This window comes from Drosophila montana, unplaced genomic scaffold (genome assembly GCF_035044405.1).
Source record: "Drosophila montana isolate Dmon_TW-CO22-7 unplaced genomic scaffold, ASM3504440v1 contig_2106_1, whole genome shotgun sequence".
Classification (NCBI taxonomy): domain Eukaryota; kingdom Metazoa; phylum Arthropoda; class Insecta; order Diptera; family Drosophilidae; genus Drosophila; species Drosophila montana.
The window spans coordinates 1,101,585-1,243,310 of NW_026997017.1; the positions used below are offsets into that span (position 1 = coordinate 1,101,585).

At 39.3% G+C, this 141,726-nt stretch overlaps 17 protein-coding genes across 24 annotated transcripts in view; 10 read left to right on the forward strand and 7 right to left on the reverse strand.

The window, feature by feature from the left end:
- The window catches only part of Tre1 (Trapped in endoderm 1), a 10,279-nt gene extending 5,043 nt beyond the window's left edge, over positions 1-5,236 (forward strand). Inside the window, exons 2-7 of the mRNA XM_064680356.1 lie at positions 2,538-2,629; positions 3,372-3,517; positions 3,586-3,686; positions 4,261-4,363; positions 4,430-4,920; positions 4,990-5,236. Of these exons, the coding sequence (XP_064536426.1) occupies positions 2,539-2,629; positions 3,372-3,517; positions 3,586-3,686; positions 4,261-4,363; positions 4,430-4,920; positions 4,990-5,176 (1,119 nt within the window). The 5' untranslated portion in view covers position 2,538 and the 3' untranslated portion in view covers positions 5,177-5,236. The remainder of the gene's footprint in view (positions 1-2,537; positions 2,630-3,371; positions 3,518-3,585; positions 3,687-4,260; positions 4,364-4,429; positions 4,921-4,989) is intronic.
- A 572-nt stretch (positions 5,237-5,808) lies between these two features.
- LOC135426979 (microtubule-associated protein RP/EB family member 1-like) lies at positions 5,809-7,451 on the reverse strand. Its single transcript, XM_064680359.1, has 2 exons — positions 7,181-7,451; positions 5,809-6,906 (listed from the first exon to the last, which is right to left on the reverse strand). The coding sequence occupies exons 1-2, from the start codon at positions 7,314-7,316 to the stop codon at positions 6,230-6,232; spliced, it is 813 nt and encodes a 270-aa protein (XP_064536429.1). The 5' UTR covers positions 7,317-7,451; the 3' UTR covers positions 5,809-6,229.
- An 804-nt stretch (positions 7,452-8,255) lies between these two features.
- RpL35 (Ribosomal protein L35) lies at positions 8,256-9,127 on the reverse strand. Its single transcript, XM_064680367.1, has 3 exons — positions 9,001-9,127; positions 8,669-8,805; positions 8,256-8,598 (listed from the first exon to the last, which is right to left on the reverse strand). The coding sequence occupies exons 1-3, from the start codon at positions 9,001-9,003 to the stop codon at positions 8,367-8,369; spliced, it is 372 nt and encodes a 123-aa protein (XP_064536437.1). The 5' UTR covers positions 9,004-9,127; the 3' UTR covers positions 8,256-8,366.
- A 23-nt stretch (positions 9,128-9,150) lies between these two features.
- On the forward strand, positions 9,151-10,624 carry Rab18. The gene is made up of 3 exons (XM_064680365.1): positions 9,151-9,360; positions 9,569-10,001; positions 10,072-10,624. Exons 1-3 carry the CDS (start codon positions 9,302-9,304, stop codon positions 10,171-10,173), a joined length of 594 nt encoding a protein of 197 aa, XP_064536435.1. The 5' UTR covers positions 9,151-9,301; the 3' UTR covers positions 10,174-10,624.
- Sirt4 (Sirtuin 4) lies at positions 9,189-18,790 on the forward strand. The gene is made up of 3 exons (XM_064680357.1): positions 9,189-9,192; positions 17,648-17,822; positions 17,976-18,790. Exons 2-3 carry the CDS (start codon positions 17,660-17,662, stop codon positions 18,722-18,724), a joined length of 912 nt encoding a protein of 303 aa, XP_064536427.1. The 5' UTR covers positions 9,189-9,192; positions 17,648-17,659; the 3' UTR covers positions 18,725-18,790.
- Positions 10,960-17,351, reverse strand: LOC135426962 (RNA-binding protein 25). Of its 3 annotated transcripts, none has more exons than XM_064680338.1 (7): positions 17,213-17,351; positions 16,793-16,881; positions 16,458-16,696; positions 14,438-15,626; positions 12,425-13,310; positions 11,285-11,871; positions 10,960-11,180 (listed from the first exon to the last, which is right to left on the reverse strand). In XM_064680338.1, exons 2-7 carry the CDS (start codon positions 16,853-16,855, stop codon positions 11,085-11,087), a joined length of 3,060 nt encoding a protein of 1,019 aa, XP_064536408.1. In that variant the 5' UTR covers positions 16,856-16,881; positions 17,213-17,351; the 3' UTR covers positions 10,960-11,084. The 3 variants fall into 3 exon arrangements, with proteins under 3 accessions (XP_064536408.1, XP_064536409.1, XP_064536406.1); XM_064680339.1 differs by having other exon boundaries at positions 16,793-16,892; positions 17,213-17,335; XM_064680336.1 differs by lacking the exon at positions 17,213-17,351 and having other exon boundaries at positions 16,793-17,185.
- Positions 18,735-21,313, reverse strand: pie (pineapple eye). The gene is made up of 2 exons (XM_064680352.1): positions 21,123-21,313; positions 18,735-21,064 (listed from the first exon to the last, which is right to left on the reverse strand). The coding sequence occupies exons 1-2, from the start codon at positions 21,234-21,236 to the stop codon at positions 19,715-19,717; spliced, it is 1,464 nt and encodes a 487-aa protein (XP_064536422.1). The 5' UTR covers positions 21,237-21,313; the 3' UTR covers positions 18,735-19,714.
- Positions 21,314-21,398: 85 nt separating this feature from the next.
- On the forward strand, positions 21,399-22,497 carry LOC135426981 (cytochrome c oxidase assembly factor 7 homolog). Its single transcript, XM_064680362.1, is given in 3 exon segments — positions 21,399-21,615; positions 21,802-22,081; positions 22,083-22,497. Coding segments are annotated over 3 exon segments (771 nt in total). The 5' UTR covers positions 21,399-21,515; the 3' UTR covers positions 22,474-22,497.
- A 3,975-nt stretch (positions 22,498-26,472) lies between these two features.
- zyd (zydeco) lies at positions 26,473-38,419 on the forward strand. 4 transcript variants are annotated; one of them, XM_064680347.1, is made up of 8 exons: positions 26,475-27,363; positions 34,559-34,732; positions 34,802-34,989; positions 35,055-35,241; positions 36,082-36,162; positions 36,249-36,794; positions 37,727-37,828; positions 37,983-38,419. In XM_064680347.1, the coding sequence occupies exons 1-8, from the start codon at positions 27,330-27,332 to the stop codon at positions 38,318-38,320; spliced, it is 1,650 nt and encodes a 549-aa protein (XP_064536417.1). In that variant the 5' UTR covers positions 26,475-27,329; the 3' UTR covers positions 38,321-38,419. The 4 variants fall into 4 exon arrangements, with proteins under 4 accessions (XP_064536419.1, XP_064536417.1, XP_064536420.1 ...); XM_064680348.1 differs by lacking the exon at positions 26,475-27,363 and adding an exon at positions 33,412-33,498; XM_064680349.1 differs by lacking the exon at positions 36,082-36,162 and having other exon boundaries at positions 26,473-27,363.
- Positions 38,420-39,660: 1,241 nt separating this feature from the next.
- Positions 39,661-43,030, forward strand: LOC135426927 (sodium/potassium/calcium exchanger 4). The gene is made up of 6 exons (XM_064680264.1): positions 39,661-39,819; positions 39,897-40,094; positions 40,186-40,373; positions 41,321-41,507; positions 41,578-41,949; positions 42,627-43,030. Exons 1-6 carry the CDS (start codon positions 39,768-39,770, stop codon positions 42,974-42,976), a joined length of 1,347 nt encoding a protein of 448 aa, XP_064536334.1. The 5' UTR covers positions 39,661-39,767; the 3' UTR covers positions 42,977-43,030.
- A 9,748-nt stretch (positions 43,031-52,778) lies between these two features.
- Positions 52,779-72,716, forward strand: LOC135426872 (sodium/potassium/calcium exchanger 3). The gene is made up of 7 exons (XM_064680197.1): positions 52,779-53,043; positions 69,292-69,429; positions 70,358-70,665; positions 70,731-70,962; positions 71,029-71,175; positions 71,506-71,844; positions 71,903-72,716. The coding sequence occupies exons 1-7, from the start codon at positions 52,968-52,970 to the stop codon at positions 72,220-72,222; spliced, it is 1,560 nt and encodes a 519-aa protein (XP_064536267.1). The 5' UTR covers positions 52,779-52,967; the 3' UTR covers positions 72,223-72,716.
- Positions 72,717-73,822: 1,106 nt separating this feature from the next.
- LOC135426875 (uncharacterized) lies at positions 73,823-75,540 on the reverse strand. Of its 2 annotated transcripts, none has more exons than XM_064680202.1 (3): positions 75,205-75,540; positions 75,009-75,095; positions 73,823-74,848 (listed from the first exon to the last, which is right to left on the reverse strand). In XM_064680202.1, the coding sequence occupies exons 1-3, from the start codon at positions 75,262-75,264 to the stop codon at positions 74,576-74,578; spliced, it is 420 nt and encodes a 139-aa protein (XP_064536272.1). In that variant the 5' UTR covers positions 75,265-75,540; the 3' UTR covers positions 73,823-74,575. The 2 variants fall into 2 exon arrangements, 1 of the variants encoding a protein (XP_064536272.1); XR_010435968.1 differs by having other exon boundaries at positions 74,701-74,848; positions 74,926-75,095; positions 75,205-75,267.
- A 293-nt stretch (positions 75,541-75,833) lies between these two features.
- On the forward strand, positions 75,834-77,758 carry LOC135426873 (uncharacterized). Its single transcript, XM_064680198.1, has 2 exons — positions 75,834-76,652; positions 76,711-77,758. Exons 1-2 carry the CDS (start codon positions 75,910-75,912, stop codon positions 77,447-77,449), a joined length of 1,482 nt encoding a protein of 493 aa, XP_064536268.1. The 5' UTR covers positions 75,834-75,909; the 3' UTR covers positions 77,450-77,758.
- Positions 77,759-77,799: 41 nt separating this feature from the next.
- Positions 77,800-79,358, forward strand: LOC135426876 (uncharacterized). Its single transcript, XM_064680203.1, has 3 exons — positions 77,800-78,109; positions 79,002-79,110; positions 79,176-79,358. Exons 1-3 carry the CDS (start codon positions 77,852-77,854, stop codon positions 79,178-79,180), a joined length of 372 nt encoding a protein of 123 aa, XP_064536273.1. The 5' UTR covers positions 77,800-77,851; the 3' UTR covers positions 79,181-79,358.
- Positions 79,110-85,556, reverse strand: LOC135426874 (uncharacterized protein DDB_G0284459). Of its 2 annotated transcripts, none has more exons than XM_064680200.1 (3): positions 84,784-85,556; positions 82,488-82,690; positions 79,110-79,262 (listed from the first exon to the last, which is right to left on the reverse strand). In XM_064680200.1, the coding sequence occupies exons 1-3, from the start codon at positions 85,376-85,378 to the stop codon at positions 79,212-79,214; spliced, it is 849 nt and encodes a 282-aa protein (XP_064536270.1). In that variant the 5' UTR covers positions 85,379-85,556; the 3' UTR covers positions 79,110-79,211. The 2 variants fall into 2 exon arrangements, with proteins under 2 accessions (XP_064536270.1, XP_064536269.1); XM_064680199.1 differs by lacking the exon at positions 79,110-79,262 and adding an exon at positions 79,379-82,430 and having other exon boundaries at positions 84,784-85,554.
- Positions 85,557-85,611: 55 nt separating this feature from the next.
- LOC135426877 (putative uncharacterized protein DDB_G0271606) lies at positions 85,612-89,077 on the reverse strand. Its single transcript, XM_064680204.1, is given in 2 exon segments — positions 85,612-86,772; positions 88,337-89,077. Coding segments are annotated over 2 exon segments (1,323 nt in total). The 5' UTR covers positions 88,648-89,077; the 3' UTR covers positions 85,612-85,760.
- A 4,561-nt stretch (positions 89,078-93,638) lies between these two features.
- Positions 93,639-97,842, forward strand: su(f) (cleavage stimulation factor subunit su(f)). The gene is made up of 9 exons (XM_064680302.1): positions 93,639-93,850; positions 93,910-94,232; positions 94,304-94,579; positions 94,678-94,981; positions 95,330-95,521; positions 96,280-96,693; positions 96,896-97,003; positions 97,060-97,372; positions 97,446-97,842. The coding sequence occupies exons 1-9, from the start codon at positions 93,815-93,817 to the stop codon at positions 97,691-97,693; spliced, it is 2,214 nt and encodes a 737-aa protein (XP_064536372.1). The 5' UTR covers positions 93,639-93,814; the 3' UTR covers positions 97,694-97,842.
- The last annotated feature ends 43,884 nt before the right edge of the window (positions 97,843-141,726 follow it).

The window sequence follows — 141,726 nt, forward strand, 5'->3', positions numbered from 1 at the left end:
TATAATTCAAAAACGATATTTGTTGATATTATTATGATATTTATCGATATCATTATGCTATATATCGTTATTATTATTATATTTATCGATATTGTTATGTTATTATAATATATATAGATATTTGTTTGATATATATCGATATTATTATTATTATATTTATCAATAGTTTTTTTCGAGATCCGTTTCCTTTCGTCCGTTACATACATATGCTTAAATACAATATACCCCCTTTGCCCATTTGCAATGGGTATAAAACCCACAGCAGCAACAACAATGAAAACTGTCACATTACGAAAAACAAACAGAGCTTAATTGAAAATTTCATTTTCATAGCGATGATAAATTCTCTTTCATTTTATTTATTTATATTTTCATTTACTTTTTTTTATTTTTTTATTATTTTTTTGGTTCATTTGTTGCGCTGCAACATTTCGATGTTGAGCGGCGCGTCGCAAAGTTCGGTTCATGTTCGTGCAACATGTGTTAGAAAACGGTTTTGAATTCAAACAAACAAAAAAAAACAAACTGAGTTTTGATTTTATTATTATTATTGAATGCACTCACACTGACTCTGCGCATTGGCATTGGATCGTTAAGCTTTAAAAAAAAACCAGTGTTGTGTAAAATAGAGTTGTTCCGATTTGTGCGTTCTTGAAACTTTAGGTAAAACATTTTGTGTTGTAAAATAAACAGTTCAGACTGTAATGTATTATATGCCAAATAATGCTGACTAATGCCCAATTCTGAGGTTTGATTCAGTGTGCATTAGGCCTGTGTTGCATAAGTAATTAATTTATAATTAAATAATCAGTGTAGTAGCGAGTGTTGTTTTTTCCAATCTTTCAATCTTAGAAATTGAGTTTCTATAACTTTTTTTGCTCTTTTGCAATATAGTCTCTGTATATAAAGTGATTGGTCATGAACATCCTTTAATTACTTGTTTATATCTGTGCGGCAAACAGTGTTGAATAAGGGTTTTAATTTGTAATAGAATTTACTTAGATTCTGGTTCTAACTACGATCTTTCTTTTTAAATTGTAACTAGGTTCAAATTTCCTTAGCCAGTGTTGGAGAGGTTCTGCCACAAGTTTGATTTACAATTAGTTAATTGTTTGAGCCAAAACAAATCTTTAATCAATATTTAATTGCATTAGAGAGTCTTTGGTTTAAGTTCTTTTAGGCTTTAATTTGTTCTTTGCTGTCAATAAATTCTATCTAGAATATCGCTTCCGTCTGCCAGAAACGCGCTCCATAAGGCACTTACCTTGGTATCTGTTCTTTTCGAGTGCTTCCTTTGACCTTTTCTCTGCTTATCGTATTTTTATATATGTATATTTTTGTCCACTTGCTTTGTTTTAACGAATAATTGAATTGGTCATAAAAATGTAAGCGGGGAACCGCATTTAAATCGGCGTAGCTGCTGCTGATAGCGCTTGGAAATTGGATGATTTCACAAAAAATTTTTACTTACAACGAACTGTCAATGATAACATTTTAACGAAACGGCAAATCGGAGAAGAGAGTGCATGAAAAAAGCATTTAGCTTGAAGCATGTTGAAGATTAAATACTCTGTCCGCATTTTTTATGGTTGTTTCCTGAACATATAATTTAATCTTGACATTAGGACTTTATTTTCAATAAAATCTCTCTATATATATACTGTGTTCTAACTGACAAAATGAATTCCACCCGCAAGAGTGGAAAACTCGAGTTAAACGTTTGTTTGATACTTTTCCACTTACAATCCGATCGGCCTCAAACTCATTTTCAAAGAGCTTTATTCGAATTCAGTTGAGGGGGCTTCACACCTTTTAGAATAACCATTGCTTCGCGTTCAAATTCATTCTCAAAGATCATTATGAAAATACGCTTGAGACGTGTTTCACACTTTTCGCAAAATCCACCTCTCTTGGATAATAAATTCCGCTCAAAGATTGAATGGGCGAAGCTTCGGCTGTAAGCTCATTCGCAACGATCTCAGAGGTAATTCAATTGAGACGTTCTTCACACTTTTCTCAAGATAAACATATTTAACGTGCCCAAGTCCTTTTTCTAAATTCTAAACATATAGTTAATATTATTGATTAATGTATATATCTGTTAATGTATACAAATATAGTAGTCTGCCCTGTATACCATGGTTTTAAAGGCTGAAAAGTGATATTTTTCAGTCCATGCATGTGTGTTAGTTAAATGCAAATGTATTAGTGCGCTTTGCCTGCAAAACTCTCGCCTGCCAAAGCTGCGCTGAAAGTTCACACAGACGGCATTCATACGTGTGCGCTGTACGTGGGCCAAATAAAATATGCAAAGCAATAAATGAATATACAAAATATATATAGACGAAATGTTGAGTGAAATGTATATTGTAATTTTAATGATAAAATAAATAGATAAAAGCATTGTTTGCCGTTTCTTGGAAATGCTCATGTGCATATTTTTATAGATACATACATATATAAAATTGGCGCATTTTATTGTTCATTTGGAATTGGCTAATAATATTTTGAATATGTGTATGTGTTCCGCTTTACAGCATGGATGCCCCCACGCAGTCTATATACCCGCATTCCGTAGCTTCTTCCGCTGCCATCTGTGCCTGCGTATTTGTGACCATCGGCGTATTCGGTAAGTAACTGCAGCAGCTTTCAATCCCACTCAAACGAAAAAACACACACTTTGTCCCGACTGATTGACTGACTGACCGACTGACTGACCGTCTGACTGATTGACGATCCACGCATAGCACAAACCATAAAAGCTGTCAAGCTGATTTTTTTCACAGTAGTTCGCCTTTTGTGGATATAGTTTCACGCTAAGGCGTGGTTTTGAAAAATGTGAAAAATTGATGTAAAAGGAACAATTGCCAGAAGTCTGATAAAAACTCTTAAAAATCATTCAAATTTCAAATGATGTTTCGCCGATTTCGAATAATCCGCATTGAAGTCGAATGACTGAAAAACTGTAGCTTATAGATTTTTAGCTTTTCATTCCACGGGCTGCCAGCTTATTTGCAAAGCTTTACATAAAAGTAAAAAATTAAGAACGTATATCGACGATTTTGCCAAATCCACCTCTAACGTCGGAAGATGGGCGGAAAACAGTCGAAAATCTTTTTCAGCATAGCAAAAAAAACTTAGGCACATGTAACTCAGCGCTTTTGGAAAATCCACCTCCACGCGTGGAAAAACGGCTATCAATTAATTTGTATGGCTTTATTTGGACAGCAGTAAAACATATTCCACGGGGGTTAAACGGATTTGAAATTGAACAACAACAAATATACGCAGTCCTGGCAATGCCGGGTAATATTTGCTAGTTCCTTTATATTTTAACCCTCATGTAACCTCATACACTTTTGCAATTGCAGGCAACCTGATAACGCTGCTGGCGCTGCTCAAGAGTCCAACGATACGCGAACATGCGACGACCGCCTTTGTCATATCTCTGAGCATATCGGATCTACTTTTCTGCTCCTTCAGCCTGCCGCTGACAGCCGTGCGTTTCTTTCAGGAGGTGCGTCGAATCGAATCGAACAAATCATATCTACTCGAAACTAATTTTGTTTTCCATCAACTCTACAGAGCTGGACATTCGGCAGCACGCTATGCAAGATCTTTCCCGTCATCTTCTATGGCAATGTGGCCGTCTCCTTGCTCAGCATGGTGGGCATTACGCTCAATAGGTAGGGTATTTCGAGACGTACCCGAGATCGACTGAGAGATCTCGGCAACCAGAAAAGCTACAGACCTAAAATTTGAAATAGAAATACTACAACACCTTACATAGAACACATATGTAATTTTGCTCCCATATCCCCTTTCATTTTTATAATATCTATAAATATGGAAACAGCCTGATACTCCAAGCATGGTATATAGATATATATTTGACTTATGAACGCAAGGATCTCAGAACCTATAAGAGCTAGAGACTTGAAATTTTAGCTGTAGGTCCTCCTAGTGCCCGCACAGATCGAGTTTGTTTCCGATATTCGATAAATTGCCTCGTTTCCAAGTAATCGATAAAAGTTGAATATTGAAATCCTGTTTTTTGAGCAATTTCGGTAAATAATAAGAGCTAAAATCACCAAACTTGACATGTAGCTTCTAGAATAGTATATATATATATCAAGTATACCTATCGCCTGTCGGAAGAAGAGGGTTCAGGGTATCCCCTAGTCGGGAGCTCCCGACTAGAACGCCTTACTTGTTTTTTTTTTTGGTTTTTAAGACTAAATTTCTTTTGTGTGAATCCAGGTACATACTCATCGCTTGCCACAGCAGATACTCACAGATCTATAAGCCCAAGTTGATCACGCTGCAGCTGGTGTTCGTTTGGGCCGTATCCTTTCTACTGCTGGTGAGCCAAGCGAATTGATTCATATTTGATTTGATTAATCCATGTTGAATCGTTTTTGCAATTTAGCTGCCACCCATACTGGGCATATGGGGCGAGATGGGCCTGGACGAGGCCACCTTCTCGTGCACAATACTCAAAAAGGAGGGTAAATCGATAAAGAAGACTTTGTTCCTGATCGGCTTTCTGCTGCCCTGTCTGGTCATTATAATATCATATTCCTGCATCTATATAACCGTGCTCCATCAGAAGAAGAAGATACGCAGTCACGATAACTTTCAAATTGGCGCCACAGCCGGCGCCAAAGCAGGATCAGCGTCCGGCTCGTATGTGACCACGACGAGCACGCGCAAGGCGCGCGAGGACAATCGCCTCACTGTGATGATGGTCACCATATTCTTGTGCTTCCTCATCTGTTTCCTGCCGCTGATGCTGGCCAATGTGGTGGACGATGAGCGCAATACCTCCTATCCCTGGCTGCACATCATCGCCTCCGTGATGGCCTGGGCCTCCAGCGTTATCAATCCGATTATCTATGCGGCCAGCAATCGCAACTACAGGTGCTCTACTCATTAGCATCTAATAATATATTCCCAATTAATCGCATGTTAAATATCTCTTAAACGCAGGGTGGCCTACTACAAGATATTCGCATTGCTCAAGTTTTGGGGTGAGCCGCTGTCACCGATGCCAAGTAGAAACTATCACCAAAGCAAGAACTCAAAGGAATTATCGGGCGTTATTCGCAGCACGCCATTGTTTCATGCTGTTCAGAAGAATAGTATTAACCAAATGTGCCAAACATATTCAGTATGAGTCTTTTGTATTCGAATTTGCAATACGACATTAACTACTTATTAAAATATATATCCTTTTTTTTTTTTCTTATTTATGTATATTTAATTATACACGAGGGCGCATACGAAAAACAAATCAAACAGAATAAGAAAAAAAAATATATATATATATATATGTATATATGTATATATACTATTGACGATATATTGTAATTGCGTTTTGATTAACTGCCGCCCGCTGTATGCGTGAGCACAGCATTCCCGGCACCAGTGTTGCCAGACTTTGAAGAGAAGTCGCTACAAATAGCCAAAATATAAACTGTACCATTTACATTAAATTTAACAATAAACTTAAAATCAAGGAAACAATTAATTTCGGCTTTAACTAAAGTACAAATAAAATATAAACATAAGTCATTGATCTTAAATTAATGTGCCGCTCACAGGGCTTAAACTAAGCTCAACTTGAAAGTCACATTTCTAGTCATTAGATATACGCTTAACATAGCTATAGCAGAGCTCAAATGACACAATTTCACCACAATATCAATTGGTAGAGTAAGCCTGTGCGTGTGGTGAGTAGCTGCATATTAACGGTACACCTCACGACACTAGCGCTGGCACTTAAGGCAGAAAATAATCGATAGGCAATAAGTTATGCACGAAATAATGCAGGCGTTCAGTAGTCAACCATTCGTTGGCTCTATCAAATAGCTACTAACGATTTTAAAAGTGGTTTATGTTTTGTTATAAGTCTTTTTGATAGACAACCGAGATGTTAACTAGCTGAACGCGCACACTGTAAGCATTAATCTTTATCGATATTTAGAGAACAGAAAACAAATATTCAAATCAAATTCAGCTGTTCCGTGTATGTCCTGATGTCCGTCCAAGTTGATTGCGCAACGCCCATATGAAGTTTGTGTGTGTGTGTGTGTGTGTGTGCTTGTGTGATAGTATGCTAACGTGTAAATGTGTGTGTGTGTGTGTGTGTGTGTGGTGAGTGCGTTTGTCTACATGTGTGTGCGATTAAATGGTATGAGAGAGAAGAGCTTGTTGTACAGGCAAGCGCTTAGCACTGCCTGCCATTGGCTTGATCAAACAATTCGGAATTAAAAGTCTTATCGTTAGCGAATGGGAACGGCTGAATGGCATCCTCATTGATTATCTCGAGTATTTTCTTGACCACGTCCGGATTCTCATCTCGGTTCTCCTCGCAAATGACCTTCACGTCGCGCAGCTTCGATACATACATATCGCGATCCTGTTCGGCCCGTTCCAGTTCATGGAGCACGCCGTGCATATCGAACTGATCGTCGGCCAATTCGATAACCTCCTTCTCCTTTCGATAGGTCAAGTGTGCATCACTGACGAATGTGCGAGTGCGCACCTGATGTGCACTATATACGGAGCGTGCGCTGTTCGACGGACCTTTGGAGCTGTTGCCGGAGCTCGAGCCGAAGCCCATGGTGACGCCATCGCGCACGGCCAAGGCATTGTAGGCCTTGCCATTGTTATTGGCATTGAAGAATTTTCGGAACCATTGCAAGAACTCAAAATTATCCTGAAAGCGGCCCTTGATCAGCCGCTCAATGGGTATCTCCTTGTGTACGGCCTTCTTCTGAAAGCTCGCCTGCAACAGCTTAAAATTGTGCACAAATTCGTGCTCCTGATTGGCGCGAAACTTGATGCGTTTGATGGCCACCGAATTGGGGAACAGCATGTCCATAAATTGGCAATAGGCAGCGCCTACAGCAAAAGTGTGACCAAAAAGATGAAAAGCAAGTGAGAAAAAAGAAGGTTGCAAGCGCAATGCAATGTAAAAAACCGATTGCATCAGTCGATAAGTGTTATCGATTAATGGACTTGGCGGCCACAACGGAAGACCGTTAGAAAAGGAGGAAGGAATTGAACAACTTAACCGCACTTTCTTGGGCGAAGTGAAACGGACATTGCTTGCAAACCAATATACTCTACCCTCTTCACACGGGGAACAGCGTATTAGACGGTGAACCGCACTTACCTGTGCAGAGCTCCTCGATCTTTGTGAATTCAGCTTTCATTTGTGTATTGACCCAGGACAACATCTCGTGGCGCGACCAATTTTGCGATGAGACATTTGTCGAGTGCACGTTGACGGCCATTTTGCCTCGATCCATTGCGTTCGCTTATTGTTTATCGATTCTACGCCCAATATATATATACATACATATATACATATACATATGCATATATATATATATATGTACTATACTATTTATTTTCCCAAATTCACTGAGTCCCTAAATCAACTACGGCCTGCTAAGTTAATATTGTATATACATATATGTATTTGCCTATACTAAAAAGCCAACTCTGCATCGAAACGAAAATCGTCAACAAAGTTTCAAGCAATTGCGGGACAGTGTGCGCTACTCCCTTTGGAAGTGTTAACCCTTCGATGGGCAGTGTGACTAATTGTCAGTATTGTAAATTGTGCAAAAGAAATTCCTGTTTTTAAGCAGTCGAAATTGTCCAAAGTTACGTCCTTCGTTGAAATCAGCCAAAGAAGTTTCAAAAATATTTTATATTTGAATTGCTTAATAAAAAATAATCCAGACTGTGCAATAACAGAATAAAGCTAAGGCTCGTGTGTTCCAAGGCTTACAGTCAATTTTCTCTCTTAAACGCCGTTTTCCAGCCAAGCTCAAAGTCATTGCTCTTAAATGAAGGCCTATGGCAGAAGTCTGTCCGTGACAGCTTCATTCGAAAGATTTTGTCAGATGCTTAAAAATCGTTTAACTCTTTGATAAACGTTTAACGACTTTTTGGAAAGCTGTAGACATACCCTTGAAAAGCATTTAACAGCTCACAAGACACTGCAAAATACACAAGCTGGATCAGTCCATTAACAGCTATTGCAGTTAAGACCCAAAAGCTGCAAGCTTTATTTTCAAACATTGCAAGCTTTGGCCTCTCTTTAGCGCCGTTTTCCAGCCAAGTTGACGCTTTGCCTGGCAGCTCCTTGGAAAGCGTTTGACAGCTTTGAGCACTGAAAAAAAACGCACATACACGCGGGCATTTTTTTTTTTTGGTTTAACACAAGTACACATGGATGGTCACATTTAAAAAAAATGATTTTATTCTTATTCCTTTTGCTTTGTTTTTTTTTCAGGAGAATATTCTTAGCGCACACTAGTTATTAACAACAATTGTTGCTGCATTTAAATCTATGCCTTGACGGCATATTTGCGTTGCGGGAAGATGGAACGCTTGCGGATTTCCTTGAGGGTCTTGCGGTTGGAGTCGCGCGACGACAGGGCCTTACGCATGGCGCGGGTCTTCTTTTTGCGCAGATCCAAAGGCTTGTACTTCTTGTTCTTGAACACCTTGCGCAGATTCTCCTTCTGCTTCTGGTGCATCACAATGTAGACGCGAGCGATGGCCTTGCGCACAACGCGGCTGCAATTAAACAAAAACAAATTAGTCAAGAATATAATATGGGTAGAGGGGGGGTTGGCGGGTGACTTACATCTTGGACAGCTTGGAGGGTGCTCCGCCGGTGACTTTGGCCACTCGCAGATTGAGCAGCTCATTCTTGAGCTCATCCAATTGCTTGGTGAGCTCCTTCTTGTCCTTGGTTCTCAGCTCTGAGCACTTGATCTTCACCTGTGAGAATAGAGCCAAATGGAATTTTGCAACAATTTAGTTAACAATTCGTTTTAAACGCGCACACACAAAAAATAATATGCCACACTATAAATATGCACAGTTCGGTTCGTGTTTCATACATTTCTTTATTATTTTATGCACGGATGTGTTTTATTTTTAAAAATTTAAAATTCACAGAAACTCGGTACCAACCATTTTTCTCGCTGGTCACGTCAAAAAAGAAAGAACTAGGGTCGTACAAACGATTGAGGGCTGTAGCACGAAAACAAACAGACGATTTTGACACATGACAGTTGTGCCACTTTTCAACACTAACTGCTGCTCAGCACTGCTGTTTGTGGAGCAATGCTGTTAAGTGACAGTATGGCAACGCCAATATATCCAGCCCACAGCCCCCGCACAACCAAAGCAATTCCACAATTTGTTTAAGCTCAATCGTAAATGAAATAATTGTAAAAACAAAACTTAACAGATAAACAAACAAATTGAAATCATGGCTGACAGAGCTATAAAGCTGCTTATTATCGGTGAGAGCGGCGTTGGAAAATCCAGGCAAGCAATCAGCACAATACTAATTCCAATTAAGTTTTTCAATTGCGTATTTCCAATGCGCACACATACACACATGTAAACAATACCTAAATAGAGATTGGCTTAATAGCACTTAGTCATTGATGCGTGTTGAGTATTTCGCATTCGACTCCAAAGTTTGTCTCATTGTTTTATCTTTTTTTATTATTTTATTTTTATCCTATTGCAGCCTGATACGTCGTTTCGTTGAGAACAAGTTCGATGACAATCATGACGTCACAATTGGCATGGACTTCAAGAGCGCCATCATGAATGTGGATGGCATTGACTACAAGGTGGCACTGTGGGACACAGCGGGCGCCGAACGATTTCGCAGTCTGACGCCCAGCTTCTATCGCAAGGCGCTAGGCGCCATACTTGTCTATGACATCACAAATCGCGAATCGCTGGTCAAACTGGAGGCTTGGCTGGCCGAGCTGGACAGCTACAGTGACAATCCGAACATAGCGATTATTGTGGTTGGCAACAAAATCGATCAGGAGCGTGTCGTCGATCGTGAGGAGGGTCGCAAATTTGCCCGCAAGCATCGGGCGCTCTTCATCGAGACCTCGGCCAAATGTGATCAGTACGTTAGTGATGTGTTCAAGGATATTGTAGAGAAGGTGCGCTCTTTTCTGTACCATTTTGTAACTTCAAATGTTTGCTTATTTTTTCAACATGTTTTTTCTGCAGATTGTTTCCTCCGAATATTTTGGCAACGGCAATACCGCGAATGGCATGACCATAGACAATGTCCAGGATGTGGATTCAGCCCCATCAACGTGTTATTGTTGATGCGTGTCCTGTGCTCATTCTCGGTTTTTTTTTATCGCTATTCGATAACCAATTTTGATAAATTTCTAGCGTGTATTTATTTAAACGTTTCAACTTCATTAGCATAAATGCTTTCTCACATATCCCTAAAAAAAAAAAAAAAAAATAAAAATAACAGAAATCAAAGCGGTTCGGTAAGCAATACCACAAAATGTTAAATGTACCTCAACTGTAAATATAACTATCCCATAAATTAATGCAATTGGCTAACAATAATTTGGCCCACTGTTTTTATGTTTTCGGCAAACAGAAGAGCGCCCCGTTATTCTCAACTCACCACGCTGCGCAGAAAGAGAGCTCAACTGTCCCTCTCTCTTCGCATCCCGTCATAGCAAAAACATAGGTTTAAGGTTTACTTTTGTTTTTTCTTTTATTATTAAATCTTAAATGAAGACATTGCTTCAAGTCAAAAGCTCTTTGCGCTAAAATTCATTAAAAAAAAAGAATAAAAAATAAAAGATACATTGTACACTAATTACCGCAAAAGTAGACAAAAAGAAAAACGATGTTTAGATAGAAAAATGTACATGGAGCACGATTGTTATTCATTTGCTTTTCATTCATTTTGATTGCTGTTTGTTTGTGTGTGTGTGAGAGTGTATTTACATATCGATGAATCTGTTTTTTTTTTTCTTTTGTTGCAATTATCTCTAAAAACACAAGGTGACAAAATTGGTGACGGCGTTTCATAAGCGAAACTATTCCAGCCGCACACCCTATGTATGTACACTTTCTATAATCATAGTGTTTGGTTTATCGTATTATTATTACTTTTTTGTTTCGTTTTTGTATAGTGTCTAGGCATTACAAATGTAACTTAAAGTATAGCAACCTCTCTGCAGGTCGGTCGCTGTTATACACCACGCTGCCATCTACTTGCCGGCGATGCCACTCTTTTTGGCATCCAATTCGTAGATGAGCAGTCGCCACATTTTCACCACAAACACCTCAGCCTCCTCGTCCAGCACCTGTGGAAGGTCAGAAAGACAGAGAGAGAGAGAGAGAGAGAGAGAAAGAGAGGGTACTGTTTATATATTTGCGGCAATGGTGAATTGGGTGTGGTGGATCTTACCATTTGGACATCGTCCAGTATGCTTTGGGGCGGACTGCCGGCCAATACTTTGGAACATATAAAGTCCACTAACGTTGGCTCCGGCTCACCGATATATTCGATGATTTTCTTATTGATCCATGGACGTATTTTGCGTTCCATTAGACCGCTGTCAATCTCGTTGCGGTCAAGCTTATAATTAAATAGCTCCTCCTTTTGTGTGGGTATCCTGTCAATAATGCTTTTTATATGGCGGCGTTTTTCATCATGCACCTTCGCACCATTCTCATCCTTTTTGGTGTTTGTCGCGGCAGCATCTGCGCTGCCCGCAGATGCGGCTGCATCATTCTTACCATGGTGTTTGCCGCCACCGCCGCTGCTGTTGCCATGCTTTCCATGCTGGCCGCTATTCTTGCCGCCATTTCCGCTGCCCATCGAGCCGGATGATGTTGAGCCAGAGCCGCCGCCGCCGCCACCGGCATTGGCTATCTTTTGGCTAACGGCAGCGGCAGCAGCTGTCGCCGCTGATACAGCAGAACTTTGACGCTCCGCGGCCGTCTGAGATGCACTCATCGGCGTGGTGCTATTGCTTATATTGTCATCGTAATCTGGAATATATACAACAAATATTATTTGCTGAAGTGCTGCAGCTTTCTCTTAAGTGCCATAACCAAAGCAAAGAGAGCTAGACAGAAATTTTTGTATGCATTTGCCTGCGGCTATGGTGAAATGCAAAGAGAGCGCTCCCTTACGTTTGTGGGCTGGGCAGGAATTTATATGTATTTACTTGCGGCTATGGTGAAATACAAATATATATTTTCACCACAGCTTAGGCTACTTATGCTGCGTGGAAATTAGAGAGAGAGCGCTCTCTTACGTTTGTGGGCTAGACTGGAATTTATATAAGCTTTGGCATTTGCCTGAGGCCGTGGTGAAATAATACAATTTATATTCCCACTATGACTTAGCCAAAAAGAGCTCCACAGGAATATATGTACATGCTTTTGGCTTTTGCCTGAGGCTATTGTTAATACAACCAAAAATTTAACCACGGCTTGGATCTCTTTGTGCTGCGTGGAAAGCAGGGAGAGAGCGCTCTTGGAACTTGGCTTTTGCCCTAGCCTAACCTTGGTTTTTAGGCCCGGATATGCTCAGACTCACCTAACGGCACAAGTTTGCGCTTCTTGGGATTGATGTTCTCGTCGTTGTCGTCGTCGTTGACAAAAACGCCGGTGGCCTCGATCATTTTCTTTTTGAGATTGTTGCCCAATGTGAGCGAGATGATCGGCATGGTCACGGCGGAGGCAGACGCGGACGCGGCATGATCATTGTCCATGGCATTCATTGTGGGCGTGTGAATGTTGGCCAGCGAATCTCTCGATTCGCTGTTCTGGCGACTGACGCTGTCCGCCTGGTTGCTATTGTTGTTGTTGTTGTTATTGTTGTTGTTGCTAATGTTGTTGTTGTTGCTGTTCTTCAGATGCGAATAGCCGCTGGCATTGGAAGCCGTGTCCGCCATGGAGGCGCGCTCGTCATTGGTCGATATGGAATCCTCCGAGGGCGGCGGCTTATGCACGTGCCCCACCTGAGCACCCCCCGACACCCCGACGCTGTCGCGGCTATCGTAGTCATCGTTCAGCTGTTGCTTGCGTCTCTCCGACTGCAGCTGCTGCTGCTGCAGTTGCTGCTGCTGGAGGGGCTGCAGCTCTGTGTCGCGTCGCTGCGCCTCCAGGTTGACATTGATCAGGATGCGCGGCTCGTAGAGTTTCTCGATTTCGCGGCGCGCCTTCTCGTATTCCTGTGACGGATTCTCGAATTCGCCGCTAAAGATTTTGTTCTTCAGTTCGGCCAGTTCGTCGGCCTCCTTTTCGCGATCCTTGGAATCGGCATCAGCTTCCCGGACGCGCTCGGCCAAACGCTGCTGCAGCTCGCGGCCTCTGTAGTAGAGCACATCGTCGCGCTCATCGTCATAATCCTCGACGAACTCCTTCAGCCGTTTGGCGTCCTTCTCGCGCTCCTCCTGTCGCATCAGCTCCTTGTGACGATACTGCAACGATAATTTGTTGTAGATTGGTTTATTTGTAATTTGTCAAAAGCTTGCTCTTAGGCTGAGATGACATTTGCTTAAAGTTCGAAACTCGATTAATTGTATTCATGGCATATTTTACTGCTCAAGCTGTCTCGCTCGCACTTCTCGTACTGCCTACACTAATGCTAAGATAACATTTGCTTTAGGACTAAATATAAAAAGAGATTTATTTTTATTCTTTTCCAGTATTTATCTAACAGTAAGCTATCTCCTTTGCTCTCTCCAATTATTTGTCATATTCTAAGATGACATTTGCTTAAAGTTTGCAGAACGTTTCTCATTCTCTCTTTCTCTCACAAATTGCCTTTAAATATGCTAAGATGACATTTGCTTAAAGCTTAAGTCTTATTGTAATTAGTTTATGGAACTAATCCAAGTTTGAGTTTTAGCAAAACTCTTTGCTTTAGTTTAAAGAATTTATCACATTTTAAGTTATTAATTTTGCTGCCTCTCTGTCGCATGCCTGAAAGTGCACTGTCATCATGCTCTAATGACATTTGCCTAAAATGTATGCAAGAAAATTTAGTGGGGTTTTTTCAAGTGCGAAAAGTTGCAAAACAAAAAACTAAAAAGTATTTGAAATTAAATTTCTTTCGGCCAATTTCATTTTTTCTTTAAATGCCATATTCAGAAGTATTGAAAGAGAAAAATTAACAGATAAAACTTAATTCAAGCAAGTGTCATTAACAGCATATGTGGAGGAACATTCCTATGCTTTGATGACATTTGTATTACACACACATATATATATATATATATGTATATATAAATATGATCTAAAAGTGTCGCTTTGTATTGTCTGCCTATAATAAACCGGCATTGGATTAGATTTAAGCAAGTGTCATAAGAGCATAACTGGAGCAAGATTCCTATGCTAAGATGACATTAGGATCTTCCATTTCTATCTCTCTATTGTTTAGCTATAATAAACCGGATTAAGTTTAAGCAAGTGTCATTAACAGCATATGTGGAGAAACATTCCTATGCTAAGATGACATTTGTCTTTTTTGTTACTCGAGTTATAATTAACCGGATTAGGTTTAAGCAAGTGTCATTTGTGGCCATAATTTAATTGTACTCTTTACCTTTTCATTCTCCTTGGCCTTGCGCTTCTCGCGTATCTCCCAGTTGGTCAGACGCTCCTGGTAGGCCGCTTCCTTTTCGCGTGCCTTCTTCTCGGCCTTCTTGCGCTCGCGCATCTCCTCCTCCATTTCCTTTTCGCGCCGTGCATCACGCACGGGCTTGATGATCTTCTCCTCGCGCTCGCGCTCACGCTCGCGCTCCCTGTCCCGCTCGCGCATCTCGATGCGCTCTCTCTCGCGCTCGCGCTCACGTTCACGCTCTCGCTCACGTTCACGTTCGCGATCACGCTCGCGTTCGCGCTCGCGTTCACGCTCCTTGTCGCGCAGCTCACGGAGCTCGCGCTCACGCATTAGCTCACGCTCACGCTCGCGCTCACGTTCGCGCTCACGGTCGCGATCACGATCGCGCTCCTTGGTGCGCGACTTGGAGCGCCGATCGCGACGCCTGCTCTCCTTGTGCGAGTCGCTGTTGCTGCGCTCCTTGTGCTCCTTGCGCGCCGGCGACACATCGATGGTGACAATGGACTCCTTGCGGCTGCGACTGCTCGGCTCCTTGCTGGGCTCCTTCTCGCTGATCTCGACCACCTCCTCGACCTCGCTGCTGGCACTGATGCTGGCTGGGGGCTTGCCGCTGCCGCTGGCGCTGCTGCTGCTCGTTTTGCGTTCGCTTTCGCGCTGCTTTTTGCGCTCGCGATCGCGTTCGCGCTCCTTTTCCTTCTCCTTGGTGGCCAGCTGTTTCTCCTTTTCCTTCTCCTTTTCCAGCTCCTTGCGATGCTCATCGGCCTCGGCGCGCTTACGGAATTTGCCAATTTCGCTGCTGATCAGGTTGCGTTTCTCCTCCTCGAGCGCATTGTCGTTTAACGATTTGATTTTGATGTCATCCTCGCCGCGTCGCGTCTTCTTGTTGCGATTGCTGCTGCTGCTGCCGTATAGATCGCCGCGATTCGTGCCGTCGAAGCCCTCGAACTCGTGCTTGTGCTCCTCGAGTAGCTCGTGCATTTGGCTGGTCGCGAACTCGTCCTCAGTCTTTTCGTCCATGGCATTGGGACCGCCCTCGCCATTCTTGCACTCCTTCTCCTTGTAATCCTCGATTAGCACTTTGTTCTTTGCATCCACCTTAGCCACCAGCTTCTTACCATCAATCTCCAGTTCGCTCAGCAGACGCACAGATCTCATGGCCGCAATGGGACCGCTGCAGGGACGAAAGAAACGGCACATTCAATTTACCATCTAGTTCGAGAAGCTTATGTTTACATAACGCTGTTAACGTCACATTAACAAAACTGTTAACTGTTCAACAAATTCCTGTTAAATGTAACATTTAGACATGGCTTCCAATTTAATTCATTCTTATTTATGCTGTCTTAATAATGTGCGATAAAACCAGGATTTCTTCTATGATAAAAAGTGCTACAAAAAATCATTGTTTATTTGTTCTGTTAACGTCACGCTGTTAACTTAGAACAAGTCTCTTATTTTATCAGTTGCGAATTTGTTGAACAAATGTATTAGAAAAGTTTTAGCATTGTTTAACTTTGCGAATTCCTCTTTTGTGTCCTGTTAACAGAGTCACGTAACTGTTAATGTTAGACAAGGCTATTCTTCGTCACAATAACATAACGAAAATTTTAACAAGTTTATCATAAAAAAGACTTTGCTGTGGCTCTGTTAGCGTAACGTTTGACTTAAAAACAAACTAAAAACGAAAAAAAAACCCAACTGTGTTCGGCACGCCGAAGATTTAATGGCCTTACAGACGGACAGACGAAGATACGGTTTTCAGCTATGTTGAGAGAAGGTTGGTTATAGGATTTAACGATCTTCGACACATGCGCCTGGAGCAGAAAGAAGGAAAGGAGAGGGACTAGTCGGTCGTGGCTATAGCGAGTCGGCTGCTGATACTGATCAAGAATATATATATACTTTGCGTTAAGCGTCTCCTTCTATGCACATTGTCTTATAAGCAGAAGCTACACGAATAGCTTCAAGGAGATGCTGCACTCCGTTGGATAGGTTGGCTTACTCGAATTCACAGAATCCGAAAGTGGAGACGCGCTTCCAATTGATGACAACGCCGCAGGCGGCTAGAATGCGCTTGAGCAGCGATTCCGGGACTCTTTCGCTGATATTGCCCACGAAGACGGTGATGACGGGTCCACGGAATTGCGGCTGCGGCTCCGGCGGTCTATGATAGACTGTTGGCTGTGAGCTGATCGTCGCCGAGTTGCGGTAGCTGCGTGGCGGGGGTATCGGAGGCATCAGCTGGGTGAGCAAAAAATAAAAACAAATTAAAAAACATTTTCTTAGCATTTGTGCTTGCATTTAATTTCAGTAAAAATAAAAAAAATTAAAACTTACATGCGGCGGTGGTATCGATGCATTCATATATGGCGGCATCGGCGCTCGCGGTGGATATGACATTTTGCTGTTCCTTATGTTTTGCCTTCCTGTTTAAATACTAATATTTTGTATATTGTTGTTGGGGTGCGTGTAAATTAAAGCCGACACATTCAGACACACACACACATACGCAACATGCACGCTCGTACACATATACAGTCGCACGCAAGCATACACATACACCACACACACACACACATGCACACACGATACAAGCACACGGGTCTTCAAGTGAACGTGAATCGTGTACGATATTTGTGGTTTAAAGGCAAATATGTGTTCGTTTCGCTATCTAAAAGAGCGTGCGCATTCAAGTACACTATACGTGTTCAAGTCTGCCCGCCGCGATATCGTATTTAAGTTTTAATTTTTACATACATATGCAATTTAAAAAGAAACTACACGTAAAAAAGGCTGTTCTCAAATTTTCACCACTGCAGCCGCTGCCACATAGAGATGAGAAAGCGTGAAAGCGCTGCTGTTATCGTTTGGCGTGCGATATATATACACAATGCAGTCGTTGTGCGTTGACAGTCGGCGGCTTGGTGTTGAGAAATACCTAAAAATTAGTGTCAGCTGTTCGCAAAAATACAAACACAAATACAATTTTATTCAACATTCGAGATTTTATAACAGCATCATTTAAAAGTTTGCAAGAATGGTTTCTGGCACAAAAAATATATGTTAATTAAAACTACGGTCACACCTTCGGGCCACTAAGTGTTGGCTTTTAGCAGCTGCGTAGCAAGCATTTCTGCTGTTAAATAAAATAAAAACAAAGTATATTTTGATTTGTTTTGAAATTGAATCCAGACCCATTATACAATGCGCCTGAGTGCTGTGCTGCGATGTCGCAGCGTTATCAAGCAACAATATGTGCCCCAGCACAAACCAGTGCTGGACGATGACATAAAGCGTTTGGAGGACTTTATGCTGTCAAAACCAAACATTTTGGTGCTCACTGGCGCTGGCATCTCCACAGAATCAGGTGCGCAAATAACTGGCGATTGACTGACTGCTGAACAACAGTTATGTTCTTGCCCGATCGGTTTTAAGTTCATTTTCAATGAACTTAATTATACAGACCCACCATTTAGTAGGCCTTTCACTGTATATTAAACTGTTGTTTTTCCGTCTGCAGGCATACCCGACTATCGTTCGGCTGGCGTTGGGCTGTACGCGCGCACCAATCACAAGCCCATACAGCACATCGAATTCCTCAAATCGTCCAGTGTGCGAAAACGTTATTGGGCCCGCAACTTCGTGGGCTGGCCAAATTTCTCGAGCACCCAGCCAAATGGTACGCATCATGCGCTGGCGCGCTTTGAGCGTGAGATGCGCATCCAATCGGTGGTCACCCAGAACGTGGATCGGCTGCACACAAAGGCCGGCTCCAAGAGCGTGGTGGAGCTGCATGGCAGCGGCTATGTGGTCAAGTGTCTGGGCTGTGAATATCGCATCGATCGGCACGAGTTCCAGAGCATATTAACCTCACTGAATCCGGCGTTTAAGGATGCGCCCGAAATGATACGGCCCGATGGCGATGTGGAAATACCAGCTGAATATATTGAGAATTTTCAAATACCCCCATGTCCGCAATGTGGCGGCGATCTCAAGCCGGAAATTGTATTCTTTGGCGACTCTGTGCCCCGAGATCGTCTCGATGCGATTGCCAAAATGGTTTACAACAGCGATGGCCTGCTGGTGCTCGGCTCCAGTCTGCTGGTCTTCTCCGGCTATCGCATAGTGCTCCAAACCAGAGACCTTAACCTGCCGGTGGCTATTGTCAATATTGGAGAGACGCGTGCGGATCATTTGGCCGACATTAAAATCGCGGCCAAGTGTGGCGATGTGATACCCAAGCTCTTCGATTATCGTGCCACAACTTAGGCGTACTCTATTTTCGAACTCGATTTTTTGTTTATTTTTATTGTAATACAAATTGTTGACATTTTATTTACTGATGGGACTCGTTAATCGAAAATGCGACGCTCTTCTACTTTAATCTCCGATCCATGTAATTATATATATATATTCGCCATATGCCAGCAGGCAGCTGAAGACTTCAAACTCGTAAACCCTTGTACAAAATATTGTCACGTCTATATATATTCTTGATCCGTATCCTGAAACTTTGTATGGTGCCGTCTTTCTGTGCAGGTTGCACACATTTCAAGGTTGACCGGATCAGATTGCTATATCACATACTGTAGACACGTTCAGAAACTATTATTTTTCATGTTATCTTAACGAGACTTGGTGTTAAAGCAATATCGGACTACTGTGATATATATTTGTAGAAAGAACTGGTTTAGAAATTTGTTTTGTATCTCAAATTTCTGTTTATCAAGACATCTGGGCGAAAGTCAGCAATTGCCAGCTTCTCTTACATTCCTCCAACAATCGATCGGAGCTAAGACTTTGATTTAAAAGCACTTTTTGTGACGAACATAGCTGATCTTTTGGGTTAATCTGTGTTCTTTTATATATATTTCAAAATATTCTATTCCTGCCAACGTTTTTCCCATATCGATATACATATATCGCTTTTGAGAGATTTCTTTTGAGCATATTTCCGTTTCGTTCTCGGAAGCTCATGACTTCAAATTTGAAATATATAATATAAGATGAGTCTAATTTTGTTTTCTTGTTATTTTTCATTTTTTATAGTATCGATAGAAATCGGTTTTGAGGCATAACTCGAATAATTTTAAAGCTAGAGCCACCAAATTTGGTATGTTAATTCTTGTATAGGTCGCACAGATCCCGCACAGATATTTTACATTTTGGATGCCTCAACCCGTTCATCCCGTTATCAAGAAATGGCAAGAGACAGTTTTTAGCTCTCATGTGCCACGTATCTCTGTATATTTTGTAGGCTTAGCTTTTGGTATATTGATCGATCTTGTCATAGATGCCACGATTGCTGTCGCGAAACCAAACGTCCGTTTCGAGCAGCGGCAGGTGCTGCAGCGCCTCCACCGAGCGATCCCCCAGACGAGCATCGTTCGCAGCGAAGCGCAGTGTGCAGGTGCCGGTGCACAGATCCATCTGATGTTCATTGTACTCGTAGACCACCAGATAGAAGTATCCGCCGCAAGTGAAGGATTCGTTCAGCAGCAGAGGCGGCTTTAGGGAGCATCTTAGCTGCTGTGTGGAACTGATCTGCGAGTCCGCCAGCTCGATGACGGTTTGGTCCGCTAGGAGTGCGGCTGGCGGCGATTTGGCAAAGCTTTGACTGAAACGTGGACAACTTTGTGTTGACAGGCGCTGCGAAGGCACAACTGTTATCACACTCGCCTCATTGGACGTGGCATCCTCGTCGGAGAGCACCGGCGAATCCTCGTCCGGCGCTATGCTCAGTTCACAGCACGTTTTGGGCATATAATAGGAGGCATCTATTTGTTCGTCTGCCGTTTCCCAGCTCGGCTTGTGCGGCACCCTCTGGCCGGAATAGTTGTGATGACCATGGATCAGCTTCTGCTCGACCTCAATGCACGAGATGCATTTAAAGTCGTTTGGCTCAACGCCATAGGTGCGGACCAAGCGCATTGTGCCCACACGACACTTGAGATGGGTGCCCGTGGCGGCGCACAGTATGCACAGCTGTATGGTCCAGCTGTGTCTGTGGTAATCCCGTCCATTGGGACACAGGCACACAGTCTGTTCGCAGCGCAAACGCTTGCTGTGCAGCTCGCTGTACGCATTCGGCTGACGCTCCCACGTGGCATCGCGGTCCGGCACAAACACCGACTGCAGCCGTATCGTGTCGTGGAACTTCTTGTCCCGGCACCACAGACAACGCAAATAGTAGCCGGAGGCGAGCGCATAGCGTCGCATACACGTCCGATGCGCGAATCCCTTGCGACAGCAATCACCGTACGTGACGTTGTGCAGCAGGAATGGTGAAATGGCACGGAAACAGATGTCGCAATAGGCATCCTTGGGTGGATTGTTCATCAGCTGCTGCTGGTAGTCGTCCAGCGGCATGCAGTGCTCGCAGTAGCTGCGAAATTCATCGCAAAATTGATATATGCAGCGATTCTCCAAGCCGCAAGGCATGTGAAAAACAATGCGACACTTGTAGCAAACGACGCTGGCGCCTTTCTCCTTGCAAAAGGCGCATTTGCGCTGCTGGGCGGCGGCCGCCTCCTGGCGTATGTCGCGCAGCAAAAAGCCCAGAATGCCGCTGGAGTCGCCGCCGCGTTGGGGCAAATTCGTGGACAGCAGCTGTTTACAGAGTTAGCAGAGTTTAAAATAGCTGAAAACATTCAAATGTGCCGCTTACCAGACAATAATAGTGCACCGTCACCTTCTGCTTGATCATCCATTCGCCATATAGCAAGACATCATCTGTATCCTCGTTAGCACTGCTTTTATTGCATATATCACATTTGTACATGACGCGACGTACTTTTCAAATATTGCAACAGTGTGACCGACCGCGCGAGCTTTGTTATCGATAACTGGCAATTGCTGATGCAATGCCGGCTGTGTTCTCCAACACTGCTTGTCAGAATAGAAAAAAAAAACAGCACATATATAACAAAAAAAAAAAGCACACACACACACAAGCAGCAGCAGCAGCAGCAACAACAACAACAACAGCAACAACATAACAACCAGAGAGGCATCGACAAAACTGGCTGTTATTTATTAATTTATATAAAACAAAACCACAATGGCCTACGACTTAAAAAAGGAGTCTGACGTTAAGGAATATGTGGAGAAGCTGGGCGTTGAATATCGCTTTGGCTGTTACTCTGAAAAGAAACCGGAAGGTAAAGCAACAACAACAGGCGGCCAGTTCGCCAGCTACAACAACAACAGCAGCAACAAAAACATTGTGTGCGCTCTAACCTAGGTTTTTGTATCGTAATTGAATTACAAAACAAACGAACATGAACATTTTTGTAAACCATTCGCTAAAGAAGACCAACTAATAACTGTAAATACATTATTTACAGTGTGCCATCTACTGGGCGACTATCTGGAGGGCATCAAGAAAGATTTCGAGAAGGCCTCCAAAGTATACAAATCGACATGTGACGACTATGGTTATGCAAAATCCTGCTATAAATATGGCAACTATAGCTTCCTCGGCAAGGGCAAAAGCGGCAGCAAGGGTGAGCCACGCGTTGCCTATCAATATTACGAGAAGGGCTGCAATCTAAACGATTCGGATGCCTGTTTGCATTCCGGCCTGTTGCTAGTGTCGCGCTCCATGCCCAAAGAGATCGACAGAAATGTTTCTCACAAAGAGCTGGGACATGAACAATGCCACCGCCTGCGTCTATCTGTCCAGCATGCATATTTCGGGCGTACAAAAGAAGCCGGAGGATATGGCAAATGGGGGCGGCAATGCGCCAGCCAGCACACAATCAAAATCGATTAAGGACGCCGATTATATTATGCTGAAGGACATGAAGAAGGCATTTCAGTTCGCCCACAAGGCAAGCGAATTGAGTAACATGTACGCCTGTGCCAATCTTAGCCAGATGTACGCGCGTGGCGATGGCATCGAGAAGAACGAAAAGGAGGCGGAAAAGTATAGGAAGCTGGCCCTCGAAATGCAGGAGGAGGTCAAGAAGCAACAGGAGACGCTCAGTTTTAAACAGGGCGTCGGCATGCCAAACTGATTAACCTATACCTAAGTATATATACATATATTGATAAAAATACATATATTTACATGTATATATACAAATACTATATATACATATATATAGTTTACTTTTCCTTTCCATGCTGCGCTCTTTCCTGTAGTTTTCCAAAATATACATCTTGTTCTTTATTTTTTCGTTTTGATTTAGTTTTTGCCATTTTGCGACGCGTTTCAAACAAACTCTTATGTTGCATCATTTGCTCCGTTGACCTTTAAATACTTTCAATCTACTTCCTATATCTAACTTAAGAGGGCTATATAAACATTAATATATATATATATACATATCTGTATATGTATATATATATATATTATTTTTTCATCGTGTACATAGGCAGCATTTGCGTTTTCGGCATGTGTTTTGTAAAAGAGGAAATTCCTAGTTTTAATTGTTAAAGTTAAACGAGTAACAAGCAAAATGATAACCTTATTATTCCCCGTTGATACCTTAAATTAAATACAAAGAAACAAACCAAAATCAAGCACAATCAAATTGCTCTCAAATATATTCTATACCCTGCACCTATTGCAAATGGGTATAAGTATTCTTGTATAATGTATGTAACAGGCAGAAGGAAGCATCTCTCGCCTAGCAAAGGTTATATGTTCCTGTTCAGGTCGACTAGCCGAATTGTCCAGAGGCTAAAAATGTGAAATATATTTATACTCGTACAGAGAAAGATGTCAAAAAAGATAATTATTCAGGTTGACAGTTGGTTTTTGAGCATATTTCAAAAATTATAGCCTTATATGAATACGTCAAACTTGGCAGATAGATTCTCGCATCGTATGCCTTATTAAATATATTTGACTTTTTGTATACCTTCCCCCGTTCCCTCCAATATTGAAAAGACTTGCTATAGGGCAAATATTTGGATGCGTAAACGTTTTTTTTTTTTATTAATTCGCTATTGTAACAGTAAACAAATTGCTTAGCAAGTAAAGTAAAAGTTAAAAAAAAATATGAAATTATAAATAAAGGTTACAATTTTGACCATTTTTAAAGCAGCCAGTTCGTAAGAAATGTCCCTACTATATAAGAAAATTAACCGGATTTTGATAATCGAGCGCATTTTGGCTGTGGCTGAGCTTCTAGATTGATTCTGTAACCGAAGTCAATTCACATTGCTAAATATAATTTATTTTTAACCAATGATGGTTGTCAAATATAGGTAAAAAACGATATCTATTGGAAGAATCTGAACGAGTCCAATTCAACCCCCTCCATAACTTTATGTATGTATAGAAAGAAATTGAAATGTTTTTAAAGGTAGCTCGGCGCTGGCTTGAGGGTATCTCCCAGTCGGGCACTCTCTCTCTCTCTCTCGCTCCCTCTCTCCCTCTACGAAAAGTCTATTAATCCGAATGGCGGAGAGCCGGGTGTGGGGAATTTGTTAATGGGCATTGCCTATTGTGCTTATCGTTAAATCGTTGACAAAACGTGTTTTCTTCATTTCTTTATATATAAAATCTAGAATTTCTATTATCAGTTCCCAGTTCCCAGAACTTGCAATTGATTTTAGATCAACAGCCCACAGCTGGACGCGTAAACAATAATTTTACATGGAAACGTAAAAAAATTCCAAATATCTCAATGTAGTGCATTTTGTACTATTGATTTTGAATCATATTGATGTGCCTGGATGGACTACTTTTTGAAGTTTTTTGTAAGAAGATAAAGTATTTTTGCACTAGTCTTATTGGAAAGAGAAGAGCAAGAGAGAGAGAGAGAGAGAGGGAGAGGGATAACTACGTGCGTTCAATGAAAAATCTATCGAGTCTAATATATAGCTGCAAGTAGATAACAATAGCTATTAAACTAATCATAGGCCTCTCTTGTATAATTTCGATATGAGGAAAAAAGCCACCCACAATTGCGTAAAACTGGCGACAAGCTCAACTCAATTCTGTCGGAAAATTATATGTATATACTATGTACACGATATCAGGTCTAGCTCTTACAGCTTTGACTGTGCGTCGTCGATCAGTCGGTCAATAAATCAGCTTGATATATTGATCAGAATTCCAACTAACTAAATCTTACTATTCCTGTGGCAATTACGGCTTGGTCCAATTGGACAATTCCAATTGTATTCTTATAAGTCGCACATCTAGCCTCATGTCATATTGTTAAACCAGCTGGTAAATAGAGATAAGTCCATTCAAATGATCTCACGTATTTTCTGAATATCTATCTGTTGGGATTTCTGCTTGATTAACTGTAATGCATATATTTGTATATGTTGCCAGGCAAATATCGTAGATATGCGACTGTTAACTGTTTTCGATCCCATTTCTGGAGATGACTAATTGCTGCCGCCATCAGCTTCGGTTTCGTACTCCAGCAACAGAACATGCGTTTCTTGATAAGATGAATGAATATCTAATGAATGGGAAGACAGCGAACCAAACTAATCAGATGAGACGCGATAAGAACCATTCGGGATTCGGTTCCTCAAAGAAAATTGCTTGTTTTCGAGGCGCTTCAACTATTTATTCTTTTTCATACTCTCTTTTATCTATAACTATGCTTTTATCTGCACGTCATTTTGCTATTTGCATATGTTTGTCAAACTTTGAGTTTTGAATGCGAAATGTGTTTTTAGACATGTATTCCAGATGAACTCCAATCTTACCTCCATTTTTTTTTTTTAAATTTAGATAATTGTAAAATAAAAGCTCTGGACAGTAATTTTGAGAAGATCGAAATTTCTTGTCACAAGAATGTTGAAATCCCTAGTAAAAGTCCTTTACTTAAAACTTACATAACTTTGGGTATATTGAACCGATTTTCGTGATCGTTACCAGTTTTTTAATGGCTTGTCCTTAAGATTCATTCTGCATTTGAATTTCATTCAAATATCAAAAAAATCTTATCAATTTTTGTGAAAAAATGAATGTAACAGGCAGAACCGTTATTGTTGATTTTGATTTTGCAACTAATTGGTTAAGGCATTAAAATAAAGAAATGAACTCATTAAAAGTAGGTTAATTAACTAGTTTATTGGATTAGTTTTGCAGGCATTATAAGTGGACTTTATATATATATAAATAGGTTTTTGTTGTTGTTGCTGTGTTGTTGCCATTGCTGTTGTTAAAGCCAAGCCCAAGCTAAAAAAAAAAAAACTTTCTTTGATGGCACGAGCTGTTTAAATAGAACATAATTAGTTGGTCGCTGTACCATGACATGACCTTTGCCGCATAGGATGGTATGCTGTACAAAATGCGCTGTCAAACTGTGCACGGATCGCTGTCGATGTGAGGAAACTGGAGACTGCTCGACGACAACAACAACAATTCTAATAATACGGGCACGGTAAGTAGCTGTGTGTGCGTGTGTATGTGCGTGTGTGTGTGCGTGTGTGTGTGTGTGTGTGGCCAGCATGCAATCGGGCTTTTGTGTGCGACCAGTACAAGTACATAGTCTATGGCTAGTTAAACTGTATATAGGCAGCGTGCTATAGTACAAAACATATGCATACATATATATGTACATGCATGAGTGTACGTATGCATGTGTATGTGTGTATGTAATTCAATATAGGAGGTACAGAATAAGCACCGAATGGCTGGCTCTATAGAACAAAATCAAGCTCGGCAAATATTTCGATGCTCAGTTTCGACTAAAGCGCTATCCGAAACATCGAATCAGTTTAACGTCAAACGTCGGCGGCATCAAGACAATATAGAAAAAAATCAAGTCAAAGCCCAAGCCAAATGCTAAACTGAACGAAAGCCAAAGCCAAATGACAAATGCTAAAAGCTTAGACTACAAATACACATATACACACACCAACATTACATACATGCATGCACAAATACACACAGACAGAAGCCGAGCATAAAGAAATGTGAAAGATGCGCGCGGTCAACTAAGCAACGGGATTCGGGATTGACAATTTTTTTTTTGCTGTTGTTTGTTGTGTGTGTTTGCCTATTGTCGTTGTTGCTGCTGCTGCTATTGCTATTGCTGTTGTTATTGTTACTGTTGTTGTTGTTGTTGTTGCGGCTTCAGCGTAAAAGTGTGATAAAGATAAAAGACAAGTGAGAAGCGATATTCGTGACTGGCACGAGGCGCGTGCGTGTGAGCGAGATCGCAGGCGCAGCTGTCAACTGTGTGACTGGCTGCAGAAGAGCAAGAACAAGAGCGAGAGCCGAAGACAAATTTAAAGAAGAAGACGCTAAGTAGGAAGAAAGGCGCAACGGCGGGCTGACAGTGGCGGCGGCTATTTTATGATTGCCCCTTGATTTATGCCTTTTGCCTTAAAACGCGGCCCGACAACGCGAAATGCATTAAACGAGATACACACACACAGAGACACACGCACATACACACATACACACACACACACACACACACATATACGTAGCGATAATCTGTGTGTGGGTGTGTTTGAGTGTCGCGCCACGCCGCGCCTTGTGCTTTAAATTACCACCTCCCCTCCAAATAGCGGTCTCCCCCGCCTCCCCAGCGCTGGGTACATTGCAAGAGATCTTCACGACAATTGAAAATAACGCTCGTTTATACATACAGAGGCTTTAAGCCTGCTACATATGCTGTGTGCGTGTGTGTCTGTGTGTGTGGGTGGCTGGCTGGCTGGCTGTGTGTGTGTGAGCGTGAGCGTGAGTGTAAGTGTGTGTCTGCTACGGCTAAGCCGCAACTAAAGCGCCGGCCAGAGACGAAGGCAAAGACGGGAGACGGGGCCACCAAGCCAGGCAAATCAACACCATTGAAGTGGAAGCGACAGAGATTGAGATTGAGATTGCGTTTCATATAGCGGCCGCAGCGCAGTTTACGAGTGTCCATCACCACTACAACACCGTGCAGCAATGGAAGACTATTGGGGTCTTAGCAGCACTACGGGTACGGGCACAAATTACATACTAAAAATTCACAAAAGAAACTACTTGAAACATATATGAAAAAAATTATTTAAAAACTCAAAGCAAAACTAACCTCAAAATCAATTTATCAATTGAAACTCAAGAAAAGGAACACAAACAGCAAAAAAAAAAAAAATTAAGTGTTGTAAAATATGCAAACTAAATAATTCAATTAAAACTAAAACAAAAAAGTCAACAATAAAATTAAGTTGTACGAAATATTTGTATTTTTTTTTTGTCCTTTTTGTTATGCGGCAAAAAGCAAAGCGAATTAAACAATTAAAACGAAAATTTAAATCGTGCGTGTGTGTGTGTGTGTGTGTGTGTGTGCAGTGACGTCATACATGCAGAATGTTACACATTTCGTCTAATTTATCACATAAATATATATATATATATATTGTAACTAATATATAGTTCAACTATGTCGTCGTCGGTTAGATATGTATTTTTTTTTCTGCACATTTGTCGGCGCGTTTTTCGTTTATATACACACACACACACACACACACACACACACACACACACACACACACGCATACTAGCGCACATAATCTATTTATACGTGTGTGTGTGTGTGTCGCGTAAACTAAAGCATATGGATCAATTGTCTAAATTGGCTCATTAAGTGAAACTTAATGACATTTACTATGCACAAAAAAAAAAAAAATAGAAATAAAACCAACAAAAAAGGCATGAAAGAAACAAAATGTAGAACAAAATCAAAAGACTGTTGTTGTTGTTGATGCTGTGACTATTGTTTAGTTTTCCTTTTTTTGTTGTTCTTTTTGTATCTTTGTTGCGGAAAACTTAATTTTTATAGATGACTTCATTTGTATCTGGCTGCTGTACAATGCGGCGTATGCGCAATGCGATTAAGCATACGCCTTGGCGAGTCCAAAAGCACTCGAGAATGTCTATAAATGAAATGTACTTTAAATAATCGAAGTACTCAAACGTTTTGCAACACTTAAGCTAATTTACAACACTGTTACATTTTACAGGCATAATTTTTGAAATTCAATCTCAACTAATTACCATTCAAATGAAATCAAATTCAATTAAATTTAGCGTGCCAAACAAATCGTTTGCCTGGTTTTTTTTTTTTGTTTATTTTTGTTTTTTAATTTTTTTTGTATTTTGTATGGTATTTGTTCGAACGCATTGAAGCGTTGCATTCAAAACAAAATTATGAGGCCTAAAACCAACTTACAAAAGGTATTTTGTCAACACGCAACTGAATTTGGTAAACATCAATCATTGCGATGGTCAATCACTATTAACATGCACTTATATATATATATAACAACAAGATTCTATAAGGTTTTGGTAGCCTGATTTCTTCAGATCGGTCGGTTGTGACTTTTTTCAACATAACCCAACTTACACATTTAGATAATATGAAGCAAAGCAAGCAAATGCCCTTTCATAGCTTCCTCTTTTCATCAAGCACCTGACCACAGCTTAAAATTTGACAAGAAGCACAAACTTAACAAAATGTGAAGCAGAAATTGCAAAATGATGGCAACCCTTCGTCAATTGCCAGACAGCCCATTAATAACAATCTGGCAGCACTGGTCAACTAATTGTCCGATTCATATTTGATTCTGGAATTTGCAACACTGGCAATGTATATAGAGGTACACCCTAATACGTAACAGTTGGTTAAAGTGACTGCTAATAAGTTGACAGTCAGTTGGCAGTCAGAAATCATAAACTATAGCTGAATAGCATATTAAAGTGACTGTCAAATTAACAAACAGGAGCATGCTATAACATGCCTCAAAGTCATATAAAATCAGAAATTCTCCAGTGAAACAAGTTCAATTTGGACAAGTCTTAAATTGTCCCATTCCGAACGTCCGATCACAAAGTGCACAGAAACTTGCGCAAGATCCAGATACAGATACAGATACAGATACAGATACAGATACACAGATTCAGTTACAGATACATTGACAGTAACTAACTAGAAGCGAGGCACACCTATACAGAGATTGTCACATTGGCGATGCGAAGAGATGGGTGCTCTCCAAGTTAACTTAAACGGTACACAAAAGTCATATTAAAACGCATTGTGGCGTTGATTTTGCTTACTTATGTATATACAAAATATTTAACATATACATATGCAAACACATACATGCACATACGTGCACGTAAATACATATGCCTAAATGGTATGTGGGTCCGGTCTATCTAACGATTTGTCTGTGAATTCGCCCCTTGAATCTATCTAGTAAAACAATCGAGAATAACGACAATGTGACGTATACGTAATATTCTTTAGGACACAACTTTTGATCGTTTCAGTGTTGTACAGTACGTACAGATGGTGCATGTTTTTCTTATAACAATTATATAAAGCTCAAGGCGATTTGAAAATTTTCAATTTAAAGAATCTGTTGCTCACAAATAATCTTGAGTTTATCTTTTATAAATCGAAATAAATAATCTAAAATAAACACAATAGAGAATATCGGCAATGTGGCGTATATGTAATATTCTTGAGGACACACAACTTTCGATCATTCCAGTGTTGTAAACTGTACAACACAACTTTTCAGCATTCCAGTGTTGCAGAGTCCTTACAGACTGTGCCAATTCACTGTTGTTCACATTTTATCTTAGGCAAAGGATATCTTCGGCACGCCGAAGATTAAATACCCTTGCAGACATTTCCCTTTTGCAGACATGTGAGAACATTGAAGCTCGTCATTATCGAGTTTGATGATAATATCTTGGCAAACCGATATTTTGCTATATAAGAACCGATCTCTCCTATGGCAGCTATATGATATAGTGATCCGATGTTGTGAATACGTGTAAGACTTATAAATGCCAAGTTTGGTAAAGTAAGTAAAATAACTTGATAACTAAAGGAGTTTTTCATGCAAGTACTTAGTTCTCGACCGATCGTTCCTATGGCATATACATATATACTTTATATATACTTTATGGGTTCGCAGAGATCTCCTTGTGTCTAACGCATAACACATTTCATAGCAAAATTGTAATACACTCTATAAGAATTAATGAAATTAAAAATGGCAGGATAGTTTTCAATCAATCTCTCACTAATTCTCTGCTTTATAAGGCTTTCATCTTGTTAATAATTTGTTGAATAACGTTTTAGCTAAAATACGAGCATGACTTCCGTATGCATTATGAAATTTTCGGCTTAACTATTTGTTAGTTGATAGATTGGCATATTTTCTGGATCATTCGGCACTTGCTTCTACTTCGACTTCATGCTACTTGCGTATGCATAGCTTTTGTGCTGCACTTCAGTTTAACTGGTGGCTGTCACTGTCAAGTAACTGCTAGTTAAATTTGATCAAACTGTTCTCAGGGTTCGAGTCTTAGCTGCTCTACACATTGTTATTGTTGTTGCTGTTGCTGTTGGATCGCTTTCACTACTGTTTATGCGGCTGTTATTCAATTAGTGTGAACTTAATTAACTGTGATTGAACATTTCGCTGATTGTTATCCATGTTAAATTGATTATCATTAACACCGCCCAACCACCCAGCCCCCACCGCAACCACCGCAACCACCGCACCCATCGACCACTGTACTCGCTGTAAATGCTGATTAAGCATTATTGCATTATGCGGGCCGCCGGTTACAAAATGCGTGCGGCTCAATTGACCCCGGCTGGACACAGCAACAGCAACAACAAATGTATGTATGTATGTATATAAATACAAAAACAGCCCGTAGACATTTGCCGCTCCGTTGTCTACTCTCCGGCACGCCAAGTGTCGATCTGTTCCCAGTGGCAGCCACATTTCGGTTTGTCTTCCAGAGTTCTCTTTTGTTGCTCCGACTCGATCTCGTAAATATTATTGAGATGTTGTCTGTTGTGCTGTGGCTGGGTCAAGCTGTTTACAAAACCATTAAGAGCGTCCGACTAGCAGATACTCTGCACTATTCTAGCATCTTCTTTCCTTAGTTCCACTTCATGGAAAGTCTGTTCTTGAATAACTTTGGTATTCGTTGTAACTTTAACAACTATGGAAGATGTATTCGTGAATAATTCAGATATTCATGAAATGTTCAGCGTCTGCATATGGCATAGAAAATTCTGAAAAATATACTCAGTCCCTCGTCCTGATATTTCCTTAACCCTGTGACATAAATTTCCCTAAAACCGATATACCCATTTTACTTATTCGTATCGGGTTCAGGGTATGAGAACCGTCTTCAATTATTTATACAAAAATTTATGCAAATTGCCCTAAAAAAATTTGAACAGATATGCCCCACTCTGTGCCTATATATAGATGTTGTCTTAGAGTGGTTCCGAAAAACGAAAACCAAATGATTTACAGCCAAGCAATGAGTCACATTAAGGTCTTTGTACTTAACTGATTTAAGAAAATTTATATTAGGTTATAAAATATTAGAATTGAATGTAGAACTAACTGAACTAGAACAGAGCACGAATTGAAGTAATAGAATCGTGGAAGAAGAAGAAGAAGTAGAAAGAAGAAGTGTAGAAAAGTCCCCTTCTTCAAAACCTTGACTCTTCCTATAATATTAACAATAAGAATTACGAGAAATCTTTCCTGACTTTTTCAACTAAAATTCAGATTTGTTACGAAAATAGAGAAGAACTTCTTAAAGAATAATAGACTCTTCGATTTTGACAGATATATGTCTGTTAATCCCAATAAAATATTTAAATTTTAAGTTAATAATTTTCTAGAATAATAATTATTCAATAATTGCCATAAAAAAACCTTCTAGAAAAAAACCCCTATAGACGCTGCCATATAATAACCGATTTATTATTAAAATATGCAAATTAATCGCATTGCAAAGTACTTGAACCTATTCAAGGTGAGGTTATGATAATAAATCTAAATGTTACCAATTTAAACTAAATGCTTAGCTGGAAAAACCGATATCTAGCGACGAATCTATATAATAATCTTTAGCATATTATTATTGTTGTTTTTTTTTTTTATTTTAATTCTATACACTTAAATTAAGGAGGTTATGTAATGATTAATTAATATTAATATGAATCTATATTAATATATGTTGTTAATAATAAAACAAAAATTAGCTTCGCGTTAGCATGTATTTTTTATATAAAAAAATCACGTACTTAACCTCATTTAAGGTTTGTTATTATTAATAATAATATTAAGTTCATAACTATTAAAAACAAATGGAAATTATTAACATTTAGCGTATATACTTATAAGTATATAAAGAAATAATTGCGAAGCTAAATCCGACTTAACCTCATTTGAGGTTATGTTATAATTAAAATATTATTATTATTGATAATATTCATTTCATAATCAAACTAACTAAATGCCAAGCTTAAAGAACATGAAACTATTCACAATTTATAATTATAACTATATATTTAACTATGCAAAGAATTCATCGCCAACTTAACCTCACTTAATGTACGCCCCAAAACTGTAAAAGAGTCGATGTTTTTTTTGTTCTTAATTATTGTTCGGCCTATTTGCTGTTGTGTTTCTTGGTCAAAACTTGTTTTGTTTTTTCTGTTTTTTTCTTCTGTTTTTTGTCGGCTTTTATTGGTCAATTTGATGACATCGAGAGATCAAAGCGTTTCTCGTATTTATCGTTTCCGTTGCAGATGCAAACAAAAGCGATAAAAAAAAAAAATGAAAATAACAACAAAAACAAAACAAAAACTATCTAACGGAGAATTCAGCTGAACCGAACCGAACCGAACTCAGCTCATTTGATCGATAATCAAGTGAAGTCCGCGACTCGGAATTGGAATCGGAATCAGAATTGGACACGAATCAGCGTCGGACTCAGCTTCAAGCTTCGGCTTTTCTTTACTTTTTTCTTTTTTTTTTTTTCGGTTCTGTTTTCTGTTATTTGTTGCTGTTGTTGCTGATTCCTTAGCTGGGATCTGACTGGTCAGTCTTGTGGTTGTTCTTGCTGCTGCGCTGGTTTAGTTCTTTGCCGGCGCTTGACAGCAAGAAGCGGCATATTGAGAAAAACTCTGGACGGAAAATAAAAAAAAAACTGAATCAAAAAGAAAAAGAAGCAAATATTAATAAGCGAAAATAGAAACAAGAAACATCATTAGAATTGAAGTGAAAACGTAACATGAAATGTGCGCATTACACGATTATTCATTAACTAACAATGAGTACTACGCGCACAACGAGTACTATTCGTTTATTTACGTACAGCTCGAATTGGTTGTTGCGTGTCAGGGCGCGGAGTGCAGACGTTGATCTTTTAATTGATAGTTAAAGATCTGTGAACTGTGTGTTAAACGACGACAGAAATTGAATAAACTCATTAATCAATCAAGCGATTATTGTTATTCGCACGTAATGCACTCGCTTCGTAAACAGGCCACTTTTGTTACTTATTTTCATTATCGCCCCGGCGATTATCAATCAAATTCGTTTATCACATGCATTATTTATATAACTACAAAGTGTTATTATCCAGGCCTATTTCGATTTTTGATATATCTGTGCATATGGCACAAACTTATAAAGTGCATTCGGCCTTTTGTTAAACCATATAAAATTTAAATACATATTTTAATCATTTTTTTTTAAGTGCAAGAAAAACAAACTATTCGAATTTGTTGAGCGAAATATTAAACGGAATAAGTTATTATAAATATTTTTCAAATATATTTTTGTTAAATATAATTTTTTATTAATGAAACTTTGATCTATCTAAAAAGTACTTTTTTAAATCAAAAGATTGCTAGCTAGCGCTTAAAAGTAGGCAACAAAATTGTTTTTTAAAAGCATAAAAGTGAATATGAATATGAATATGAATATGAATATGAATATGAATATGAATATGAATATGAATATGAATATGAATTTCGAATATGAATATGAATATGAATATGAATATGAATTTCGAATATGAATATGAATATGAATATGAATATGAATATGAATATGAATATGAATATGAATATGAATATGAATATGAATATGAATATGAATATGAATATGAATATGAATATGAATATGAATATGAATATGAATATGAATATGAATATGAATATGAATATGAATATGAATATAAATATAAATATGAATATGAATATGAATATGAATATGAATATGAATATCACTTTTGAATATGGATATGAATCAAAATATGTATATAATTATTATCTATCTTCAATTTCTAAACAGATATAAATTGCACTCAGCCCGCCATTGATGATTTCCCCAGAGATCTATTCACGGAGGCGCAAAGACAGTCCGGTGCTGTTGTACTTCATGTTATAGCCAGTTTATATTTATTTGTAGCATTAGCAGTAGTATGTGATGAGTACTTTGTGCCAGCTGTTGAGAAAATATGTGCAGGTAGGCTCCATAGATTCCGCATAACCGCATATCATTTGCCGACTTACATATATATTACGCCTCGAACAGCACTCAATATGTCCAACGATGTGGCGGGCGCCACGTTTATGGCCGCGGCCACATCCGCGCCGGAGCTCTTTGTCAATGTGATAGGCACATTCATCACGGAGGGCGACATTGGTGTCGGCACCATTGTGGGCTCGGCGGTGTTCAACATACTCGCTGTGGCCGCCTGTTGCGGCATCGGAGCTGGCATGGTAAGATTGGCCCAGCTGGTGCATAAATCCCTTTCATTAATCACTGAATCTATATAATCCCACAGACTATTCCGCTGGACTGGTGGCCACTGACGCGGGATAGCATCGCCTACGGCGTTACGGTCGCCATACTCATCTGTGTCATGCACGACGAGCGCGTCGAATGGTATGAGGCACTCATTTTGGTATCGCTCTATGCGGTCTATTTGGCGGTCATGTATTTCGACAAGTCCTTTCAAAAGTGCGCCAAAGGTGAGTTCATCAGTTGCCACACCAAACTTCTCAATAAGCCAAAGTACACTCAAAACAACAGCAAAGCAGAGAATATATTGATTCAATTCATGAATACTTTGAGTTTCGACTGTTTTTTCCTTTAGTCCTTTATTCATGTATAGGTTGCAAAATCGTTGGAACATTTCATTTAACATTTTTTAATAATCTTAATTATAGCTTCAATTTCTTCAATGTGTAAAAAGTCTAGAGTTTTTTATATCAAGGCTAGGCAAGCAAGATAGATCTTCTAGACTTCTTCTTCATTAAAGAAAATTTTTTAGTTAAAACTTCTCCACATTCTATTCTTATAGGTATCGCCTACTTTTCGCTTATTTATTTATTTTATCGCCGATATTTTTTTGTATTACATTAGGCCTGTAAATGTTTTGGTTGACATAACCTCAAACAATGCACTCCAATTAACATTAACATTAACATCCACTGTATTTAACGCTGCAGCGTTGCCACCTTGCGATGTTTCATACATCTGGCAACACCAATGTGGGCCATACGCTATTCTATTACGTTATGATATTACGTACAATGATTATTAAATTCAAACTACATAGAAAGAGGGAAAGAGAGAGAGAGAGAAGGAAAGAGAGATAGAGAGGGAGAGAGAGAGAGAGCGAAAGAGAGGGAGAACATACACACCCACACACACACACACACACACACACACACACACACACACACACACACACGCACACACACGCACGCACACGACACAGACACAAGCGCATACTCACTCACACACACACACGCACACACACACACACTCAACCAGCGCATAAAACAAGTACCAACTCTCACACACAGGTGGCGTTAAGCAGGCGCGTTCGCGCAGCCGCTCCTCCAACTGCAGCATACACACAAAGAACAGCAATGAGAAGGAACCAGGTACACGGCAACAGTCCAAACGAACTACCCCGCATTGGGCAGCCTCTATTCCAGGGTAACTCAAATCTTTGTTCTCACTTTCGCAGAGCTTGTGGAGAATCGCATTTGCCAGAACATGGCCAGCATTCAGCTGAATGGCGGCCTCAACAACGATCAGGCCAAGGCCAGCAATACAACAACAACAACAACAACAACAACAACAGCAGGTGTTGGCGGTGGCGGCGGCGGCGGCGGCGGCGGTGTTGGTGGAGCTGCTGCTGCGGGTGGTGCCGCTGGTGGTGCAGCTGTCGGCGCAATCGCACCCATCGCCATCGTGGACAATGCGGATGCTGAGGCACAGCTGGCTGCAGTTGCTGCTGCTGCTGCTGCTGCAGCGGCCGCGGCGGCGGCAGCTACGGCCGTCGAGGAGCCGGAACAGGAGGGCTACTCCCTGTTGACATACCCCAAGGGCACCAGCTGCTTTGCCCAGTTCACCTGGTTGATTATCTGGCCAATTCATTTGCTCTTCCGCATCGCGATACCCGATTGCAAAAAGGCCAAAAATAACAAAATCTTTCCGCTGACCTTTATCATGTGTATTGTCTGGATTGGATCGCTGTCGTATGTTGTGGCGTGGATGATAACCATAATTGGTGAGTTGACAACAACTGACAATATTGATTTCATGAATTTCATGGCATAAACGAGCTTCATGTTGATTTAAATCTACAAATACTTATCGGGAATACTATTAGATATAATCTGATTACAACAATTAATGGATCAGACTACAAATTAAAACGAAAGACGAAAGTTTTGTGTTATTCATTTCATGAATTTCACCGCATAAGCGTATTTTGTGTTGATTTAAATCTACAAATACTTATCGAGAATATATAAGTTCAATGCGACTACAAAAATCTTTAGATAATATTTTATGAAAATGTTGTATTCATTTGAATCAACAATATCTATGTTCATTGAAACCATGAATTTCATGGCATAAACGAGTTTTCTGTTGATTTAAATCTACAAATACTTATCGGGAATATACAATGTAATCGGGAATATACAAACTAAGCTTTAGACGAAAGTGCTTTGTAATTATTTCGAAAAATTCTTAAGCGCAACCAACTTGACTTGCCTTTTTTACAGCTACTTATCTTAAAAAGTGTTCAGTTTGCAAAATATTGATTTCATGAATTTCATGGCATAAACGAATGTTTTTCTTAACTTAAATCGACAATATTTAATACATCTATCAATCTATCTATCCATCAATCTGGTTCACGTCTAGTTTAATGTGACCACAATAATTTATATAACAAATTATTATTTTGAAGCTTTAATTCGTGAAATTCTTAAGCGCAACCAACTTGACTTGGCTTTCTTACAGCTACTTATCTTAAAAACTGTTCAGTTTGCAAAATATTGATTTCATGAATTTCATGGCATAAACGAATGTTTTTCTTAACTTAAATCGACAATATTTAATACATCTATCTAAATTTCCTTTTGAGCAGCATTTATTATCTTTTATTTATATTCATATATATATATATATATATTAATTGTTTCTTACCAGGCGATACACTTAAGATACCCGATTCGGTGATGGGCATTACGTTTCTGGCCGCCGGCACCAGTGTGCCCGAGGCAGTCTCCAGCGTGATTGTGGCCAAGCGCGGTGAGTTTTTGATGAGAGCCTTGGTCTAAGCGAAGGCCCGGCCTAGTTTTGGATGATGATGTGTTGTATATTGGATATTTTTTTTCTTTTGGTTTTTTCTCTTTCTCGTTCTCGTTCTCGTTCTCTTGTTGGTTTTGTGTTCTATTTTGTGCAGGTCATGGCTCGATGGGTATTTGCAATTCGATTGGCTCGAACACGTTCGATATATTGCTGTGCCTGGGCGTGCCCTGGCTGATAAAGGCTGTCTTCTTCCCGATACAGCCGGGCCAGAATTATGTGGCTATCAATTCGGCCGGGCTGGAATATTCGGCCATAACACTGCTATCCACGCTCTTTCTGCTCTATCTGACATTCTCGATGAACAAGTTCAAGCTGGACACGAAGGTGGGCATCGCCTGCCTGGTCATCTATTTGGTATTTATGGTATTTGCCTCGCTCATCGAGCTCAATGTGTTCTTTCGCGTCAATCTGCCAACCTGCGGACGATCATGAGCTGGAGCTGGAGCTGGAGCTGGAGCTGGAGCTGGAGCAGGAGCTGGAACTGGTACTGCAATTGGAACTGGCACTGGAACTAGAAGCTGGAAACCGGAAGCTGGGAGCTGGGAGCTGGATCAAATGGCGGCCTAATTGGTCGCTAATTGGTCGACTCTGTGCAGTGCAGTCGTTTTAATTAATTAATATGTATTTCCTGTTCTAATCTATCTACCTTGATAGTTGAGTTACCTTATGCTATTACGTTATGCTGTTATTGTAATACGTTTTTTTTTTTTATTATTACTATTATTATTATTAAAGTAGAGGAAACTCTTCACGACATTCGGCCGCGATCACAGTCGCCGTCGCCGTCGCAGTCGCAGTCGCAGTCGCAGTGATCACGTCAAGTGAAATGAAATGAGAAAAAAAAAAACAATCAAAAATCCAAAAATCCAAAAACCAAACAACAAATTCAATAATGTATTTATATGATTAATATATGAGATTTAACAAAGAAATCGGAAAGTTGTGTTATCTATTTTCTGTTTTCGCGATTTTTAATCAAATATCATAACTCTGAACAAAAGTTGTAAGCTGTAATTATTATTATTTTTTGGAAGCGAGTTCAAGAGAGTTTTTAGAGTGGACAAGAAGAGATTCATATGTTTGAATTTTTGTTCTTTGTATGAGTTTTGGATAGTACTTCAAAGAATGACAATTTTCTCTCTATCTGGCGGAGGATTAAATAACCATGCTTGCATAGAGCCTAGAAAACATATTTCCAACCGATTGTTCCAATGGAGCTGTATGATTTAGTCCACCAATATCAATGAGATCTGAATGCCTAGTTTGATCAGAACTTAAAAACTAATAGAGTTTTTCATAAATAAACATCATCTTCGACCTATGTATAATATACTTCTGCGATTTTATGGAAGGCGAGTTAAGGTAGGAACTTTGGTAAAAGACGTCACAAAATGAATTCCATTGCATACTGACAATTAGCTGTCATTACGCTAAAAAGAAAAGTTCTTTTTTTTTTTGGTTGATAAGAAAAAAGAACCTGTTTTTTTGATTTTGTGAAGCCCTTTTCTGGAAATCCTGGAAGTCCACATATTTTATCTTGATTCAAATATAGAGCTTTCTAGCTGTTGCTAGACAAAAGGTCAAGATTCTTGACTGCAAGCCGGTTCGAATCCGGAAGGGCGAGAAGGAAGGGCGCTTTTATATGTATGTCTGATATCACGTGAAAAGTCTTCAATTGGGTTTCTCCCGTTCAACAGAATTGCGTTTATCATTTTTGACACCATATTAGGTATACTTGTTAAATATCTCAATGCATAGATCTAGTAGTAAACGAGTATATATAATTCTGTCATGAATTGAAAAGTTAGTATACAACAAAAAAATCGGCTCAACAGTTAACGTTCTTGTTCTTTTAACAATTATCTTCCTCAAATTCTAAATGCATTTCAACTTCGATATGGCCTTGAGTAGACTGATGGACGATGAATACGGTAAGCGGAATCAAGCTATACGAAAGTAATAATTTAAATTGAATAGACTGTTGACCAATAATTGTAATCGTCAACAGATCCATTTTTGCTGCGCGCCGGAGGGAAACCCGAATTGAACTGCTCTATTCCGTCGATCTTAGAGTTTCCAAATTTTATGCGTAAAAAAAGTATCGTCTATACGGTAGTCTGCGTATTTCTCAGCTTTTATTTGTTTGTAATGCTGGCAATTGTCTGCGATGACTATTTGGTGCCCGCAATGGAGCGCTTATGCTATTGTAGGTATTTCAGCCCCGGGGCCGTCCCCAGCCCCCAATATATTACACATACAATCTGGCCCAATTCTAAGCATTTATATGATCTATGCAGCGTTACGTATGTCCTATGATGTGGCTGGAGCTACATTTCTGGCCGCTTCTACCTCAGCCCCAGAGCTTTTTGTTGCCTTCGTTGGCACTTTCATCACGAAAGGTGATATTGGAATTGGCACTATAGTTGGATCATCCGTATTTAATGTACTTGGCATTGCTGCCGTTTGCGGCATATGCACGGGAGTGGTGAGTCCTATATAAGAATTCTACTATATATGCATATATAATCTTTGTATATAATCTTTGTTTACACGTTAGCTATCAATTTTAACAATTGTTCTTATGGGTGCCATGTGGTACAGTAATCCGAGTTGATACCATTTGTATATTAGGTTTAGGTCGATTGTCAATCAAACGGTCAGTCAATCAGTTAATCAGTCAGTCAGTCAGTAAGTCAGTCAGTAAGTCAATCAGTCAGTGAGTTTATCAGTCGGTCAGCCAATGAATTGGTCAGTCCAGCGATCAATCAATCGGTAAGTCAATCAGTTTGTCTGTTAATCCGTCGGTCAATCATTCAGTTGGTCAGTTAGTCAGTCAGTGAGTTAATTAGTCGGTTAGTCAATGAATTGGTCAGTCCGTCGGTTAATCAAACGGTCAGTCAATCAGTTAATTAGTCGGTCGGTCATCAGTCAGTGAGCCGGTCAGTCAGTCAGTCGGTAAGTCAATCAGCTGGTCTGTTAATCTGTCGGTCAGTCAGTTAGTCAGCTAGTAAGTCAATCAGTCGTTAGTTTACCAGTCGGTCAGTCAAATTGGTCGGTCCGTCGGTTAATCAAACGGTCAGTCAATCGGCCATCAGTCAGTCGGTTAGTCAATCAGTCGGTCAGACAATCAGTCGATCAATCAATCAGTCAGCTCAGTCGTTTAGCCAGTCAATTATTCGGCCAGTCAGTCAATCAGTACGCCAATCAATCAATCGGCTAATCGGTTAGGCGGTCAGTCGGTCAATAAGTTGGCCAGTCAATCAATCGGTCAGTTAATCACTCAGTCAATCTATCAGTCATAATTTTATAATTTTTGTGTACCATAAAAAAAAAAAATAGATTTAAGAACCTCTTCAAGAACTGAGAACTCAAGAACTGTGATCATTTTTAGTAACATATATATTTAATATTTTGATAATCTAATATTTGTAGACATCAAAATTGGACTGGTGGCCCATAACTAGAGATACTGTATGGTACTTAATATCAATATTGGCGCTCTTTTATGTACTCTTCGATTCCGCTGTGAATGTTTGGGAGGCAGCCGGTCTAGTAATCTTGTATATCATTTATCTCGTCGTACTTGTATTTGATCGCAAGATACAGAGTATATGTCGTGGTAAATTAGTTAACTGAATTAGTATTTATGATAAGCATATGATCTTAATGTGAAATAATTCGATTTACAGTTGTGGATACTGAGCGCGATATGATTGACGAGAATCCCCTGGAACGTGAAGAACAACCGTTGAAATCATTTAAGGAGACCGTGTGTGGGTACCCAGAGAAGGAAGATCATGTTTGTAAAAAAATTTGGTGGGGTCTCAAATACCCAGCCGTTGTATTGCTGGCCATAACCACGCCCAGCGCACGCTCCATATACTTCTTAAGCATGCTGTTGGCCGTGATTTGGATCAGCATTATTTCGTACTTCGTTACTTGGTTTCTCACCGTTGTTGGTTATAACATTGGAATACCTGATTCCATCATGGGTCTCACGATACTGGCAATTGGTACCAGTGTGCCGGAGATTGTGGCCTCATTTATTGTGGCCAAAAAAGGTGCGTGCCAAATTTCCATTCCAATTCAGTTAAGAAAACAAAAGTATATTCGACTTAATAACATAATTTCGAAAGCGCTTTTCATATGTTCCTGTCAAATCTAACATGCTGATATACTTAACATTTGCTCATGCTCTACCTGTTAATAATTTAACATTCACACATATCTAAACTTGTTCCTCTAAATCTGCGGCAAGGCGTTGCCAGCTTAATGTCGTCGCGTTGCCACTATGCTGCAACATTTCGGAATGAAATGAACCTTAGCTCATTGTAAATTTTGACATTCAATTGAAAATCGTGTAATTTATTGAAAAGTCTTTAAGGAATCAAAAATCTACAACATATCAGTAATACATAAATTCGAAAGCGCTTTTCAAATGTTCCTGTCAAATTTAACATGTTGCTCATGCTCCACCTGTTAAATTTTTAACATGCACACATATCTAAACTTGTTCCTCTAAATCTGCGACAAGGCGTTGCCAGCTTAATGTCGTCGCGTTGCCACAATGCTGCAACATTTCGGAATGCAATGAACCTTAGTTCATTTTAAATTTTGTAATTTAAAATTTGACATACATATATTAATTTATGAACTAGCACATTCTATATTTGTAAATTTCTATCTATTGAAATTTGATTGTTTATCCTCTGATTATTGTTGTTCATATCATTTTTAGGCTACGGCTCCATGGCCATGTGCAATGCTATTGGCTCAAATACTTTTGACATTTTCATATGCCTGGGCCTGCCTTGGTTCGTTGCAGCACTCGTCTTTTCCGATACTATTAAAGTGCAGTCATCTGGATTATTGATAACCACTGGAATGCTGGTTGGAACAGCGCTTGTCACATATATCTCCTTTTTAATTACGAAGTTTGTGCTCGGAAAGGTGGTCGGCTGGATTAGCCTTATCTCATACATCCTCTTCGTGGCAGCTGCCATCTATTTGGAAATGAGGCTACTCAAGAAAACGTGTGATATCGAATCCGCCGAGTATGCATATTTGAACAAAGAGGCTGCAAATTAACAGTTAACAGTGTAAATTAACGTAATTGAGTAATACAGAATTTTAACTCTCTCATTTTTTTTTGTTCTCGTTTTTCTTATGGTGTTTTCTTTTATTTGGAAGGACTTTAATTGTGAGTATTAAATACTTATCTCTATATATAAAACTGTTTGTCCTGACTGACAGACTGACAGACTGACTGACAGACTGACTGACTGACAGACTGACTGACTGACAGACTGACTGACTGACTGACTGACTGACTGACTGACTGACTGACTGACTGACTGACTGACTGACTGATTGGTGATCAACGCACAGCCCAAACCGTAAGAGCTAGGAAGCTGAAATTTTCACTGTAGTTACCTACAGGTTACCCAAACCTGTAGTTTGGGAAATTCCACCCGCAAGTGTGGAAAAATCGCGAAAAACGTTTGTATGTCACTTTTTTGTTTACGAACCGATCGGCCCCTAAACTTATTTTCAAAGATCTTTGTTCAAATTCATTTGAGGGGTGTTTTACACTGTTCGAAAAATCCGTTCCTCCTTGGTGGAAATGGGGGTTGAAGATTTGATGGATTACGTTTTATGTTTAAATTTATTTCCAAAGATCTATAAGAAAAATCATTTGAGACGTGTTTCACACTTTTCGCCGAATTCAAACTTTTTCGGGTGGAATGCGATTTAATGTTTTTTTATGCGAAGTTTTAAGTTGTGTCCGATTTGCTTCAAATTTATTTTCAAAGCTCTACATAAGAACTTAATGAATACGTATTTCAGCGATTTGGGAAATTCCACCCGCAACAGTGGTAAATTGGCGGAAAACGGTTGTATGAAAGTTTTTTGTTTACCATCCGATCGGCCCCAAACTTATTTTCAAAGATCTTTCTTCAAATTCATTTGAGGGGTGTTTTACACTGTTCGAAAAATCTGTTCCTCCTTGGTGGAAATGGGGGTCGAAGATTTGGTGGATTACGTATTGTGTTCAAATTTATTTCAAAAGATCTATAAGAAAAATCATTTGAGACGTGTTTCACACTTTTCGCAAAATCTAAACTCCTTCGGTGGAAAATGCATTTCAAAGATTTTTTTGGTATATTTTAAGTTTTGTCCGATTGGCATAAAAGTTGTTTGATTCCCGTTCGATCAAAGCTTTTTGAAAACATTGATTTTATAACATACGTGCCACGGGGAAGGCCGGGTTATACCAGCTTGTCGATAATATATCTGAATGTTTGCATGTATCGACAGCTGATCTCTGCACTAACATCGACTATCGATTGTAGTTAAAAAACTGGATATACCAGCCTCATCTTCAAAAACGTACGAATCTATTTAAGTTTCTACTGGCAAAGGACTTCACGATTGGAAGCCATGTCTATCTGCCTTTTATTCTTTCATAATGCCGACTTTTAAAAACTAAATTTAGTTTTCGTTGGATGAGAAACAAAAAATGTTTCATAAAACAGTTTTTCGCGTAGTCTCCGATTGGAATGGACTTTAAAAATACATACATAAAAATACATTCAATGAGACTTTAACATTCACGTATGCAAACTTGGACTTTTAATTTTCACACATCGGCGTGAATTTTACAAAAAGCGTGAAAGACTAAAAACAATTTTCATAAAGAGCTTTGTAACTGAGTTCAAATGCCTATCATATGGTGAGCATAAAATTTGGCATAACTATTTTTCACTAATTTTCAACACTTGCCGGTGAAAATTTAACACCTACTTAGCTCTAAAGGTTTTGTGTTGATCACCAATCAATCGGTCAGTCAGGACATGCAGTTTTAAGATTTATATTGATCACCAATTAATCAGTCAGTCAATCAGTCAGTCAAACAGTCAGTCAATCAGTCAGTCAATCAGTCAGTCAATCAGTCAGTCAATCAATCAGGCCTAACAGTTTTAGGGCTTTGGGGTTTTCAACCAATCAATCAGTCAGAACAAACAGTTTTACTATATATCTAAAGGTTTTGTGTTGATCACCAATCAATCGGTCAGTCAGGACAAGCAGTTTTAAGGTTTGTATTGATCACCAATCAATCAGTCAGTCAATCAATCAGGCCTAACAGTTTTAAGGCTTTGGGGTTTTCAATCAATCAATCAGTCAGGACAAACTACTATATATTTCGCTTTCTAACTAATTTTCCTATGTCTTTCTTCTTTTTAAATATGTACCTAATTGAATTGTGAGCACTGTCCGCCATATTGTTATACAGATTGACGCATCTATCTTTATATGAGCATGTGCAGGTGTGTGTAGTAGACAATCGCAATCGATGACGTCAATTAGAGGTGGTTTTGCGATATCGGGACAGCTACTCGAATTGTCATTGTCATTGCAGATACATATGCATATATATATATATATATATATTTAGATAAGTGCCACTGTGTGTGTGTGTATAATTTATATTATTGATAAGTATTTCGTACGCACCATTTGAAAATCAGAACAGATATAGATACTCCAAGCTATAGTACACATATATCAGATATAGATGGAAATATTTGGAATGTGCATGTCACAAAAGGGTTCCGTTTTAGATTTCGAACTGAAGCGGCTCTCGTTACTGTATATAATAAGAAGATAAGAGTCCGAATACAATTTAACTATTTATGTTCGTGTGTCTATAATTCGCAAGTGGTTTACGCATTAACTCGGGCACGAGCCCGTCCAAGTTGATGACATTTATTAAAATTGATTCAAAAATCAGATTTCCATCACATTGGTATTCGTGTATTTTATCAACATAAAAAGAAATTTACGTAAAGAATACAAAAAGGCTTGGTAGAAATATTACTTTCAAAAAAATAATGCTTAGGCAGATTTTTAAACCCTGTACCCATTTAAAATGGGTAAAAAGAATATAAGATAGTTGTGCAAATGTTTGTAACAGAAAGAAGTTGACATCTTCGACCCCATAAAGTATATATATTCTTGATCAGCAGCAATAGCCGAGCGGAGCTAGCCATGTCCTTCTGTCTGTCCGGCCGTCTATCCGTCTGTCCGTATGTATGAATGCGTCGATCTCGCAACCTAGAAGCGCTACAGACCTGAAATTTAGAACGTAGGTCCTTCTAGTGCCCGCGCAGAACTTGTTTATTTTCCATTATCGATAAGTTGCCTCGTTTTCAAGCAATCGATAGAAATCGATATCGAAATCATGTTTTTTGAGCTAATCTCTCAGGTCTTAAGAGCTAGAGTTACCAAAATTTGTCATATAGCTTCTAGAATAGTATATAAAAACTGCATACAGATCGGTTAAGAAACACAGAATTTATTAGAGAAAAGGCTTGGTTTAATATGCATTCAATAATGAGGTCAATTCAGCCCTATATCCAGCTAGCAAATTGTACAATCTCACCGAACTCGGGAACTGTAAAAGCTATTGTCTTGAAATTTGGTATGCAAGTTCTCGTATGTTGGAACAGATCAAATTTATTTGCAGCACTAAGACAACTTTCGGCGAATACCGTGAAATGCAATAAGAAGTGAACATACACTTTCTGCGCGTACCTAATCAATGGTCAACACACGATTTCGCAAATCGGTCGATAAGGACTAAGGCAACAGCACTTTATGGGGAAACTCGTGACCATAATCGTTAATTGAAAATTTTGTGTGGGTGCTGGTTCGACGCTAAGTCGCCTGAAGTGTGCGCTAATCTTGATGAGAGCCCATCTACAATGTCAGCTTTGAGTATTTCTTTTTTTGGCTCTGCCTCTGATAATCGCTGTACAAGAATGGAAACAAAATGGGAGGCCAAAGGCTGATTAAACCAATACCAATCTTATAATATAATCTTATAATATCATATTATTAAAATATGACCACATCGGCCAAACCGAACAAAGCCGGTTTCGTTGGATTAGATCAATCTTAACCATAATTGCCGCTGACTCTAAATGAATTTTGATTATGTGTGGGTGGCTTTTTATGAACCGATCTTATCGGACTGATCTGATCCAACCAATGACTGTGGCGTTTACGCGTGTTGCTTTATTTCGGGTTTTTGGGCTAGGGGCCCGATTAAGTAGCGCCCATAAATTAGCATGACAAAATCAATATACAGGAGGAATAATATTCATAGTCCAGTGTCAATTCGGGCATAAATCTGAACACTTTCAATTAATCGAAACAATATAAGATTTTTGAACATTTTTTTGCAATTTCTTCATTTATAGATCTTTAGATAAGAAATGAAATTGTGGCGCGATTCCGAGAAATTTAGAATGATTTATGGCTAACAAACATAAATTAATCAATCCAGGGAATCCAAGTGTTCAAATTTGTATCTTATAATATCTGTTCAACTTTGTATAGAAATTGACATCTAGATCGAAGTCTGCGCAACTTTGTCTTGTCACGAACTCTTCGAACCGCAAATAAAATCTTTCACCGCAAGATAAGAATTCCTGTTACCAAATGTTCATATCTCGTTGTTTGAGTGTACGCCAAAAGGCTTAGTTTAATCGTATGAAAGCATCAGTTAGCTATATTATATATCATATACCATATATATTGCATTTTGTATATTATAGATCAATCTTTCACATTTAAGACCTATTATCATATATGCGTATAGCATAAAAAAAGTACTGAATATCAGTATAGAAATTTTTGATGGACATATCTTTCCAATTGCAGACATCTAAAAAATTGTCGGGATTGCCTTGAGAATATATCATATATCACATACCATATATAGTATATCACAGATCGATATACATATATATGTTATATTTACACTTCCAACATGCTTCTCTTTCAGACTCAGCTTGAATAATACTGAATATTGATATTGATATATTTGATAAACATATCTTTCGGTTTCCTAATATAACCTATATCCTTAACCTTATATAGTACATCATAGTTCGATATATATATATTTAAATTTTCTACAGTCTCTCGTTCACACTCAAGATCTTTTATAAAGTATACCTCGGACATAAAAAAGTCCTGAAAATGAATATGGAAATCCCTGATAGACATATCTCTCGTTTTGCAGACATCTATAATCTTGATTACCTAGAGAATATAACATATATCACATACCATATAGAGTAGATCAATATATATATATTTACACTTCCTACATGCTTCTCTTTCAGACTTAAGATCTTTTATAATATCTAATATATATATACATATCTTTGATAGACATATCTTTCGGTTTCCTAGTAAACCCAATAATTTTACTTTTTTACAGCCTCTCATTCACTCTCAAGATCTTTTATTAAGTATACCTCTGACATAAAAAAGTGCTAAAAATGAATATAGAAATCCTTGATAGACATATCTCTCGGTTGGCAGACATCTAGTAAATTGTAGGGATCAGGGCATTGATTGCCAGTTAAGTCCGGCACTTAAACTGTCTATCAGTGTTATATGCCCATGTTTTCTACAGCTCTTGGGGGCTTATAATTCAAATGTTCTTTAACCAAAATTGATATATGGCATGGAATAACGGCGACTACGCCATTGTTTCGGAAGACATGACGTCGCAACGCGTGCGATTTGTGGCGCCATAACAAGAATGACGTCCATAGTGAAAGACGGCAGCAAATTTGGAAATCAAACGAGTATTATGGACACAAACAAAAAGTACAATATTAATCAATGAGCAGAAGAAGCGTGCTGATTTGATTGTCCGCCAATCTCTCAGATATGATAAAAGAATATATAAAAATAAACGCATTCCGTACAATGATGTGTGTATACAAGGTATTACGTATTTTGTCGGCATGCAGGTCGCATAGTGACGATTTACCTCACATTCCGCGAGGCGTATGTTCTGAAACTCTTTGGTATTTGTTTTTATATCAGATTTGCAGCTTGCATATTAAATTCCAAGAGCCTGGCCCACAAAGATCCTGAGATCTGACTACGAACCGCTTATAACTCCCATTCCCAATCTTAAGTCGCAGCCAAAAACAAAGCAAAACTGCTTTTAAAAGCTGGGAAGGGCATTAACTAGTTGGTAATACTCTGGTAAAAATTATACTTTATTATCAGTATAAAGTAAAAAAATAAACCTATCAAAAGCAAACTCGTGATTAAGAAACTTTATTGAACAAAAAATCAATCGTAAGATTTTCCAATGCACAAAATAGGTTCATCCCTAAATGACTCATAGGGACAATTCACTCAAGATTTTCGAAAAACCCCCCGATGTTACAAGTTCATAAAACTTTAATGCTGCATTAATCTCGAGTCTGATATGAGAAATGGGGTGTACCACAAGGAATTATGAAGTGAAGAATCAGAATCAGAAGTGAAGGCAGTTGGAAATGTCAAAGGAGCTGTACTTTATTGTTTGAACTATGGGGAGTTATTCAGATGTCGTTGGGGAGTTATTCAGAAGTCTTAAATGTATATGTTCGTTTGTCATCAAAGTATGGGGCTCTGCGGTTGTCTAGGCTAACATCTCTTCGATCCAATATGGCTAGGAATATGTTTGATTAGCTTTCATTAGAATTAATGATCTTTAAGCGTAAGACTGGGATAGGCTTATAGTTGCAACTTGAATCTTAGGATTAAGAAGTCAACCCCCACAAGAGTAACCTAACCAAGTCACTAAGATGAAAACCCAGTTGACTTATTAAAAAACGAAACAAGTTTTTTTAAGGATTTTTAATTTTTATAATTCATTTAATAATCAATTTTTTGGTAACATGATAAAGCGCCGATTGTTTCCAAAAACAAAAAACATTTTTCCACAAAAAATCCCATTTATAAACTGATTCCTTCCTTAAAGTTATTTGCGTATAGAGCTATTTGGGAATAGAGATATATAGTTTCTTTAAGAAGACGTTTGGTTCCCCAAAAGAAAGTATAAAATTCACTCGGAACTAGTTCCGAATATCTGACTCGATAGTGCAAAATCTTTTTTTTGTGTAGGGTTAAGAGGGGTTAAGCGTTATTTCTGCATATATATAAAGCTCTATAAGACTAAGAGACTGAATGATTCCCGGAAAATGTTGTCTAGAAATGGGTAAAACCTTTTTTGATGTGATTAATGTTAATTTTTTGTTCGATAAGCTTACAAATCTTGTGGAAAACGAAACAAGCAAACCCAGATGGATGGGCAATATGGAATCGAAGAGACTTCCATCTGAGTGTAACATACACTATCATAAAATCATTATACCCTTCTTTACCATTGCGGAGCATACAAATAAGATAATAATTGAAAATGTTGACAAAATCAGGTAATGCCCGCTAGTCGTTCGATAAGATCTACATATTGAGAAAAGTCCCATGCACTTTAAGATTTATTTAGGCAAATTAATGCAAAGGGTTCGATTATAATTCGCACTTATTATATAGATATAGGATGTTTATTATATAAATAAATAAACTACTTGGGCCTTGTCTTTTGCCAATTACGTATATTACAAACATGTGTAAGCTGTTTTAATCATTTTTTTTTTGAATGAAAGCAAAAATAGTTAATCCCCCCAAGTTGGATAGAAATTGTTGAGTATATATGCATACTGAGACAGCAGTTTTGATCGGCGTTCGCCGTGATCAGTGATAAGTGATCAGTGATCAGTGATCAGTGATCGTCGTCTATTGCTAAATCGAGAGTGTTACAAATGGTAAAAGCACAGCTGAACTTTGCCCAAGCACAGGGAAGTACAATCAAACACTCAAAGCAATTAATGGAAAATTGCTTGACGCGTTCCGATCGCTGATCACAATTGGCAAAACTGTTGATCAGGATCGCTAAATGCACACATCAACTATTCATATATGCATATACGAAAGTGAAATGCTTAGACGTGCCAGAGAACTGCGAGAACTGCGAGAACTGCGAGAACAGCGATCAGTGATCAGTGATCAGTGATCAGCGATCAATCTGTTCAGCACGTGAGCCCTATAAATAGCTCTAAATACGAAGTTTCCAGTTAAGCATGAAAATACCCAAAGTGTTTCAATTGCTTACATTACAACACACACACATACACACACACACACACACACACACACACACACTCGCGCCTCGCATACAAATGAGCTTGAGCTGCGCGGCTTCTGACTGCCGGCTGTAGATTGATAAACTGTCGCTGCAATTGTTGTTTTCCTTTGCTCTTATCAGAACGGTAACTTCTCTATTAATGAGTACACGTTACAAACTCTGCTCTCAGCGTGCATGTGTATATATGTGTGTGTGTGTGTGTGAGCGTGTGTGTAATTGAGTGCTGCAGCTAAAAGCTGTTGCGGTTGATCGACTAGCGGCTGCCCTCTACAAATCAAAGATTTGCTGTAACAAGCTGAAACCTAAGCTAATTGTTGTGTAACATTCTGTTATATATATATATATATACATATATACGCCGCAAAAATTTGCTGCATAGGCTTGTATGCAACACTCTTTAAAACTTGTGCCAACATTTTTTTAAAAATTTGGAATATCTTTTTCTTATTAACAGCAAAATCTTGCGTGGATTTTCTAAGGTGTAGGGCACAAATTTGGTTTGCGTGTGCACGAGCGATTAACTTGTTGTGCCTGGCAATTGTGATCTGTGAAATGTGCTCAAATCGATAGTTATCGATTTTGGCAAAACTATAAAATTAACTTGAACAGTGTATGCTATGCAAGCACCTTAATAGCTGTTAAGGAAGATCTGGTCAATAAAAGTTCTGTGCTATGCTTAAGGATGTGAAATCGATATTTATCGATTTGGGTGTAAACTAAAATAGCTAAGTAAAACCTGCTTATGTTATATCTCGTGTGCCTAGCTCTAATATACTCCAAGATTAGTTTAACTAATCATAAACTGTAAATCGATAATTATCGACTTTGGCTAGAAATAGCTAGGTATTATCTGGAGTCAACTTCAACTGGCGTGCCTAGCTCAACTATACTCCGGGATATATTTTACAAATGAGAAACTGTAAATCGATAATTATCGATTTGTATAGAATCGGTATTGTTATCGATAAACAGAAACAAGCATAAAATGCATAAATCATTTGATGTTCGAGTCTAGCCTTGATGGTTTCGTTGGTAAAACAGACGAACTTGACTATAACGAACCAGCTAACGCCCCCTTTTGTCTGATCAATATAATTGCATGATTTCAATCTACCCTATGTAAGTCTTTTTATGCAGGGTATCAACGAACATAAGAACGACGACCAATGCGACAATGCGATACCAAAAAGAAGCGACACACACGCACACACACACACACACACCGCTGCACACCTGCGCATCGCACACACAGCAAAAACAAATCAAAAATCAAAAATCGAAAATCAAAAATAAAAAAAAAAAAAAAAATCAAGAAAAAAAAAAACTGAAAGCGAAAACGAAAATGTTGTCAAGTGTTCGGACCTGACTGCACGCCAAGCAGAGATAAACTCTTCATAATACAGAGAAGCATTACCAATAACGCCTTTAACGCTGCCAGCGACGTCGACGTCGACTGCGATGCCAGCGGCGACGGCGACAGCGACGCGAACGTCGCTGTTTATTATTAAGACGCGCGCGCGCTGGTCGCACTTAATTAGTTGTGCGATACAATTCTAGCCAAGCGGTTGACGCAGCAGCGACTGCACTCGAGAAAAACTCTGAAACCAGAAAAGCGCCGAAAACAAACAACAAATAAATTCAAATCTATTCATAAACTATTCAAATTTAAATGTAGGCAGCTGCGACGCATTCCCCAAAAAAACGAACAAATTCGAAAACCGAAAACGTCAACGAAACCGAAACCGAAAACGAGTTACGTCGCGTTGCGCATACGCCGTGTGTGAAGCATCGGGAAAGAGTTCAGAGAAATTTTTACCAAAAAAAAAAAAAAAAAACAAACGCCCATTGAAAATATACACACAACATTTTCATAGGCGCACGTGTGGCACGTGTTGCTTCTTTTTTGTTTATAATATTACAATTTTTTTTCTTGGCTCATCAAACAAAACAACTCAAGTTTCGATATTGTTGTATGTGTGTGTGTTTTTTTTTTCTTTCCGAAATCGTTTTTGTATCATGTTGAAAAACGCGCGCCTTTTGATTGGCGTTTTCATATTGTTTGCCAGCCTCATAACGGATACACAAGCCACAGGTGAGTAAATAGTTATAACAACAAAAACAATAACAATAACAATAACAATAACAATAACAATAATAAGAATAAAAAAGAATTGTGAGAAATATGCGTAGGGAAATTCCGTTAATGGCAAGTGCCAAGAAATCCCCGAAATTCTCAATGAATGTGCCTGGCATACAATTGAGCGGCCACAGCATTTGATAAAGTGCAAGAAACGGCAGACAAGACAGTTGGGTGTGCCCGACTGGCAGATACCCTAAGCCCCTACCCTATTCTTCTTCTTCATCTTCTTCTCCTTTCTCCCGTTTCTTCTGTTTCTTCTGTTTCTTCTGTTTCTTCTGCTTCCATAAGCCGCACACTATGCTCGAGATATGCAGTCTTGATTAACGGTGACTCGGTGCTTACAGTCCGATCTTAATGAGATTTTCACTGCTTTAATATGACATACACCATTATTAATTTGTTTGTTCCATGCGAAAATATTCATATTCAATGACATTTCAATAACTTTTGATGAAAACAGAAGAAAATGTCGAAAAGTGTTATTATAATTACTTTTGATTAATGCCTAAGATCGATATGTTTGTCGAATTATGAAAACTTGACGAGATGTCAAAAAAAAATATGTAAAGCTCGTTGTGCGTATCGTATGGATATATTTTTGCACAAAATTGCAAGTCTTGAGCTTTTGTAGTCCCCGACATCGACGCTTTCCCATAGACAGACGGACGGACTGACTAGATTGACGCAGCTCATCGTCCTAATCAAGAGTCTAAGTATGTTCTTTATGGGTTCTAAAGTGCTGCCCATTACAACGGATGACTCATAGATCAAATATATACTGTTATCTGTCATATACATATAACTTCTTCGGCTTGTCACATCGATTATTCATATTTAAATATGTATATCGTGTGTGTTTTGAATAATGTTGTTGACTTTAACAATTCGTTTATTAGTTTATAGAAACTGGCACACAATAAACATGTCGAAAAGTAGATCGATAAATTTCAACGAATCATGTGGACTGACAAATATGGACCAGCAAATTGTCAGGTATTATTCAATTTTTTCATTTATGTAATTGCATTGTGGCCTTTTTGTGACGGTTTCCCTAAATTAGAACACTTCTACTCTAGAACTAAGTAGTTCAATTTTGGGGCACAACATGAAAGCCAAATAAATAATTGCAATTTTGTTTGTTGTTATAGTCGATATATTTCGATTTCTTTTTAAATTATACAGCTTACTTAATTCGAAGATTTATTTCTATTTGGGCATATGAAAAACGATCTATCAAACTATTGTAGTCTTATCCCAAGGACAATTCAAAGAGTTCTTGAGTCTAAAAAAATGGTGTATATAATTATTGCATTGTTTTGATTAAATGTATAATATTAAGATTAACATAAAGTGAATAAATTGACTCTGACAATTTTCAAGAGTTAATTAATTGATGATAAGTTGTTCAAATGAACGATTCGTTCACTCAATTGAACTAATTCCTGTTTTAAATAAGATATAAATACTATGTCCAAATACTAGAAAATGTTAATATAAAATGAACTTTTTGTATCATATAATAGTTTAAATGGTGGATAAGCCGATAGAAGAGTTATTCAAATGAACTGGTTCTTGATTTACAATACACAAACATGGATAGGTATAAAGTATACGCATAGGATTTTTAGGGAAGTGGTATTTGTATAATACCAAGTCAAAATACTGGAATATATTAACATTAATTTGAAACATTTCGATGTTACAATAGTTTACATTGTTGATAAATTTGTAAATGAGTTGTTCAAATGAACTGGTTCTTGGTTCGCATTTCAGGCTAGGATATAGGTATAAAATAGACGCATTGACAGAAGTAGTATTTTTATTAATACCAACACAAAATACTAGAAAATAAATAATACTGAAATAAAAAACCTAAAACCTCTTTGTCGCAGTCTTGGAAACTTTTAAATGTAATACCAAAAGGACAATATAAGAATGTGTACATATATTAATTTTATGTAATAATAAGTTATGTATATTATTATCGGCAAATATATAAATATATATCATGTTAAGACCCCACACATTGAAGGCCATCATATTTGTAATTCTCTGCAATAAATTTGCGGGCTTATTTAATCGAAATCTGGCCCAAAAAAACACACAGAGCAACAGACAGCTGTCAAAGTATAGAAATAACAATATAATAAAAGAAATGCAGCATTTAAATCATGGAAATAAATCAAAAATTAAACGAGCAACAGGTGTTGCCGCATGAGGACAGGGCGAGCGGGCGGAGGGGGGAGGGGGGACTATCAGTAGCAGCTGCTTTGATAACAAATGAAACTTGCCAAGATTGAAAGATTGAGAGATTGAAAGTGCACGTGTATGGCCATCAATACATATATAGAGGGTCGAATAATATGTTTTTTGGGGCGTGGTCCTAACATCCCAATGCTGCAGCTGATAAGCACAGCGGATATATATATACATATATATATGTATATGTATATATAAAGAGGCCAGGTCAACTGTTGGGAATCGCTGGGAATTGTGTCAGCTGGGGCGAGCATTGATGTAGCATCTGTGATCTATAATCGTCAGCTGATAATGAGTTCCAGCTCCAAATTGATTTATCAGCATGCCCAAAAAATACATATATAGATATATCTATAGGTATGCCATATGATTGTGTGCTGGAGGCAAATGTCATTCGATTGATTGATGCGATTATCTGACAGCTGTTTATGGCTGATAAATCGAACAACAACAAAAGTACAAAATGTCCAAAAAAAAAAACCATTAAAGCACAGGAAATCCAATTTTCATTTCATTTTTTGGTGAGTAGCACTTTTCGAGTGTCTGAACCTGAAAACCTTTGATACCACGATTATCATGGATCTGCGTGCGATAGACAAAAGAACCTGATTATTATGGGATATAGTTCGGTAGTTAGGAACCAAAGACCCAACCTTTGAACAGCATAAACTTAAAAGGAAAGAAAAAACTGCCTTCGGCCTGGTTTGCCAAATTCAAATCCAATTCCATAGCCATAGGCCTAGGTCTAGGTTCCAGCCTTGCTTTGTCATATATCTAGAAAATGCAAATGAAACAATTTAACTTTATATTTATTTTCATATTTTTATATTATAATTTTGGTAAGATAATTGACTTAACTGACTTGATTGAACCGAGTTATAAATGCGCCCTCAAAAGTTTTTTCGGGTTTCGAACCAGTTTGGATATATTGGAATCCCGGTTCAAGCTCTTTTTGCAGCCTTGTCTTAGACAGCATAATATTCAACCCATCCCAACCCGAGATTCTTGATTCTTCTTCGAAGTTTGAACCTCGTGTTGCCTTTTGCTTCTTTTAGCAAATACTGCAATTGGCAAAGTTCTTCCCATAACTTGTAGCTTTTGTTTAGTTACAAATTTGATGTACATTTTCATATCTAGAAACCTAAAGATTCGAATAATCAAGTAAATAAACTGAGACTGTGCTTCAGAGGCTATTAAGGGAAAAATAAAATCATGTTTCCAATAGAAAGATACTTATTAAAATAAAAAAGAAGCAGACTGAATTTTTGGTAGTGTTGGGATCAGAATAGAAGATTAGATTGTAGATTAGAAAGACATTAAAAGCAAAAGATGCAAGATCAATTCCATGTACAGCCGAGCTGTTTTAGAGTTCCAATCCGGAAGATACGACTAAAAAGTAAAAGTGGTCTAAAAATGCTTAAAAAAATCTTAAAACTCTTGAAAATTGTATCAAAACTGAAGCATGTAAAATCTCTTAATGCAAACGTTTATTTATTAATAATTATATGACTTAGTTCTGTTCGATCTAAGCGATATGTTTGATATATTCCAGATTATTTGAATGATATTGTGCAATAAATAAGCTGAATAGAATATAAATAATCAATTTGTCAAACTAAAAAGATATGATAGAAGAAGCTGACAGCTGCGATCAGCTGATCAGTTTAAAGTTGATTGTCTAAGTAGAAGCGCTTCCAAGAACTACTCGAAAATAGACGGCACATTAGAAGGAGGGTTAGAAAAAGTAACGTAAAAAAAAAACAGATAGGATCGTGTTCCGAAAGTTGTATGTTATTTCTCCAGAATTTTATATGGTTATTAGGAGCGTAAAGCGCTTAAGAACACTCGTGCTGCAATTATCTAGTAGTTTTTTTTTTTATATATGTATGTATGTATTTATTATTATTTGTCTCGTTTTTTGTTTTGCTTAGTTTTTGGCGTTGCCACCCATTCATAATTGTTGCATAAACAAATGCGAGTAATTATCGTGAGCGTCATACGATATACATACATATGTACATACGAATTATATGCCCGCACTCAGCATAAGCGAGGGTGATTCCCGTTTCTTGATTCTTTGGAATTGCGCCCGGGGCAGCGACCCCAAGCAACAGCCCCGCACCCCGCATCCTCTATAAATAAACGGTGCTTTTATGGGGATTTATTAGAAAACATTTCGGTTATTCCATCTAATAACATTTAGCTGGAAGCATGAAAAGGCATTTCTCTCCCTCTCCCACTCTCCCTCACCCTTCCCCCTCTCTCTCTCTCTCTCTCTGTCTCTCTCACTCTCTCTGTAAAAACAATCTCTGGCGAAATATGTTTTGGAATTGAATGCGCTTATCCAAAGCTCAATCATTTTTCCCAGCGCATTCATGACGTTTTTCTATTTCTATTTCTATTTATTTTTATTATCGGTTTTTAAATACGCGTCGCAGCATTCCCCAACGGGCTGTTCGAGTATTACGAGTATTATTTGTTTTGGTTTTTATTTTCATGTATTTGTCTAGTGTTTTGTTTTAGTTGTTGTAACTATTCTTGTTGCTGTTGTTGTAGTTGTTGCCGGCGCACATTTATCATCATCTCTGGTATTTGCCGAACAAACAGGCAAACAAGCAGCGCTAGACGACGGCGCCCTCGTTTGATGGCTACACTAGACAACATAAAACGGGTCGACAGCTCAAGTCTCAACCACAATCGACAGTTCTTTGGCAGTCCGGCAAAGTTATGTAGAAATGATGATGCCAGTGTTGTAAAAAGGTTTGCTACTCAGTCGTGCAGGGTTGCCGGAGCATTTGATACGTTTTTTCGTTTCTGCTTTGTGCGGCATTCTTGAGCCTTTTACTGGCTTCGTTTCACATGGAAATACATATATTTCTTTCATTTTGCGCAAACAGTGTTACCCTAATTCCAGCCACGGAAGGGAAAAGGAAACAATTATTGATCGAGTAATAAAAAAAAAAATAAATAAAACACCAGCTTCTCTTTTGCATTTCTATCTAGTTAAACATCATATTTTATTTAATTGAAAACCTATTCAAAAATGTAAAATTCTTAAAAAAATTTTTCCGTTCATTTCGATTAGTTCCTGGCGTTCAGATTTCTCTTGCAGCTGGCGTTGCCAGAAATTATTTTTAGTTCGATTTTGTTGGCCAGTGTTGGGCAGTCGTATTTTTATTTATTTAACAACAATTAGCAAGCAGTTTTCAGTCTTTCGGTTTCAGCTTGGGAAACCGATTGATTTGCATTAAGTCGCAACACGATCAGCGAAATGAGCCGCCAATTAAACGGCAAAGTTGCAACAATAAAACAAAAATAATAATAATAAAAAAAAAAAATGTTAAAACAAATACTACAAAATGTTATTAACTAAACAAAATGCACTTTGCATTTGGGAGGGCGGCGTCAAAACGTTTCTCGATTGCACAATAAATCGCATCAATGGGTCCAATCAGTGTGCAAAGCGTCATAGATGGGGCTGGAATAAATCAAACTTCAGGGATTTCCCACAATGCGCATAAAAAGTTTTCAATAATTTCCGCATAAGGGTTTCCGATCTGGATATGCTACAAAATGCTGCATCACACTGGGATTTTGTCAAAACTGGGCGTGCGGGTATTTCACAAACCCGGCCTCCAGCGTCGGTGGGCGCAACCCCGCCCGACAGCTGTCAACAGGTTCAATAAACTTGTTTTATGCATCGGCTTAGCGCTAGCCTCAGATGATCTATTCGCAATTACATTCACATTCACATTCACATTCTCACATCTGTTGCATTGTGAATGCGAGCGAGTATAGAGTGTGTCGATATGAGTCGTTGACAACACTGGCGATTGACTTATGGCCAGTGTTTGGTTCATAAGCGGGGCGTAACCTAACCTAACATATGCTAACCTAAGCTAACCTAACCTAACCTAATTGTCGTACATAACCTCAAAGAGAAGAAGTATTCAGGCTTGTTAATTTATAATATTATTATTATATTATTATATTTTTCATTTGACTATGAGATTTTTCAAAATATTTTACTCCAACTTAATTCACATTCCTATACTTAACCCCAGAAGGTTTTTGGTTTGAACCAGCGCCGACTAAGCCAGGCAGTGCCAAGCAGTTGAACTGCTTGCAGGGTATCTTGGCGTCGGCGCTCAATATGCTGTTCACACAATTTATTTTGTTGCCTCAATTTCAAGATTGTTTAGTTTTTCTAATTATTAAATTATGTTGGATAATTGCCACTGAATGTTGTAACTTTTTTTTTATTTATTGTTTTATTTGCTTATTTCGCGCCCAGCTGCAAGAGACATGCAACTCAGCTTGCACAGAACAAAAGAAAAACAATCTAAACACTAACAATAACAAGAACAAGAATAAGAACAATAAGCTGAGCATAAAAACCTGGTGAAAAGCTGCCGAGCGAATCGCACGTGCTGAACGAGTCTCAAGCGAAAAAGGTCAACACCAAATACCAAACTGGTAAGAGTGCGCTGGGCGAGCGTGCTCGACTGACAAATACCCTTTAACGCGCTGTCAGCAGCGTGCTTTAAGCAGGTGTCTGAGCATTGAACTGGCAAGCCTAAGGTCGCTGGCTCAAAATCAATCAATTCATCCGTTAAATCGTATAAAAAGTATATACCTTTGCTTAAAATCTGTCAGATAGCTCAAGATAAATCAATCCAAATACGCATATCTGCTGTGAGATACGATAGCTCGAGTCGATGCGCCTTTAAATCGAGCACATAAATATCTAATTGACTTGGAAAAGACTTGTGCACACATATTTGCGCAGCTTTATGTCCGGCTTAATTGCTGCTTATGGCTACAGGGTATAAAACGGATGAATCACTTTTTCGCGAGAGGGTTTCGCTGGCAAAAGTTTGCTCAAGAAATGCTGATAAGACATGCCAATCAGACAGAACGGCCAGGGCCCCGCCAATTGTCAGCATTTCTGGGCCATAAAGTAGATATACAAAATAAGTCAAAAAAAGAGAAAAAGAAGAGGAGAGAGAAAATAAAGCAGACATCGTTATGGGAATTATTTGCCCATTCCCGCTAAGACAAGTTATGGCCAACAATAAGAATTTAATCATGGCCCATAAAAGAAATGCCTAGGAAAACAAATAACAATAGCAGAGCCCAGCCAAATGACTATTCGCATTATTTTCGGATGACAACTCAAATGCCATGACAATTTCAGTTTAAACCCAACAACAACAGCAATAATAATATTGGTGACAATAGCAACAAATCAGCTTGGCTAAATAACAAAAATATCGTAAAACTTTCAATTGAAACGGAATTCAATTAAATTGGCCCCAAACTTCGCCTTGTCAATGGGCTGAAACAACTTGACTCTAAGGGGGGGTTGGGGGTTGGGGGGTTGAGGGGGTCTGCTCGCACTTAAGGTTTATGTTCGGTCTAGTTTGATTTAATTATACAATTAAGCATTAGACTGCCATCTGGCAACTAATTGCTGTGCCATATAATTGTTTATCTACCCACGAATTGTGGAAATTTTTTTGCGTGAGAAACAATTAAAGTCTCGGTTAATCGGCGGGCAGAGGTTTGTTAAGCGTTAACCGATGCAGAGGAAAATTTAATGCAAAATATCATTCCCAATTGCGGTTCAGCTTAAACGAGCAGCGAGCGTCCTCCATGGTCACTTTAACGAGTTTCAAAAGGCTTATCTCATCCCAAATAATGTCCGATTTGGGAATTTTATACCATTTTGGACTCGTAAGAATCAGTACTATCGATTGGCATCAAAAAAATGAAAATCTTAATTTTGACCAAAATCGGCAAAATGGCAAGGGGTTACATCACGTTTTTTCTAAAAATCGGGGTCGGTTCGAAAATAACAACTTTTTTGATGATTTTTTTTGAATATCTCGGGTAAATATTGTCAGATTTTGAAATGTTATACCTTTTTCAATTGGTAGGGATGCCTACTATCAATTGGCATTCAAACATTTTAAAAATCGATGGGTTAAAAAAAGTTGTTGACCAAAAACCGATTCGTTTGTAAAGTCAACCTTTTTAGATGATTTTTTAGAATATCTAGGCCAAATAATGTCCGATTTGGGAATTTTATACCATTTTGGACTCGTAAGAATCAGTACTATCGATTGGCATCAAAAAAATGAAAATCTTAATTTTGACCAAAATCGGCAAAATGGCAAGGGGTTACATCACGTTTTTTCTAAAAATCGGGGTCGGTTCGAAAATAACAACTTTTTTGATGATTTTTTTTGAATATCTCGGGTAAATATTGTCAGATTTTGAAATGTTATAGCTTTTTCAATTGGTAGGGATGCCTACTATCAATTGGCATTCAAACATTTTAAAAATCGATGGGTTAAAAAAAGTTGTTGACCAAAAACCGATTCGTTTGTAAAGTCAACCTTTTTAGATGATTTTTTAGAATATCTAGGCCAAATAATGTCCGATTTGGGAATTTTATACCATTTTGGACTCGTAAGGATCAGTACTATCGATTGGCATCAAAAAAATAAAAATCTAAATTTCGACCAAAATCGGCAAAATGGCAAGGGGTTACATCACGTTTTTTCTAAAAATCGGGGTCGGTTCGAAAATAACAACTTTTTTGATGATTTTTTTTTAATATCTCGGGTAAATATTGTCAGATTTTGAAATGTTATACCTTTTTGAATTCGTAGGGATGCCTACTATCAATTGGCATTCAAACATTAGAAAAATCGATGGGTTAAAAAAAGTTGTTGACCAAAAACCGATTCGTTTGTAAAGTCAACCTTTTTAGATGATTTTTTAGAATATATAGGCCAAATAATGTCCGATTTGGGAATTTTATACCATTTTGGACTCGTAAGGATCAGTACTATCGATTGGCATCAAAAAAATAAAAATCTAAATTTCGACCAAAATCGGCAAAATGGCAAGGGGTTACATCACGTTTTTTCTAAAAATCGGGGTCGGTTCGAAAATAACAACTTTTTTGATGATTTTTTTTGAATATCTCGGGTAAATATTGTCAGATTTTGAAATGTTATACCTTTTTCAATTGGTAGGGATGCCTACTATCAATTGGCATTCAAACATTTTAAAAATCGATGGGTTAAAAAAAGTTGTTGACCAAAAACCGATTCGTTTGTAAAGTCAACCTTTTTAGATGATTTTTTAGAATATCTAGGCCAAATAATGTCCGATTTGGGAATTTTATACCATTTTGGACTCGTAAGGATCAGTACTATCGATTGAAATCAAAAAAATAAAAATCTAAATTTCGACCAAAATCGGCAAAATGGCAAGGGGTTACATCACGTTTTTTCTAAAAATCGGGGTCGGTTCGAAAATAACAACTTTTTTGATGATTTTTTTTTAATATCTCGGGTAAATATTGTCAGATTTTGAAATGTTATAGCTTTTTGAATTGGTAGGGATGCCTACTATCAATTGGCATTCAAACATTTTAAAAATCGATGGGTTAAAAAAAGTTGTTGACCAAAAACCGATTCGTTTGTAAAGTCAACCTTTTTAGATGATTTTTTAGAATATCTAGGCCAAATAATGTCCGATTTGGGAATTTTATACCATTTTGGACTCGTAAGGATCAGTACTATCGATTGGCATCAAAAAAATAAAAATCTAAATTTCGACCAAAATCGGCAAAATGGCAAGGGGTTACATCACGTTTTTTCTAAAAATCGGGGTCGGTTCGAAAATAACAACTTTTTTGATGATTTTTTTTTAATATCTCGGGTAAATATTGTCAGATTTTGAAATGTTATAGCTTTTTGAATTGGTAGGGATGCCTACTATCAATTGGCATTCAAACATTTTAAAAATCGATGGGTTAAAAAAAGTTGTTGACCAAAAACCGATTCGTTTGTAAAGTCAACCTTTTTAGATGATTTTTTAGAATATCTAGGCCAAATAATGTCCGATTTGGGAATTTTATACCATTTTGGACTCGTAAGAATCAGTACTATCGATTGGCATCAAAAAATGAAAATCTTAATTTTGACCAAAATCGGCAAAATGGCAAGGGGTTACATCACGTTTTTTCTAAAAATCGGGGTCGGTTCGAAAATAACAACTTTTTTGATGATTTTTTTTGAATATCTCGGGTAAATATTGTCAGATTTTGAAATCTTATAGCTTTTTGAATTGGTAGGGATGCCTACTATCAATTGGCATTCAAACATTTTAAAAATCGATGGGTTAAAAAAAGTTGTTGACCAAAAACCGATTCGTTTGTAAAGTCAACCTTTTTAGATGATTTTTTAGAATATCTAGGCCAAATAATGTCCGATTTGGGAATTTTATACCATTTTGGACTCGTAAGGATCAGTACTATCGATTGGCATCAAAAAAATAAAAATCTAAATTTCGACCAAAATCGGCAAAATGGCAAGGGGTTACATCACGTTTTTTCTAAAAATCGGGGTCGGTTCGAAAATAACAACTTTTTTGATGATTTTTTTGAATATCTCGGGTAAATATTGTCAGATTTTGAAATGTTATACCTTTTTCAATTGGTAGGGATGCCTACTATCAATTGGCATTCAAACATTTTAAAAATCGATGGGTTAAAAAAAGTTGTTGGCCAAAAACCGATTCGTTTGTAAAGTCAACCTTTTTAGATGATTTTTTAGAATATCTAGGCCAAATAATGTCCGATTTGGGAATTTTATACCATTTTGGACTCGTAAGAATCAGTACTATCGATTGGCATCAAAAAAATAAAAATCTAAATTTCGACCAAAATCGGCAAAATGGCAAGGGGTTACATCACGTTTTTTCTAAAAATCGGGGTCGGTTCGAAAATAAAAACTTTTTTGATGATTTTTTTGAATATCTCGGGTAAATAATGTCAGATTTTGAAATGTTATACCTTTTTCAATTGGTAGGGATGCCTACTATCAATTGGCATTCAAACATTTTAAAAATCGATGGGTTAAAAAAAGTTGTTGGCCAAAAACCGATTCGTTTGTAAAGTCAACCTTTTTAGATGATTTTTTAGAATATCTAGGCCAAATAATGTCCGATTTGGGAATTTTATACCATTTTGGACTCGTAAGGATCAGTACTATCGATTGGCATCAACAAAATAAAAATCTAAATTTCGACCAAAATCGGCAAAATGGCAAGGGGTTACATCACGTTTTTTCTAAAAATCGGGGTCGGTTCGAAAATAAAAACTTTTTTGATGATTTTTTTGAATATCTCGGGTAAATAATGTCAGATTTTGAAATGTTATACCTTTTTCAATTGGTAGGGATGCCTACTATCAATTGGCATTCAAACATTTTAAAAATCGATGGGTTAAAAAAAGTTGTTGACCAAAAACCGATTCGTTTGTAAAGTCAACCTTTTTAGATGATTTTTTAGAATATCTAGGCCAAATAATGTCCGATTTGGGAATTTTATACCATTTTGGACTCGTAAGGATCAGTACTATCGATTGGCATCAAAAAAATAAAAATCTAAATTTCGACCAAAATCGGCAAAATGGCAAGGGGTTACATCACGTTTTTTCTAAAAATCGGGGTCGGTTCGAAAATAAAAACTTTTTTGATGATTTTTTTGAATATCTCGGGTAAATAATGTCAGATTTTGAAATGTTATACCTTTTTCAATTGGTAGGGATGCCTACTATCAATTGGCATTCAAACATTTTAAAAATCGATGGGTTAAAAAAAGTTGTTGGCCAAAAACCGATTCGTTTGTAAAGTCAACCTTTTTAGATGATTTTTTAGAATATCTAGGCCAAATAATGTCCGATTTGGGAATTTTATACCATTTTGGACTCGTAAGGATCAGTACTATCGATTGGCATCAACAAAATAAAAATCTAAATTTCGACCAAAATCGGCAAAATGGCAAGGGGTTACATCACGTTTTTTCTAAAAATCGGGGTCGGTTCGAAAATAAAAACTTTTTTGATGATTTTTTTGAATATCTCGGGTAAATAATGTCAGATTTTGAAATGTTATACCTTTTTCAATTGGTAGGGATGCCTACTATCAATTGGCATTCAAACATTTTAAAAATCGATGGGTTAAAAAAAGTTGTTGACCAAAAACCGATTCGTTTGTAAAGTCAACCTTTTTAGATGATTTTTTAGAATATCTAGGCCAAATAATGTCCGATTTGGGAATTTTATACCATTTTGGACTCGTAAGAATCAGTACTATCGATTGGCATCAAAAAAATGAAAATCTAAATTTTGACCAAAATCGGCAAAATGGCAAGGGGTTACATCACGTTTTTTCTAAAAATCGGGGTCGGTTCGAAAATAACAACTTTTTTGATGATTTTTTTGAATATCTCGGGTAAATATTGTCAGATTTTGAAATGTTATACCTTTTTCAATTGGTAGGGATGCCTACTATCAATTGGCATTCAAACATTTTAAAAATCGATGGGTTAAAAAAAGTTGTTGGCCAAAAACCGATTCGTTTGTAAAGTCAACCTTTTTAGATGATTTTTTAGAATATCTAGGCCAAATAATGTCCGATTTGGGAATTTTATACCATTTTGGACTCGTAAGGATCAGTACTATCGATTGGCATCAAAAAAATAAAAATCTAAATTTCGACCAAAATCGGCAAAATGGCAAGGGGTTACATCACGTTTTTTCTAAAAATCGGGGTCGGTTCGAAAATAAAAACTTTTTTGATGATTTTTTTTAATATCTCGGGTAAATATTGTCAGATTTTGAAATGTTATATCTTTTTCAATTGGTAGGGATGCCTACTATCAATTGGCATTCAAACATTTTAAAAATCGATGGGTTAAAAAAAGTTGTTGGCCAAAAACCGATTCGTTTGTAAAGTCAACCTTTTTAGATGATTTTTTAGAATATCTAGGCCAAATAATGTCCGATTTGGGAATTTTATACCATTTTGGACTCGTAAGGATCAGTACTATCGATTGGCATCAACAAAATAAAAATCTAAATTTCGACCAAAATCGGCAAAATGGCAAGGGGTTACATCACGTTTTTTCTAAAAATCGGGGTCGGTTCGAAAATAAAAACTTTTTTGATGATTTTTTTGAATATCTCGGGTAAATAATGTCAGATTTTGAAATGTTATACCTTTTTCAATTGGTAGGGATGCCTACTATCAATTGGCATTCAAACATTTTAAAAATCGATGGGTTAAAAAAAGTTGTTGACCAAAAACCGATTCGTTTGTAAAGTCAACCTTTTTAGATGATTTTTTAGAATATCTAGGCCAAATAATGTCCGATTTGGGAATTTTATACCATTTTGGACTCGTAAGGATCAGTACTATCGATTGGCATCAACAAAATAAAAATCGAAATTTCGACCAAAATCGGCAAAATGGCAAGGGGTTACATCACGTTTTTTCTAAAAATCGGGGTCGGTTCGAAAATAAAAACTTTTTTGATGATTTTTTTGAATATCTCGGGTAAATAATGTCAGATTTTGAAATGTTATACCTTTTTCAATTGGTAGGGATGCCTACTATCAATTGGCATTCAAACATTTTAAAAATCGATGGGTTAAAAAAAGTTGTTGGCCAAAAACCGATTCGTTTGTAAAGTCAACCTTTTTAGATGATTTTTTAGAATATCTAGGCCAAATAATGTCCGATTTGGGAATTTTATACCATTTTGGACTCGTAAGGATCAGTACTATCGATTGGCATCAACAAAATAAAAATCTAAATTTCGACCAAAATCGGCAAAATGGCAAGGGGTTACATCACGTTTTTTCTAAAAATCGGGGTCGGTTCGAAAATAAAAACTTTTTTGATGATTTTTTTGAATATCTCGGGTAAATAATGTCAGATTTTGAAATGTTATACCTTTTTCAATTGGTAGGGATGCCTACTATCAATTGGCATTCAAACATTTTAAAAATCGATGGGTTAAAAAAAGTTGTTGACCAAAAACCGATTCGTTTGTAAAGTCAACCTTTTTAGATGATTTTTTAGAATATCTAGGCCAAATAATGTCCGATTTGGGAATTTTATACCATTTTGGACTCGTAAGAATCAGTACTATCGATTGGCATCAACAAAATAAAAATCTAAATTTCGACCAAAATCGGCAAAATGGCAAGGGGTTACATCACGTTTTTTCTAAAAATCGGGGTCGGTTCGAAAATAAAAACTTTTTTGATGATTTTTTTGAATATCTCGGGTAAATAATGTCAGATTTTGAAATGTTATACCTTTTTCAATTGGTAGGGATGCCTACTATCAATTGGCATTCAAACATTTTAAAAATCGATGGGTTAAAAAAAGTTGTTGGCCAAAAACCGATTCGTTTGTAAAGTCAACCTTTTTAGATGATTTTTTAGAATATCTAGGCCAAATAATGTCCGATTTGGGAATTTTATACCATTTTGGACTCGTAAGGATCAGTACTATCGATTGGCATCAAAAAAATAAAAATCTAAATTTCGACCAAAATCGGCAAAATGGCAAGGGGTTACATCACGTTTTTTCTAAAAATCGGGGTCGGTTCGAAAATAACAACTTTTTTGATGATTTTTTTGAATATCTCGGGTAAATAATGTCAGATTTTGAAATGTTATACCTTTTTCAATTGGTAGGGATGCCTACTATAAATTGGCATTCAAACATTTTAAAAATCGATGGGTTAAAAAAAGTTGTTGACCAAAAACCGATTCGTTTGTAAAGTCAACCTTTTTAGATGATTTTTTAGAATATCTAGGCCAAATAATGTCCGATTTGGGAATTTTATACCATTTTGGACTCGTAAGAATCAGTACTATCGATTGGCATCAACAAAATAAAAATCTAAATTTCGACCAAAATCGGCAAAATGGCAAGGGGTTACATCACGTTTTTTCTAAAAATCGGGGTCGGTTCGAAAATAACAACTTTTTTGATGATTTTTTTTGAATATCTCGGGTAAATATTGTCAGATTTTGAAATGTTATAGCTTTTTGAATTGGTAGGGATGCCTACTATCAATTGGCATTCAAACATTTTAAAAATCGATGGGTTAAAAAAAGTTGTTGACCAAAAACCGATTCGTTTGTAAAGTCAACCTTTTTAGATGTTTTTTTGGTATATCTATGCCAAATAATGTCCGATTTGGGAATTTTATACCATTTTGGACTCGCAAGGATCAGTACTATCGATCGGCATCTCTTTTTACGCATAAAAAATATTGACCGTAATAAAGATGGTATGGAGAACAGAGTTGGCTAATCAACATTTTATCTGCAGCTCTGGTCAGAAATCATTGATATGTTTCATATGAAAAGTCGTTTGGAACTCCTCCATGGTTAACTGCGCTTAATAGTTAATTAAAGGATCACAGTTTGTTATTTGTTTTATTTGCAGCTCTGGTCATATTATGTTTCATAGTTTACAGACATTTTACATATGTAAAATGATGCTGAAATACTTCAAGGTCACATTTTTCTGCATAAAAAATAATAGGCAATATTAAAAGTGATATAAAGTTAATCAAAAGAGCAGAGTAAGGCTTGATATTAGTGTACTCCATGGTCACATTATTTATGCATAATTTAAGATAGATCTATTTTATATTTAAAACAAATTTGTTAAATAAACGAAAAAAGTTTTATAAATAATTCCAACACGGAATACGATTTATTTAGTTTAAAAAAAAGCGGAGAGATTATGCACGTAAATGAATGCATGAGTTGTAGGGTATCTGCAAGTCGTATACGCATGACTGCAACGTGTCAGGCAACTTGCATGCTAGTTGAAAAATTGTGCATTTATGATTTTCAGGGTTGCAGCTTCAATCTTATCAGAGTTTTCATTAACCCACTGAATGCTTCTTATCTACATATATTGTGCTGGCCATATAATATATATAAGTATATACATATAGAGAGATATAGGAGCTTGCATAGATTGAGATACTAGGCAGATGTGCATTTAAATGATTTCTATATATGTAAATATTCTTCTCTTCGTTTGACAGCAAATAATGAAACGAGTTTCCTGGAGTCATCGCTCCGATATTTGGATGAGCAGCTGCTGTACGATATCTTGCCGCGTGCCACATGCCCCGGCCAGGAGCCAGATGCGCCCCTAGATGAATTTCCCGATATATTTACAGGTACGTCTATGTCAATAGAAATGCGAATTGAAGAGCTCTTCTAATACATAAGAGGAACCAGCTAGCACTGGTTCCACCTGGATAGCGAAACTGGTTGTGTTTAATCTGTGCCGCGCGAGAAAGCCTTCGGATTTAGTTTAATTGTCATTTTCTTGGCCAAATCGCAGAGACTTGAACTTGCTGACCATGCGGCATTGGTCAATGGTCTTCCTGCTGGGTCTTCGCGCACGGCTCTTATCACTGGGCCAGGGTCAATACAAGTGCGCCGATAAGCGGCAAAAACTCAATGGGCCAATAAATCAGTCGACGCAAATGTGTTTACACTGGAGAAGCGCCTCATATGAACTACTACTTACAACGCCCCCCCCCCCTCCCCCTCCCCGCCATCTGCTACGCAGATTGTCTATTTTGACAGCGCAACGGGCATTTCATACGTACTCTCGACTCGTATCTTCTATGTACACACATGTCCGCGTATATGTATATAGTATAGTATATACATATATATCTATACTATATACATATCTCTTTGCTGCTCTTCAAATCGTGCTTCTTATCGCGGCCAAGTCGTGAAAAACCTTTAATTAAACTACAATACTTGGAACATGACAGATACACATACTTGCAGCGTTCCGGCGTTCCGTGTGTGTGCCCCCCCCCCCCTCAGTCAAACTCAGGCCATGTAATAAATAGCAAAAACTCTCTATCTACATGATATGCCAATAGAATCTTTATGCCCTGTAATTGTGCCAGTTGGGCCTCTTGTTCTGCCTAACCATATATGTAGCTGGCTTATGCCCTTTCTTTATCTCTAGATTCTCTTTTATATAGAACTCGGGATCCATTGGGGCTACATTCAGAAAATGCACCCAAAAAAAAAAGAAAAGAAAAGTCCCAATTTAATTATGATATTCTCTTGTTCGAACAGTGGAGCAGCTGCGTCAGGGTTGGGTAGCTCTGCACGTATTCGCCGCGATCTATTTCTTCATATTGCTGGCCATCATATGCAATGACTACTTTCTGCCCACCGTCGAGTGCATCTGCGAGGATCTGCATCTGTCGAAAGATGTGGCGGCAGCCACATTTATGGCCACAGCCACCTCGATGCCCGAGTTCTTTACGAACACGATAAGTACGCTAATCTTGGAGTCGGACATGGGACTGGGCACCATTATCGGGTCGCTGATGTTCAACACACTTGGCGTCGCCGGACTCGCCGCCCTGGCCATCAACAAGGTAAACAATTGTGGGCAGCCGTTTTATGTTGTATTCACTGTAGCCAGCTATTGGTTCAATTGCAGCCAGTGCAGCTGGACTGGTGGCCCATAGCACGGGATTGCGCCATCTATATCTTCAATACGATCGTGTTGCTGGTGCTCGCCTGGGGCGGCAGCATCAGCTTTGTGGAATCGTGCGTCATGATGGGCTTCCTGGTGCTCTACTATCTGATCACGTTTAACAACAATAAGTTTATGCCAGCCATACGCGTCTTTATCGAGGATCGCATGAACTGCTGCTTCTCCACGCGTTACGGTAAGTCGACTTTACAGAACGATTATCCAGGGAATCTGTTGACGAACATTTGCACACTTTCAATAGATCTCACGGAACCACCTGAGAACAGCGCCAAGGCGCAGCTGCCGCTGAAAAAGGATCCACTCTCCGGCGACGGACTGTTTGTGGTCAATTTTCCGGAGAATACCTCATCCATGTCGTCTACGGCCAATTTGACGCACTCCAAGAATTGTAAGTGTGAATTAAAGCAAAAGTAAAAAAGTTCAGTTCCAAATTATTTAACTGGTTCCGCTGTCAAAAAAACAACTGCTATCTTGACACTTGTGATTCGGGCTTATAGAGATCGCGATACGTGCTTAATGTTATCGATAACAACACGAATTTATCGCGAGGGCATGCTTTATTATTTTTTTTTTTTAAATAGCTGCTATCTTGACATTTGTAATTCGAGCTTATAGCGATCGCGATACGCGCTAAATGTTATCGATAACAAAACGAATTTCTCTTTTTTAAAGCGTTTTTCAACACATTCATTTGATTGTTTTTTTTGTGTCTGTCCAGGGAATGGCGAGGACGATGACGACGATCAGCTACCGCGGAGCATTTTCGCCTTTCCACACGGCGCTACAACATTCACGAAATGCTGGTGGGTCTTTACGTTCCCAATTAAACTAGTTCTGCGCATGCTGATTCCACATCCCATGCGGCATCGCCGATTATATCCGTTGTCCTTCATCATGTGCATCATTTGCATTGGCGGCAATGCCTATCTAATTGTCTGGATGTTAACGGCTTTTGGTGTGGCGATACGTGTGCCCACCATTGTCATGGGTCTCACCTTTTTGGCCGCTGGCTCCACGATGCCCGAGGCGGTTTCCAGCCTTATTTCGCTGCGAAATGGTAAGTAAATTGATTCTAGAGCTGCCCGCATTTTGGGACTAATCTCTTGGACTTCTAGGCGAGAATGGCATTGGCGTCTCGAATTCCCTGGGCGCCAATTCATTGGCCATTTTGTTGTCCCTGGGCGTACCGTGGTTCGTGAAGAACTGCATCAACTATGGCACCGGCGAGAAGCAGCAGGTGGGCACCCAGGGCATCGAGTACAATATATTGATCCTGATATTCTGCACCATCGCCCTATTCATCGTGCTAAGCTGCAGCGGATATCGTCTAACGAAGCGCGTGGGCATAGCCCTGTTCAGCGTTTACACGGTATTCATAGTGCTGCAAATATTGATCGAGATGAATGTGTTCTTCCCCATGGACTGCAGCAGCTAATAACCACAACACTAGTTCCAGTTCCAGTTCCACTTCCACTTCCAGTTCCAGTTCCAATTCCAGTTTGATAATCGGTATTCGTGTTAAAGTTTAATGCCTTCGAGCTTCTGGCTGGCACCAGAGCAGCACGCTGCCTGACGTTAAGTTCGGTTAAGTTTCCCGTTCTAATTGTTTAATGTATATACGAGATCTTGGAGTTGCGTTAGTTTTAATATGTATATACATATCGATAATGGGGCTTATGACATTGGTTGCTAAAATGTTGGGTTTTGCTCTCAGTATGAGTTGATGTAGTTCATGGAACTAATTCAGGCTATTCATTTTGGCTTAAATGCCAAGCTAACGTATTATTTTAGGGTTGCCACCTACGAGAAAACGAACAACGACGATCTACAACATAAAGGAGATTTACAAAAACTCACTATGCTTCAACCACTAACCAAAAATATCAAGCTAATTAATGTCATACGTTCACATTATACAATTAAATACAATTTTTTTTTTGTTTTTGTTTTCCTAGCTTAGGTACTCCTTAAGACTGTCTACTGTTTAGGTATAAATAATTGATTGATTGCAACAAACTATCCTGTTGTACACTATTTATAAAACCCCACCCCAAAGGCTCTGCTAACGTCACAAATTTTAAACTGGTACCAAAGCGCGACATTCTACTGTAGCTAAAAACTTCAAGCGAATTACCACTTAGAAACCAAATGCTTTATATATTTATATATGTGTGTAATCATTGTATATAAATATATATGTATATATATTTACTGACTATAACTAACTACAAGTACGATTACGTAAGTGCCCTGCGATATTTATGGCCACCGGCTAGACTTTCCTTAATTATGTGCACAGGGTATTGATAGTGTGGTGTGCCCGTGTATTATCACTGTTGATATTCCATAATTTGTGGACTCTATTGTTACCGTTACCGTTACCGTTACTGTTACTGTTACTGTTACCGTACACTTACACATCTACACAAATACCGTTTGTTATTAATTTATAAATACATTTAACGACAAATATTAACAATTGTGATTTTTAACGATTTTGCTCAGATAGCAAATAGCAAAGAGAGAAACAAATAATAATAAAATAAATTAAAAACTAAAAACAAAACAACTCAAGTGTCTCATTGCTCGACTCTCAAGTGGCCTGTGTGATTTGCTGATTAGTGTGTGCACAGTGTACATACTTATGTCGCACACTGTGCTTAAGGCGCTGATAAACAAAATGGGAAACACCGTTTTTGCTTGCTTTGTTGTTTTTGTTTAATAACCCTTCGGATTGGAGAAATTCATTAAAGTTTCATCACATAAATAAGTTGCTAAATGAGATCAAACATACATATACATATATATATATATAAAAGTATCTTAAGTGTATACACTGAGAGAAATGAAATACCAAACAATTTTCAATGACAACTTATTAAAACATAATTATAACTATGCTAGTCAATTTGTATGATAATGTGTGTGTGTGTGTGTGAGTATATCTTACAGACATAAAACAGATAATCCGTAATCCGCGTCACTAGCTTTACTCCGATAAATGTTTCTAATCAAATAACCAGCACTGTAGCTGCTCGCCCTCCATAAAGCTAGCTAGACTTAATAATTGTTCTTTTTTTTTGTTTAGTTTTTTGCGCTATATGCGGGCAAATGTCTGGGGATCGTAAGCGATTGTAATAATATTAACATGCGTATAAATATGCAATTAGTTCTTGTTTTTCATCATAATAAATACTTATAAATAGTTGCTTGGTTTCCTTGTCTTTTTGTTTTTTATCTGTTCAACTTTTGTCATATTTTTTCTTAACATGCTCGTGTGTAATTTTGGTATTCGAACGCAATACAATACATACTAAACAAGAGAAGTTTTAAAAACTTGCGCCCTACACGAACGCTTAACATTTCGTACACATTTTTGTGTGGTTTTCTTAGCCGTCACGGGGGAATGCATAAAATGCATTTTCCCCCCATGAACAAATCAGTCTGAGCAATTACAATTCAAATGTGCCTGCGAATTACATATGCAAACATGTTTAAACAGGGGGCTGTTCTTTGCCCTGGGGTGGAGGGCAACGTTCAGAACGCTTTTTATAGCTTTTAGCTGCGTTTTGAACAACCAATTGGCACAATTTCTACTGACATTAATAGAACACTGAAGAAAGTAATTCCGAGTTAATATGAGAGAGAAAGGAACAAACGCAAGTTAAATAATTTCAAATCAGAATTGGCAAACAATTTCGAAAATTTTTGTTGTTGACTTGGTCGAAGCTTTGAAGCCAGTGCCTTGGGCCTGGTTAAGTTCCATATTTCATTGGGCCACACACACATTAGGTGCAACAGTGGTGTCCGTTCTTAACGTAATAGTTGTGCATGGCAACGGTGCCGTTTTTGCTGTAACTGCCGCCGCCGCCATTGTATTGTGTACTTGCGTTGCCGGCGCCATTTAAGAAGCTGGCGCTGCCGTTACTGCCGTTACTGCTGGTCGCAGTCGCAGTTGCCGTTGCAGTTGCAGTGCCATTGTCATTACTGGTGGCCGCATCGAATGCCTTGATGTGATTCTGTATGATTTTACACGTAAATTGTCGATGCTGGCCCGGTTCCTATGCAAAAACAAAATAAAATCAAAATCAAATTAGTAATTGGCCTCCATATACCTTCCATACATATGCATACATACTTGTGTGAGTGTGTGTGTGTGTGTGCTTGTGTGTTGTGTGTGCGTGTGTGTCAGTATTTGCGTTTGCGTATGTTTTTACCTACCTTTGGCTGTATGGGAAAACAACACCAGAGTATAAACGCTATGAAGGCCACCAGTGTGCCCACAAGCAATATGAAATCCTCGATGGTCTGATATGAGCATAGAAGATGAAAATCAATTATAAATTCGATTAGTGTTGTCTGGCAGCACTGTGTGTGTGTGTGCGTTCCTGTTGTTGTTGTTGTTGTTCCTACTTACCGGCTCTTCGCCAAGCAGCACGTGATTTATCAAATAGACGAAATCATCAAATGGTGTCATTGTGAATGCCGAAAACGCAGTCCAAATTCAGCTTGCAGTTTGTTTAGATCCGGGTTTTTCTTTATTTTATTTTTTTTTTGACTACTGCTGCAGCTGCTGGGCGTTTTCTTCAAGATTCGGTTTATTACATGCACAGCAATAACGTTAACATGGCGCTGGCACTGCAACACTATCACAAAAACAAATACTTAAAATAAAAATTCGCAACCTTGCACAAAATTATGTGTTAAACGCAGCTGCAGCGGCAGCACAGGCACAGCGCTTTGTGATGGGCATGGCGCGGTTTAAGCTTAGAATATCGATAGTATCGAAATTATTTCAGTGTTATCAGTGTTGAGTCGTTTTGATATATCGATGTGTAAGATTTACTGAAATAACGAGCTAAATATACCAAAGTGAGGTCATTTGAACGGCATCGATAAACATGTTGCATATCAAAAGCTAATCAAGCTGAAAACATCATTTCAAATTGTTTTGAAATAAGCATAGCTGAGCCAGCATCGATACAGTGGTGGGTATCGATAGGCAAACAGCTGTTAACGGCAATGCCGCTTATCAGTCAATTGTCATCACTAGCATAATTTTAAAGGTGTTTGTGTTTTCGATTTATCAAGCCGCATATATTTTTATAATTTCAAGTGAAATATGGTGAAAGTTGCCAAAGCGCGCAGCAAGGAGCGCGCCATGCGCAGCGAGAATGATACGGTGGCCCAGACCAGCGATGACGACATCAAATCGAAGTTAGCAAAATCAAAGACAATCAAGAAGCATTCAGAAGCCGTAAATCGCAAAAAGAGCAAAACGCGCAAGCGAAAAATAGCACGCGATAGCTCCAGCTCCAGCTCCTCCTCCAGCGGCAGCAGCAGCAGCAGCAGTAGCAGCAGCAATAGTCGCAGCAGCAGTAGTCGCAGCAGCAATAGCAGCGACAGCAGCGAAGCCTCTAAATCTGTCGGTGACAACAAACGCGCCAAAAAAACGAAAGTGCTCAAGGACGCAACGCCCAAACGAGAAAAACCACAGCAACAACAACGGGAGCCTGCTGCGGTGGAGAGCAAAGTGCAAGAGCAGCGCTCCAAATGGGACAGTCCTGAACGCAGCGGCGCCAGCCAGCGACACGGTTCCGGCAAAAACACAAACAAAGCCCGCAAGCGAAGTCGCAGTCGCGAACGTGAGCGAGAGCGGGAGCGGGAACGCGAGAGGGACAGAGACAGGGAGCGGGATCGTGACCGTGAACGTGACAATCAAGTGCGTCGCGGACGCGAAAGGGAACGGGAACGCGATAGAGATCTAGAGCGCAGCAAGGATCGCCGTCAGCAGCAGCAGCAGCAGCGTATGCGCAGCAACGAGCGTCGGGAGCGACCACGTCGCTCGCCCGTCGATTCACATCGGTAAGTAGAAGAAGACTTAAGAGTGCGACACTTACCTTAACATTTACGTCCCATGCAGGCGCAGCAGAAGCCACAGCCGCAGTCCACGGGAGCGTTCCTATAGAGGCGGCGGTGGACCGCGTCGCCACCAGCAGCAGCAGCGTCGCAATGACAATCGCAACCGGGACGAGGAGCACTTTGAGTGGGGCAAGCCAAATGACAAGGACAAGCCGCCGGCGTCCAATGATGATGAGCCGCTCGACAAGGAGAAACCCAATTTTGGACTGAGTGGTGCCCTCACCGAGGACACCAACAAAGTGAACGGTGTTGTCGTCAAATACTCGGAGCCGCCGGAGGCGCGCAAGCCCAAACGTCGCTGGCGTCTGTATCCCTTCAAGGGTGAGACGGCGCTGCCCACGCTTCACATACATCGACAGAGCTGTTTTCTGGTGGGACGCGATCGCAAAGTGGTCGACCTGGCGGTCGATCATCCCAGCTGCTCCAAGCAGCATGCAGCACTCCAATACCGTCTGGTGCCTTTCGCACGCGATGACGGCAGTCAGGGCAAACGGGTGCGTTTATATCTAATCGATTTGGAGTCGGCAAATGGCACGTTTCTCAACAACAAGAAAATCGATGGACGCAAATACTATGAACTGATGGAGAAGGATGTCATCAAGTTTGGCTTTAGCTCGCGCGAATATGTGCTGCTGCATGAGAACAGCAAGGAGGACCAGGAAGATGACGATGTGCATATCAAAGACGAGCCGGCCGAGACATTTGACCCAGAAGCCGAGCAGAGCAATGCGCAAATATGAAAGAGAGGCAGATAATATGCTCACTCGCTTTCTCTCTCTCTCTCACACACACACACACACACACACACACACACATACATACACACACACACGCACAGACACTGTTCTTAAGCTAAGTTCAATTGTATACTAAACTATGTATGTTCAAATCAATGTGTCTCCCCTCCACCTTACCCCACCCGCACCGCCTCCCCCCATCCAAATGTGTGTGTTTTGTCCATTTGTCTATGTCCAAAATGCGGCACGTTTTCGCGTGCAACAACTGCCAACATTGAAATACAAGCCAGAATTGTGTACTTCCTCATCAAATTGCGATGAACTATTTTTTGAGTTTTGAGTTGCGACAGCTCCAACTAGCTTTGACTCGAGCAGTGAACCGTCACGTCTACAGCTTAACGCAACATGCATGGGCGTGCCATCATCTGGAGCTGCATCTGCATTGGCATTTGCCTTGTCCACGTCTATGCCGTGCCAGCGGCCAGGCCGCGTCGCCAGGTGGTGCAGCCCTTGTGGCTAATGCGGCCCGATTTGCTGCCCACCTCACAGGCGGCAAGGGTGAGCGTGACGCCGCAGAAGCTACAGGAAACGGCCGACATACGTGCCAGCATACAAAAGGCTGTCAATGAGGGCACCTACATGGTGGCCGCCAGTCCGCAGCAGGTGAGTGCTGCAAATGACAGCAGCAACAGTCGCTAATAGGAAAAGCAAGCTTCAATCTCTTGTATCCGCATGTCAAAGTTAACAAGCACTTTTGTCGACTTTTGCATATACTTGCGAGGCAGTTTATCAAGGTGTTAAGTATTTGACCTGAAGCTAGAATTGCAGTGCTGCCACCTGGCCTAGCTTTGCACATCTGGCAGCACCGATTCTTCATTTAATTGCCAGTCAGTCTTTGACATATTCTCAATTGTCTCCGATTTTGTCAGTTCAAAGACAATTTCACAAATACTCGCACCAACTGAGCCTGCCAAACGTGGCGTTGCCATACTTGTCTAAAAAGAGTGCAGCTTGTTATTAGCAGGAACTTTGCAATGCACTTAATCTAACGGACTAATTTACCTCAGGTTAAACTTTATGCTTTCCAAAAATCTTTAAAATGGTTCTATATAATTGAATTTAAAATGTTACTAGGGAAAACAATTTTCCATTTCTACTCTGATATTCGACTTGTACGTGAAGTAGTTAAGACTTTCTAGGACAGCTACTTGATATGGTAATCCGATCGGGCTGGTATCTATTTATACGCTGTCTGCAGTCAAAACTGCATATTAAAAGAAAATTATCAAATTATTTAAAGGCTGTTTTTTAAGCCGAAAGTCTTGGTAGATACAGTTTTTTTCGGCAACTGACGAAAAAGAAACGTGGCTCGCACCAAAATGAATCTAGCCTTAGCTTAAAAATATATCCTACTCTTAAGGTAATGCAAACTCTATCCGATCCATAAGATTCGAATAGAATCAATCTTGCAAAGAGATGGAAGAGATATTGTTATCAAATCCGCAATCCTTTTAAGCATATTTCGTGACATTATAAACAATGCCAACTCTTCCAGTTCCTGACTGCGCTGGGCCAAGTGAACAGCCCTGGAGCACCTGGTAGCCCATTCCCGATGCCCGTGCTGCCCGCTTTCACGCTGCCAAATGCGACTTGGTGGCGAGCGCGTATGTTTTTTGCCTGAAATTGCGCTTTTATTCCGTTTCCAGTTATAATAAATAATGCCAATTAGTTTAGAGACATCCGAAACTCCGAGGATTCGCCGCCATCAGCGACCGAACAGATGCGGCAATTTCAAAAGTTTACGCGCCTTGAGAAGCTGCAACAAAAAAACAATTTGCATTAACCGGAAATTCATTTGGTTTTTATTTGGAAAAAAAAAAAAAAAAACTTAATCATGTAGTAATAATGAAATGTATACTTTATAGCATATGCAATTTTAACTATCAAACAATTTTCAACAGTTTCTCTTTTTTTTTTTCCTCTGGTATGTCATGAATGTGTTTTGTTTCTTTTTTTCATAGGGTATACACTTAGGGTATATCGCTGTACAAAATCTCATTTAACATTAGTTTTCTCTAGCACTAAACAAAAATGCTCTAAAATACATATATGTATATATATATATATATATATATATATATAGTATATCATATCATATCATGTGTACCAACATACTTATACGCGTGTGTAGCCTGTTTACTGCAAATCAAGAGGTATACATTAGTTTACTGCCTGTTGGAACTATAATTAGGCATTTATATATCGAACTATATGCATATATATGCATATATATTCATATATAATATATATATATGCATTAGGTTCTTGTGCGGCTTTACAATATTTTCATATAAGTATTATACTTTTGTTTGTTCCCTTAGCAATGAAAACTGACTTTAACAATATTCTCAAAAAAAACAGGTTTTTTAAACTATTATAATTCAAAAGTAAGAAGCTAACATCTGGCTGGCACTTGCAGAGAGCTTTATTCCCAGACAAACTGATCTAAAACCAAAGTCTAGCATTCGATCCTGCATATAGCCTCTATATATCTATATATATATATATTCTACGAGTCCTATATCGATCTTTATAAAAAATATTTAAACTTTACCACACAATAACACAAATATCTATGGATTCTATGTTATCTATTTTGTATATTGGTCCAACCAAATTTGGCTCTATATATATACATATATGTGTATATATATATATATTTTGTATAAGGCTTACGGAAACTTGTTCTTATTGATTTTGGTCTGGTTTATGTGTAAAAAACAAAGTTATTCGGCTTAACAACTTAATAAATATGGCTACTATATGTTGTACTAATCGGATCAAGTCTATTGCGTTTTATGTGCTAACTTTATGTATCAAAAAAGAAAAGCATCTGTACCAGGTTTCATTAACATAGTTTTCATAGAAATTAAATGGGCCTAAGCGTTACGATATATACTATGGATAAATTCTAGAACAAGGCTAAGAGAAGAAACGTAACAACAATTTCTGTAATATTCTATTTGTTATATAATATATGAGACTCTGATTAAGAGAAAATTAAGCTTAAGAACTGTGAACTTGGCTCGAGATAAACAGAGACAGACACTTAATATATATCTATAATAATTATAATGTCTGATATATGGTCATGGATTTTCTCCATTTATCAAGCAATAAATCAATAAAAAGAACCATCAACAAGCTCTCTGCAAGTTGCAAAACCAAAATTGATCGATCGACAATCGAATTGTTATCGAGTTAACGAGGCGCAGTTTTACACAGTTGTACAGTTATAAACAGTATTACAGTTGTATAGTATAACAGTTTTACAGTTTGACAGTATTACAGTATTACAGTATTACATTATAACACGCATGGATATTAATGCATTTCTTCTAGCTTAGGCTCACATTTGGCTTATATAAGAAAAACGGCTTTAAATACTAAAATTATTTACTTCTTTTATATTATTTTATTTGTTTATTTATTTATTATTATTATTTTGTTTGAATATAAGGCGTCTTTCAGATCCGTTTGCTTGCAGAAAGGGAAAAGGCAAAGGAGCAGACAGAGACAAATTTGTTGTCCAGATGAGGGAATGTTTTCAGCTCAGTTTTGTTGTTGTTGAAAATGTTCTCGGAATGCATTAAATATGAAATAAATGAACAACTAAACAATAATTAAGTGCAACTAACTTTGACTTAACTCAAGTCCGCTGACTAAATGCTAAACACAACATTGTGGCTAGTCTTATGGTTGCTTTGTTTTGGGGCTTTGCTTTTTGGAATGAAACTATTTTTGTTTTTCTTTCTTGTATATAATGCTAAGGTTAGCTTAACATGATCATAAATGGAGTTGTATATGAGCGAAAAGCGATTTCTTATTACTCTTCTTTGTTTTAGCATAGCCATACATTATACATCCGAGACTGCAGGCCGCAAAGCTTCGAATCCGGCGTTCAATTTTAATCAAATAACTTAACTAATTCCGAAAAAATATTATTATTATTATTATATTAATATTAAGCTGGCCGGCTTGAGATCTGTGCATAATAGGTATAATAACAAGTACAAGTTATTGACAACAACAAATCAACTTGTAATTCGCAACAAGTTTTAGGTACGAGCGAGCAAGAGCCTAGAGTCGATAGCAAAGTCTGCTGTTTGATAGAATCCTGCTCATATCTTGTCTTTCGACAATTATCTACATATATAAATATAAGAAAACTAACATGGACCTTGAGCCGACTAGCTTAGTATTAGTATTTAAAAAAAACCATTCCTATAATATGCAAAAAGAAACCAACTTAAAAATCATACAAAATAGTTCAACATTTAAGTCTAAGCTTTGACAAATTTGTTAAACATTTGAATCTTGAGCCGGATTCGAAGTTCTTTGCCGCGACTGGTTCCACGCGTGAACCGTGAACCAGGCGACGAGTTGCGACTGGTTCCGCGCGTGAACCGTGAACCGTGAACCAGCAACAAGTCTTTTGCGGCTGTGCAGCCCCGTATATAATAGATACAAATACATACATACAAGCCATGATTACAACGAATCTACATATACACTAAAAACTAGAAGCTATATGCTTTATATATATATATATACATATATATATATATAGGTATATATACTAGATTATGCTTAACAAAAATTAAAAAAAAAGAACAAGACGCGGCCTGCATCAATGGATCCACCCAAATATCGTGCTAAATAATAATTGCAGTATTAAGAAAGAAGAGAAGATGATTAAATGAAAGTAAAATAGAGAATGCAACGAACGACAAGTTGTGCGACTGGCTGCACTATGTTCCATCTAAAACAAGTTCCATATTATAATCCAGATTGTCGTTGTTCTTGTTTATTGTTGTTGATGTATTCATGTTGTTGTTGATGTTGCTGATGTTGCTGTTGCTTTTGTTGCTGTTGCTTTTGCTGTTGCTGCTGATGTTTTCGAGTGTTGTCTCTGGCCAATACACTACACATTTAGCATGATAGGTTAGGCAACCCCATATTGGATATATTCTTATCTAACCTCATCGATATCCTCGCCCTCCGACGAGCTGCGTATGGTATTATACTGCGAGTTCCGGCTGCGCAGCATTCGAAGGAAGCTGCCGACGGCGAATATGGTGCGCCGATGTCGATGGAATATACCCTGGTATAAGGCCTCTCGTAATGTCTTTCGATCTTCAACGTCCACCGATGACGTCAATGATGTTTGATGCGGCAAACGTGCTGCAAATAAATACACCATTAATTAATAATAATAAAAAATACACACACTAAACAAACGCACACACACACACACACGCACACACACACACATGCGATAAGGCAAGACGATCGTTAAAAAGAATTAAAAAATGAAAATATAAAAATTTAAAAACGGGCACTCTCCACAGTTTCTTGGCGTCTAACCGAAAGCCCCGACTCGAACATTTTGTTTTCAAATGTTTCGCAGATCAATTTTCGCAAGCTGTGTGTGTGCGTGTGTGTGTGTGTGTGTGCGTGTGTGTGTGTGTTTTAGATCAGTTTTCATGGAAAAATCAATTCAAGCCACATGACATTTGAGCTACCCGAGAGAACGTCATATATGTATGTACATATAAAAAACATTGTGTAAACTACAGTGAGGACACGCAAAAACGGAAACGAAGCCTGCCTCAAAAACTCAGCACTTCGATGGGCGTGCCCTTTCCTCAGCCCAGGCGAATTAAAGCTGGCAATTCGGAAACTAAATTTTCCGATCTGTAACACAATTTTCGAGTTATGCCCCAAAAACCTAATCAATCAATCGATATTTATCGATAATATGCTGTTAAACACTTATCGTTTAGTTATCGATAATATGCTGTTTCAGACTTATCGTTTAGTTATTGATAATATGTTGTCAAACACTTATCGTTTAGTTATCGATAATATGTTGTTTAACACTATTAAATTTCAGCTTGTTATAGTTAAGTTCGTATCCCTCAAGTGCCATCAAATTGTTATTGCTAGCTTAGTTCAAACAGGTGGCAACGCTGTCATCACATTTTATATATATTTAAGAGGTGGTTAAACTTAGCTTCCAATTGGTTAATGGCAAAGCGTCTGATCAAATTAGCTCAAACTGTTTAAGGCTAATTGTAGCTCTGGCCGATCTAAAAGCAGAGTTGCCACCTTTCTTTCCCAATGTAGTTGCCAAACTTGCAAAAAATGCGTAAATTTAACATGAACTTTACAAGGAACCCCACAAAATGTGCCTCCGACTTGTTGGTTGCTAAAACCGAATTGGTTTGGTGCGTGCTTTGTGTTTGCGGCACTGCAAACGTTTACTTTGCCGAAATTTCTAAGTTTCTTAGAAGAGTTTACGTGCTGTAAAGCTGGCGGCTAATAAAATTGCCAGCGCTGTTGTCACATTTAACACAAATATTTGGCTAACGAAGCAACGCATAAAAATCTATTTTATTTGTTTAGTGATAAAACGAGCGTAAAAGTCAAAGGTTCAAACTGGCTAACAAAATAGACAACATATTTTTTAGTTCCTGCAGTCGCTGTGCTATTTGTTCTACTGTACTTTAGCTCATGTGCGTATTGATAATTATACCCTGAGCCCATTAAAAATGTGTAAAAAGGGTGTTATGTTTTTGTGCAAATGTAGGTAACAGGCGAAAGGAAGCATCTCCGAATATATATATACATATATATTTGATCAGGACAATAAGCTGAGGGGATCTAGCTGTATCTCTGTCTCTGCCTGTGTGCATAAAACTAGAAAATAGACTTGACTTTTGAAATATATATATACACATATTCTTATATATTATACGCAGAGCGATTTGATAAGTTTTTTTGTTTTGATAATATCGATGTATATCGATAAATAATCTTTAAAATTTAGCACCTAAATTAAATTCTTGTATAGTACACACAGATATATTCCACTTAAGGATTAAAAGCGCAGCCGCTGCGTAAAGTGCGCAGCGTGAGGGCGTGTGTGTATGTGTCTGTGTACGTAAATGTGCCTGTGTGCGTGTCTGTGATTGTGTGCATTGTGCACACATGTATAGAAAAAAGCTAGAATGTTCGCTGCGACAGCATCGGCTTGTTACTGTGTTCAGGGTATCTCCTAGTCGGGCATTCTCTCTGATCAAGGCACGCCTACTTGTGTGTGTGTTTTTTTTTTAATTTTCTTCTTTATAGGCGCTGGCTTGTTTGCGTTTACCTTGAACATAGCTGGGGCCTAGGAACGGGGTTTGTTCAATTCATATGCACACACAATTTGTATATACATACATACATACACAAATACATACATATAGTATATATATATTCTTGAAACTTACCCGCGATGGGCGATTTTGGCGACTTGAGCGAGTACTCATCCAGATTCTTGCCGCCCAAATCGAGTTTGAGCACCTTTTTGGTCAGCTGCTGTGTGGCCGCCTCCATGTTGCTGCATTTCTCGATTTTGATGTCCACATTGCGCTGGCTAACGGCGCTTTTGGTGGGCGCGGCTGCAGCAGAGGCTGCTGCTGCTGCTGCTGCTGCTGCTGCTGTTGTTACTGTTACTGTTGTTGTTGGTGTTGTTGATGTGCCTGTTGCTTTGGCGGCATCGGCGTCGCTTGCATCTGACATGTTGTCGTTGTTGTTGTTGTTGCTGCTGTCGCGCTTATCAATATGCTTTTTGCTGCTGCTGCTGTTGATGTTGTTGTTGTTGTTGTTGTTGTTGTTATTATTTGAATTGGAGGTCGCAGCTTGTGTATCGCTGGCACTTGCGGCCGCTAATGCTGCAAATTGAACGCTGCTGCCGCTGCTATTGGCGTTCGCTGATGTCGTCGTCGTCGCTGCTGGCGTTGGCAGCGCTGCGTCGCTAATAGTTGTTGTTGTTGTTGTTGTTGTTATTGCTGTTATTTGAACGTCGGCAGCAGCCGCAACCATTGTTCGAGCGCCTCGCCAAATACGCAATAGTTTGGCTCAAAAGCCGTTTTATATTTTGTTCTAGCCGTTATGAGCTGCCGCCTGCTGTTGTTTTTGTTGTTGTTGTTGTTGTTGTTGGTGTTGTTATTGTAGCTGTTGTTGTCGTTTTTGTTATTGTGATTATTGTTGCTTCTGGTCGTTGTTTGTCTGCCTTTTGCATATAAAAAACAAAAAAAAAAAATACGATTTCCGATGACGTGCGCGTTTTTGCTTTGTTCAGCGTTTATTTTGTTGTCTATTTTTGCTGCTTGTTTGTTTGTTTTTTTTGTTGGTTTTTTTTTTTTGTTGGTTGTTGGCAATTAATTGCAGTTGTTGATGCCGCTGCTGCTGCTGCTATCGCGTATTACAGTTGTATTATGTTGGTGGTTCGGTTTCGTTGGGTGTTTGCACAATCGCCGGCAATATCCAAATTGGCGCCATAAAGCGCCACCTGTTGCGTGTAGTCCGTGAGCGTAATGAGCGGCAGACTGTTATCGCGCAAACTCAATTGGCTGAAGTTATCGATAATTTCGTACAGCTTGCGTTGCTGCTGCTGCTGGCGTTGATCGATTGGCGCTGTTAAAGCGCTGTTAGTGCTGCTGCTGCGATCGCTGCTGTTGCTGTTGTTGCTGCTACTCTCAATATTATTGTTGCTATTCTCACCACACTGCCTTACATAATCACACATGTCCGTTTCGGCGCGCAGCACTGGCGTTATGTGCACGCTTATGGCATCTGTTGTGCAGCCCTGGTCAAGCAATGTCTGGCAACGCTCGCGCTGGCGCAAATTCTTAAAAAATTCACTCAATTGCTGCTGCTGATCAACTGTTTGCTGCTGCGGCCAGGCTTCCAATGAGAAGCGTCGCTGCCTGTGGCGCTGCTGCTGCTGTTGCTGTTGCTGCTGCTGCTGCTGCTGATGCTTTATTGCATTACGCTGTCCAATCGATTGCAGGTACTTGATGTTGGCATGCAACCCCCGTTCGTAGTAGCCACTGGCGAGTTGCAAATATGTAGACAGATCGATGCGACGATGTCGCTGCTGCCGTTGTAGGCTTTCCACCTTTGCCGTATTAATATTTAAAACACACTGCTCATATTTGCTGCTGGTGCTGCCGCCGCGTTGGTCACGTTGTTGCCATTTGTGGTTGCCATCATTGCACGTCCTCGTGCCCGTTCCAATTGCCCCCCTCTTGCCGGCGCCGCTGTCGCCGCCGCCGACGCCGCTGCGTCAGTTTAAATGCCGCTCGACAAGCGCCTTCAGTTGGGCGCTGCTGTGGGCGCTCCTGATGCGACGCAGCGTATCGTTGTAGGTGTCGTCCGGTGGCTCAGCCGAGCAAATCGTTTGCCGGCCACGGGGTGCATACGTATTGTCGAATCTGTAATTAGGCCCGGCCATAAAAGTGGCGCGTTGGCGGTAGGGGAGGGGAGGGGAGGGTAGGGTATGGGAGGGAGGCCGAAACATTAATTACAACAATGCCGAGCACTAAACGTATTCACGTACGACTGAACAAACAGGCAAACAAATGAAATAAATAACAAAATGAAACAAACGAGCATACGGAATCCAAGGGGGGATGGGGGAATGGCAGGATGGGGGGATGGGGGATGGGAGGATGGGCTAATAAAATCAAACAACGATTTCCACACAAGCACGCAAAATGCCACTGTACAGCTTATTTACTTATCGTTATCGTTATCGTTTATGGGCAATGTCAACAAGTGAGGTTAAGTGCGACGCGGAAGTGGCTCCTTTTCTTTTTCCTTTTTTTTTCTTCTTCTCTTTTTCTCTTTCTGGTTTTCCTTTGGAAATACCTTTGGCAAAGGTTACCCCGGGCTGAACTCAGTGTTTGATAAAATCAATAGAAAAACTAATGAAAGTAAAACAAGATGATGGATGGGACTGTACTTCATTATTTGCAGGCTGAGAGCTAAGCTTCTTGGCTGCCTAATTTATTAGCTTAGTCTCGAAATTCGGAGAGCATTGATAGCCAAAAGTTAATATTAAACAGGTGCCAGCTGAAAAGCATGAAAATATTTACTCAAAAATCGATGCTAGCTCCGTTTCACGAAAACGAATCAACTCTGGGTAGAGCTAGGAAGTTTTCTTTTCGGTATAATCTATGACCCTTACCTCGATTCTTTTTCTGAAGTATCAGATTGATTATAAGATTGGATTACAGGATTTGTGTACTTAAGGATAGAGCTCAGCTGTTCAGTAAAATACTCAGCTTATTCTTGATATTATTAGAATAGGCAATAAGAGATAGTATGGAATAAAATGGAATGGAATATACAAAAATAGAACGATTTGATATTAAGGAAGTATTTTACGATGTGGATTTCCTTTCTATTCCCTTAAGTAGTCAATTAGTTTTGTTAATTAAAATCGAATAGAAAGGAGATCTTCCTGCCAGAAAATGTGCCGCTGCATCACAAGGAATTCCCCTCCTTCGATTACAATCAAGACTCAGATTGCGATATCTCGAGAATAAACTGTGTATATTTCCGCTTTGAGCGTCATTATGGACTATTTTATGATGCCAGCATAAGTGGACATTTTGGGATATTCCGAATATATATTTTGCTGCACTATCAGCATTTAAATGTGGATAAACCCAATGTAGAATGTTGGCCCCGCCTTCTCGCTTCGCTAACCAACACACAGCACACCATGTGCCAACGCTTATCAACACTGACGTCAGACGAGCTGGTGGTGTGAGAGGTTGAGAGGGCGGGGTCACCGGGGAGGGATGGACGGAGGGGCTGGCAAAGGGCACGAAACTCGAGCTGAAGATGTGTCGGAAATTTCACGTCAACCGCATTGCCGTATTGCCAGGGTGGGGCGAACGGCCTATACACATTTATGACACCAACTGTCATCCACACCCCACACACACACACACACACATACGCAGAGTCATTAAAATTAGTGTTGTGTACCTTGGAAAATAGTGCACATGGGCGGGCAACTCGGCACGGAATTGAGCACAGGGCGAGGCAAAGTTTGGACGCTGGAGGCGACTGCGTGCCCGACGCTGACGCACGAGACGTTGCCGCAGCGGCAGGTGGCAGCTGCGACTCGGCGGCAGCGACGATTGCTGCAGCTTAAAGTCGCGATAATGATTGGCCACCTCGTGCTGTTGGCGCTCGAAGCGAAAGCATTTTGTGTTAAAAATGCGTCGCATGCTCAGATCCGGCGCAAACTTATCGCCCACGCGCAGCGGCAGGCCCACAACTGCCAGATCGGACATCGGACTATAGCAATACTATATATATATATATATATGTATATCGACTAAATCACGCGCGCCTGCTGCCCGGCCGAACCGTTTGGATGTAGCCAACAAAGCAAACTACAGACTTGACATTGATGGGCTCCAACCCAGAGCAACTAATCATAACCTCTAGCTTCTAACCAGCTGGATATTGGGGGTTGGGCTGTGGAAATTATGTACAAACATTTGTATTTGCATTGATTGGATACAACAAAACAAAATCACAATATTTCTGTCTGGCAACAATTTGCGGTTATTTGTTATCACGTCAGTCAGCGATTTGTAGAGGACCCCTCGATGTCAAGAACCCCAGGAGCCCCAGTTCCCCTCTTATTCCACGCAAATGCTCGGCTAGTCGATACTTTGTAAACTGACTTGATCGAATAACTGAGACGTAAAAATACCATATGTCATTAAGAAAATAAACGCTAAGAACGTTTTATCGAAAAAGCTAAAGATCGATATTTATCGAATTGGAAAAGAATAACTGCAGCTATCGGAAATCGAAAGTTGAATTGATATTTGAGTTGAGTTGAGTTGAATTTTGAGTTTTTAGCTACTTTAATTTGTAGAATTCGCGCCAAATAAGCCTTGCTTATGATAATTATCGATTTGTGGCTACGTAGAGTTATCGATTATTTGAAACAGAGCTGCATTTGATATACAATTATTAAAATTCCCAGTTTGAGCTGCATACAAACTGTTCCTTTATACAGCTAGACAGTCAGATCTATTTGAATCAAGAATATATATACAGCAAACGTTGAATTAAAGAATTTTTTCTACTTGAAGAGACTACTCAATTAATACACCCTCTGCCTCTGAGTACAGGGTATGAGAACAGTTGTTTAGGTAGGTGCTCAGCCTGTGCCTTTGCCAATAGTCAAATTAGTCGTTTTCATGTCGTTAACTATTGTAACTGGTACATCCCATCCATACCTACAATTGCTCCTCCCTCCCCCCGCCCCCCTTCCACCCCCTTGGTTCGTTACGTTTTTTTTTTGGGGGGGCCCATTTGCATGTTTCTTTTGGCGCGTCAGCAACAATAAGCCAAACAATGTTATTCAAATGCAAAACAAATATCGTCAACAAATAACTGCTATAAAAGGCAAATAATGTTCGGTAAGCCCGCACTTCAGTTGCGCTATAAATCATTACGAAACAGACTGTGCCCCCGATCTGGGAACATTCCGGGAACAATCGAGTGCATACCCGAGGCGCTTCAATCAATTGGCCTCGACTTAATTGAGCTGCGGGCTGATAACAGGCAAATAAAATTCCATTTGGCATTTCAAAACAGTCTCTAATTACAATTTAAAGGCAGATTCCATATATATATAACTGTATATAAACATACATATGCATAAACATATGTGTGTGTGTGTGTGTGTACGTTATAATTGGAAAGAGCGTTGTGCGTTTTAGTTTCGGGTCTTCATTAGGCCTTGTGTCAATATTTATATAAATTTGCGTTCTGATAAGTTTTTATTAATGGATATCTTTTGCTTCCTTTGAGCATTGAGTATGTGCGCTTCAGTCTCGCCTTAACAGCGTCACTTTAACAGTTCGCACACTTAACATTTACTGTTACGTTATCTGAAGAGTCATTATTCACATTTACGATAACAGCGAACTTAACACTAAGGTTTACGCTATGTTATGAGCAATTAATCAAATTTTCGATAATAGCGTTACTTTAACAGTGCGAGCTTGACAGCCAAGTTAGCGCCATGTTACGCTGCGTAAATGAAACAGCGATTTTAAAGCTCTAATATGACCGCATAAACTAACAGTAAATGTGGCTTAAAGTTGTCCTGTTAATATGAATACTAGTTTAAGTAGTACTTTATTTATTTTATGTGCCACAAACGCGCTGCAAAAGCTGCTTAAGCTTTATTTATAGCATTGTGTGAATGTGTTCTAAGCACTAACAGCATCTCTTTGGCACGAGGACTTTTTAAGAGCTCTAATGAGGGCAGCTAATTGGACAACTAATTGGACAGTAATATAAAACGCGTCATCACGACCTTGAGCAGCGCTTTGCAGCTATGCTATTTATGTTAAATGAGCCACTTTAACATTAACATTAACTGCGTCACTCTAACATCTCGACCTTGAAAAGCGCTTTACCACTTATGTATGTTAGGTAAGTGCTGTACGGCTTAACGTTGTCAAGTTGGATAAGCATTAAAAAGGCATTACGAAAAGCTGTTCATAATTTGTTGCATTATTGATATGCCAATATGCCAATTGAGATTGATATGCAGGCACTTTAGAGGCACATCAGTCAAGGGTTTGAATAGTATATATGTATATATAGAATTGTGGGGCGAGCGGATGATTTATTTCGAGTTCTGATGATGATATCAAGACATGCAATGCAATATCTATGTATATGTGCGCATCTAAATAACAGCTCACCCGCCGGACGGAAATAGAGGACATCGAATATATGAAATGGAATGGACGTCTGTTGTCTAACTGTCGTTGGCAAGTTTCGGTGGCGATTTGTTAATCAATCAGCGGAAGAACCAGGTGTGCTCATTCCCTACATAACCGTCTACTCTCTCATTAATTTACCGCAAATCAGCGCCATTTTACTTAGCGGGCATTTTATGAGTAATTGCTGCAGAAGACCCATTAAAACTGCAATTTGAGCTGGCCCCTGTCAAAGGGGATGAAAACAATGGATAGCGGAAGGGGCATGGTGGGGGGGGGGGGGGGTGTTGGTTGGGGCTATATCCTGCCCCAAGGCAAGTCCTGCATTTGATGCGGATATAAATAGTTAATAAAAATTTCACAAGAAATCCAACCTCATTTGCACAAATACGCAGGAAGTCGCTGTTTGTGTGCGTGCGTATGTATGTGTATGCATGTGGGTTTGTGTGTGTGTGTGTGTGTGTGTGTGTGTGTGCGTAGCAGTATCCATTTCAAGTAATTGCCATGCTTATTTGCTAGCAAGGACCCTCAAAGACAAGCGACTGGCGGAGGGGGAGCTGCAAAGCACATACACACATGCACACATGCGCACATGCACATGCACACATACATGCATGCATGTGCATCTATGTCGCGTGCGGTGCGCCTGAATGTAGGCAATGCGCGCAGCCACGTCCCACTTAAATGGCTTTAAAACTATGCACACAATTAAAAACAACCGTTAAGAGTTGTTGTCATCATGTTCAAGGAGCAGCATTAGAACGAGAAGGAGATGGGGCAAGAGCGAGTGAGCGAGCGAGCAGGAGAGAGTTTCGTCAAATGACACTGACAGCTAGCTGGCATGTGTGCGTGTGTGTGTGTGTGTGTATTTGACACACATACGTGAGCTTTTCCCTTTCACACAAACAACGTACACATACACACTCACGGACACTCTGGCTTGCATTACATTATAAGCAAATACAATCACAATCAGCAAAAGGTTTTCGCTCCACTATGACACAAAAGCCGCCGTGTTTTACTTGTTGTTGTCGCCGCATGTCTGTGTGACACACTTATTATGCCTTATCACTTACACACACACACACACACACACACACAAACACAGTATATGTATATACAATTTAAGTATAATTTTTCAACATAGCACGTTCAATAAACCGCTGCCGCTACGCAGGAAGCAGCCACTGACAGCAACGCCAACACAAACAACAACAACAACAACAACAACAACAACAACATCAACAGCAACAACAACAAGAACAACAACAAGTACGCGCAGACAAATACTTCAGGAAACGGGCAGCGGCCGCCACTCGCATTCGACTTTGGCACAGATGCTAAATAGCAGCCACTGAATATTTAATTCATATTCATTTAAAAATGGCAACAAAAAATAGAACATAAAATTGGCTATGTATGTCGCCACATGCAGCGCAAATAATAGCTAAACAAATAAAAAGCGTATTGATTGTTTATCAAACAAACAAATGTACCGCTAATATTAACCTCTTTTGTCGTTGTTCAACACAACAGCTGGTCCTATCCGTGTGCCCGCTCGTGTGTGTTTGTGTGTTTCTGTCTGCTTTTTCACTCTCTCTCCTTTTGGCAGTTAAAACTGTCACTTGCCATTAGGGCACAAGTTATTTATTTTATTTATTTGTTTCTTGTTTTTTTTTTATCACTTGCTCACAGCCATCTTCGCCTGAGACAGCAACGAAAAATGCACGTTTTATTTTTGTTAGTATTATTCTTATTAATGTTCTTTTGCAATATACTTGTCTGCCTGCTGTTTAATGCGTTTCGTTTCGTTTGATTGCCACGCTTGATTGTTTCGTTTGGTTTTGTTATTTGATATTTTCGTTTCGATGCATCGCTGGAAATCGATACACTTCCAGGTTGTATGTTAATCGATAGATTTGCTTAGCAGTGTCGCAGCCCATCGAAATTTCCATCGTTTAGCTACTGTTACCGCCATTTAGCAAATGCAACAAGCTGCTGTCATAACGCGATTATATTGTTGAGCCACGCATTAGCTTATTACGTTAAATATTTTGAAGAACATAGCTGCGCAGAATATAATTAAGTTTACATAGTGCAGCGTATGTACCGCATATATAACTTAAATTGTAATGTCTGCAATTTCTTTATTTTAAATTGTGAACTATCAAAAACTATCGGGTTTATAAATCAATCGTGCGTTATGTTGCAGTTATCGATATATTGTGAACTTTTGTTCTACTCCGTGAACTAAATGAACAGTTCGTGAACCTCACCGCATTTTTGTAGTTCAGACAATTCTAAAAATATATGGAACATATGTTGTGATTGTTTGGTTCGTTGAGAAATGTATTCAATATGTTTCTTATATTGAGCGTGTTTTAAATGAAAAAAAAACAGTGTTTATTTTTTTCAGTTCGCAACATTCCCATAATTTAATAAAAATATTTTGTTGGTGTTGCAAATTTTAGTTCTCAGCCTGAACTAGTTAAGAACTGCACTTCACAACACTGTTGTTTTATAAAGCCGCATTTTATTTATTGTAGACAATTTTGTCATATTTCTTTAGAGGAAATATGAAATATTGAGATAATTTATTTAATTTTACATAAAGAAATTGCTGTAGTGTGTACGCTAATTGAAAGCAACTGTGGCTGCATTAAATAAAATTAGTACCAATCCGCCGGCAACGACAAATACCGCAATGACATCTGCAAGGGATCTGATAAAAATTGATATAGTAAGTGGCAATAAATATAAATATAAGTCCTGCGACTAATGCAGCACCCATCTATGCAGGAATGGGGCATGGAGCGTTTGGTGCGCGCCCAACAGGTCGTCGAGCTGCGTCCATATGACATCGAGTCGTGGTCTGTGATGCTGCGCGAGGCGCAGACACGGCCCATTCACGAGGTGCGCAGCCTGTACGAGTCCCTGGTGAATGTGTTTCCGACAACGGCGCGCTACTGGAAGCTCTACATTGAGATGGAGATGCGCAGCCGGTACTATGAGCGCGTCGAGAAGCTATTTCAGCGTTGTCTGGTCAAAATCCTCAATATTGATCTGTGGAAGCTCTACTTGACCTACGTCAAGGAGACCAAGGCGGGCCTCAGCACGCACAAGTAAGTGTCCACGCCTTGCGAAAACCAAAAACCAATAGTCAACAGCTAATCCCTGCTGTATTCCTTGGCAGAGAAAAGATGGCCCAAGCGTATGACTTCGCGCTGGAGAAGATCGGCATGGATTTGCATTCGTTTAGCATCTGGCAGGATTATATATATTTCTTGCGCGGCGTCGAAGCAGTGGGCAACTATGCGGAGAACCAAAAGATAACAGCCGTCAGGCGTGTCTATCAGAAGGCGGTGGTGACGCCCATAGTGGGCATTGAGCAGCTGTGGAAGGATTATATTGCCTTCGAGCAAAACATAAATCCCATAATATCGGAGAAAATGAGTCTGGAGCGTTCCAAGTGCGTGTTGATGCTTTCAGCTTCCTAATATATGACTCGTCAAGGCCTAAATCATAATGCTTATACCCAATCTCTTATATTCCATGTGTTTTGTTTAGGGATTATATGAATGCACGTCGCGTGGCCAAGGAGCTGGAGTACCATACAAAGGGCCTCAATCGAAACCTGCCTGCTGTGCCGCCCACGCTGACCAAAGAGGAGACCAAACAGGTGGAGCTGTGGAAACGTTTCATTACCTACGAAAAATCGAATCCATTGCGCACAGAGGACACGGCGCTGGTCACACGTCGCGTCATGTTTGCCACGGAGCAGTGCCTGCTGGTGTTGACGCATCATCCGGCCGTTTGGCATCAGGCATCGCAGTTCCTGGACACCAGTGCGCGCGTTCTCACCGAGAAAGGCGTGCGTAGTCGTATTCAAAACACAAACCAATATCAACAGCTGCCGCAGTTTGTCGCAATGTTGCAAATAGAAACTTATATATCAATGCCAGCAAAATCAAAATTCTGTCTCTTGTTGTTGCTACTTGTGAAGTGTCGCCCCTTGGGTAAAGCGGCACGTGACAGCCGCAAATGTTGGCCCCCCCATTGCGCACTTGCCGCGTTGCCCTTGGCACTGGCCGCACGCGTTTTACTCGACCACACCCGTCCCGCCCCAGCCCAGAGAAGCTGTACAAAATAACAACACATCTGCTTATGACATATATATAAATATATAAATTATGAATTTCTCGACCCCCTCTTTCTGCAGGACGTGCAAGCAGCCAAAATCTTTGCAGACGAATGCGCCAACATACTGGAACGCTCCATCAACGGTGTACTCAACCGCAATGCGCTGCTCTATTTCGCCTACGCGGACTTCGAGGAGGGCCGCCTCAAGTACGAGAAGGTCCACAGCATGTACAACAAGCTGCTCACCCTACCAGACATAGATCCCACGCTGGTAAGCAAACATAACATTTCAGCTTGGATGCCTCCTGATAGCTGACAATACGCTTGACGTTTATAACTATAAGTTATATATAAATAAGTATCTAAATTAGGAATTGGAATATCGTCATGGACTAGCTGTTTCTTTGTTCGCCTGTTAGTTATTTATATTATTTAATGTTAATATTTTTTATTTAATCTTTAAACGTGCTTTATCCAAATCGAAATCGTCGTATCGTTGTCATATATCACGATTTAACTATATCATCTTTAGCTTATATCACGTATTTACCATAGATATAGATCTAGTTATAGGTAGGCCTTTATGAATTTTCACTTCATTTCTGTGCTTATCTTCGTTTTTACATTGTAAAAATTTGTTAGTTAGCATTTTGATCGGAACACTTCGCTAAAGCTTACTCTCAAGATAAATTCAGACTTGAAAAATATGTGAACAGGTTTTGGTTTTCATAGAATCATGACTTCATTTCCTTTATTAGATCTATCCATCAATTGTTTGCTTGTGTTTGCTTAATTTAGCTTTATGTGAAAAGTCATTTCACTTACAGCAGTGGAATGTGGGGGAAAAAGAATGTGAATGAAATATTCATTTAGAGTTGTCGACTAGTTTTCATTAGTTATGATTTCTACGACTAGAGTCCTTCGCGACGTTGCCTTAAATATCACACCATGTTAACACTATTATATACTTTACAAATAAAAGCTGTATATATTAATTTTTTTGTTAATCACTCACCTGTCCCCCTCCAGGTATACGTGCAGTACATGAAGTTCGCTCGTCGCGCTGAGGGCATCAAGTCCGCGCGTGGCATTTTCAAGAAGGCGCGCGAGGATGTGCGTTCGCGTTATCACATCTTTGTGGCGGCCGCTCTAATGGAGTATTACTGTTCCAAGGACAAGGAGATTGCATTTCGTATTTTCGAACTGGGCCTAAAGCGTTTCGGCGGCAGTCCCGAGTACGTCATGTGCTATATCGACTACCTCTCGCACTTGAACGAGGACAACAACACGCGGGTCCTCTTTGAGCGCGTCTTAAGCTCGGGTGGCCTCTCGCCACACAAAAGCGTGGAGGTCTGGAATCGCTTCCTTGAGTTCGAGTCCAACATTGGCGACTTGTCGAGCATTGTCAAAGTGGAGCGAAGGCGCAGTGCGGTCTTTGAAAATGTGAGTTTATCAGGAGTCCGATATTGATGGTTACAAAGAGGAAATTTTGAATAGATCTAGTGCTAGACTAGCTACCGTATTTTAGTTATAAACTGCCTTACACCTCGGAGATTATGTGTTAGCTAGAACCGCAAAATGATGTGCATATATAATAATATAAAATTTCTTTCTAGTCAAACTAAACTTACTCTTTAATTTGCAGCTCAAAGAGTACGAGGGCAAGGAAACCGCACAGCTAGTGGATCGCTACAAGTTCCTGGATCTATATCCCTGCACCAGCACCGAGCTCAAGTCCATTGGCTATGCCGAGGTGAGGTTAACAACAAATATACCTAAGCTAAAAGTAATTACTAATGCCATTTGCAGAACGTGGGCATCATACTGAATAAGGTGGGCGGCGCCAGCGGCGGTGCGAATAGTCACAACAATAATAACGAGAACGAGACGGATGGGGAGGCGACACAGCCGCTGCCACGACCAGATTTCTCGCAGATGATACCGTTCAAGCCACGCTCATGCGCCCATCCGGGCGCCCATCCGCTGGCCGGCGGCGTCTTTCCACAGCCACCGGCACTGGCTGCACTCTGCGCCGCGCTGCCGCCGCCGAATAGCTTTCGCGGCCCCTTTGTCAGCGTGGAGCTGCTCTTTGACATCTTTATGCGTCTCAACTTGCCGGAGTGTAAGTCGTCGACCAGACCTAGCCCCCGCTCCAGCCAAGACACAGCTGCTCATATATATATTTTGTTTTACAGCTGCGCCACAGCCGAATGGCGACAACGATCTGACGCCCAAGATATTCGATCTGGCCAAATCGGTGCACTGGATCGTGGACACCAGCACGTATACGGGCGTGCAGCACAGTGTTACGTCCATGGCGCCCAGACGACGCCGCCTGCTGCCCGGCGGCGATGACAGCGATGATGAGCTGCAGACCTCGGCGCCGCCCACCAATGATATTTATCGCCTGCGACAGCTCAAGCGTTTCGCCAAGTCCAATTGAGTTGGCCAACTGGCAATTATTTTTATAGCAATTTTTTTTTACACACGCCCCTCAACTACAACAGAAATTTACATTTTCAATCTTACAATTTTAAGTACAATAGCAACCATAGTCGTAACTGATTAAGAATTAAAGCAAATATACAACAAAAAGAAAATATTTATTTTTGTTTCAGCCTCGAAAGAGTCAAAAGAACAGAAAAAGTATTTTAAATCCCCAATAAACATTTTCCTATTTATCTATTGAGCTTGAATAATCTTTTGAACCTACTCAACAGAAATAGTTGGTTGGTAATTATACAAATTTTTAATAAGATAAGAAAATTGCATGGCCAATGAAATGTTTAAGAATGTTGTATAAAGAAGAATTGCAAAAGTAATGCTCGCTCTATCGAGAAGAAGATATATATAGAGAGAAAGAGAGAGAGAGATACAAAAACTTCCATTAAAATCATTTAAACGTAACAAATTTGAGAGCGTAACATATCTATTTATATACATATGCAGCCAGTAAAACGTTTACGAATGCGTCACAAAGGCCAGTTAAAATTTTAAGTTGCACTTTACATTTAAAAGTATATGAGTCTTCTAATGGGAAGAGTATATTTATGCTGCTAGCAAAACGTTTACGAATGCAATAAAAGGAAACAAGACGAAATACTTAGTAAAGAACTATAATGTACTTTTCAGCCAGTTAAATTCAGTAACATATCTGCTTTGTGTCGCATTCGTAAACGTTTTGTTTGGACAAGAGCGGGAGAGGAATAATACAATAAGTATCTTCGAGTGCATCTACGCATCGTTTCTCGAGAAAAGTGCATGGATATATGATTAAGAATCTTAAGAACATACCAAGAGCAGATTGGAATATTATTTTATTAAAACATATAGAAAAACTTTATACATGTTTTTGCATTAGATCTAAAAATTTATTTCGAATAATTGAACATGTTTTGGATTTTAAAACAGTTGCCACAAGTTCTGTGGAAGTGAATGTGAATACCAACTTGACTTCTATGCGGAGGAATTTCGGGAAGCCCAATTGTGCGAATGCATTCATAATGTCAACATTAATATCTTAAAGATGATTTGATATTGATAACTAGAGCTTGGCTCACAAAGGAGTATTAAGATTCAAAAATATGATCGGGAGAGTGGGGGATAAAGTGATTTAATAATATTAATGTATTACTATCTGAATAAGTTTGTGAATGAATGAATACAATTGAGTGCACGAATATTTATGTATGCCAGGGATATGACAGAACTACAAATCATGTAAGTAATTCGATTGATTTACTAATTCCTATCATGAATCAAATGTTTAACAAGCGAATACAAATGAATAAATAATAAAAAAAATTAATAAGCAAATAACTCACAAATTTAAAATATGTGTGCATGAATAATTGAATGCAAGGAAAGACAAAGTGAGTACTCAAGTAAAAAATGATATAACATGAATGATTTTAATGATTTTTAGAATTAAACAATTTCTCTTTGAAATGAGTACAAATGAATAAGCATATCAATAAACAAGTGAATCAGACGAGTAATCAAAACAGCAACTGCAACAAAAACGAATAACTGGAATAACATTAAAGAAATCATTTGTAACAGCTAAATGTAATATGAATGGAATGAATGAATGAATGAATCAATGAACATGGTCAAGTGAATGGAAGTGAGTGCTAATGCATTAACTTGACTCTCAGTTGGCTGATTTGTTATATGAATATGTGATAAATAATAATGATTCACATTACACTATATGAATAACTTACAAATTTTGCATATAAGTAGAAACGAATGTATGAATAAGTGAAAAAACAAAGAACTGCAGATTTCTTCTAATTAAAATGTGTATGCTATTGAGAGTGACTTTATTGAGTGGAAGAATGAATCACATGTTGTAAACGAATAAATGAATGAGTAATCAAACAGGAACTAAAACTAAAATTGCACTAATAGAGAATAAAAGATACAACTAAATGGAAAGTGAATGGAATGAATGAATATGGTCAAGTGAATGCGAGTGAGTGTTCAAGGCATTCATTGCTTCCTTATTTCGCTGATTTGAAGGGACTCATAAGTTGATTACTAAATATTCAAAGAGCATATGATTCGATTCTAGGCATAAATCAAGAAGCATTCTCTAGGAAGATATAATGAATAACTCACAAAATATGTAATGAATAGAAATGAATGAAGGAAAAAGTGAGCATTAAAGACGTATAGTCTCTTTCAAGTATGATATGATATGGTGAATGTTTTTAAACGAATCACATGTTTCTTATGCTCAAATGAATGCAAATGAATAAGCGAATGAATAAACGAATAAATGAATGAGTAATTAAACAGGAACTAAAACTAAAATTGCACTAAATTAATAATAGATACAACTAAAATAGGGATGTGAATGAATGAGAAATGAATAAGCGAATGAATAAATGAATGAATAAATGAGTAATTAAACAGGAACTAAAACTAAAATTGCACTAAAATAATAATAGATAAAACTAAAATAGGGATGTAAATGAAATGAATTAAATGAATGAAACTGAGTGAGTGAATGAGAAATGAATAAACGAATGAATAGACGAGTGAATGAATGAGTAATAAAACAGGAACTAAAACTAAAATTGCACTAATAGAGAATAAAAGCTGCAACTAAATGGGATGTGAATGGAATGAATATGAATGGATTGAATGAATGAATATGGCCAAGTGAATGGTAGTGAGTGTTAAAGGCATTCACTGCTCCTTAAGCTCCTTCAGTTGGATGGCCGTGCAGCGCTTGCGATGCTTGTAGAGACCGGCATACTGGGCGAATCTCTGGCCACAGCCGGAGCAGCTGTATCGCTTCTCGCCCCGATGGAGATTTAGGTGGGCGTAGTAGGCGCTGCCGACGACAAAGGCTCGCGCGCAATACGGGCACACTTTGTCCCGAATGTTGAGATGGGCGCGCATATGTCGATCCCGCTCGTGGGCCGTATAGAATGCCTTGTCGCAGCGACTGCAGGGATGATCGCGCTTCTCCGTGTGCCGCTTGACATGCTGATTCAGTTTGCTGGCATTCACGAATCCCCGGGCGCAGTGCTCGCACACGTACGGCAGCTCCTTGGTGTGGCTGCGCCGATGCACCTGCAGCGCGGTCGAGTTGAAGAACTTCTTGGGGCAGTCGCTGCACGCGTGCGTACGCTGGCCCAGATGACGCCGGAGATGGGCCTGGAGGCTGCTGCGCAGCGAGAACTTCATGGCGCAGATGTGGCAGATGTGCTCGAGCGGATTTTGGGCACCGCCGCCCTGCTGGTTCGATCTGCCGCGACGTCGCTGGCGCGGCAGCGTCTGTGACTCCTGCTCCTGCTGCGGCGGCTGCTGCTGCTGCTGCTGCTGCTCCAGCTCCTGCTGCAGCTGCTCGGCGTGCACATTGCGCTGATGGCGCAAATAGTCGCTGCGTCGCTTGAAGCTAGCCGAGCAGTGGCCACACCCGAAGGGGGAGACGTGCATCTCGAGAAACTGCAGCGGCGCATAGTACTCGTAGCTGGGCTGCCAATCCTCGCCGCGTCTCATGGCCGCCTGGCGCGCCTCCTTGCACTGTCGATACTGGCAACGGAACTCGATCAGGCGGCTCTTGAGGCGCTCCACGCTGATCTGTAGATTGCATTCCTCCTGGAGTCGGGTGCACAGCGATTCCAGATGGCGCAAACGCTGCTTCCGCTTGGTATAGTCCGGATGATTGGTGCACCAGAGCTGCTCGTAGCTCTGGTAGACCTGGATGATCTTCAGGTTGCTGTCGCGCTGCTGCAGCGATTTCTGGAGCACACAGTTGATGGGCACCACGTCGTCCAGGAAGCTGAATGCCTCGTAGAAGCCCCAGCGCGTGCCCTCGCCGCTGCCCTCGACGGCCAGAGCCTCCCGCTGCCGTTCCCTGCGATAATACTTGATATAGTCCGTGAGCTTGCGGTGCAGCATCTGCCAGCTGAAGCGGGCCGGGCAGCCGGCATAGGCGTTCAGCTCGGCGGCAATGCCGTGCCAGGCCTGGCGACGCAGCTGCCGATCGTGATAGTCCAGATGATTGGGATCCCAGAGATGTGGCTGCTCCTGGTACAGTTCGATGAGCCGGTGCGTCAGGTCCAAACTGAGCCGCATGCGCAGCTGGACGCCCGGCGACAGGCTCCCCTCGGACGAGGTCTCCGTCAGATCCTCGCCGGCGCCGCTGGCTGCCGGCTGCACGTCTGCGGCACAGGCGGCGGCTAGACTGTGCAGCCTCGTCGTTATCTCATCCGCCGGTTGTGGCTGCGTCTCCGCTTCCGCCACGATCGCCTGCTCCGGCTCCGGCTCCGCCTCCGCCTCTAACAGCTCCGTGTGCTCCTCTATATGCGGCAGCTGCTGCTCCTCTGGCAGCTCATCCGTCTGTTCCATTGCCATCTGCTCCACCTCCTGCTCCATCTCCATGAGCGCCATCAACTCACCCACAGTCGCCTCCGTGTCGTGGGCTGTTTCCATGCCCGCCAGCGCCTGCTCCTCACAGTTGCCCTGCACGTGCGCCTGATGACTGACCAGATTCTCAAAGATCTTGCCACAGCTGGCGCACACATACGGATCGATATGCTTGTGCAGGAACTCCATTTCAGCATAGTGCTCGAAGCCGGAAACAAACTCCGCCTGCTTGCCCTCCACCACGCTGTGCAGATACCGTATCTTCTCCAGCCGATAACGTTTCCGGAGCGACTGCAGCCGCCGCTGTATGGCCAGCCCGGAGAGCTTGACGCCGCACATGCGCAGCGCCAGCTGGAGACCGCGATGCGCCTCGTGCCGCTGGCGCACCGTCTCCGCGCAGCGCAGCCGCTTGTGGGCATTGTGCCAGAGGATCGGATAGTGCTCGTAGATCTCGAGCAGCTTGCGGTTCTCGTGCGTGAAGTGCTCCTGGCGCTTCAGCAGCGACTGCTGCGCGCACAGGAATCGCAGCTGGTCGTAGTGCACGAACTTGATGCTCTCCTCCAGCTCGCCCTCGGCGGCCACGCGTTCCCGCTGCTTCAGGAATCGCTGGCACAGCGTCGAGATGCGTATCCGCACGTCTGTCACACTGAAGCTCCGGCCGCAGTGCGCACTCCATGCGTCCGTTATCTGTTGCCACGATTCACGGCCCCGGTCCACGTCCCGGAATTCGGGATGGGACTGATCCCAGAGGCGCGGATGCGCCTGATATAGCTCTATCAGCTGCTGGACGTGGTCGCTCGTCAGCTTCTGGGGCTCCACATCGGGCAGCTGACTCTGCGGAAGGAGGGGGGAGGAATACGCACAAATTAATAAACTGAATAATTAGAATTGTACAAAATATCAGAAGTCAGAAGCTTTTGCCTTACTATTCCACCCATTTTCCATCCGTTTAAAAATTCAATCTAATCGTAATCCCTTTAACTAGAAGTCTTGAATACGATTTCACTTAGATGTGTTTAAAAATGAGTTTCAATTAAATCCAAAACTTGCCCTTACATAATTTTAAACAACTTCCATTTGACACCCTGAAGATTTTTTATTTTCTGAAAGGGTGAAATACGTCTCACTTGCATTTTCACAAGGATTCGTGAAAATTGGTTTGCAGCCAATCGGTTGGTAAGCAAATGTGTTTCACTTAAACGATTCCCGCCTATTTTTCACGTGTGCGAGTGAAATTTGTTTGCGAATTTAATTTTTGTAATAATTATTTAGATTTTATTATTAAATTTATATTTTGTTTTGGTTCTCTTTATTTATTTCTTATTTCTATTAATAACTTTTATTTTATTTTATTTGATTCCCATTCCGTTTAGTTAAGTTCAATTTCAGAATACACATAAAAATATTCATGATTCTTTTTTTTTTATTAACAATTTTTTCTTAGCCACGCCCATTGTTGCCAACAGTTAGAACTTTTGATTTATGGGATTTTCGATGAAAGACATTATTCAAGGTCGAGAAAAGAAAGAAAGAAATCAATTTATTACGCAGCGTTTTGCACAGTCGAGAGGTTTCTGCGGCAACGACTTTGTTTGTTTCTATCTTTTCTTCAACTTTCCAATATTCCTGCCCCATTGTTATACCCTTACCGAGGGTATGATGATTTTGATACGCAGTTCGAAATTCCATAAAGTATGCATATATTTATATATATGTTTGTTCTGATAGTTGTATTTCTCAGTCTTAATGAAATCTTGTTTTATTTCTTTAGCTATTCAATAAATAAATTATTTTTTTCAAGCTAATCTTATAAATATCTCAATACTGTATCATACTATATCAAGCCATATGAAATTTAGGTATTATATAAAAAACATTTTGGTTTTCAAAATATCTCAACCAAATCCTCCAGTAAAAAGTTTTAATGTGATCCCAAAATTTGTGACAAGGCTCGATGGAATTTGAAGTCTTAGTAATTTCTCTTACGCTCTCTCTCTCTCTCTCTCTCGCTCTCTCTTTCTCTCTCTTATAGAGGCTATAGAAGAAGACTAACTTTTGTATGCAAGAGTATTTAATATTCGTCTGTCCGTAGATAACCATTTCTTCTTGTGTTTCTTTTGTATTTTTGTAAGCTTTTGTAAACGATTTCTTTTCTTCGTGTTCTTTTTCTTCATTATCTTGCACAAAATTCCAAATTTGCTGTGATTTTGGGAATTATGTCACCTTATGCTTCGACTTGAAAGGAGTATATTGATTATGTGGGCGTGTCAAATTGGAAAAATCGATGTGTGCTTAAGTTCCAGAGTTAGACTAACCAAATTTGGAACGTCAAATATTGACGGGCTGCTCCTGAGAACGAACCTAAAATATTTTGTGGAGAATTGAAAATGTTTGGCTTTGAACTGTTATTGGACGAGTATTACGCAGTCGGCTCTTTATATGTACTTAATTTCAATTTTGTTTGCTTTCTTTTTAAACAATTTTTTTTATATTGCTCTTCTGACCAAATTCGTGTTTGTTTACGAGCGCTTTTTTTTAATGTTCTTTTTACTTTAATGTGTTTTGATTTTTGATAGTTCGTTTTTATGACATTCCATTCCGAAGCACGTGTTTGGCTATAAGGGGCTGTAAGGGCATCTTGACCTTATAAAGCATAAATATTCTCTATCTATCTACCTAGGCAGAGTTCCTCTTCGTCGCAACTCAGGAACTTTACGAGCTGAGCAGTTGCAATTTTGGATACAGATCTTCTTAGTGCGAGAGAAGATCGAGTTTATATTAGGTCAGCGATAACTCGCCCGGGTTTTAATATAATGAAACAAATAGCTCTAGATATACTCTTTTTTTAGCATATTTTAAAGCTAATGAGAGCTAATGACATTAAAATTGGAATGCAGTTTCTCTTTGAGCATGCTTGTGTCTAGATTATAGCACATTTTTGATATATTTCTCCGCTTTCTCCCCACAAAACTGTATAGGCGGCATTTTTAGAGGCATATTCTCGGATCTTGGGATTTACACATATTCCAATGCTATAATTAAACACTGAAAATTTCATAGAGATCGGACCAGAAACACCCGAGTTAGGCAAGAATGCATTTTCCATAAATATTGTAGGGGCAAGGGGAAGAAGTAGCATGGGCTGTGAAAGTCAGCTTAACGCTGGGCTGAGGCTACCTGCTAGTCCGGCATACCCGACTAGAACATTTCAATTTGCTTTCATTTGCGATTTTCCAATTCCCATGCGAAGGGTATTTCTTTTAAAATAAAGTTTTTAGCACCTTCGCGGAATTTGTCTACTTTATGTGTTATGAATCGTATATAGGGTATATATATGTATGTATATGATATAGATGCCATATGATTGCCTACTTACGTTCAGATCGAACTTGATTTGATTATTCAGCTGCAGCGTTTCGGTCAGCTGTTGGGTCTGGTGTGCGGCGTCGAGGGCATTCAGCTCTTGGACCAGCTGCTGCTTGAGTTCATTGACCTCGCCGCCGCTGGACTGCTCGGCCAAGACCTCCAGCATTAGCTCGTCGACGGGCGACTGCTGCCAATCGGAATGCCACAGCTCCATATGCTCGGCGAACTCATCCAGGGCGCAGAGGGGCCGCTCCTCGCACAGCTCGCACTCGATCCCATACAGCTCGCCGGCACAGTTCCATGTGTAGACGGTGCCGCATCTCTGACGCATCTCCTCGGCTGTGACTGGCCCCCCCGTTGGCCCAGCTGCCGTTTCAATTGCTGGTGTCATTCGGCTGACCCTACCTGCTGCCGCTGCCTCGTTGTTGTTGTTGTTCTTCTTCTTCTTCTTCTTCTTTCAGTTACTGTTGTTCTATTTACTGTCACTTTTTAAGCAGAGCTTACAATTCGGCGCACTTGTTACTTTGCGTTTTACCCAATTGTGCGACTGCGCAGCTTCTTGGCTTGTGACGTTGTGAAAAATGACAAGAGCCAAACAGCCAAAGAGCCAAACAGCCAAAGAGCCAAACAGCCAAAGAGCCAAAGAGTCCGACTCGAAGTCGGAGTCGTTGTGCGCGGGGCCATCAAACCCGTTGCGGGCCATCCACAGGCAGACACAAACACAAACACACACACACACATACTCACACGTAGGCATGCAGACACACACGCACGCCCGTTCACACACGCCATTCTTTGTCGCTGGGCAACAATAAACAGCAACAACTACAACTACAACTACAACAACAACAACAAGCTTGGCTTTTGGTTTGGTTCGCTTTGCTTGTTGCCTGCTTTGCTTTTCGTTTTCTCTTTGCAATTGCCGCCCGTCTCTCTCTGTGTGTGTGTGTGTGTGTCCGGGCAACAGGTAAAAGTAACTTGTTAACATGTAAGCGACTGCCCGACTGCTAAATACCCCGTAGCACACACTTGTTTTTTCTTCCATTCACTCTTTCACTGTGTAGCCTGTGTAGACCGACTGCTAAATACCCTGTGCTTGTGCTGCATTTCTTACAGCGACGCACATCTGATTCCTTTATCGGATTATTAAGGCGATCGTCTGCGTTGGATCTTAACTTTAGTTTATTTTTACATCTCTTCTTGGTGTTTTGTTTATGTTAATGGAACTTAAAATTGAAATGGAAGCTAGACATCTTCCTGCAAACACAAGTTTGCCAATGTAGAGCGTGTTCAATATCATGACTAATATTTATCTGCGCTCAATTGGATTTGGAAAAACTGCGAAACAAAATATGAAAAACAAATGAATTTATTTTCTTTAAAACGGATTTTTAAGTCCATATGAAAAGAACTGCAATCGTGCTTGTCGGCCTTAGTGGGCCTTCATTATATACTCCCTTAAAAGTAAGTAAAATGGGAAATACACTTTAATTTGCCCCTATTGAAATTTTTGGGCAAGTGCGCAAAGGTTACTAATAATTCAAATATCTATAATTCCGTATGTGCAATACTAGAAAATAGCTGTCCAATGTTGTGTTCTCTCTAGAAAAGCTTAAGAATAAAATCAAAATTTATCGATATCAGTGAAATAATGGTGTGAGCTTTAATAATTTGGTATAGCGAGCCATAAGTTCGAGATCGATGAGTGCTAAGCCAGTCGGATATTCCTCTATATACTTAACCGTCTGCCTGATATAATGTTTATATATAAAGTTGTTATCAAATGATTCAAGTATTTAAAAACTGAATAATTTATTTCTGCTTGTTGCACATAACCAGCATACCCTTGCTTACACATGCACAATGGGTAAAGGGTATGAGAAAAACGTAAACATGACAACGCAACAGCTGAGAGGCAGGGCTCAAAACAATTGAAGCCACTTTGCGTCTGCGCGCACAGCTCTCACGTGTTTGCGAGTGTGTGTGTGCCTGTATGTCTGTGTGTGTGTGTGTGTGTGTGTTGGTGTCTGCCTTGGGAACCGGAGCAGCAGTTTACATTTACACACATTAACAAACTTCATTGTTGCTGCCGTCTTGGCCAATTCTTTTTAGCTAAGCGCGTTTTACTTCTTCCGTTCTTCGCTGGCCGCTTGCGTTTATTCTGAAACGTCATTTGTAACGGGACCAGGGCTGGCAAAGCCGCCACGAGAATATTCTAATGCTTACATATGCATATTTTACATGGCTATGTTAGTAACAGCCACAGTCCAGACTGTTAATTAGCATGACTGCGTTGAAGCGCCAATCATTTTGAGTTCTTTTACAATTCAAGTAATTTGCAATATGATTATTTGCTTTAATTTAAAAAAAACTCATTAACCAATTTAATCGCTGTTTAAAATCTTTATAATAATTTACATTTTTTTGTTGTTTAACCCTAGATGGTTCTGTCTATTCTAAATACACAATAGTTATTCTTTGTGAAGTCGATTAAACCTGTTTTTAAATAGTAATTTGGCAAGATGCATACTCCATTAACGTATTTTATATAGTTTTTTCTAATATAGGCAATTAGATCGATCCCAAAAATCAGAGACAACAAGGGTTAATTGTGACCTCTGTAACATGAGCTGCTAATTACAGTTGATTGATGCGCGCCCCAACAGAAATAATCGTTAATCGATTTTCAAAGCCTATCAATTATAAATCGATAAGCTGTTCGCGCGTGCGCTAAGTCAAAATCAAAGTGGATATTGGGAAAAAATATGTGCGTAATGTGCGTAAGGCAAAAACTCCAGCTTTAAAGACCGGCAATGACAGTGGCAAAAAGTGCCAAGTCATTGTCAAGCGAGACAGTATCAAGCCCTGGTCAATTACAATGAGGACACTTCACACACAAGTGGACAGGTTCGTGTGCCACACACATGCATTCACTCAGATGAGTGTGTGTGTGTGTGTGTGTGTGTGTGTATGGAGAAGTGGAAATGGTAACCGGTAGACTTAACGAAACACTCAACATTCTTGTGCTCTCTTCTCTCTCTCTCTCACTCTCTCTCTCTCTCTCTCTCTATCTGTCGCGCTCTGAGCTTAAGCAGATGGTCAACTAGTCGCAGACCCAGTCGCAACAATTTGACGAAGCGTTCGCCAGGCATGAGAAAGTTGACCGCTTTGGAACTGATGCGAGTTTCCCATGTGGAAATCTAGTCTATGCATATGAAATCTATCTCTGCCAGTTATCAATTCTTCTGGGAGCCAAATACGGGCTATGATTTCGCATGGGCCACGTCACGTCACAAATATTTTTATTATCGTCATCGGGGAGTGCCTCCCATGGGCAACCCTCCCAAAAACTAGACCCCGAGACAAATTGCGTGAAAATGAGAACTGAGCGCGCGTGCAGTGGCAATAAAATGCTTTGGGGCCAAACTGTGCGGAAAAACTGCAACAGGGCAAAACAATGACAAAAAAAAAAAAAAAAAAAACGATGGGAAAGTAATGACATAAAGGCAGGCCCTGTCAAGTCGAATTTCGTATGCCCTTGCGACTTCTACGTAGGGTATAAAGTCGTTAAGCCGAGCAAAAACCGAAGAAAAGCTGATTGTTCATCGGCTTTTTATTCTTTGTAATTTAAATTTCAATATAACTTTATTCCCTCCGACAAACATTATGAATTCTCGATAATGTTTTAATTTTATAGCCCAATGCGTGCAGTATTTAATGCCCCATTAAATAGAGTATATTCATACGTATAAAGGTATGCACTGGGAGAAAAACTAAGCTAACAATAGCTCATTAAGAAAACAAACATGGGAACATTTTAAGTAAAGTTTAATAAATTAAAAGTTCTCGAGAATGGGCTTTACTTCATCTGATTGCGAAAATTGATTTTTCACATTTTCTATTTTTATTGCTTTAACTTTAACTTTAAGCATTATATGTCTTTATTGCTTTGTCAGTAGAACAAATGTATTTTATTTTTAATCCAATAAAATAATTTATACGAGAAAAAAATTGATATAAAACATTGTATAACTATTAGACTGTTCCACATTAACACAGAATTTTAGTTGTTTGTTATTTATTGTTATTAGTTAAACTAAAAACTTTTTTAAAATAAATCTTTTGAATTATCGAGTCACAGTCTTATTTAAAACAATGCAAAGGCGTTTAAAAGCCAGCTAAGATTTTCTTGAATTTAATCTTTTTTTTTCAGTTTATTATTATTATTTATTTTTAAAGATTTTAAAAATGTTAATTTTTTAGAATTTCAAATTCACTTTTTTTTTGTTCTATTTTACATTTTGAGTAAGTATACACAATATTTCTACATTACCGAATTTTTGGTCCATCTTTTCGCTCAGTGTATGTCTGAAGCGAAGTTTAAGGGAATATTCAGCGTAAGCGCAAGATAAACACGACCCAAGGGAGCTTCACCTGCAACTTTCGCGCTGTCAACTGCGTGCGAATGTCAGCGTGTGTGTGCGAGTGTGTGTGAAAATAAACAATATTGTTTTAAAACGCATATGGCAACACACACATACACGCACACACACACAAACACACACTTTGCCGCTGGTCATGTTTGAAAGCATGAAACATGGCGCTGCAGCAACAACAAAAGCTGTGGCCTTGCCTACCACTAATACACGCACACAGTCACACGCACACAGTCATACTCGCACACACACACACATTTACGCTCAACTGCAGACACGTTGACTTTCCGCCATATTCACAGAAAAAGTTGATCCTTTGGCAAACGGCAACGCGTCCAAACATCGCGCAAGCCCTTCCATGCAGCACCGTTGCCACGCCCACGTCCACGCCCACGCCCACGCCCAGCAACATACTGCCCTCCAAAAAGTATGCCCGCCGAGTCTTTCATATGTCCCATCAGAGACTGTAATTCCAGCAAATAAAACGGCAAATATGCAAACAAAGGGCAACAACAAAATGACGAAGTGGACCAAGGCGAAATATTACAACAATGGAAAAAACATAAATATATGGATATCTGCTACATATATATATATATATATGTATGTATGTATGTATGTATATGAATGCATATTTGTGAAATATGTGCACAAATTGTTTATGAAGTAAAACCGCAAACATTTCGCTACGTTAAGTCTCGGGACAGGAAACGCGCAGGCGGCGCGGCGCTGCCCCCGCCCCCTCACCACCCCCCCCCCCCCCCCTCACCACCCTTATGCCGCGCAGCAGCCCTGCTATCTTTTTCGTATAGCACTTTTCGCACATTCTGCGTATCTTGCACGTTTTTAAACAACATTTAATTTGTTTAATTCTTTTTTTATCTGAAGTTTAATTTGTTTTCTCTCTCTTTGATTTGCCACGCCCTATGTGCAGCTTACTGTATAATTAGTCATTCCTAATGGCTGACTTGTCCAGTTAAATAAAACAAAGAAAATAATGTGATTGACAAGCGGTTCGATTGTAAGCGACAACGAGATTAAAAACAAGTCCGGGGCATTGTTTAAGATGCGCCTACTCGACTGTCTGATACCCTGCACTCGAGTTCTAGTCGTTCTCATTTCTTAGTATATCTCAAGAATTGTATCGCCTGGAAGATATATTCGCGATAGCTACACACAAAGAACACACATTCAATTTCCCAAGAAAATGAAACGAATTCAGTTTTCCATTGCGATACTAAAGCCAATAAATAGTATCGCCTGGAAGATGCATTAGCGATAGTAATATATATTTTTACATTGATACTTTTTTTCAATTCTCCTCTAAAATATGCACATATATAAAAGTTAGCGACATGTTTAAGAGATTTTTTAAGCTGTATGCCCGGAGAGCTAAGAAAGAGCATCGCCTGGAAGATGCTTTAGCGATAATGACAATTATTTGTATAATTAAACTTGTTTCAATTATCAACAGAAATATGCACATATATAAAAATTCGCGTGCTATCTTTATGTGTTTAAAATGGGTTCTATATAATTTTATGAAATCTGAAGAACTGATAAGATATTGCTGATACATTTATAATGGTATGATGCAGGAGCTATAAAGTAACCTACTTACCCAAATTTTCTGCCTCAAGCTCCAATATCAGCCGAGATCAAGTAGGAGGTTTTGATGCTGTTTTATAGATAAGTTCTTCATAGATTAGCAGCTGTCTCCGTCCGCCAGTTCTTACGCCAGTTCAGACAGTTTTTTGCGGCTACAGGGTATTAAAAAAAATTTGTTGAACTTGTGCCAAAAAAGGGTTGCGACGGTTGTGTGTATGTGTGTGTGTGTTTTTTTTTTATATATATCTTTTTGTATCTTTTGGACAGGAACCAAGAAAGCTGCCACCAAAAGCCGCACATCTCTGCTTGCCACAATATATGGCCGCACATTATTCAAAGGACTCGCGATGTTTTTGTTTTCGCCGTCGTTGTTGTTGCTGTTTCTGCTATTGTCGCACATTGCGCCTGGTAAAACAAGCGCGAAAACATAATGAGCATATAAATAGACAAACAATCACCGGCAAACAGGCAACAACAAGCAACAACAGCAACAACAGCAACAACAGCAACAACAACAACAACGGCAACAGCAACGCGACAAACAACCGTCCAGACAGCAGCCCGCAGCCACAGCAACAACAACAACAACGACAACAGCAACAACAACAACAGCCGCCGTGCGCATCGGTCGCCGCCCCCTGCCACCCGCCCGACGGCCACACGCTGCAATCATTCACAGATTGTAGGCAACTTACCACGGCGAATTCACCACAGTCGTGTTGAATTGCTGTCGGCTTCTGCACAGCAGCGACGCTCGTGTCCTTTTCAGTTGGCTGGCAGCGCAGCTGCTGCGCGGATCATGCTCTGAAGAAAATGCATGGGCAATAAATATCTTGTTGCTCTATATGTTATATTATTTTTTAACTTTAGCAGCGATAGTTTTTGGAATATAATATTAAAAATTAAATATAAAAATGTATATATGTATATGTAAATATATATTCTCAAATAACTCTGTAGTTTCTCAGCCACTGTTGCTAGGGTTATCAACATATTTCGATAGATATTTTATATGCTATTCAAAATGTACTTTAACTCACTTTTAAGTAACATGCTGGAAAGTTTATTAACTATTGATACAAAACAATATTTAATGAAAATCATTATAAATACCTAATAGATGAAGGCAGATTTTGGATTTTCCAGTAAAATCCGTGTCCCCACCAAACGGTACAGTTGATAGTTCCTAGATGAGTATTATTCTCGGTAAGCTTATCTAACCCCTGTCCTCCTTAGATACAGCTGCGGTTGGACTCCGCCTACTTGTACAAATACATGAATTACTTGCAATTGCAGTCTCCTTCTTTCCCTTACTTCAATGTCAATCGGTAGTCGTGATATATACTTGTCCAAAATAGGACTTTATTTACCCGAGATATTCCAAAAAGTCACCAAGAATTTTAAATTCAGACAATTTTTGGTAAAGTTTATAATTTTTTGTAAAATTTTTAGCCGTTATTCGTACGAGCTCAGAATGGTTCATTTTTCAACGTACGAGATATTTAAAAATATCAACAAATTTTCTCTCTTATTGGAAGATTGTAGTATGTTTCGTATTCGTCCAAAATGGCTTATTATTTCAAAATCGGACATATGTACAACAAAGTCAACCGATATTTCCCTCTTGGGAAAAAAATGTGAAATTTGTTCTAAATTTGGTTAGAATTGGATTATTTGAAGGATTATCGAATAGTCCTGAGACGTACAATATCTAGAAGTTCTCAAAGTTATTTCGTGTAGCGCCCATTTAAGTTCAATTTTATCTAAATATATGAGATTTACCTTCCTGTACCCTTTACCATCCCCGGTAGCCCACACAATGGAGCTCTTACTGCCCACTTTGAGAAAGACAGATTCATGCAAACTTAAAAAAGAAGAAATCTTCAATATTTTCGCGTAGTTCCATGTCTCGTAACATGCCCAAATGATTTCTGTTCTTGTGTCGGGAAATTTACATAAAGTAATTCGTACAGCTCGTGTCGCATCCATCAATTTTCAACGTGCGACACAAACAATGCGAATATTTGCTGTTTGTTTAAATAATTCATAAATAAGTGAGCTTTGTGTGTGTGTTTTCGGGATCGACTAGGCGATACCCTGAACCTAGACTTTGACACAGTTAAATATTCTTAATCTTGAAAATCATCTATTGCAATCGATATTTATCGATTCTTTATCGATAAATAAATCTAAAATCTGTAGATTTCCTTACGACGGACTGTTGGACGGACAGAACAAGATCGACTCAATTCGTCGTCCGGATCAAGAATATATACCCTTTATGATGGCAGCGTAGCTTTCCTCTGCCTGTTACATACTCTTGCACATAAGCAATATACCCTATTTACCATTTTCAATGACTGCAGGGTATCAAACAACAACAAATAAATCTTCGATGTTTATTTGCTGAGCGTTTAAACAAAAACAAAAAAATAGTAGAAAAATGTAAAAAAAAAATGGGAAATAAATATGACACGAAAAAAAAAGGAATTATAAATGGCAGACAATAGCAATTAAAATGCACAAAGCCGCCGATAGACGAATTTCATATAGAAAAAAAAAAAACTATTCGTATATATGCTGCAAAGGTTTAAAGTTTAAAGACGCACTTTGTGCAGAGTATTTTGAATTCGGCGGAAAACGTGTTCACGGTTTCCATATTCAAATAGATCGAGCCGCCAAGTTGGGCTAATGTAGAAACAACCTGTCTCTGTTCATCTGTTCTCTGGGAACTCAGCTTTCGGCCAAGCCATGTTGATTAAATTTGGTATAGCTGCTGCTTTTTGCTTTGGGAAGTTCAATTGTTGAAATCAGACGGATCGGCACACTATATCATGTCATATTGAGTTGTTGAATCGAGTTGTTGCATGCAAAAGTTCAGTTTGATTTGTCACTTGGTCTATCCTGAAGCCATTGGAATTGGCCAAAAAGGGTAATATGTTTTTATGCAAATGTATGTAACAGGCAGAAGAAAGCATCTAAGACCGATAAAATATATAAGTATATAATCGGAAGGACAAGCTGAGTGAGCCTAGCCTTGTACGTACTTCTGTTCCTCTATCTAAACGATCGTCGAACTCGGCTAAGCACTTGAAATATAAAATACACCCGCTTCATATTAGCAAAACGACCTGATTCCAAGGATTGCATTAAATACTTGAATAATCGATCTAAGCGGCGTATGTATCGATATAGAAATAAGCGACGTATGTATCGATATAGAAATAAGCGATATATGTATCGATATGAATAAACGAGTTGTATTTATTGCGGTCTATAGCTGCTAATCTGAAGATTATCATGTTTTTCGATAACAAATCTTATTTTTAATAACATCGATAAGTATCGATTTTGAAAATTGTAAGAGTTTGATAGTTAGTTAGGTAGTCGTTGGCATGGATTAAAATATGATATGATAATCGAGTCCGATATATCACAAGTTTTTTTTTTTTTTTTTATAAAAAAAGAGTATTTCGTAGTCGAGCATAAGGCTAAATTCTCCCTTGTTTTATTTGTGGCCAGCTCCATTTCTACTATATTATTTTTCCTGCGCTCTGCTTTCGTTTCAGTTCGGTTTTTCGATTTGCTTTTTTTATTATTTTTTTATTTATATTTTTATTTCATTTTAGTTTTATTTTTTTGAGCAGCCGTCGCGTTCATTGCAGCTGTAAATCGAATTTGGACACGCTTAGATAACTTTTAGATTTATTTATTTAACAATTTATTCGGCTAGCCGGGCAATTTATTAGATATGTTTAATTTTAAAGCGTTTGGCCTTTTGTCTGCGGCGCTGGCAAATGCTTTAATTTAGTTGGACTTTTAAGCCGATTTCAAGATTTATGATAATGGTGCTCTATCTATTTAATTTGAATTCAAACCTTTTCAGATAAATTTTATTATTGAATTTGGAATGATTTGAATTTATTATCCCTCTAAAACTGTTTGTCCTGTCTGACAGACTGACTGACAGATTGGTGATCAACGCACAGAGCAAACCGTAAGAGATAGAAAGCTGCAATTTTCACTGTAGTTGCCTTATGTGATGATGGTGCACGTTAGGGCGGGGTTTCGGGAAATTCCACCCGCATGTCTACAATCCGATCGGCCTCATACTCATTTTCAAATAACTTTGTTCAAATTCACTTGATGGGTGTTTCACGCTACTCGAAAAATGCATTCCTCCTTGTTGGAAATGGGGGTAAAAGATTTGGTGGGTGACGTTTCGTCCTCAAATTTAATTCCAAAGATCTATACGAAAAATCATTTGCGACCTGATTCAAATTCACATATTTCACGATTCTGCGATTTTTTTTGGTAAAGTTTTAAGTTTGCATATATATTTATGCCATACATACATGTATGTATGCATGTTTGTTTTGTATATATGAAAACATGCATGCATGCGTACATGTATGAAAACATGTCCGAATACCTATATACATACATACATACATACATACATACATACATACGTGTGTATGTATAAACATACATACATACATACATACATACATACATACATACATATATACATATATACATACATACATACATACATACATACATACACACATACATACACACATACATACATACATACATACATACATACATACATACATACATACATACATACATACATACATACATACATACACACATACATACACACATACATACATACATACATACATACATACATACATACATTCATACATTCATACTTACATACATACATACATACATACGTGTGTATGTACATACATATAAATGTGCATACATAAGTACAAAAAAAAATAACACAAAAATACCAAAAAAAACACACCACACCACTAGCTAAGCATGCACAACAGCGGAGCCTACTAGAATTCTTGAGAATCGAGGAGGAGAGCACCTGTCGCACAGCGACAAATATGCTTGGTCTGCGTTTGTTATTAGAAAACAAACCTGCATACACACATACATGCATACACTAACACACACACGCCCACACACACACAAACACACATACATACACACACACGAATACCCAGAATACAGCCACAGCATGTATATTTGATATATTATAGGTATCAATTGTTTTCTGGCGGAAAAGATTTGAAATTGTGCTCAAAAACTGTTCAGAGTTTAAGTATTTACTCGTATATGTAAATATTTTATTATTTGACAATTTCTTCTGTACTCAGAGTCATTTCTTAGTGTGGAGTATCAAGCGTTAAATAAATCTCAATTAAATGTGAAATGTAACCTCAAATCGATGCACATGAATATGTTATTAAACGCAATCAAATAATATACAAAAAATGTTTGAGAAAAAGTTAAAAATATAGAAAAGTTAAGGTTTTAGGCGCTTAACTCTCACGTTAACTGGCCCAATTGCTGTGGGAATTGCTATAGGCCCAATTGCTATTGGAACTATCATAAAATATTATATGAGCAATAGTCAGCAATAGCCCCCCCCCCCCCCCCCCCCCCCCATCCAGCCCCATTGAACTCGCAGTCAGCAAATTTGTTGTGAATATAATATATTAAGCGAGGGTGTTGAAGTGAATTTGCCATAAAAGTGCATAGCGTTTATTTGCAGTGAATGGTATTGAAAAGTAACTTTCATATCGCTAGCTAGCTTTTACAAAAAAAATATATAAAAAATAGCAAAAAAATAATATAACGAGATAGTAGGGATATCAACGGCACGCCGAAGAGTTAATACCCTGTAGAAATCTCCCTTTTGCAGATATGCGAGAAAAGTGCAGCTCGAAAATGCTGAGCTTCTATTTTGCCTTATAAGATCCTACTAAACCACCGATGTCGATAAGATCTGGCATATACTTATATAAGAATCATAATGTAACTAATAACTCACGAGTTTGGTCAATTTATCTGAATACAAGATAAGGTTTCCATATCAGAAACATTATATTATATTATCCACTGTTGATAAGATTTGGCATAAGTAGGGATCATGGTGAAACCTATAAATGCGCAGTTTGGTCAAGGTTTTTTGGTTCAAAAAAAAGTTTTCTTTACAAAAACCTACATTTCGGCCGATCTTTCCTATGGCAACTATATGATATTGTGGTCCGATTTTGTAACAGAAATGAAGAGGTATGCAATGCTTTAAGACTGAGAGACTAGTTCGCATAGGAACAGACAGATGGACTTGGCTTTATCAACTGGGGTGTCCCCTTCTATGCGTTACACATAACACAGAATTATAATACCCTAAATAAGGGTATACAAAATATATAAGCACTTGACCACTTTATCTGTAAGTGCACACTGCCGAGCTGCCCGGACCTACTTACTTTTATACGACTGCAGCGCGCTTCCTGGCTGTGTGTCTTACATTTTCATTAAGTTGAAAATAACAACGAAAAGTTTGCGTTTTCCGCTGCTGCTCCTGCAGCTCCTGCTCCTGCTGCTGCTGCTTTTCCAGCTCTATATATAAACATTAGCTGGTGTTGTTGCAAGGATACATATTTTTTGATATGCCATGTCCAGCTGTGCATTTCCTGCCACGCCCACACACCTGCCCACCCATCTGGCCCACCCAACTGCCGTTCGCTTCGGAGCGTAACGTGCTATTTTTATTGTTATAGCCGAACTTGGTACATGTCATGCTGCCTAGACACTGTTGTTAGCTTTTGCTTGCTTTTGTGGCCGGCACGCCCCCATCTTTCGTTGCCGCCGCCCACCAGCCCAGACCAGACCAGCCCAGCCCAGACCTGGCCAGCCCAGACCTGGCCAGGCCAGACGAGTTCAGTCCAGTCCACCCACGGGGACCGTGTCCAGCGTTTTGCAGTTTTTCGCATTTCAAGTTTTTGGGTGCATAAGTTTTTACCCTTCCATATTTTTTTTTAAATTTTTTGCGAGTAGAGGGCATTGTATAATATTGTCACGAAATATGTGCAATTATACCGTAATTTATATATATTCCTGATCAGCAAGTCGGATTGCTGCACTATATCATAGACCTTCGATAGGAAGTGGGATATAAGGTTCCTGCATGAACAACTTTTTAGGTGTTTTCTAACATCGGACTACTATATCATACTATATCATTGCAGGCAGAATCGCTGAAAAGTTGTTCTTTTTCTTATATGGAAAACTTTTTCGTTCTAAACAAACTCCGCCTGTACGAGCATCAATATCTGCTAAATATCATATAGCTCGCATACAGAAGTTTTTGAGCATACGAACATTTTAATACTACTACTTTTTCCAAAATTTTAAAAAATTACCATTAAATAAAATTTATTTTTAATATTAAAATATATTTTTCAAAAAATTCTATTTGATGCTTTTTTTTTTTAAAAAGTAAATTTATTTTTTTTAACAAAAATTCTCTTAAGAAGTTAAGAAAAATTTGTAAGTCGAATGTCTGCCAGGGCATTTAATATTCGGCATGGCTTTTTTTTTCTAGTTTTTTTTCCATTTGTTTTGCTACCACGCCCACTGTCCCCTGAGCAAAGCGCTCGCTGCAGCCCACCAGCTGCCCCCCTTCCCCCTTCCCCCTTCCCCGCCTGCCCACTGCTCGTGTGCTTGATATGAGCGTCAAAATGTTTGGCTACCAAGTTTTTGTTTTTGCCGGCTCGTGACTATTGCAAAAGTATTTTTGGTCAAATTAAAAAACATTTTACAATTGCAGGCGAGTGTGTGTGTGTGTGTGTGTGTGTGTGCGTGTGTGAGTGCATGTTGTGGCAACTTTCGCTGGTGACTTGCAAAAAGTTTGCCATGTCTTGCTGCCGCCCAAAATGGCCAAAACGTTTGCACTTTGTGTTAGCCAAAGACGCCCCAAGTTGCAGTCAGCTCTCAGTTCATTGCCAGTTATTGTTGTCGCCCATTGTTGCCGTTGCTATTGCTGTTTCTGTTGTTGTTGTTGCTGTTGACTGTTTTGCTTGGTTGCTGCAACAATTCTACTATTTCCATACACTAACAATGGGTACATTAGCTCACGCATGAGCTGCGTCCTGCATTGAAGTGGGCATTTCTATGCACATGAGTGTGCCTTAGCAAGAGAACTGAGCAAGTGAATTCTCTTTAAATGAATTTAAAAGGTTTTAAAGATGCATAGAATCCAAATATATAGCTATCGCCTTTTTAGCTTCCCAGGCGGAAAGTTGGCGATATCGCATTTGAGTCTATCCAGGCGAAAATCTTCATTTGTCGTCAGTACAGCAAATAAATACGTTCGTTTTTTACTTTACCAAGGCTGTAAATTGGGTTTGAACCAAACCAGTTCGAACCCGAAAATCTAATATAATATTGACCAACCTAAACTATCTATTTGCCTACAAATCCACAGAACTTTAATCCGAATCAAATAAAAAAAAAACAAGTTATCGCTAATTTATCTTCCTAGCGATAAATTGGCGATACTTCTAGTTTTCTTTCTTGGTGTTTTTTTTTAACTATTTGTATAACATGAATTATGCTCGTCAGTTTGTTAAATGTTTCTAATCAAGGCCCATCCGTAAGCTAACACCTTTTATATGCATTTATCTTCCAGGGCGATAGCTTGGCGATAGTCGTAGCATTTGGACAGGGCCTGAACTCGAATCGTGGCTAACAAAAGTGCACATCAGCTAGGGTATCTAAACTTTTGGCAAACCTTTTGGCTAACTACACTTTGTTATTTTCTATTTTCTTTCAACACTTTTTGATAGTAAAAAGTTGGCGGTTACTTAAGTGTGGCTGCCCGACGCCGACGCCGCCATTTTGTAGCCTCCTGAGGTGCTGGGGCGAAGGGCTTTGGTAATTAGTTAGCTGCTAACTGCGGCTGCCTGCGAGAGTTTTGTTGGCCAAGTTAATATGCGGCTGCCTTGTGACATTATCGCCGAGCCAAAGGAAAAAAACCTAAGCTAACGCAACATAATATGCCAGCATCCAAGTCCCATCTCCCATGGGCAAGCAGAAACTAATGCAAATCGTTTGCCTAGCGAAAACTTTGCCAACTTTACCAAATCTACGCCGAAGTCTTTAATATTTATATTCCAACTCGTTTCCAGTGCTTCAGTTAAATTTGGTTCTTAGTTTGGCTTTGAAATCTTTGTAGATAATTTTCCTTTTTTTACGCGGCATCTCAACGTCGACCCGTTGGGATTTTCCAAAAGTTTTTTTATTTTGACACTGCGCCCAGCAGTTCATCTCAATTAATTTAAGTGGAAAGTGTTTCTGTGCTGTTATTTTAAGTGGAATTTGTTTTTGATTGCTTTCCAACACTACATAAAACGTTGCCACTGTCCGACTGATGATCACTTAGTGCTGATTAACGTCGTTTCGATTGATGTGAAACAGCATGATTTTCAATCTGAATGTTTAAAAAGTTGTGCACTGGAATTGACCACAAACGAGTTAAATACATTTGATTACATGTTGATACACATTAAAAAAAAAACAAGGCCTTATCGAAATATCAAACCGTACCGGTTTAAATCTGGCATTCCAATAAAATTGTTACCATTAAAAAAGCCCCAAATCAAACCAAAAATCAAAGTACATGCCCTTTAAACAGGTATAAAAGAGTTAAAAGATGCATAAAATTCAAATATATTCCTATCGTCTTTTTATCTTCCCAGGCGATAAGTTGGCGATATATAATTTTTGGTTTTTCGTATCGTGGCATCGTAGTCGAAAATGAATGGAATTCAATAATGTAGGCTAGTAAATACATAGGCTGAAGACAAGGTTTGAACCGTACCGGTTCAAACCCGAATTTTCAATATAACCTTTCAATGAAATAAGCCCGAAATCAAAGTAAAAACCCTTTAAACAGGCTTAAAAGAGTTAAGAGATATACAAAATCCGTATATATATCCATCGCCATTTTATCTTCCTAGGCGATAGATTGGCGTTATAGCATTTTTGGTTTTTCCGTGCCCTGAACCGAACCGGTTCAGACCCGAAATTCCAATGAAATTTTCACTATGCTTAAAATGATAACCTGTGTTTACAGATAAAGCCGCAACTTAATACCCTATATTTACAAAGAATACATCAAAATGTTAACTGTCTGATTTATATAAGGATTTTATTTGGATTTTCTTCCAGCATTATTATTTTTGCCGTATCCTTCCTCATTTTGTAAAAAATTATTGATTACGCAGCATGTTCGACCAATTAATTTTCCAATTTGGTTAATTAATAAGCCAGAGGCTTTGAAAGCGAGAATTTTCCCCTTTTCCTCTTCAGTCAAACGCGTTCCTCGTGGCATTTCAATGATTTTTTAAATAAAATTGATAAAATTCAAAATTACAAATCAAACAAAGTTGATACGCACGCCTAAAGATCACTTTTTCGAATGTTTCGTATAATTTCGTTACAATAAAATTTCAGCAAAACAACGGCTTTTAGAAGCAAATCTAACGGGACATTTCCAGCATAGGCTAAATATAGAATGTAACGGGTCTCTATTGCACATTACGCTTTGCATTCTCATTTTATTCCATCGTGTGAGTTGATTTAACAACAATTTCGATTTGTCGAGTGTTTGAAGTAATATTTTGATAGTTTCGTATAATTTCGTTACGAACCTTAGTTAAATATATTTTTGTTTCTCTATTAATTATGTACAATGTGCTTAATAGGCAACAATAGCTCAAAGAAGCTATCCATGCTAGTCCTAACAACCCCATTGAACTCAGACCCTAAAGAAGCCAGACTTGTCAAATTTGGTATGCTGTTTCGGCGTGCTTTGATGCGCATGTATCCCAAGTTTCAAGTCTCTAACTTGCAGAGCGCCTAAGCTATTGCATTCATACGCATAAAACGGAGATGTCGCATATTCTCTTGAACTTGTTAGCGAATATAATAACAGGCTTAGGCAAATTGTCTGTCTGAAAATTGATACACCTAACTTTTGGCATGTCAACCGTATTTGCCGAGTATTGCATTGACATCACCTTGGCAACGGACAGGTAATTGAAGCAAATAAATTTCGCATCAAAGCCAAATATGTTATTGAAATCCGACTTTTGGCAAAGAGCACATATTATGCACTTAGTGGCGATTAAGTAATTAACTGAAACTCGCCAAATGTAAAAGCTAAAGCCACACAACATTTGCCGCAACAACAAGCTGCGAACAACAGCCACAAATTGCATAGATGGGGCTGTGGCTGTGGCGGGGAGCTGGGGTCAAGGGTTGAGCGCTGCGACTAATCGTTGTTATTGGACTTCCGGTCAATAATAAGAAATAATTCATTTGCTACGACAATTTTGTCAACTGCTGCCATTAAATGGACTCGCCATCAAGCCAATCAAGCGGGACGGGGCGGGACGGGGCGGGACGGGGCGGGGCGGGGCGGGGGGTGCGGCTTGGGCGAACGGAACTGAATGAAATTGAGGAGCACTTCAAATGCAGTCGCTGCAACAGCAGTGCGCACTTTATTAACGCAATTTCCGTTTCCGCCTCAAGTCAAGTGGGCAGCAATTGGGTTAGCTGTGGGCCAGCGATTGGTGTGGGGTGGGTTTGTGGGCGGGGGTGGAGCTGGTACGTGGGAGCTGGGGGCCTGGCTGGCATTTACCTCAGCCGCAACTGTTGCCAGCGCAAAGGCGCCTCAGCTAATAATCGTAATAATAAGCGTCACAAAATGGCGGCTACAGTGGCTGCCACGATATGTTGACATAATTGTCACGTCTACTCTCTCTTCCTCTCTCCCTCTCTCTCTCCCTCTCTCTCTCCCTCTCTCTCTCTGTTTCTCTCGCTCTTTCTCGTTCGAGCACATTAACATTTTGCGCTATCTCTCTGGCAGTCACTTTTGTATACCCTGAACCCATCGAAATGGGGCATATTGGTTACGTTTCAGATATACAACATATATACATATCTTTTTCAATGCCATATGCAAAACTTGTCTATCTAAGATTATAAGAGCTTTTTATTCATGCATTCGTATAGATTACAGAGATTTTAAATATTTCACTTAAAAAGAAGCTCCGTTCAATCAAATTGCATAAAGATCGGATCTTAAATAGCGAAGATAATCAAGGATTCATTTCCTATAGTCTAAGGCGAAGAGAAGAAGAAGCACGTGCGATTGTCTATATATATATACTTATATATTTATCTGTGTGTTCTTGTGTATATATAAATGAAAGAATGTTCGAAGGTTTTGGGGTTAAGATTATCTCCTAGTCGGGCAGCCACGCCTTGACAACACTTATTTGTTTTTATACCCTTGATGAGGGTAATATATTTTTATGTATTTGTATATATATTCTAGATCAGCATCAACAACCGACTTTATATAGCCAAGTCCGTCTGTTTGTTTCTTTGTGAACTAGTCTCTCAGCTTTAAAGCAATCCTCTTTAAAAATTGCATAGTTCTATCTTTCTGTTGTAGGTAGTTCATATGTCGGAACCAGCCGGATCGGAGCACTATATCATAAAGCTGCCATAATAACGCACGTTCAAAAAGTAGGTTCTGTTATGAAAAACTTTTTTGTCTATCAAGATATCTTTGCCGAACCCGGCATTTACTATTTTGACTATGCTGATTACATATGCGCCAATTCTAATCATGATGCCTATACACTATATAATTCAATATATGCTATAATATATAATTCAATGGGAAAAATCGATCGAAAAATGAAAATATTCTGTTTTTAAAGATATTTTCATCAAACTCAGCATTTTCAAGCTTCACTAATCTCACATATTCGCAAAACTGTCGGGAAAATGTCTGCAAGTGTATTAAATCTTCGGCTTGTCGAATATATTCGTACTTTCTCGTTCTATTTGTTTTTTTTTTGAGAATTTCGTAAATTTGCTAGCATTATTTCAAGTCGACTATCTAAACGACTTGGATTTTAAACTTCCAGCCATCTAAGTAGCCTATTTCAAAGGAGATTTCGTTTTCAAGAAGAGCATTAAGTTTGAAATATATTCGAATTTTTCGTGCCTTAACTTTCTAGACTAGAAACAAATATAAGCTCCAATAGAAAAATATATATTATAAAATATTTAATTATTGGCTCAAGTTCCGGCTCGAGAGCCAAGCTAAATAAAGATTTAAGAATTGGAAAGGTCGCCAAAACGAGCATTAAATATTAAATTAATTATAAATTAATATTTAATTTGTATAATATATATTTTAATAGACCTTACAGAGCCGAAGCTTTTCAGCTTTCAAAGCTAAAGTTTGTATATTTTTAAACTTGGCTTATGTATTAAATATTGACTAAATATACTAAAGATAATGGCTGAAACTATTTTAAATACAACCAGGAATATCGCATTAAATCACTTAATATGAAAAATTGAAACAAAAAAAAATTTTGTGATTAAAGCAAATTTAAATAAAATAACCTAATATAATTTTGAATGGGGGAAAAAAAAACTGAGAGGAAGCGTCATCACATTGTTTTAAAGTATTTACTTAATGTTCAATTAGTTTCATTTATAATATAGTGTATTTATAACAATGTCAGTTTTATTTTTAATTAAATGGTTTGTTAGGCATTTCATTTGGTTTATTAATTCCAATTATAAAAACTTTTCGTATAGACTGTCACAGCAAACTGTCTCTTAATGAGTTGTTCCACACCAACACACACACACACACACACACACACACACACACACACACATCTGTTTGCTACGGCCTACCAATTGTTGTGCATATTTTTTGGTAATTTGTATTTTGTTTAAAATGCCAAAAGTTTTGTCATTAAGCCTTTTTAATAATGAATTATATAGTAGTCACATTACACACACACACACATGCATTTGTGAGTGTGTTGACCCGAGGCGTTCACACACACATACACACATTGCATTCGCTGTGCCGAAACTTTATTATTACAAAATTTTGTGGGCCAACATTGTGCCGAAGCGCCTCTATTCTCCAGATATAGCTACATTTCCCAGCCCCTGCCACTCCACAACCCCTCCAGGCCCTTTCGACCTCCCCCTCCCCCGTCCCCCTTTCGTCCTACTGGCTCGCAACGTTGTCACCATCATGTGCTCTCCATGGAAATTATATTTATTACATAATTATGCACAGGCCATGATAATGTCAGCGCAATTTACGATTTTTTATGCCTTGGAAAATGGCTTTAAAAAAGAGTCTGACAAAGTTGTGCAAATGCAAAGACAAGGCAGTAGGCTACAATTCGGAGAACATCAACATATATATATATATATATATATATATATTCTTAATCGGAACAACCATCTGAATGTCCGTCTATAAGAGTCTATAAGAGGTTGAAGCAGTGTAAAGACGCATTTCGAGTTCATCTTTACGCTTGTTTTAAACGTCAAAGTTTAAGTTCTTAAATGAACAACTTTCTTCTTCAAGCTTGGTATTTTTGAGTTTTATAAATAAATGATTTTTGCGATATACACACACTCATATGCTTTAGGGGCGACCTGAAAATAAAGTTGGTCAATTAGTCAGCTAGTATGGCACTCATTGAGTAAGTCAGTCAGTCAATCAGTCATTCTGTCAGTCAGTTAGACAGCCAGTCAGTCAGTCAGTCTGTTTGTCAGACAATCAATTACTTAATCAGTCAGTCAATCACTTAATCTGTACGTCAGTCAGTAAGTCAGTCCGTTAGTCTTTACATCAGTCAATCAATCACTCACTCAGTAAGTCAATCACTCAATCATTTAGTCAGTCAGTGAGTCAGTCTTCAGTCACTAGCTCTATAGCTCTATAGCTAGGGTAGCTTTCAGTCGTGCAATCCCGCCAAGAGCACTCTTATTTGTTGGCAATGCTTTGCTGTAGGCTTTTGCCTTGGCTCACAGCTCATCAGAAGTTACACGTCATACGCCACGTGTGCTGCATAATACTGGCATATACTGAGTCGTGTTCGGTGGACAGGGGGCGTGGCAGCTAGTATTTCCATTAGCCAGTCAGTGGAGCATTTGATGGCGTTTGGGTTGGTCTGCTGCCTCTGCCCGGCCGCAATGGCGAGTAAACCATTTGACGAGCGGCAACTTCTCTTCAACTGACAGTTGCAGCTGTTGCAGTTGCAGTTGCAGCAGTTGCAACTGCCACACTTTGCATTTCAATTGTATCGCAGCGCATTGTTGCAACCCGTTGTTATCAGTTATCAGTCTGCCTCAGGTTAGAAACGGGCCTCAGCTGCAACTGCAACAACAACTTCATTCAAACAGCCCTTCTTTGTGCCTGTTAATCAGCTCTTGCTCATTTTCGAGCGAAGCTTATTCCCAGCTATTTTACGGTCTTTGTCATTTCATCAGCTCACATGTGAAAAACCAAATACAAATTTGCGATTCAACCATTTTGGATATGCCAGCGAGCTGCTGCAACTAAAGTTGAAGCAGGCAAATTTTATAATACCTTTAATTATGTTGGTTGGGAAGCCTTAAAAAACATAAATGAATACGCTTCACACGCTTTTGTGCAAATCCACCCACACCAGCGGAAGTTGGGTGGAAATGTGTTGTATGCAACCCTTTGTTAGTAATCCCTTTAACTTTTAAGTTAAGCTTAAAGCTCTTGTCCCTGTGAAAGATTCGTGCTATCGAAATTAAATGAGCGATAGTTCAATTATCCAAGCGTATTTTAAAGGCAAATGTGTCCATTTGGGTGAATTCGCCAACAAAAGCGGAAAACGTGCGAAAAGTGAAAGTGGGCTGAAACTTGACTATTTTTAATATATTTTTGTGATTGCCAAGCATATTGAACAGGTCTTTGTTATTGTTCTAGCTTAAACTACTTGAGAATTATAAAGCTGAGATGAGTATTAAATTTGTGTCTACTTTGGTTAAAGTATGAATTGCACATGTTGTAAATTTGCGTTGCGTTTAACATACGCAGACACTTACACACACACACACACACACACACACCCAAACACTCAAACTATGATTTATAACTATTGTAAGCTCACAAGTTTTTACGCAGCGCCAAAAAGTATGCCACACACACGCGCACACACACATCTATTTTATTATGCATGCATTACTTATTACATTTGCAGCGCATACAACTGCCGACCCAAAGACACTGAGACAGAGACAGATAGAGAGAGTGAGAGCGGGAGGGATATACCGAGAGTATGGGAGAGAGAGAGAGAGAAAGACAGGCGGCCTCCCGATGAGCCCATTTGCCATTTGTCATACACAAAAGGCGATGTCAGCTGTGCTGGCAAGTAAAAATTCGCACACGCACACACACACACACACACACACAGCCAGACGCACATGGAAAATTTGTTGCCATTAGCCGGCGCGACAGCAACGTGTAATGCAATGTACAGTTATCGTGTGCTCTCATTGCCATAATTGGAGTCTTTGTGCAGCATGGCGGCCCCCGTTCGATGCTCAGCTTGCAGCTCATTTGTGGCAAGCGCGTTGGCCGGAGCCGGAGGGCACAAGCTGTTGCCACAGCTGTGGGGCAACAAAAGAAAGGCATATGGCAAATCAGCGACTGTTGCTTCCGTTTGCAGCTTGCAACAAAGTCAAATGGCAAATGTCGCACATTATACACACGCCACGCACACACGCCACGCACACATATTGCGGGCACAGGTGCTGCTTTGAAACCCCACACATCCCATACATCCCTCGGCCACCCGTCAGCCTCATCAGGAGTGCATTATTGTTGTTGTTGTCACTGTCATGCGGCATGACTATGACATTAGTTTCTCATGCATCCGGATACACAATTCCTTTGCCCCATGGCCGTGCGGCCACTTTGCCCGCCCTGCCCCATGTCAGTTGATGTGGGTAGCACCAAAGCTTGCCACCGACTGCGGGCCGCCGCTCCCCTGTGCCACACAACATTTGTACACAAGCAATATTGTTCAACAGTAGCCACAGCCAAGTGTTTGGTCTCGTCTATGCCACCTCCATGCTGACAACTAACAAGCTCGAGGCGGAAGGGGGAAGAGGGGGCAGCTCTGTCAGTTTTGTAAGTCGCACTCGACTTTATGCAACACACAAATAAAATTAAAATACCATCGAGTCAAGTTAGATATATATTAAAAACAAAAAATACCTGACACTAATAAAATGGAAAACCTTATCTGTTTTTTGCTGAATAAAGAATAGAGAGAACTAATCAAAAATTAAAAAAAGCATAAGCATCGGTTACGGTTTGACTATGATATATAAGCATTTGCCAGGCACCTTGCAAGTCGGTTCAGTTTTGACAATGAAGTAGGAACATTTGCCAAGACCATTTGACAGGCACTTCACATGTGGAAATATGCATGAAAGATTAAAAGTAGAACTTACCAGGAGCATTTACCAGGCACTTTACAAGTCGGTTTAGTTTTGACAATGATATAAGAGTATTTACCAGGAGCATTAACCAGGCACTTTAGATGTTCAAAAAGCCATGAAAATCAGTTCCGTTTCGACAATGATATAAGCGTTTCGAGAATATAAAGAGCAGTTACCCGGAGCATTTACCAGGTACCTTACAAGGCATAATTCCTTTAAGCATAAAAATGGGTTTAGTTAATATAATAATGAAAGCGTTTGCAGTTTAGAGGGAGAATTTACCAGGCACATTTACCAGGCATTTTACAAGTCAAAATTAAAAAAAAATGTTGGAGCGATATTTGACAGAAAATTGGGCTTAACTTAGTTTTAACTTAGTTTTATCCTACTTTAATAACAATTTATTGAATTAAATCGATAGGCTTTTAGAAGTATAAGGTCTAGAGTATCCGGAAAACTTACAAGTCAACATTTTTGACACATTTTACTTAATGATATAAAATATTAATAAAAGAAACTTTTTCCAAAAAGATAAGATTAAGAATAACATTAATAAAAAAATATATATGAAAATTAATTTGAATAGAAAAAACAGAATTGATTTTTTGCCTATATATAATTTTGGTTTGGGGAAATCGGAAAAAATGTCTTTCAAAATTGTTGTAGCTTCTTATTTATATTTTTTTCAGGCTTGTCCCAGCAAGTCTTTAAATTTGTAAAAGCCAGCTAAAAATTAGATATATCTGTTCACTGTTGGCTCTGGGACCCTTTGTCCAACTGTGATATAAATGCAGCAGCAGCAACAACAACAACAGCAGCAGCAGCAACAACAACAACAATAACAACAACAACAACAGGAATGGGACACAAGTAAAAGCCACAGCACGCAGCGGGAATATGTTTCAAAGCAAACAAAACAACAAAGCAAACGGTCACACACAAAGCAACATTCAGTGTCCGGGGCCGGGGAGGGGGTAGGTCGAGTGGTGACGAGGAGGGGGGGGGGGGGCAGGGTGGAGGGGGGAGGAAGGGTTGCTGGTGGCAGCGGTGAGTGTCGCACTCTAGTGACATTCATTGTCTGTGTGCAGTGGTTGTCCTTAGTTTTGCCTTTTTAATACCCTGTAAGCAGAAAAATATTGAAAATAGGGTATGATAAAGTTGCGCAAAGACATGCAACAGACCGACAAAAGTTTCGCTAATTCCAACTGAACTCATTTAAATTTTATGAACATTTCGATATAAGTGAGTAAAAAGGGAATTTAATATTTGTCATCGATAAATATCGATAATGAGCTTTTTCCTTGCATCCTCCCAAAAGGAGAAGCAATTGAATGGTAGCTTTTGATCATATCTCAAGGACACCAATTGTGTGGTATGTAGGTTCAGTTCAGGAATGTTTAACTTCTTGGAAATCTACTCCAAGAACCGCAAGGTTGAATCTTTCTTAAATGCTTTGTCCTGTGCTTTGGTATATTCACACAACTTGATGTCATATTCAAGTTCCGAAAGTTTGTATTATTTTATTAGATTACAAAACTGGATGTTATTCTTTCACACATTTTCCATATGGTATTATGGAAGAGAGTGAAGAAGAAGTAGAAAGTGCGGAGAAGAAATTACACGGCGTCGCTTGGGTAAAATAACGCGCCAACATCAGGCAGATGCCCGCCAATCCCTCAACCATACAAACCCTAAGCAGCTAAGCTGGATTCGAACCTACTGACCTACTGCTTGTTTATTCGACGCTCAAGCATTTGAGCTACTCAGGCACAAACACAACCTTGATCACCCACCTTTGCCCCCTGTCTCATTTTTTAGCACTTACGTTAGATATTTATGCGTTTTTGCAGGGTATCTTTTAGTGCAGCACTCTGTAGTTGGACAATTGGGCACCAACTTGCTTTTTTATTGCTGTCGTCCATAGACCTTGCACCCGCTTGCTGCCCACTTCATTTGCATTGTCCTTGCTTATTGTTTGCGGTTGCTGCAATGGCTAAGCAATGACACACACCCTAACACACACCCTAACACACACACACACAGCCACATCTACATTGTTGTGGCGCTGACAGCTTTTGCTATTTTTGCCAGCGGTGACAATTGCATTTGTTTTGGTTTTAATTAGCCAAGGAGAACCGCAAAAACTGCAAAATAATTGACTGAACGTGCAGGAAAGAGAGGCAAACAGAGTGTGCGAAAGAGATGGCAACATTTGAAACATGGGGCCAACATTTGGGAATATTGCTTAATGGACCGAGCTGCTGTTATGGACAAGCATCAACTCCTCGTATAAAGGCGTAAAGGTGCAAAGAGTTGACCTCAACACTTTCCGAGCAGCTCGCACACACACACACACTCACACGCACACACTCACTCACACGCACACACAGACACACACTTTTTATGGCTGCAACTAAAAGCGCTTCAATTAGCGCTCTGATGAACTCTGATGAGTCCAAAGTAAATTATGTGCTAATTGAAGTATGCTTAAAACTGTCTATCAACAGCTTCCCTCTCACTCTCACTCCCTCTCTCTCTCTGTCTCTGCCTCTCGTATCATTCCTCCTGGAACGGCAGTTGAAATTACGTGAAGAATAATATTTTTATAAACTGAAATGTGGTTATAATGCGAGCAGCTGAGGGGATTTCCAGTCCAGTGGCATAGTCTCTAAAAGGAGCTGTTGCTCATTCTCACAAGTCCTTTCGTTAGGCCAGCTCCCACAACAATCTAAGCTTTGCCAAGTTAAGTCCATAAGATCTTTCGATTTTCATGCAATCTTCCACAGTTATCAGAAATTCTACTCCAAACTCACTTCCCAACATAATTCCCAAATCCAGCTTAAGCTTAAAATTCCAAAAATTTGACTGTACTCTCGCAAATCTCATCGAATATTAAGCTACTGCAGAGTTGACAAAATGCCAAACACTTTTGAATCCCTGCTCGGGCGCCGCCAGTGTTGGAGACGTTGCTATAGCTGTACCGTTAAAAAGGCACGTAGAAACCGTAAAAAGCATTGCATATGTAGTTAAGTACAAGTATAATAAAGCATATGAGCATCAGGCGTGCACTAAAACACTGCAAAAGCCAAGTAACGTTGCTTTAGCAACAACAACAACAACAATAACAACAGGGCTAAGAAGAAGCAGATAAAAAGAACGAAAATAGCTTAAGACTCGCTCTGGCGAAGCGGAAATGCTCTAAGTGTACATTATTGAGACGGACATATTATTTTTATACGGAGTTTCTTTTCAATTTAGGAATATTAGTGCAGAGTTTATGGCGCGGAATGATGGAATGGAACATTAAATACAACAGCTACAAGGATTACTGTCCACTTAAGCACTTAAAAATCCGTTGGTGGAATGAAACAGTCTGCCAGTGCGTAATATTTTTGAGTGGAATGCTGGAATGAAACATTCCGACATTAATTAGCTGTGCCAATTTATTATAGAATTGAGGTACATTGAGGTACAACATACCCAAGGATTCCAGTCCACTTCAGCACTTAAAAATCGCTCAATAGGTTGGTGGAATGAAACTGACAGCTGTAAAATTGCCTAGGGGAATGCTGGAATGAAACATTCTGACATTAATTAGCTGTGGAAATTCACTATAAGCTATAAGCGTGCTGCTTTGCAATACTTATTTATATGAAATGTTCGTAAGTTGCCTAGTGGAATGATGGAATGAAACAGCAAGGCATGTTATTGAAACTTAAATTCACCACTTTACTTGAGCATACAGTCTTATTAGAAAAAAACTCAGTGGAATGCTGGAATGAAACGTTCTGAGATTAATCAGCTGCGGAAATTCACTATAAATTGTATAGGGCTTGCTTAATATTTAATTTGTAATTTAATAAATGATCGTCATCTGCCTAACGGAATGGTGGAATGTAACAGTTGGGCGGCAGGAATGATGAAATGAAACACTTGCGCATGTTATGGAACCAAGACCTTGATGTGGATTTCCTGTACTTTTTTTCGCATGGCTGTCTACATTTCCCATGCCAAATCTTTGACAAAGTGAAAGTGAAAAACTAACTAAATAAATAATCTACCTCTGCTTTATAAATATGTATGACAAAGTGCACATGAGATGCATGGGGCTCCGTTGAGTGTAGAGCAAGAGCTCTTGAAGTCACCTCATTGCTATTTGTCTCTGCTCCGGCATGGGGGTCACAGGGCACGTGCCATGTACATGCAGAGCAGTTACTTTTCTCTCACTGCTGCTTTCTCCTTTCCACTGTCGTTTTTTCCTCTCTCTCTCCCACTCTCTCTCTCTGTCTGTCTGTCTGTCTTGACAGTCAGTGGAGTGTCGAGTCATTCGTTTATGCACTCGCTCGCTCGTATATTGTTGTATACTCAAAAACTATAAAGAGTTGTCGCTTTGGTGTCATGTCAACACTCACTGAATGGCAATACACACGCACACACACACCCACCCACCCATACTTACACAGACACAAGGTTTCATTTTGATTTGATCTGAGCATTTGTTTAGATTTTACATTTATGCATAGAAAATAAAAGTTTAATTTTAATGTTGCCAGCGGATATGCAGACCAACAGCAACAGGAAAGGACACAAGGACAATGGAATGCATTGGAATGGAATGGAATCGGAACATGCTGGTCGCACAGTTTTGGGGCCGTTAAATCTCCTAATCACAATTTGGGGCCCTTCTCGCGTTGAGAAATTAAATTCGCACAACTTTTACCAGTTGCATTTAGAAAATGGACAGCGGCGGCTTTGCCTGTAGAGGGAGACCGAAGAGGGAGGCTGAAGAGGGAGGGAGGGTATTCGTAGGGCATCTTGACACGATGACCAGCTTTGGGTGTGGGCTCGGTCAATGGCCAAAAAGTCCAACTGTGCGGCTGGCTAATGGCAAATGGCAAATGGCGTGCACTGCCTGCATTTATGCATGCCATAAGGGTGCTAAAGTGGCACACACACACACACACACACACACACACGCACGCACACACACACATCGACACAGTCAGCGTGGCAACCACAGTCGCAGCCGGACAGGGCAGGGAATGCCCGAGCAGCAGGCAATGCCAAAATTTATAACGCTTTAAATAACGTTTACGTATACGTAATATACATATACATATATTTAATTCAATGTATATATATATATATATGTGTGCATATATATAGATATATCTGCTCTTCTATATGCATATATGTATATCTCATAAAATATGCACTGCCATTTGGTTAGCCAATTTTCAGTGCCAGCGGGATTTACTCAACTCTCAGAAGTTTTCGGGCTTGCGTTTGGACAGCTGGCATCAGCTTCAACTCCAACATTAACGTCAACTTCAACTTCAACGTGAAGTTCACGACTTCTGCTTTAAAATCAGTTTCAACATTAGCAGCAAAATTTGTGCACATTTCTTAATTGGCTTTGTGCATTTTCAGCTGTTCATTTCTTTTTTAGCACTTTTCCTGTTCTGCTTTATTAGTTGCTTTTGCCTTTTGACATTTTCCTTGAAATTTTCCGCAACATGCACAACAAATATTACTTGTAAGTTAGTTTTACCTCCAGAAAGTGTGAAATTGGTGAAAAATGGAAACGAAATTTCACGTGTCTAGGTGAAAATGTCAAGCTTAATTTTTGTCTAAAACAGCTTTAAGCTCCGAATTTGTTGTAGTATGTCATCAAATATATATTTTAGGCTTTAAAAAGTATGACATCTAACAATATAGAATGCTTGCTCTATCCATTTTGAATAATCCACTCTTATGATCGGAAAATGGGTGGATTACTTTTGTACGGAATGCATTTCGTTCTTCTCACGATTCATTTCTAACTTGCATTTAAGAATTTATTTGAGACGTGCTTTGAAGATTGCAAATAATATATATATGTACAAAAGAATAAAGTTTAAGCTCTTCTCCGATGAGCTTTAAGTTCACTTTCAAAGCTACAAAATTAAATAAAAAAAATCTACCCGTGCACAGTCAGTATTACTGAATACCGATTCGAACCAGTGCTGGTTCGAACCCACTCACTGCCCTTAGGTTAGCTACGTGAGCAAGTTCTTACACATTATCGAGACCAGGTTTTGCCTCAAATTTGATTCTCATATTTTCAAAGTTTCAATGATAGTAATAAAGTTTAAACTTACATTTGGCAGTCCCTTTTCATCGACAAATTGCGTGCGAAATTTGATCTCTAACCAAAATTGACATCTACCAAATATAGTTATGCAAAGGCTGGACTGGAGCTCAAGTTATTTATGCTTTGCAACTAGGTCGAAACGATATTTGTTTGAACGAAAGCATTTTTGAGAGAAATGACGATTGGGCTCGGGCTGCAACAGCCCGCCTGTTTTTACAGCAACTGATTTGGCCTAAGGCCTAAGGTCCGTTGTACGAAATAAATTGAAATTCCAGGCTCGAACCGGTTCGGTTGAAAAACAGTTGGTAGCCCTGATTCAAACGTTACCGGATTATCGTAAGCTCAGCGCAAATTGTATTGCTCGTCTGGGGAGCTGGTCGAAGCTCGTGTCCGTTCAACAATCGGACTAAAACGGTTTACGTCCTTCCAGGCGTAACCAATGTGTTTGTTATCGCGGTTGGTTACACAAAACACACACACACACGCACACACGCACACACACACACGCACACACAGACACACACTCGGACACAAAGCCATATGCGGGCAGTTATGCGGATGAGGGTACGAATGGGTGTGCTCTTGTGGGCGGGCCGATTGAGAGCTCTGTTGTTAAACTCGTGTTGGTGTTGGTGTTGGTGTTGTTGTCACCCAATGAATGGCTGACAGTTCTATGTCACTTACTTACGCTAATTAAACGCTTTTCGCCTCTCTATGCCCCACTCATTATCCCGCCCATTGCCCCAGCCACACGCTTTGACAGTCTGCGGTCGTTTTGGCACTTTGGCAGCTTTTGGCACAAATATGCGGCATTAGAAGTTGCCGCAGCCCCTTGGAAACGGAAACTGCAGTTGCTTGGCGCCCCCATCTGAAGCATTTAATTTGCCTCCGAAATATCCGCTTTACCTTCTGGTCTAACAAACTTGCTCAGCTGCTGTTTGGGTGGTTAAATTTAAACCTTTTTTTTTGGTTTTTTTGGGAAAAGGGATTGCATTGGGTAAAGCTGCAGCAGCTAGTTGACAGTCACCAGTTTTCATCTTTTAGCCAGCAGCTACCAATCGCCAGTAACGGGGCTCCCCCCCAATACACCAATACCCCAGTACCCAGTTCCCAGTACACAGTTCCCAGTACACAGTTCCCTGTGCCCAGCTCCGAGCTCCCAGCTCCCAGCTGTGCTGTCGTCAGTTTAGTCCAGTTGAGTGGCAGAGCAGTCGAGCGCAGGCGAAGCTGAAGACCCTTACAAAACGTACAACTGGGAGCGTTAACTCGTTCCGACTACTCTTTGTATACCCTAGCAGAGGTACATCAAATATTGTCACGCATATGTAACGAGTGGACACAGATAGTTCTGTTTTCCAAAAAGTGTGCATTTTAATTATTCCTGTATCTCAATTTAGGATTACATTACTGATGTATCGATATATCTAAATATATTCTATTTATATTCTTATCGCATATCTTCCATGTATCTATCTATCCATCTATATATCCATCCATCGATCTACCTATATATATTCCACATAAATAGTCTTCCGTATATCTCCCTATCTGTCGATATATCTTTGTATCTATCTATCCATCTATACATCCATCCATCTATCTATATAATAATGTGAAAAGTCGTTAATAAATAAGGTCTATCTCTTTTAAATACAACTATCGTCTATCTATCTATCTCTATTTATATCTATTCAGCTCTCTATCTATTTATCTGCCGTTGGAAAAGTTTGAAGTCCGACCATATATATCTGTCTACCTATATATTTATCGATCTGTATTTTATCCTCTATTCAAGTGAGGCCCGCTTTATCATCTTTCGCGATTATATCATCTTCTTATCTAACTCAATCTTCCATCTTCTTAATAGTCTGTCTTTAATGTAGCGCATTTGTATCAAAATCTGTTTCATATATTGTTTTCAATCTATATTCATTTACAGTTTGTAAGCGAGGATTAGTATGGATTTCTATTTACAAGGATATTTGAGCGTCGGCTGTTCTTCCATGAAATTTCATCACATTTTTTTCCTCCCCTTTAGTTTTTGTAGTTCGTGAAGGCGTGGGCTGCTGTGGGGACAGTTTTGACTTGGTGCATGGTTAGTTGGTCTCCTGGCCGTAGAGCTAACATGTTCGGTATGCCATTCGCTGGCAGCGACAATGATTCCCTGAGCAAGCACACCTCCTGCCCTTACCTGGCCATGATTTTATGGAATCACACGCTTCGCTGGCCCGTTGGCGACAGCAGCGCTGAGACAGCTGCGCGTGGGCTGAGGGTGAGGGTGAGGGTGAGGGTGAGGGAGGCCCGGGTGTTCGGGCGTTCGGGTGTTCGGTGGGGTTTGGTTAAGGGTTCTGCGGGATTTGCGTTTACCTTCGCCGGATATGTGCGGTTACCGGAAAATGAACTTATAACTTGACTTGTTTAACTAACGCATTTAAACGATTTTCATCTTATTTCCACAGTTTCCACACTGCGACCACAGAGTCGCAGGCGATAGCTGCTGCTGCTGCTGCTGTCGTCTGTTTTAGCCATGCCTTTCCCATGCCTTTCCATTCGTTTGGTCGCCTTGGCTTTTCTGCATTCCCCTTTGCTGCTTTTGGTCTTCAGCGTTCCCTTTCACAAGTCGCTTAATTCCGTTCTCTGATTTAATTTGCAATTTGATTGTAATAGATATCAAAGTGCGGGTGCAAAATGGTTTCGCATTGCCAGATAGACGCAGATGAGCTTCAGCTCGGCCAACAGTCAACTGGGGACTGCTTAACTGGTAACTGGAGTCTCTGGGCGCTCAACCGAGCGTCGTCTGACCAATGACCATTGCCAATCTGATTGTCAATTAGATGGCTAAGCAACCAGTTTACTTGAGCTATCCAACCGAATGTTGGGGCTATCTGAAGGTCTGTTTATGCAACCAAACCAAAGTTTAGATTACAAAGCATAAAGGGGCTTCTTTTGTATTTTACTCCTCCCAATGCTTTATAAAGCCACAATTAAGAGACGGTGCATTTGGGAACTAACTAAACATTTGTTATGGGAATTTTGAAATTATTTTAATGTACCTACGTTGGGCGCCACTTTGGGGGTGGGAAATTTTGATGTCTATATGTACAATATTCACATGAATTTTGACCAGGAATGACTTAAGTGCCAAATTGATTAAGAAGCCAAGCCATGAACAAAGAGCCAAGTCTTATGAAAATCTGATGAGATTTGACCGAGTTATTGGGGTTGCAAATTTGGACCTATGTCACCAAATAGTCAGTCAGTCAGGACAAACAGTTTTATATATAGAGATACCTAGAAACTTCCTTAAGTTAAAGCTTTTTTCTAGGATTGTACTAAGCAACAGAATACATTTGATAACTGTTGATGCCAATCAATTAATCTTATAAATCAGGAAGGGCTACGTTTGGCGCCAATTTTAAAATAAATTGGATTCATGTTTGTTTCTGTTGTATTAACATTTGTATGCATTGAGCATGTGTGATCAGAATTGATTACTCTATGAACACGAGCTTCTATCCACTAAAGCTTGTTGATACACTCATCACACACACACACACACACACATCTATCTATATACATATATCATGCATAAGGTTCCAATTCATACACTGTGTTCATCATCAATTATGTTTGCGTCGCATTGAAACCGTTGAAGAAAGAACCCAGCTGGAAATTTGTATGTGGCATCAACAAACAATGCGAGAAAATTAAATTTTTGAAAAACAAAGAACGAAAAAAAGAACGTAAAGAAAAGAAATAACAAGTGGAGGCGACAACTTAAACCAGGCGGGCAGCTATAAATCATGATGTGATGGCTTGGGTACGGCTTTGCGTACGGCTTGTAGAGGCCGGGTACGGCGGGGCAGGCGTAATAAATTGTTTGACAAGTTGACAGGATGTACGAGAGATGAACAGAGTATAGGCTGGTAGGGTAAGGAAAATGCAAAAGAATGCTGAAACGCTGGCAACGTTCAAAATGCCGAGCAACATGTTTATTATAACAAATTGCGTATACGCCATGTGATGCCATAAACAATTTGAATTGATGCCACGCACATGCACCGCATAGCATGCATAAATCTTTAAAGTGGCCAAAACGAGCGATATACGAATGAATTGGTAACCATGAAAGACTTGCCATTGCTAACCGCAAATGTTATTTAATAACTGCCAGACGCACTTCCACAGCCGAATTGGAGCGGAAGCTTTATCTGAATTTGTATCAGTAAATCTGAAATCAGAGTGCGGTAGGCAATTGGCAAACACGGCCGCAATGCCAACCGCAATCAAAACTCGGGCAAAACTTGCGGTAAACAAGAGTTAGCCAGACCAAAATGGCGTCAACTGACAAGGCTAACTTGTATGTTAGCTCTCCACCCGGGGCCCTTTTGGTGCCCTAGTCTATCTCGCACACTCTCTCATAACATGGCTTAAAGGCTTTTGGAGCACTGGCCACGGCCCTGTCAGCTTAAATTTGTGTGCCCGTTTCTGCTTCAGTTATAGTTACAGTTACAGCTACAGTTACAGTAACATTCACAGCTACTGCCTTGCTTTGGAAATCGTAAACTTCCATGTGCGTCATCTCAGCGTTTACACGTGCCTCAGGCAAATGCTCAGGCGTGTTGACTCTCACCACATGGCCAAATCCTTAACAGACCGAAGCCGAGCATGTTCTAGCAAATTTGTATCTATTTTATTGTGTACTGGCGCTTAAGGTTGCATAAGTTACTCGTGCAAATTAAATTCTCCCCACGTTGGCAAAGCATGCAAATGCATTAAGAAATCGCAAATTGAGATATGCTTGGACTAGGTTTGCTTATTAACTTAGGTCCAGTTGAAGGTGCCAGGGATGAAGTTTATTTTTGCTTTAATATATGTTTAATCTTAAAAGCCGACGTTGGGCGCCACGCTATCTAAAGCTTGCATTTCAGCGTGTGAGCTAGGTAAGGTGCAGTAAAAAAAGCTGTAGTTGTACCCAATCTTTAGGTGATCTACCTGTTAGTTAGCATGGAGGAAATTCTTTTGCCTGATACTCGTGTCTGCCTTGGCCGGGAGAGTTGCATCGTGTGGTCAGCCAATTCCCCAGTTGGTAGTTGTGTGACTTTCGAGCGATTTACTTGGCAAATTTATTTGCTTTTGCAATTTGGCTTTAATTGCAGCACAAAATGTTGACTTTACACTTTACGACAACCATTTTGGGGTGCACACAGTCAGATTCCCCCTCCCTACTCGCCGGCAACGCCGGGGCAGCTCGCACGGATGCACATTAGTGGGGAGGAGTAAGCAGTGCGAGCTGTTACTGGCCAGGACTCGGCTGGCTGCACTATGCTTCATTTGCTTGGCCGAGCACAACCACTTATACTTAAACAGGTGTGCGAATAAGTGTCTGTGTGCGTGTGCGTGTGTCTGCGTGCGAGCATTAAATAACTGTAACTATGCCTGTGCCGAATGCAAATTGTGCCTCTCTGTTTGTTGAGTGTGCGTGACGTGTGTGTACGAAAGAATGTGTGTGTGTGTGTGTGTGTGTGTGTGTGTGTGTGTGTGTGTGTGTGTGTGTGTGTGTGTGTGTGTGTGTGTGCAGTGTAGTTAAGAAGCCATTACACCTCTCCAACTGCCCAGCAGCTGAGCGATAAATTGCTGTTATCGATTCTAACTCGTCTGTCTGTTAAGTACAGCACTCGTAAGCCTACAACTATGCATGACTCGCCTTAAAATTGATTTTGATTGAAGTACGAATGTGTGAGCCTTTTCCGATGGTTCTCAATGCATAGCAGGCATTTTCCTCAAACGGACAGTTTCTAAGCTTATTTAAGTAGAATTTTAAGATGCAGATGCCAGATCAATTTGGGGCAGATCATAGATTCATTTGAGGGAGCAGGGAAAATATAGGCCCTAAGCTCCTAAAATACACTTTTAATTATGGAAAGAAAGTTGGTTTCCGTTTTCTGTTCCCAATCGTGTTCAAGGGACTCAGATCATTCAAAATAACTTGTGACTCCCACAAATACGTTTATTTCAGGTCACACTTCTTATAAGTTCATAAAGAATATCTTATATTTTTTCACACCAAAACGTGTACAACGACATCAGCTAACAGTTTGTGCTATATAAGATATTACTCTGGACTTCAAATGGTCTAGAACTGGCACAGTCCAGAAGTATTTTTGTGTTTTTTTTTTAGAAAATATTTCCATTGTTTTTGAGTCTTTTTTCTCAATCCAGTTTCTTAAACACCTATCGAGTACTTTAGGGAGCCTCTCTCGGCGATTCTCATTAATACATAAAGGCAAGCAATAAATAATATATTTGCTCAACATTAATAATTTAGCTCTGCAGCTGTTCAGCAAGTGTAACAAATAACTTGTACGTTAACTTAACTTTATGGCAAAGTTTGGCATAATTGGACATCACACCCCACAAAATTTGGCCCATAAATATTGGGAGACAGTATTTTTGTCACTTTACCTAATGCAGTTCGCTGCATCTGTTGTTGCAGCTGCAAGCAAAGGATGTTGCACTTGCTGCTTGTCACTTGCGGCTTTCAATTCTGGCTGACTGCAATGCTTTGCCAGCTAAGTGAGTGCACGTTTGCTTGCACGCAAGCTCATGCAGCTTTGCTTGTGATACCCTGTAAAATTGTTCACATGGAAATTAAAAATGCTAAAGTTAAATTTAAAATAAATGGGACTTGATAGAGCAAGCCTTTGATTGATCGACCGCTGGGAAGAAGAATGAGTGAATCTCTTGTAGGGTATAGGGTATAGAGTCTAAATGCTTGGCATGTTGGCTCAGGAATAACTTATGCTGGTTATGCTTTTCTTTTTATTTGAATTCTTACCTATGCTC

Excerpts from the sequence above, each read along its gene's own strand:
- LOC135426979 (XM_064680359.1), bottom strand. The coding sequence starts at position 7,316 with ATGGATCGAGGCAAAATGGCCGTCAACGTGCACTCGACAAATGTCTCA. Across the intron at positions 6,907-7,180 it reads GATCGAGGAGCTCTGCACAG|GCGCTGCCTATTGCCAATTT; the intron begins GTAAGTGCGGTT and ends CTTTTGCTGTAG.
- RpL35 (XM_064680367.1), bottom strand. Across the intron at positions 8,599-8,668 it reads CCCTCCAAGCTGTCCAAGAT|CCGCGTTGTGCGCAAGGCCA; the intron begins GTAAGTCACCCG and ends GTTTAATTGCAG.
- LOC135426872 (XM_064680197.1), top strand. The coding sequence starts at position 52,968 with ATGTTGAAAAACGCGCGCCTTTTGATTGGCGTTTTCATATTGTTTGCC. Across the intron at positions 53,044-69,291 it reads AACGGATACACAAGCCACAG|CAAATAATGAAACGAGTTTC; the intron begins GTGAGTAAATAG and ends TTCGTTTGACAG. Across the intron at positions 70,963-71,028 it reads CTGCTTCTCCACGCGTTACG|ATCTCACGGAACCACCTGAG; the intron begins GTAAGTCGACTT and ends CACTTTCAATAG.
- LOC135426873 (XM_064680198.1), top strand. The coding sequence starts at position 75,910 with ATGGTGAAAGTTGCCAAAGCGCGCAGCAAGGAGCGCGCCATGCGCAGC. Across the intron at positions 76,653-76,710 it reads TCGCCCGTCGATTCACATCG|GCGCAGCAGAAGCCACAGCC; the intron begins GTAAGTAGAAGA and ends CGTCCCATGCAG.
- LOC135426876 (XM_064680203.1), top strand. The coding sequence starts at position 77,852 with ATGCATGGGCGTGCCATCATCTGGAGCTGCATCTGCATTGGCATTTGC. Across the intron at positions 78,110-79,001 it reads TGGCCGCCAGTCCGCAGCAG|TTCCTGACTGCGCTGGGCCA; the intron begins GTGAGTGCTGCA and ends CAACTCTTCCAG.
- Sirt4 (XM_064680357.1), top strand. The coding sequence starts at position 17,660 with ATGCGCCTGAGTGCTGTGCTGCGATGTCGCAGCGTTATCAAGCAACAA. Across the intron at positions 17,823-17,975 it reads TGGCATCTCCACAGAATCAG|GCATACCCGACTATCGTTCG; the intron begins GTGCGCAAATAA and ends TTCCGTCTGCAG.
- LOC135426875 (XM_064680202.1), bottom strand. The coding sequence starts at position 75,264 with ATGACACCATTTGATGATTTCGTCTATTTGATAAATCACGTGCTGCTT. Across the intron at positions 75,096-75,204 it reads TGCTGCTTGGCGAAGAGCCG|ACCATCGAGGATTTCATATT; the intron begins GTAAGTAGGAAC and ends TGCTCATATCAG. Across the intron at positions 74,849-75,008 it reads GTTTTCCCATACAGCCAAAG|GAACCGGGCCAGCATCGACA; the intron begins GTAGGTAAAAAC and ends GTTTTTGCATAG.
- Rab18 (XM_064680365.1), top strand. The coding sequence starts at position 9,302 with ATGGCTGACAGAGCTATAAAGCTGCTTATTATCGGTGAGAGCGGCGTT. Across the intron at positions 9,361-9,568 it reads AGCGGCGTTGGAAAATCCAG|CCTGATACGTCGTTTCGTTG; the intron begins GCAAGCAATCAG and ends ATCCTATTGCAG. Across the intron at positions 10,002-10,071 it reads TCAAGGATATTGTAGAGAAG|ATTGTTTCCTCCGAATATTT; the intron begins GTGCGCTCTTTT and ends TTTTTTCTGCAG.
- LOC135426927 (XM_064680264.1), top strand. The coding sequence starts at position 39,768 with ATGCATTTCAACTTCGATATGGCCTTGAGTAGACTGATGGACGATGAA. Across the intron at positions 40,095-40,185 it reads AATGGAGCGCTTATGCTATT|CGTTACGTATGTCCTATGAT; the intron begins GTAGGTATTTCA and ends TGATCTATGCAG. Across the intron at positions 41,950-42,626 it reads ATTTATTGTGGCCAAAAAAG|GCTACGGCTCCATGGCCATG; the intron begins GTGCGTGCCAAA and ends TATCATTTTTAG.
- zyd (XM_064680347.1), top strand. The coding sequence starts at position 27,330 with ATGGAAGACTATTGGGGTCTTAGCAGCACTACGG. Across the intron at positions 27,364-34,558 it reads GGGTCTTAGCAGCACTACGG|ATATAAATTGCACTCAGCCC; the intron begins GTACGGGCACAA and ends ATTTCTAAACAG. Across the intron at positions 37,829-37,982 it reads CGTGATTGTGGCCAAGCGCG|GTCATGGCTCGATGGGTATT; the intron begins GTGAGTTTTTGA and ends TATTTTGTGCAG.
- pie (XM_064680352.1), bottom strand. The coding sequence starts at position 21,236 with ATGTACAAATGTGATATATGCAATAAAAGCAGTGCTAACGAGGATACA. Across the intron at positions 21,065-21,122 it reads CGGTGCACTATTATTGTCTG|CTGCTGTCCACGAATTTGCC; the intron begins GTAAGCGGCACA and ends CTCTGTAAACAG.
- LOC135426874 (XM_064680199.1), bottom strand. The coding sequence starts at position 85,378 with ATGGTTGCGGCTGCTGCCGACGTTCAAATAACAGCAATAACAACAACA. Across the intron at positions 82,691-84,783 it reads GCCAAAATCGCCCATCGCGG|CACGTTTGCCGCATCAAACA; the intron begins GTAAGTTTCAAG and ends ATTTATTTGCAG. Across the intron at positions 82,431-82,487 it reads AGGGCGAGGATATCGATGAG|TGTATTGGCCAGAGACAACA; the intron begins GTTAGATAAGAA and ends CTAAATGTGTAG.
- LOC135426962 (XM_064680338.1), bottom strand. The coding sequence starts at position 16,855 with ATGTCATATCCACCGCGAGCGCCGATGCCGCCATATATGAATGCATCG. Across the intron at positions 16,697-16,792 it reads CATCGATACCACCGCCGCAT|CTGATGCCTCCGATACCCCC; the intron begins GTAAGTTTTAAT and ends TTGCTCACCCAG. Across the intron at positions 11,872-12,424 it reads GCGCAAACTTGTGCCGTTAG|ATTACGATGACAATATAAGC; the intron begins GTGAGTCTGAGC and ends TATATATTCCAG.